The 136,407-nt window shown below is 41.2% G+C and overlaps 11 protein-coding genes across 21 annotated transcripts in view; 6 read left to right on the top strand and 5 right to left on the bottom strand.

The window, feature by feature from the left end:
* Positions 1-3,938: 3,938 nt before the first annotated feature.
* Positions 3,939-32,013, bottom strand: metrnla (meteorin like, glial cell differentiation regulator a). Of its 2 annotated transcripts, none has more exons than XM_054760188.1 (4): positions 31,865-32,013; positions 8,116-8,504; positions 4,778-4,837; positions 3,939-4,700 (listed from the first exon to the last, which is right to left on the bottom strand). In XM_054760188.1, exons 1-4 carry the CDS (start codon positions 32,011-32,013, stop codon positions 4,387-4,389), a joined length of 912 nt encoding a protein of 303 aa, XP_054616163.1. In that variant the 3' UTR covers positions 3,939-4,386. The 2 variants fall into 2 exon arrangements, with proteins under 2 accessions (XP_054616163.1, XP_054616164.1); XM_054760189.1 differs by lacking the exon at positions 31,865-32,013 and adding an exon at positions 11,556-11,887 and having other exon boundaries at positions 3,948-4,700.
* A 7,847-nt stretch (positions 32,014-39,860) lies between these two features.
* tbcd (tubulin folding cofactor D) lies at positions 39,861-76,617 on the bottom strand. The gene is made up of 39 exons (XM_054760174.1): positions 76,106-76,617; positions 75,980-76,030; positions 75,810-75,907; positions 74,812-74,913; positions 74,574-74,720; positions 72,492-72,547; positions 70,470-70,602; positions 70,062-70,107; positions 69,351-69,483; positions 69,130-69,260; positions 68,986-69,046; positions 68,821-68,895; positions 68,649-68,743; positions 60,449-60,605; positions 59,182-59,239; positions 59,065-59,094; positions 58,731-58,816; positions 57,058-57,138; positions 55,954-56,027; positions 55,721-55,838; positions 55,586-55,646; positions 55,492-55,514; positions 55,379-55,410; positions 55,242-55,304; positions 55,099-55,175; positions 54,950-55,031; positions 51,083-51,201; positions 50,884-50,975; positions 49,164-49,304; positions 47,401-47,484; positions 47,152-47,310; positions 46,934-47,072; positions 44,899-45,020; positions 43,628-43,705; positions 43,456-43,542; positions 43,281-43,368; positions 43,090-43,199; positions 42,918-43,002; positions 39,861-41,926 (listed from the first exon to the last, which is right to left on the bottom strand). Exons 1-39 carry the CDS (start codon positions 76,365-76,367, stop codon positions 41,915-41,917), a joined length of 3,648 nt encoding a protein of 1,215 aa, XP_054616149.1. The 5' UTR covers positions 76,368-76,617; the 3' UTR covers positions 39,861-41,914.
* znf750 (zinc finger protein 750) lies at positions 63,046-70,803 on the top strand. 2 transcript variants are annotated; one of them, XR_008566802.1, is made up of 2 exons: positions 63,046-63,161; positions 67,170-67,315. XR_008566802.1 is itself a non-coding variant. In XM_054760184.1 (2 exons), the coding sequence occupies exons 1-2, from the start codon at positions 65,281-65,283 to the stop codon at positions 67,681-67,683; spliced, it is 1,707 nt and encodes a 568-aa protein (XP_054616159.1). In that variant the 5' UTR covers positions 65,269-65,280; the 3' UTR covers positions 67,684-70,803. The 2 variants fall into 2 exon arrangements, 1 of the variants encoding a protein (XP_054616159.1); XM_054760184.1 differs by lacking the exon at positions 63,046-63,161 and adding an exon at positions 65,269-66,473 and having other exon boundaries at positions 67,170-70,803.
* A 119-nt stretch (positions 76,618-76,736) lies between the features above and the next one.
* Positions 76,737-79,586, bottom strand: fn3krp (fructosamine 3 kinase related protein). 2 transcript variants are annotated; one of them, XM_054760187.1, is made up of 6 exons: positions 79,144-79,586; positions 78,858-79,009; positions 78,690-78,781; positions 77,786-77,868; positions 77,590-77,712; positions 76,737-77,518 (listed from the first exon to the last, which is right to left on the bottom strand). In XM_054760187.1, exons 2-6 carry the CDS (start codon positions 78,998-79,000, stop codon positions 77,180-77,182), a joined length of 780 nt encoding a protein of 259 aa, XP_054616162.1. In that variant the 5' UTR covers positions 79,001-79,009; positions 79,144-79,586; the 3' UTR covers positions 76,737-77,179. The 2 variants fall into 2 exon arrangements, with proteins under 2 accessions (XP_054616162.1, XP_054616161.1); XM_054760186.1 differs by having other exon boundaries at positions 79,085-79,585.
* An 89-nt stretch (positions 79,587-79,675) lies between these two features.
* Positions 79,676-81,112, top strand: arl16 (ADP-ribosylation factor-like 16). Its single transcript, XM_054760192.1, has 5 exons — positions 79,676-79,819; positions 80,030-80,084; positions 80,237-80,353; positions 80,428-80,543; positions 80,665-81,112. The coding sequence occupies exons 1-5, from the start codon at positions 79,743-79,745 to the stop codon at positions 80,840-80,842; spliced, it is 543 nt and encodes a 180-aa protein (XP_054616167.1). The 5' UTR covers positions 79,676-79,742; the 3' UTR covers positions 80,843-81,112.
* epn3a (epsin 3a) lies at positions 80,920-110,894 on the bottom strand. 5 transcript variants are annotated; one of them, XR_008566798.1, is made up of 12 exons: positions 110,681-110,894; positions 110,468-110,557; positions 109,433-109,566; positions 109,098-109,302; positions 108,204-108,569; positions 107,685-107,748; positions 107,472-107,619; positions 107,192-107,246; positions 104,902-105,005; positions 104,691-104,822; positions 95,917-102,851; positions 94,916-95,841 (listed from the first exon to the last, which is right to left on the bottom strand). XR_008566798.1 is itself a non-coding variant. In XM_054760175.1 (11 exons), exons 2-11 carry the CDS (start codon positions 92,615-92,617, stop codon positions 81,574-81,576), a joined length of 1,776 nt encoding a protein of 591 aa, XP_054616150.1. In that variant the 5' UTR covers positions 92,618-92,746; positions 95,917-96,176; the 3' UTR covers positions 80,920-81,573. The 5 variants fall into 5 exon arrangements, 2 of the variants coding, with proteins under 2 accessions (XP_054616150.1, XP_054616151.1); XR_008566799.1 differs by having other exon boundaries at positions 95,917-102,425; XM_054760175.1 differs by lacking the exons at positions 94,916-95,841; positions 104,691-104,822; positions 104,902-105,005; ... (6 more) ...; positions 110,468-110,557; positions 110,681-110,894 and adding exons at positions 80,920-81,842; positions 82,759-82,989; positions 83,310-83,387; ... (5 more) ...; positions 87,972-88,090; positions 92,053-92,746 and having other exon boundaries at positions 95,917-96,176.
* Positions 100,912-103,015, top strand: rasd2a (RASD family member 2a). The gene is made up of 2 exons (XM_054760185.1): positions 100,912-101,470; positions 102,400-103,015. Exons 1-2 carry the CDS (start codon positions 100,975-100,977, stop codon positions 102,900-102,902), a joined length of 999 nt encoding a protein of 332 aa, XP_054616160.1. The 5' UTR covers positions 100,912-100,974; the 3' UTR covers positions 102,903-103,015.
* Positions 110,895-112,730: 1,836 nt separating the features above from the next.
* LOC129171426 (E3 ubiquitin-protein ligase TRIM39-like) lies at positions 112,731-121,579 on the top strand. Its single transcript, XM_054760069.1, has 10 exons — positions 112,731-112,783; positions 112,906-113,923; positions 115,210-115,222; positions 115,298-115,438; positions 116,955-117,233; positions 119,582-119,659; positions 119,744-120,001; positions 120,080-120,227; positions 120,297-120,323; positions 121,035-121,579. Exons 1-10 carry the CDS (start codon positions 112,765-112,767, stop codon positions 121,577-121,579), a joined length of 2,526 nt encoding a protein of 841 aa, XP_054616044.1. The 5' UTR covers positions 112,731-112,764.
* A 253-nt stretch (positions 121,580-121,832) lies between these two features.
* On the top strand, positions 121,833-126,093 carry cldnk (claudin k). Its single transcript, XM_054758890.1, has 2 exons — positions 121,833-121,980; positions 123,548-126,093. Exon 2 carries the CDS (start codon positions 123,661-123,663, stop codon positions 124,306-124,308), a length of 648 nt encoding a protein of 215 aa, XP_054614865.1. The 5' UTR covers positions 121,833-121,980; positions 123,548-123,660; the 3' UTR covers positions 124,309-126,093.
* A 1,934-nt stretch (positions 126,094-128,027) lies between these two features.
* Positions 128,028-136,407, top strand: part of hgs (hepatocyte growth factor-regulated tyrosine kinase substrate) — a 12,237-nt gene continuing 3,857 nt past the window's right edge. The window contains exons 1-13 of one of the 4 annotated variants that reach the window (XM_054758889.1): positions 128,028-128,202; positions 131,482-131,566; positions 131,641-131,716; positions 131,817-131,909; positions 132,107-132,230; positions 133,610-133,662; positions 133,800-133,868; positions 133,991-134,115; positions 135,495-135,579; positions 135,696-135,794; positions 135,871-135,966; positions 136,049-136,087; positions 136,162-136,320. In XM_054758889.1, coding sequence (XP_054614864.1) covers positions 128,166-128,202; positions 131,482-131,566; positions 131,641-131,716; positions 131,817-131,909; positions 132,107-132,230; positions 133,610-133,662; positions 133,800-133,868; positions 133,991-134,115; positions 135,495-135,579; positions 135,696-135,794; positions 135,871-135,966; positions 136,049-136,087; positions 136,162-136,320 — 1,140 coding nt within the window. In that variant the 5' untranslated portion in view covers positions 128,028-128,165. Of the gene's footprint in view, positions 128,203-131,481; positions 131,567-131,640; positions 131,717-131,816; positions 131,910-132,106; positions 132,231-133,609; positions 133,663-133,799; positions 133,869-133,990; positions 134,116-135,464; positions 135,580-135,695; positions 135,795-135,870; positions 135,967-136,048; positions 136,088-136,161; positions 136,321-136,407 lie in introns of all 4 variants that reach the window. The other 3 variants (XM_054758888.1, XM_054758887.1, XM_054758886.1) reach the window with 3 other exon arrangements.
* Positions 135,979-136,407, bottom strand: part of zgc:103625 (methyltransferase-like 26 B) — a 6,377-nt gene continuing 5,948 nt past the window's right edge. The window contains exon 8 of the mRNA XM_054758892.1: positions 135,979-136,407. This exon is cut by the window's right edge and continues 549 nt beyond it. The gene's annotated coding sequence lies outside the window, so the exon portion shown is untranslated.

Genomic DNA, 136,407 nt, shown 5'->3' with positions numbered 1-136,407 from the left:
GGAAACTGGATCCCAGTAAATGAAGACTACTGGGGGAAGGGTCGAGGGTGGGGGGGTGGGGTGGGGGGGGGGGGACCTGAAGGCCGACATATAAAAAAGCCATTTGCAGTGTGTTTGCTTGACAACTTCTCAGCCAAATTGTGCTCTCTTATTAAGGTTGGGCGGTGGGGGGCAGAGAAGGACGGGGTGGTTGTAGGCCCCCTTTTCTAGAGGACATTGGCGTGTTTGCTGAAGGGTGCCTTACAACTATCTGTGGCTCACGTGATACCACAATGTGAGAAAAGGAAAGGTTAAAGGTAATGCCAACTAATATACATGTTAAAAAACATTCTAGTCATTGAACAACACAATACATGAATGTGAAATCAAACAATGATATGCCGTACGAGCCAAACAAGGTATTATTGATTTTTCTTAAAGCAAAACACTAAAAAAAGAAGTATTTAAATGTAATTGAATCAATTTTATGGCAAAATTTAGAATTTTTTCAGGATTTTTCATTATAATTATCCCACTTTAAAGGCAATACCTCCAAATACATTATAATACACACCTGATCAAAATTTTAAGACCAAAAATTGTAGGAATTTACATTTTGCAGTGTTGGATCTTACGGCGGTTCTACTGTAAGTGGAGCTTCAAAATGCAAAAAGAAGAAATGGGAATGATACAAAAAACTTTTGAGAACGCAATTTATAGCACACAACCATTAAAGCGAAATAGGCTGTTCATCATCTGATCAAAAGTTTAAGACCACAGCCATTAAAAGCCCAAATCTTGGCAGAAATGTACAGCATATACCAGGAGCGTATGTACTATCCATCCATTTTCTGCCGCTTATCAGAGTCCGAGTTACAGAGGCAGTCTCAGTAGTATAATTTACAGTAATCCCTCGTTTATTGCAGTTAATTGATTCCAGACCCGACGGTGAATTTCCGGGAGGCGGATTCCTTATTTATAAATGGAATAATTTCATAGCACATAGAAAACCTGTTTCCAACTAAATATGATTTCTAATATTAGAGCCCTCTAGACATGAAATAACACCCCTAAAGTCACCTTTACGCTTGTATTACCCAATAGTGTAGACTAAATAAGAGGAAATAAGCCATTAGAGACCAAAATAAGACTCATGCTAGTGTGTGTTACTATTAATGTACTATAAACTTTCACACCATTAATTAGTTGAACATGCAGAAAATGTTTAATTGGGTAAATAATAAATTTAACATACATTTTACGGTTATTTAAGACTCTTATTGGGAAGACGGCAAGGAGCGGGGATCTACGCTAACAACTTCAACATCTTTGTGATCCGTTTTAACCTTTATCCCTTTTACAACAGCTTCCTTAATTTCTTCTTTCTTCGCAAGGGTGGAACTTATTTTGGACGTGGCAAACGGACTATTTTGTGTAATATCCTCCCTCTGAGTTTGCCAAATGAATGAGCCTTACAGAATATTGTAGTGTTATGTAAATTAAGCGAGATTTGGTGTGGGCAGGGGCGGAGCTACTTTGTGTCTAATGGTGACCGTCCTCCATTGGTCACTTCAATTAATTCAATCAGTATGTATTTTGGAAGCCCCATGATGATAATAATAATAATAATAATAATAATAATACTATCAAGTCCTTGAACAGGGTCGCATTGGTGTTGAGTGGCCTAAAGCAGACACTCGTATGCGTTTTTGTGCACTCCATGCTTATCTTGTGGCTGCAGGAATGAAAGACATAAGAAAAAACAAAAAAACAAAAGGAAAAAAGGAAAGCGGCAAAAGGAAAAAAGCAAAAGTGAAAAAGCAGGCGAACCCCTGCAGACTCATAAAACTGTTGGGGGTTGGGGGGGGGGGGGGTTAATATTTTATGCCTCTTCGGGAAGTGCTGGAATGTTGGGAATGTGTTGACTACACACACACACACACACACGCACGCACATGCACACACGTGCAGCTTCCCTCAGCCTGTCTGCTTTCATTAGCCGGAATGAATAGACCCTCTGTACTTTTTTTTTTACCGTGCATGTGTGTGTGTGTGTGTGTGTGTGTGTGTGTGTGTGTGCGTGCAGTAAGCGCGTGGCTCTAACCCCAGCACACACAAACACAGCACACCAGCAAGCTGATAGTAGCAGAGTGCCTGACTGCCACCCACAATGACAAATACGCACACGCAGCAGTAGGACGATTCTGGAACACACATCATGCTACATGCTCTGCACCTCATCATAGCTTTATATATTTAAAAAGAATAAAATGAGTCCACTTTTGCACTGAATGTATCAGCTGTAGCTAGCTAGTCGTGCACAAGCTGAAGGTTAGTAGCACATTTTAATAGGAGTCCGTGCTACACACACACACACACACACACACACACGCATGCAGTGCCCTCTAAAAGTGTTGGAACAGTGAGGCCACTTCTCTTATTTTTACTGAACTCTGAAAACAATTGGGTTTGACATCAAAAATATAAGACCAGAGAGCAACATTCAAGCTGGTATTTCCAGGTAAAAATGTAATGCAATAGGGGGGGGGGGGGGGGGGGGGGGGGGGGGGGGGGATTTAAACTTAAATTCTGGTGTTTATTCCATGAAATTGGGTTCATTTGTTCCTAACAGTATTTTTGGCATGTTTAGATAAATACTGATTCCAGGTGATGGAGCGTAGATGTTTGGAGTTATCTGAACCTTTAATCGCGAGCCGTTCCATTTGCGCTCCTTACATTTAGCTGAGCTCCAAGTTCAGCCCCAGCGGCGGCCATCACCGTTGGAAATTAGCTACTAATGCTCGACGTTGCTAGCAGTAATACAAGTCGGGTGCATGTATTGAAAGATATGGGGAATGGGGATGCTGCAATCAGGGTTTTATGCTGCCGATTACGATAAACATCCACGAGACAGATCGGCCGATACCGAGTGCTATAGGCGAGGGTCGCCATTAGACAATGCCAAAAGGTCCATGGCCAACAGGTAATGCTCATTAAACAAGACACAAAGTGTTTGGAGGACAAGGCATATACTGTAGTACAATGACACCAATAGACACTTGAAAAAGTTACTACGTACCCGATGGACGTAATATTCACTTCCCTGTAGGAGAAAAACGAGCTCTAAACTAGCCACATAGCTTGTTTGTGTTAAAAACAAAATGTCACTGTGGTAAAAAGTCACATTTGCAGTCAGAAGACGAGGAGCTAGCATAATTCCAGCCAGCAAGCTAGCTAGTTAGTTAGTTAGCTGCGGACTGCTAGGCACACGGTGATCGGCTTTATAGGTGACAATGCAAAATAGTACATTGTCTAATAGATCAATTTTATTTTTAGAATATGCCGACAGCCAACAAAAACAAGCTGTGGACCGAAAATGGGCCCTGGGCGACACTTCGGACACTCCTGGTCTACAGCAAAAATGAGGGAATTGGCCTCACAGTTCCAGTACTTCTGGATGGCACCACGCACACAACACACACACACACACGCACGCGCACACACATAAATGCATCTGAAAAATTAGATGGTTGTCTAGATGTGTTCTGTGATTGCCTGATACAATTAAATACAAAAATAATAAACAAAATATATATCGTTTAAAAGTTGTGCCTGTATTCCCCCCTCCCCGCAAGACGCAAGTAAGGAAGAGGGTTAAAAATTCCATTCCTTCTCCTCCTCCTGGTGTCACAGCAAAGAGTGAAAGGTTCCCAATGAGGAGTGGTTGCCATAGAGACGCTGTTTGCCTTTCCCAGTGCTGCTATTCCAGGACGACTGAGTGGCATTCAATTCAGCTGAAATTATGACAGGGAAGGTGGGGGGGGGATTGGTTGGAGGTCCAAGTGGGCCAACTTATCGAAAGACACATGTCCCAAAACAGGAGATGGAACTATCAGCAGGAAGTTGTTGGATGTAGCTGTGCAGCGTGCTCGCTGCAGCTCTGGAACAATGACGCCTTTCACCCTAACCTTGACACAAGTACGACCCCCCGCTAAAAGTAAAATACAAAAATCACCGCAGGAAGTTCTGTGCGGCGGACTGGCTGAGGCGTGGCGACATCATTGGGATCGGAAAATAATTTATTTGATCAGGAAAGACTCTTCATTCACTCAATGTTGTTAAAGCACTTTTTTTTTTTAATTCAATCATTTTTCACATTCAGGCATTTTTTATAAACAAAAATAAAAAACAAAAATCACTTATTACACTGTACATCACGCTTTTTTGGAAAGCATGTGGTGCTGCAAAATGTACAACATTCATTCACATTTTGTACACAAACGGAGAAGGGAGGGCTGCTACATTTAGAATCATCAGTCCGTCTGTCTGGGGTACCATGGAGTCACATGACCCCATGCCCACCTCCTCGTCCTCCAATGAGGTTCTATTTTCCAAGCTGGGCTCCACTCAGTCAGTATCCAGGTGACAAGGGTTGGTCCCCTGTCTCAGCGCCTGTCTGTACAAGCGCACAAAGTCCTTGTATCGCGGGGCACAGCCCATCCACGCCTCCCCGAAGCGCACCGTCCCCGTGAAGAGGAACTCACCCTCCCCGGGCTTGACCCCGCATTGCAGGGGCATCTTAATGTGACCCGACCACCTACGTACCCTGGGACCCCCCGAGACAAAGACGTGGATCTTCTGTCTGTAAAGGCGGCTGATGTCCACGCTGACGGACGAGCACTCTTCTTCCTGCGCCACCTGCTTGATGCTGCCTCGCGCCACTGTATATGTACACAATACAGTTACACACTATAATGACACGACATGTCATAGCAACCCACCACAAGTCTTTACTTACCAAAGTCTTTAGTGCACACTGCTAGAAGAACCTCAGCATCACTGCAAGGCTGACAGGGAGCTAAAAAATAGAAACAAGGTTGGTGACTAAGCATAAAATTATAGCCAACATGTGCTGGACAGGATATATTTGCAACAAAAACCCCAAATAGTCACAAAATGGCCGATGAAAACGGTACGGGTGTATTTTCATTAAAAAAAAAGAAAAAGTTTTGCAACAAAAATAAATCAAACTGTCACAAATACGATACATTGGACATGAATTAAGAAAATAGTTTAAAAAAATATTTTAAAAGCTTTGAATCCTAAAAGAATAATGCTACAAACACAGAAAGATTGTCAGAAATTAAAATTTAAAAATACTACCATAATTTGTCAGAAATGTATTTTCCATCATGTCGCTGCAAATGGATCGGGTGTATTTCAAAAAATTAAGTTTAAATAATTTAATAAAATGTTATTTCAAATCAGTTTAATACAAAAAGGTTATGATTTGCAACAAAATAAATTATAAGCAATTTGTCACAAATATACATTTGATATGATTTGTAATATTTTTTAAATTTATTTTAAAAGCTTTTAATCTCGAAATAATGCTACAAAATACAAAAGTAAACTAAATATAAAGGATATATTTTGCAACAGAAATAGTATGACAAAAAATGACATTTTATTAAATTTCAAATGTAATTTTAAGTCTAAAAACTGGTTAAGGCATATTATTTTCATTTTTAAAAAAAGTTATAAAATTATTTGAGATTTTTTGCAGGGTCTGAAATTGAAATGTTCATTTCAAATGTCAAACATTTTCAATCCATATCAAATCTTGTGCTTATGCAATACGGTAAATCTATCAGCTCTGATGCGTCTTTTGCATTCACTTTAATAAGATCAATGACTAGACGGGGGCTTTCTTTGCAAGTCAAGGGGCAAGTAATTGGCTTATTTTGTAGGCAGTAAAATAAAACAACCTCCACGTTCACCTTCAAGCACCAGACTGTTTTGTTTTACAGCAGGAGAAAATGAGCACATACAGTCGTTAAATTGTTAATGAGTTGACTCAGGTGGTCAGGCAGAATGACTTTGAGGCTTGAATAACAATAACAACATTGCTTTGACTAAGTAGGAGGCACACCGGGACAAGTGGGGTTGTCAAGTCAGCACCTACACACTCAATCAATGACGACGTTACCGCAGCTCAGTTAGATGTAGTGCAGTTTCAGATGTCACACGTTTTCTTCAATTTTGATTCACTTATGACATTCAAAAGACAACTACTGAGCTTAGTGGAGCTTGATCTTTTTATTTTAATAACACAGATACATGTACAGCGCCATAAGCCAGTGGAAGATACCCAGTGGGACACAACGTGGTCATCTGTGACCATGCATTTATAGCAGTCAGAAAAAAGGTTGACTTTATGATACAGCTATGGCATTAGAGCTCAACAGATTGTGCAAGTGTACCTAATGAAGTGTCCGGTGAGTGAATTTGGGCTCGTGCTGCATTCAAACACACAGTGAAGTAGGAAGTTTCAGATCTTTGACTTAACGTTTGTAAAGTTAAAGACAAAAAGTGAGGTGCTGACATCACAGAAACTATAAGCTATATTTATTGGGTCATACTAGATATCACAATTTATACTGTCAAATGTGTGAATTGAGGCAAATATTAGCTTGCTGTGGGTGGCGGCCATGTTTGTTACGTTTGTCTGCCTAAGGGTGGAACTTTGCCAGCCTTCCTTGAGACATTTCATGCTTTCCCAGACTTTCTTGAGTGCAACATAGGAGCCGCGTATTTGCTGGGCCGTCGTGTTGCATCACGCCACGGGTCAGAGGTCAAGCTGCCGCAAACTCAAGAGCAGCTGGAGAAGCAGCCGAGATAAAAAGTAGCCTCGAGTCCCTCAGCAACGTTTTTGTTTTATAGGCGTGCTCGGCCATGAATGACAACCGCAGAGCTGAGTCAGCATCTCGCTCTGGTCACTCCTCTGATGGCGACCACTTCACAGGGACGGGAAGGGCGCCTCGGCAAACATCTGGACCATGCATTGCTAAGCTCGCTAATAGCGGAGGGCCGACTGAAAACCACTTCAAGTAGCGTGGAGATGAGAGAAGAAGAGGTTGGAATAATGAGGGCTGGTTTTAAGGAGTGACAGCATGGAACATCTGCTTGGAAGATGCATTCCAGCTTGATGGGGAACAACTCAGCGGAACAGAGACAACGAAGGAGGAGGAGGAGGAAGGAGAGGGAGAGCTTCTCATTCATCCATCAGTCCCGGCTTTGAGATGACACGGGGGCGCAGTCTTTGTGGCGCACGCCAGGCGGCAACATCACAAACAGCACCGGCTTTGGCCCGTGCCAGATAATGACACAGGACATAGAGGGTACGTGAAGACAGAGAGACGTGAAAACAGATGTGGGCCTCATACTGTTTGAGTGGGGAGGGGGCGGGGGGGGCGGGCACTAACTTGAAGGTTAGGCAGGTACGCAGCGTGAAAACAGATGGTTGTTTTTCCATGGAGGCCACTTTTCGGTTGTGGTTTTACACACACACGCACACAAAATTGAGTTTCCTATAATAAGAGGCCCAGTGAGTTAATGTTTCCATCAGCAGCAGATGGCTGTTTTAAATGTAACACTCACGGCCCACAGTATTAGGTACACCTGCACAATCAAGGTAAGAGTGCAATCGCTTATTAGGTTAATTATTGGTGGGGGGGGGGGTTTCCCCCATTGTGGTGCAGAACTGCCTTGATTCTATTTTGGTTTTGTTTTTTGTAAGCTAATTTTCACTCCTGAACCGCTACACACAAAAGGGCGAAAATTTGTTCAAAAAAATGCACCCTCCACTGTGTTGCCTGTCCAATTATTTTTCCGACATATACACCACACAGTGGTGCCGTCACTAAACCCCAGGATTTGGCCTAAGAAGTCATATTGACTTGAAATTTCTCTCACAGCTCTACAAAAAACTTCCTTTAGCTGAATCGCCATGACATTTGGTACACTTTTAGGGGACTGACGAGAACGTGTGTTAAAATATAAGCAAGATTGGTTGAAAAGCAGGTCGGCCTTGAAGCAAAACGTCTTCGCAGGGTCACAGGTGGGACTTAGCAAAAACTGTCAACTGAAAGTCACTCACCATGTCTAATGATTGTAAAACTTTGAGGACATCTGTATTACATGTATGCTAGCATGTTTTCCAAAGCATTTTGAGTACAACCCATAGGAGGTGCAAAATGTGCATTTACATTTTGTTACTTGGGGGGAAAAAAACAACAACAAAAAACCCTTTACATTAACGGCTTAGCTTGTACTGACGAACAAGGTTCCTCTTACCTGCCAGCGAGGGCTCCTCCACTCCTTGCATGTTGCTTATTAGCTCGTACTGGAACGCCGTAATCCGCCGGCTGATATCCGTGCGCGGGACAGCCTCGATAAAGAGCGCCCCCTCTTGTATGCCAAAGCAGTGTATTTTACCGCGAGCCTGGTCCTGCTCGCGCAGCAGCAAGCGCAGCCGCCCGTTCAGGTCCAGATAAATGTTAGTGCCGCTGGAGTCGGCGCTGGGCTTGATGCAGACGGAGAGGCGGGAGGCGGCGGGGGAGAGCGTGTTTGGCCGCAGGTTGACGATGATGGCGCCAGTGGGGTACAGCCACTCCAGGGAACCCTGGGAGCAGCGCAGGTAGACCTGCTCCACGTCCCGGGTGTGGCCCTCGTGAGTCAGTCCGCTGGAGGAAAAGATGGTGATCAATGTGATTATGCTAGTTAGTAGTTAGCAGTTTAGTACAGTACACCATTGGAGAGTATTTCGACAATTAATTCAACGTGAAAAAATGCGACGTGGTAGTGTGCGAGCTACTGACAAACAAGCAAAACTGCTTCTCATAAAAAAGGTACTTCCATGACAAAAGGTGCTGAAACCCACAATGGTTTGGGACTCTTTAAAATGGAAACACACACACACACACACTCTACAGGGCTTGAAGCCATGTTTCCACCAAGTGGTATGGTTCAGTTGCAGTTAGTACAGTTACAGTAAATCACGCTTGCGTTCCCACCACAAGGGTCTGTTGACAGGATGGCGATAGCTATGTTAGCTACGTAACTGGCATGACATCATACCATTCAATTTGCCAATTAACAGACAGCAACGCGTTCAACATTCACCTTAAACAAAACAGTAGCTCCAAGAAAGTGGGTTGAAAACTGGTATGTAGTAGTGAAGATATTTTGGGACTCACTATGTTTCCACAAGTGTAATGGTTCCTTTCATCCGAACTCTGATCACCGGCGGTGTTCTGTTGGCGAGGTGCTTTAGCTCCATAAAAAGCAAAATGCCAAAAAAAAGGCATTCAGAAGATCCATTCAAAGACGCTGAGATGCTATGTAGTTTTCTACACTGGTCACTAGGAGTCAGTAAAACAACACCTAAAACTCAACTCTGAAACCCCGAGGTCACTTCCTGTCCACCCGGCACTCAGCTCCCCCAGGGAACACATTTATAAAACACACACGAGCACGAGTTTTAAATGGCTTATTTACGCTCATTATGCCTACTCTATTGGGTCATACTTGTGTTACGCAAGTTCATGTTTAGAGGGCTATAAAGTTAAAAAACGTATTTACCTACACTCTAACTACAAAAATATTCCATTTATAAATAGCAAATCCTACTTCGCGGAAATTCATTTATCACGGTCAGGCCAGGAACCAATAACCTGTGATAAAGGAGGAATTAGTGTATTTTGATTAGGCTTGTGTTTGCACTGTAGTGATGGCCGTGTCTGCTACATAAATAGTGACGATTTGTTGTCGACCAATCAAATGACAGGCCATCCTTCACAAGTGAACCATACCATACTACTACAAGAAGATGCAGAAAAATGCATCAAACCATAATGCTGGGTGGAAAGTGAGTTTAAGTATCAGGACCAGTCAAAGGACAAAAGCAGCTACATTCTACGGGCCCTTTAGCACCATTTTTTCCAGCTTTGGCTCTGTTCCTGGCTGTCAAAAATCACCTATGTTTGGGTACTTGCTTAGAAATTGCGGTGGTGGAAAAGGGGCATAAGCGACTGCACCCCCCTCCCCCATGGCGCTGTGGCCAAATGCACCGCTGGCAGGCTGCCTTTGGGAAGACTTTGTAGGGAGAAGTGCATGAATAGACGTCCACAGGGGCCTTGGAGCAGACAAGGGCAGCAACAGTATAACTGTGGCCGCTGCATGCAAGTGCAAATGCAGGTCACGCACCCAACCTCCCCTCACTTTCAAGCCACCAAAGACTGTGGAGGAGGCTTGTCCGGGCAGCACCTTGGACTCTGGCGCCAGCGAGACCAAACGACTCCCTGCCGAATTTAAGGCCTGCTAAGGGTCTTAAAAAAAAAAAAAAAAAAAGCAAGCAGTCTGTCAGTCATTCTGCGGCAGAAGCTGGAGGCAGGAAGCCATCCGCGGCCCAGCAGCGTGCCAAGCTGGCGGTTTGACTTCAGGAGGAGAAACGCCCTGTTTCCTGAAAATGAGATGCTCCGATTCCAATGTGCCACGGATATTAAAAAGCAGAAGACATGTGGAGCATATGCAGCACTGCTCAAAGTGCCTCTAATTAACTAAAGCCTCTTCCAACTCCCATCATTTCTGCATGCAATTAAAAGGAGCTTATTCAACAGGCCCACTAATGAACACCAGATTATTGGTGCACAGCTCAAAGAAGAAGTGCCCCTCCTGACTGGAGGATTACAAAGGGAAAAAACACAAAACCACACTATGGAGGGGCGAGCCTTTAAAGCGCAAGACATTTCAGCAGATGTTTGATGAGGCGGTGCAATGATCCGCATGGCCTAAGCTTTCATCACAGAGACATGAGGCTGCTTTGATAGAACTTATGATTACAGACATTTACTTTCACTTTATGCTGATTTTTTTTTCTAACGTACCATCTGCATTCTCATCACTAGCATGCATCGCACTGGTGGACAAAAGCAACCCCTTCACACTTCTTAACCAAACCATTTTCCATTAATCACTATAATTTGCTTCATTTGCAGAAAAATATTCAAATGCAAATAAAACTCAAGCCTTCACACTCACTCTGTGACAATCACTATAGAGTTTTAATATAGCATACTACTTGCGTCAAAGTAATAAACTGTTATAAATATTGAACTTTAAGAAGTTTAAAAAGGTGAGCAATCAAGCACTACAGTGGTTCCCAAACTGTTTTTTTTGTCCGTGTACTACCAGTGGCACTTATACCACAGTTTGTGTTTTCATTCACGTCTCATCAGATTGACAAGCTGTCGTCCTCTATGTTGCCCAATGCCACTAGGGGGCACATTTTCACATTATATGGGGGACTGCTATGATATGCTGTGATAGTGCTCAGTTAAATTAATCTTGCATTTAGAAAAGGTGCTGTCAAAAAAATACAAGTGGTAAAAAAAAGGTAAAAGGTTAGGTAGATGGCAAAGCAGTATTGTGTTAGTATAGTTTACGACTTCATAAGACTGCAACTAAGCTGCTTATAATAATAGGCAACAATTCACGTTTGTCAACTTAACAGTACATTGAATACGGAACACTTTCTTATCGTTGGCCTACTGACAAAATAGCCACTTAACAGTCAATGTATGGACTGAAAAAAAGTTATTGCTCTCCCGGTGACAAAATGTATGAGTGGTGTATTTTTCGACTTTAAACAGAAAGTAATCAAAGTTCAGCCAAACTCAAGTTATTTTCAGGTCACAAAAAAGGCAACTAGATTAGAAGTGTTTGCTTTTGCTTACCTGCCCTTCCAGCTGCACTGGTCGCTGGAGTACTGGCAGAGAGAAGTCCGACATAGGAGTAGAAGCAGGAGGAGAGGTAGCAAGGAGGCTAGCATGTTTGTCTCCTCTTCTCGCCTCAAAGTGGCTTTAAAGTCCGCCGCCGTCGACACATTTCTTTCCCCACAGAGTCCGTCGTTGTTCACACTGCTTCTTTTCTCCCGCTTCTCTCTTTTCCCCCGAGGTACGGTTGCATAAAATATTGAACTTTCTCCGTCGACTCGCTCACTGTATTGACAGCCCTCCGTGAAATGAGCTCAGAGTTTCGACTGCGTCCACTAGTCCGTAAACGTCACGCCCCGTCCACCTCTGTTTGTCACGTACGACGCATTCACGTGACCACGCCTCGGCTCGGATATTTGAGCTCCCTTCAGCGGACTGCCTTTATCTTTCTAGGAAAGGCTGTACGTCTCACAACGTGTAATACATGTTTAATGATAGTATTTAAACGATGCTATCTTTAATGTCACATAAACAAATGGAAAAATTCCAAAGTGAGCAGCTTTTCTAGAAAGAGTGAAAAATACATATTTTTGCTAGATAGGATAAAGCTCAGTTTTGAATGTTACTTTCTGTATAAAGTTACTGGGAATAAAGTCATTAGAATCAATGTGATGCCCATTATGACTTTTGTATGTGGTAGATCGGGGAAAACATGCAGCAATGCCCAAACAGTCCAAACACACACAAATGATCCAAAACCAAAAAACACACAAATTCTGCAAATTCCAAATTGAGCACTTAAAAATGCTGTAAAAAAAAGGTAATGCCAAACACACACAAACCCCAAAAACAACTGCATGAGAGAATTGCTGCAAGTTCACGGAAATTCGGCAGGCTATCAGGAGCGCCTGCAAACCTAAGCAATGTTCTTCTTTTAAGAAGACATGAGTGGGAGGCACAGAAGAAAGTTGTCTGACTTTTGAAGAGGCAGAATGACAATAAGTATTCATGTCGTTGTTCAACACTTGGCCGTGAAATTTTACTATATTACAGAGCAATGTATTACAGTATGTAGCTAATGTCGGTTTGACCCACCTGGTAGCCTGGCAAACGTCCGTTTTGTTTTGTGAACTTGCAGCATTTCTCTCATGTAGATGATTTGTTACTGTGTTGTTATTTGTTACAAGGTTACAGTGAAGATACAGTACTTCAGACAATAAATAGCATTAAACGGGAGGTCCTTATATTTCAACAAAAACAAAAAAATGTCAGCTTCCCAAAAAAATACTTAAAAAATATATGTTCATGGTTCATACTTTTAAACTCCTTTGTATAATTTTAACATCCAAGCTAAAGTGAGAAAAACATTTTGTGGTAAATATTGCTTTGGATGGGGAAAAAGTACTAACAAATATACAAACTAAAAACTCAAAAGGCAGTAGTCTAAACTGAAATATTAACTCATGATTGCATTTACTTAAGTTAAATGGGGTCAAAGTAGTGGTTTTCCATGGGACATTTTTTGTCACGGCAACAAATGTTAGTTATTCTAGCAGTGCCTTTTTAAGCAAATTTAAGAAACAGATGACAATTCTAAAAAAGTGTTTTAAAAATGAATAACTTTTACCTCGGGCTCAAAATATCCCCAGGGTCTCTTAAGGGTTAAGTTTTGTTGTTTTGATCAATTTATGTTGGTAGTCTGACGGACTGGTGAGCACATCAGTAGCTCCAAAGTCATTAATATCGGTCAAGTCACCACAAAGCCACATTGCTTGGGATTCTATGCCTCTAATTGTGAGCACCCAGTCACTCCTTTCACAGGAAATGTAGGAGGATAAAAAAGCTTGTTGAAAGCTTTTGTTGAATATGACCGAGACACACATCCTCGCCTTTAGTCACCTCACAGTTTATTTAGCTTTTTTCCCCCTGTGGGAATAAGCAGAGCTGCATGGACTTGTCCAACAGTTACAACTGGCTTCATCTATAAACATCACTCCCGTAACAAATCTCAGGTAGCATCAGGTTCTTGTGAAACACTAAATGTTTGGAGTTATGGGAAACAAAACCTGTCCGACCAGGAGAACCGTTTGTAGCCCTGTGTCTCGGGATTTGGGAATGACTTGTCACTGGATGATGACTGATGTGTCGGGATTACAGAGTACAAGTTCTGGCTTGGAGAGTTATCTCTCTCTTCCCCCCCCCCTCCACCCCCACCCCAACTGACAAATATTGGGAGACACTCATTAATTGACTGCGTGTGTTTTGTCGGTAGCATCGCCAAGTGACTCCTGATGAGGTAACAGAATAAGGCGTGCTGCGACATGATGCCTGTCACACTTTGCTCTGATTTATTACTCTAGAAAAAATTTTTTGGGCTGGGGGGGTTGCAGCAAAGTACTGGCTTTTGGACTTTGGTTGTAGTTTAGCAGTTAATTGACGTGTTTTTATATGAGCAAGTGTACAAACAGTACAGTATGTGCTCTGCCAGTGCAATCTCTAAGGGCAAGTTTTGCGAGATCCTGCAAAAGTTTTGCGAGAGTGTTTACATTGAGAGCAGTGTACTTCCGCGTTCAGAGTGGATGTTTGCGATGAAACTTCAAACTAAGAGCAGCACATTCGTCGAGTTTCTGATATAAATGTTTACTTATAGGGCAAGCATCCCCCCCCAGTGAAAGAATCCGACTAATCAATGTATTTCCTTTCGAGTACCATTACTCAAAGAGATGTGCTTCCAGCAACACTAGCTCGGACCAGATGTTAGCCTTTTATTTTCAAAAGACGACCTGAATACCCATCACGGAATTGAAAACTTGTTTCTATAGTTACAGTAGCACTTTATACCTCTACCTTTGTGCAGTAAGGGAGGCGCAAATGCTGAAGACGGAAATTAAATGATGCATTTCCACCCGATTTTCGCTATGTGGAGGCAAGCTGTCCTGTCGCTTCACATAGTTTGGAAAAATTTGTCTTGTTTTGTTTTTTTACACCCATCAAGTTTTTTTCCTCCATGTCCCGTAGATGAGAAAGTGTGTGAAAGGCTCTTTTTTCCCCTATTATTCCAGTTGCTTGATGACATGTTCCCTCTCCCTTGGTTGCCGCGTTAAGGAAACAGGTTTAACTCTCACCCTCCACCTGTCAGTTTCACTGGCGGGATGAGAGGCGGGAATAATAAATCGTTGACAGATAGCAGGAGACTGTTACTCATCTTTCGATATTGCCCCTGTTTTGAAAAGTTGTAATATGTAATAGGAACATTAGAAGAGTTGGTCAATATGTGTAGTTTGTTATGGAGCCTGGCACATCGAGGGGAGACCTCCTGTGGAGTTTAGGGTGACAGGGAGGGCTTAGCTGTTGGGGGAAGGGAAAGATTGTTGTTTTTAACTCTTGCTGACTCACTTTCATGGCCAGAAGTCGTCTCCAGGTGAAAAAGCAACCATAAAATAGATGACCCCGCTGACAGGATGTGATTGGTTTGCCCCCTTACATCTTCAACGCTTTGAATTTTCTTCTGTTCTAGAAATATTTTCAATTGATTCTTGTTTAACATTAAAATATGAAACCGTTTTTGATTTGGAGCAATTTTAACATTAAATAAGGCCAACGTGGGTAGTAAACTGCACACATGACAGACACAAAAGGTGTCATAGACTCGCAGTCTACAGCTACAGATGTGTTAACGACACTGTAAGGTTCCACATCCTGTCCGAAATGAGCCTCGCCCAACATTTATTGCCAATTACAGTTGTTGCACTGATGCAAGAGCATGAGACATAAGTCTAACTGGGTTTGACTAAACATGTTATTTCCTTAAAACACAGGTAGCAGAAGTATAAATATGCACCACCACCTTAGCCTCACACTGGCTCTTCACGCTATTGATGCATTGCCATTAGTGTGTTAATCAATTAATGAATGACCGTCATGATAAATGAGATTGGGTCTACGAGAAGGAGACGAGATTAACATTGCTTTTAAGAAAAGCACAGTAACAAAAACATGACCATATATTGTGATCGACTCATTTAATTTCTACTACATTACCTTGCATTGCTCCTCACAAGGATACACTCTCCTGCACTCTGTGTGTGTAAGCTGCCAGCCCCGCCTTCCACCCACCGAGACAAAGAGACTGTAGGACTGACCTAAAAGGGCTCACTTTGTTCACTTTGTTTTATGGAACTATTTTTTGTACTGAAAAAATATCGAACCGTAACACAAACGTATCGAACTTAACTGAACCGTGAATTTTGTGCGGCGTTGCAACCCTAAAATACGGTTAACATTATTAGAGCCCTTTAGATATGAAATAACACCCCTATAAATCACTATTACACAATATAATAGACATAGGAGTAAATAAGCCATTTAAGACATAAATAAGTCTCGTGCTGTAAAAGTCTTCTGGTGGAGGACTGACAGAAAGTGACGTTGGGGGTTCACAGTTGAGTTTCAGCTTGGCCTGGGTTATGGCAGCAAAAGTGTTTTTATTAGGGATGATTGTGGAGGTTTGCAATTGCAAACCTGCAATAAAAGCCTGTTGTTCCAGTGTCGAAGTCTGGTGCTGGTGTCTAACTGAACATTACCGTAACATTACTCACGCCTCGTGAGCAGTGTACTTGTAGAATATAACACATCACATGTTTGAATGCGCCATCTGAATGTCTTATACTTGTATTTTAGTTCATTTTTATGGTTGAAAATGCTTAATTTGGAAAAAAAAATACGTACAATTTGCTTTAATGTACATAGTTTTTGATGAACAATAGAGCGTAGTCAACCACAAAAAAGCAATGATTTATGAATGTATTTTGAAAAACCATGATAGCGTGAAGCCGGGATTTCATGCCAGGGATTACTTTCAAGAGGAAAACCGGCAATAGATACTCTTGTATGTTGCCCCCTGTTGCTCTGGAATGTGACGTCAAAATCAGGTATGGGTAGACATATTAGGATGACCACACAGTATTTCCTAGTAGGTTCATCGCCTCTGTATTGTAACATTTTAGGATACAGGGCAGAAAATGACCATATGATACCAAATCCACTTTGATGCAGTGGTCTGTGTTGCTGACCTCAGTCTCCTCTTGAATACAATTTGCCTCCTTAAAAACACATTTTTACCAACTTATTTGTTCAGTTTAGCTTGGTTTGTGCAGTTTTTAAGTGGAAAAACAACTGGCCAAACCTGTGCTGTCCAGTATATAACAGGGCTCGGGAACATTTTTGGCTAAGAGAGCCATGAAAGACACATTTTAAAAGATAAATTTCTATAATATTTTTAAACACTGAATACAATTAAATGTGCATTTTTAAGAAAGACTCACAAGAACATAATAAGTCTTTGAAATTATTTTTTAATAACGTTAGACTGAAGCTAACCAATAAATAAATAACTTCTTGCCATTAATGGGACTTCTGGTGCTGCATGGCTTTGCCTCATCTTTCTTTTTGCCATCTTTGTCAAAAGGGTCTGTTCTGCAGAGTTAGCTATTTGATTAAAGAAGAGAAGTTTACTTTTGACGTCTCAATGTCCCGGGGTAAACTACCGCATTATCCAATAATAATCAGGGTTTGGTGTCTGACTTGAGGGGGAAAAAAAAAAACAGGACAGCTGGCATTGGCTCTGGCCACCCGCACTGCGGTAGAAAATGGATGTTAACACTGAATTCTACAATGTTTAATTTTTAATTGCCAGCGGAAAAAAATAAAATAAATCCATTTTATCATGTTAAGAAATGTCAGAGCCAGATGCAGCCATCAAAACAGCCACATCTGGCTCACGAGCCAAAGGTTCCCTACCCCCGCCATATAAGGATACTGTTACTATGCTGCCCCCTGTTGATTTGCAGTGTGACGTCAGCAGTTTGACTACACTACACATAACGCCTCTGGCAAACAAGTACGTTCATTAGCTTTTAGTCTCCCAACTTCCTGTTTTGTCCCCTAAACTGACTCCTCCTCCGCCTATTTTGTACACACGCACGTCAGCCACACGAGTGGGTTCGATATTTTGTGGTATGTTTACGACGCTTTGATAGCATCTCGCTGCCGTCTGCCTGTCATCATCCCTCCCTGGCTCGCTTTCAAAGTGTCAGAAATGTGACTGAGCTCTAACCTGCAGCAGCATTCCTCTTGAACAAACAGGAACGCTGTCATTTGGACGAGGCAGGCATGTCTGAGGAAGTGCGTGGTCTTTGTATCTCTTCACACCTTTGTGCGACCCCGTCACAGTCTTGCTTAAACAAGATGCCCCCAGAAAGCATCACGACACATTCGCAGCATAGTGGGCCTCAGATCTCGAGCTGTGGTCAGGACCTCTGCTGGTGTCGTCGTCGATATGTGGAGAGGAAAGTGACATATTTGAAGTATGCAGCATCTGGCACAGCTCACTCCAAAATTCCATGAAGGCTTGGCAAGCCAGAGAAGACAAAAGGCTGCCTCTTGTTTAGATTACGTGCAGAAGGAGCATTTCAAAATACAAAGACAAACAAGAGCGACTAATGTGGAGAAAACATTATGGTTTGTGTAGTGTCTATTACAAGGACATGGGAGGGGGTTGCGAGTGGAGATGGTACCGCATGAGCCCCTTGATGCCTTCAAGCTGCGCTAGGCTATCAGATCCCTCTCCCTCTCAGCAACACCAGCAAAACCGAGCTCTGACGGCTCACATGTAGAATTTGGGTCAGAGAGTAGTGATGAAAGCAGCACAGTCTTTTTCAGTGATCAGATGTGGATTAGGACTGTGGATTTCCACTGGTTTTGAGGTCAAATCTTGGCATTCGTTGTACAATTTTGACTGCGCGTCGTTAATGCAATGCAGAGGGCGCCGTGGCACTTAGCCCTTGCAGGAGGCGGTAATGCACATTTCAAACTGTAGTCAAGTGTCAAAACAAATCAATCAGCTGTCTTTGCACGCAGAAGGCCGATAATAAAAACAATGCCAACAAAACAAGGTGCCTTGTTGTGTGTCTTGTGATAAAAACTCAAAGCAAGGAATGCTATTTCGCTATTCAGAAGCCTGAAAATAATTGTAATTATAATTGCCTTGGTTGCAATTGTGACGCCTGCAATATTTAGAGAGATAAATATCTATTTACATTACAGCACTTCAACAATGACATTTTTGTGGGTGCGGAAAAAAGAGGCTTCGCTACACACCTTAAAGTATGGAGATCTGCCAACTATTCATCAGTCAGGTACAGAGGTGGGAGCTGTATGATCATTTTGTTTTTCTTCTGTGAATAGGCTAACTTAGCATAGTTTTACTGTTCAAATCTGACTATTGTTAGCACTGTAGCTCACATACTGTAGCTATGCTAATGTTTGTAACGCATGTGTAACGCGCGTTGTATGTGATATATGGTATTTATTATGTTGGACGAGGGCAGAGTTACAGTGGACGTAAAAAAGTGGATAGTAGGCACACCAGAGACACACACACTGTCAGAGACACATGGACAAACAGCTCATTAGCATAGCCATAGACACAAAACGGTGTGTTCCCAGTAGGGCTTACTAAAAGCACTTTTAAACTGTCTAAATTCCATCATCTACGCCAGATTTTAGCCAATAAGCTTCCAATGCACTATTGTGGGGCCTCAAACAGATTTAAAATTGTTAGAACATACTAATTGGGGACCTTTAAAACTATTGTCATAAAAGAAAAGAAACAAAACTACATTTTCATGTAAAACATGCGCATAGAAAGTGTCAACCTTGGCTGGAGTTTCCAAAAAGTTTCGTTTTCAGCACTCAGAAGGCAGTCAGAAGGTCAAAATGTGTGGGAAAATGCATATAAAATAATAATAATAATAATAATAATAATCATCCAGAAACCAAATCAATAATTAAGACTGCCTCAAAATGAGCTAGAAATGGGCTTTATTCACACACAGGAAGGTAATGTGAAGTTGTAGGAAGACGGGGACCAACGGGGCTCACAGGAGGAAGCACTTGTGCCCTATTACAAGACTCCCCCCTGCATGGCAGGCAGGACGACTTCCACTCCTCCAGATTAGCCTCAGTGGTCTCATTCTCATGCTTTCCTGTGGAGAAAGTGCCGTGGATCCTCTCGCTCCCCTGCCATCATTGTTGCCTGCCAGTTTCCTCAACGAGAGGCCTCATTTTTTATCAGCGCAGGATGCTGTGCACAAAACGCATCAGGCATTAGGATGGCTAATACTGGACGACAGCCATGATGGACCGTGGAGGTGGGAGGAGCTTTTTTGTTCATTCCCAAGACGGTTTGTACAGGGAGATTAGTCCAACATCATTCCTGTACAATACTTCATTCCAGCACCAACTTTCCTCACTTTTCTCCATATTATGTAGAGCACAAGTCAAATGAGATGACCCTTATTGAGTTTAAATTATGCTGCGGCTATGCTGAATGAGCATAACCACAGACTGGGAGGTTATTTTTAAGTTCCAAACAGGTGCAGAGAGAAGCTTATAATGTGAAAGAACCTGGATGAAGTTGAAAGCGGCCGATTTGCTGACCAAACGGAACACGTGAGGCCGCCAATCAGCAGCAGGATCAGCTGAGGGATCACAGTAGCTGAGCACAGATACGCCGCGCTCTGTGATCTTATTGTTGTGTTAGTTGGCGGCTCCTTGGATAGCTTAAGCAGCACGGCGCCCAACGCACACATCCTGCGCACCTTTTTAAGGTTCTGGACAGACAAATCAGCAGCTTGTCTGCTTTGGGGTTTTGCGTGTCTGATGTACGCGCACACACACACCTAGCAAGGTCATGTGGTTCACGTGTGAAATCCAACACAACTACGAACTAACAACACAAGACTGCGCCCATTCAAAAAAGGATGCTTAAGTAACAGTCTAGCTATTTTAAAGACTGTGCAACCCACATGTAAGCACAGTACCAGACACCTGTTGAAAACACAAGTCATGACCAGACATGCTTGTGTGCAGGTGAATCTCAAGCAACAGAACAAAATCCATGACGACATCTACACACTTTGCAGCGTTAAAAGGATCTTCCAAGCCCACTATTATGCAAAATGTACTTCTTAAATTCTGTTTTAACATCTAACAATGCGTATGAGCTGCAAACGTGAAAAAAAAAATCTCACTTGTCTGCTCCACTTGAAGAAACGGTCGCTTTTGAAGCCATAAAAATAAAAAACCTCCTTCTTCATAGACCCGATATCGCCTATGACCCGCCTGTAGCGAGATGAGCCTGACCCATCTCTTCATGTAGGAGAGCTTTGCAACAAAAAGGGCTTCGCTACACATATTTAAAATAAAACGCCAACTATCAGCCAGTGAGCTACAGATGTGGGAGCTGTAAGTTAAATCATCTTCAGGAAATAGGCTAACCTAGCCTATTGATAAAGTGGGATGTAATGTTAGCAATAAGCTGTGTTAGCTGCAGTGTCCTCCTGTCCCGTTCCTTAATGCTACGTTGTTGCATGTGACATGTGGCATCTATTACACTGGACAAGTGCAGAGTTGGTGTAAAAAGTGGATAAAGTAAAATACACGAGCATTTCTTACATAGATTTACTACAATTATAAAATTCAGCACTTTAAGAACTCTTCCCGGAGCCATGGTAGACTTTTAAGAAGAAATCTACCAGAAAAACACCAGCGCTGCATAAGGACGATTAAACGTGCAGAGCTGCTTTGAGCCCCCGACTATTGCACGTGTGTGATCAAAAATCCCAGAAAAATGTCGCCAAACAAAGCCAACAATTTAGCGGCGGTCTCTCTCTGCACCTCAACACTGTCCCACTCGCTTCCTGGCAAAGCCTCAGATCCAGCAGAAGCTGCCCGAGGAACTCAACATCACACAATGGGTCCATTATACACACACAGAGGTAGCACCAGAATTGCTACACATGGGAAAAAAAAAAACACCCACTTTTGACTACCGGTGACATGTTTTGAGGTTGGTAGTGAGCTCTGAGGTCTCCTGCACCTGATGTGGTTGAAATGTGTGTGACGGCTTAAATAATATCTTTTCCACGTGAGGGATCAGTCATCGGCCAACTGGAGCAGTTTAATTTGCCACTTTTAATCCGAAAGCTGAAAAATAGATTGTTCCACTGGGGGTGATGTAGCCTGATAAGAGACATAAATGTGTTTGTTTTTCTCCTCCCCGTCTTATCACAGGGCTCTGGATGTAATGATAGGGATGTCAGTCCCCCCCATCCTCCCCACGTGCCTCACACACATCCTGGGGAGATAAATCGCGACTAAAAAGGCCTGTGCCTGGTTCCTCTCCATGCAGGAAACATCACGGAGGTCTTGCTACATCCAGCTGGTCTGCATCCAACTCTTAGTTCAGTCTATTTGGACTCTGTGAGCAGCTTCCCTGCCTTTCATCAGTTTAGGAAACATCTGGAATAATGCACTGCTTGAATGAAACTGTGTGTGTGTGTGTGTATGTGCGGCTTCTAAGAATGTTATTGTGCGACGATGAACCTTGCTGTCCAAACAATAAATGACAGAAGCTTGGTGGTGTGTCACCAAAAGATGTTTAGACTTTGACATCACCTCCACTGAGCACATTCCTGCTAAATGTCAGCACATAGTTTACCTCAGGCTTCACTTCGTTACCCACGAACAGGAAGTGTCACGTTTACTGGACTTCCATTCAGTTCTAGAGACAACAATATGTTTTTTTAACAAACAATATGTTTGTTATTGAGATTGGAGTTTATCAGTTGAAAACTCTACAGCGCAAAAAACTAGCCAAAGATCTTCTATATAATACGACGCAGTATTAGGGCCACATTGGGGAAAAACAAATCTGAGATTGAGAATAAAGTCTTAAAGTTACGAGAATAAAGTCGTAAATTTACGAGAAAAAAAAGTCGCAATATTACGAGTATAAAGTCAGAATATTACGTGTCATCGGGTCATATAGCGGAAATGGAGCGTAGCTCTTCAGGAAGGAAGGAAACTTCCCTTTTGCTTCAGGCAAGCTTTTATTTATAACATGGCAGCAAAACAGAGCAGTTGAGCACAAACAGATTAGCATGTCTAGGCCCCCTCCACATGCCAAAGGTCACATAAGCCCCCCATTTTCATAGACATCTCAGGCACTGCCTATAACAAAGTTATGAGTTTTTTCTCGTAAATTTATAACTTTATTCTCAAACTCTAATTTTAATACTCCGCCATAACAGGCATTGCCTGAGACAACTATGAAAAGGAGGGACTTACGTGGTTTATGTAATATTACAACTTTATTCTTGTAATTTTGTTTCCTTCTGAGTGAAAAAAGACGTCATAACCATATTCAATCCCACAAATTCATGCCTGTAACAAAAGCTTATTATTATTAAAAAACAAAACAAAAACGATCGGTACCGGATCGGATCGGCAAGACTATAAAAATAAATCGTATCGGAAGCCAAAAAATGTGGATTGGGTCATCCCCACTAAATAGTCCCTGGTAGTACATACTTTTTTCACTTTAATGACAGAAATGATTGAAAATTGAAAAATGCCCCACAACAAACACACAAAAAAAAAAAAGATTTCCGAATCTGTGGCTGTATACAGATATGCACTAAAATCTTCCTTGGCCCATGTCCCATTCCCTCAGATTTCGAAAACAGTTTTTTGGCAATGTCATAACCTGGTTCACTTCAAAATGTGATGACACAGGCAATGTAATCCAAATAAAAAGCAATCTTGCATTGTTATACTGTGCTCACTGTATTATTGATATTCTCCAGTATTGTGAAAAGACCATTTTGAAGCATGCACTGTTGGATGCTGTTACTGTGGACGCAGGTGAGCACACAAAAGGCGATGTCAGCGGCGGCAACGTGTCCCTCCATGCCCGGGAAGACGCATCCTGTCAGGATGTGTTGACAGACACACAGATGCATGCAGACGCCAGTCACACCTGTCGGCGAGACGAGCTGGTTTGTCTGCGCATGAGTTCCTTGCCACCAACTTGCCACCTCAAACCACTGTAGGCCCCAATGTGAATGTATGCTCACATTTAACCACTTTACACCAAAGTGCATTGGAGGCAAGTGGGGCAGTGTCCTACCATACCCAGCAGATGGCACTATGGCAAAAAATAACCCTTACTTTTATTTCTAGTACCTAGTTTGCATTTAGTACAGTAGGAATTTACTTCCAAAATAATGTGCACATATAAAGATGTCACAATCTTTATAGTGCTGGTTGTGTAACTTTCTTAGTGTTACAACTCCTGCCAGATCTCCTTGTCCTTGTTGTGCAACAAAACTCTCTGCCACAGGTTGTAAAAAAATTGGGGGTTTTTGTGTGCTACCAATGCTGCCTAGCAACAACCGGCACGCAACAAGTGATATAAAATAAAGAACAAAATTTAGCAGCTTACCATATTGGTAAAATGTAATAAACACACACACACACACACACACACACACACACACACACACACACACACACACGCCATCAAGCTAAAACGCAATGAAAATATTAAATGACATTTTTAGGTAGACAGTAAAATGATTGTAATATGTTGAATATTGTGTATGTATGTGTACACTACACTAGAAATGCTGCTGAGTAAAACAGCTAACAGTTCTCACTCGTTTTTTTTTCCTGATAAATCACAGGTGTGAAGTTTAGAACATTGCCAATATTAGCCAATTTTTAAAAATAAAAAAGCAGCACATTAAAGAAAAAAAAAAAAACACTGTCTTATGTGGTGTAGTGCATTCAATATAAATACAACGTAGATTAAAAATGCAATTTCCCGTTTTAGATAATCTGTGTAGTACAAAAATAACAAAATCATGGCAAAAAACCAAAACAAAACATGCCATGGACTGATAAAAAGGTGTACAAAATATCACACAATGATATGTATGTACAGACACTGCTTTCAAACATCAAGTCAAAAGTGGCCTAGCTGCGACAACATCAAGGGATGTGGTTTTTGGGAGCGTCAGGGAGGATGTTTTTGCCTCCTGTGCGGTGACTTCTGACCCCCGCCATCCTACCCTCCCTCAACCTGACTCATCCCAACGTCCCCGCCCTTGCTCACCCCTACCAACCAGTGGGACGTTGTACAGACAGGTCCACAGGAGATGATAATAAGAATTATATAAACCGAAGACTTTTATATTTGCCCCATTTTCCCTGAACTACAATTGCAATAATAGGTCATGTAGATGGACAATTTTACCAAAAAGTGGAGCGCTAACCCTATAAGACATTTTCAATGGTTTACTTCAAATTGTGGAATAACAGAGCTAAAAGTATTGCATGTACAATTAGTGTAAATGGGAGCTTAACAGCATGGCTTCCATGTGGTACAGGGGAGGTTGGTCTCAATTTAAGTTTAGTTAACTTCATTAAAATGCACAAAAGACAGCAAGAGTTTGTCAGGCTGATTTATGGTAGTTTTAACGGTATGTAGTCTACCTAAGTGTTTGGTGCCCCCACCGACCGCCCCTCGCCCCGGGCCCCAAGCACCAACCCCCAGTTTCCCCCCCCCCATATAAAAACACCATTGGCCCCATCCATCTTGTTTCTCCTCACCTGTCGCTCATGTCCCGTGGAGCTTTGTCGACTCCCCCTGCTGCATGACTGCCTCGCCTGCTAAGACAACAGGGTGTCGTCCTGAGGGTCCACTGTGGGCCCCGCTGATCACACACACCACTGATCCACCTCAGTTAGCACTCGTAGCGGACGCTAACGCGCACTGACGTGGGCCTTTGAAGTGGCCAGGAGCGGCGAGGACCTGGGCCCGGCCCAACAAAAGCAATCTGATCCTCCACTGATGTGTCAAAGCATGCCTCGCACCCCCCAACTGACAATGGTCTAGGACAGCAGGGGCCCCCATTGCAACTTTTTTGTGTACTTTAGAAGGCAACCTGCACGTTTTTCATGCGAAAGATGTGTTGAGGGAAGATGGGAAATGACAGCGCTCAGCAAGGCGTTTCAGGAAAACACGGGCTCTAGTATGCTAAATAGTAGCTTGATACATTCAACAGAGCGCACTAGGAAAGGGGGGGGGACAGGGTTCAAACAACGGGCTTTGCTGGCAGAGCAGCACCACATTAGCAGTGGAATGAGACATTTGCAAACTAAATTTAGTAGTTTCATCCTTGGCTTTTGCCCCATTCGTCATGTAGCCTCTACGTAATCTTGCTACCAAGCAAACAAACGCATTTACCGGAGTGCAGACCTCTGCCAAAGCACGACAATGCTTGGCCGTCTGACTGAAAAATCGTGACTCTCCAGTCCCGTGGTGGCAGTAATGAGCATCAAAATGTGTTTTTGGTTTTTATTTTAACCGCAACTCCATCTGCCGGATGTGGTTGGCCACTGCCCCCTCACTTGGCCCTAATGCAAGTTGACTATAACAGCCAAAAGTGAAAATATTGGTTCCGTTTGTTCATATTCTCACCAAAAACATAATGAAATCGGTTAAATAGTTTGCGTAATCCTGCCGACAAACTAGCAATCAATAGAAGTAAGGGCTTTCTTTGTAAACATACAATACAATAAATGAACTACCAGTTATCTAGATTTTACATAATGCACTCTAAATTAAAAATTGTACAGTTTTGTTCCATGCCAATGATTTGGTATTTGGAGTGTTAGCTAAACACAAAAAAGGAGTTTAAAATTAAGCCAGCAGGACTGTCAAGGTTACATTTTTTTCCTCAGAAGATAACATTTCCTTCCACCTTTCAATGTCCCATGTTTGGTGCTCTCATGCAAATTCCAAACAGTGCAAATGTCAATTCTTGAAATTTTTAAACTGGTCTTAAAATTTTGATCAGGGGTCTTTATTCCTACATTCATTTTTGTCTTGTGTGTGTGTGTGTGTGTGTGTGTGTGTGTGAGAGAGAGATCCTGTAAGGCAGGGGTGCTGATTGTTTATGGCATTAATAAAAGACAGCCCATAATCCATCCTCACTATGTTTGTCATTTGATTGACATACAGGGAAGCCAGTCTGACATCCATCTGTCAGACACGTACACCTGTAAAAATAATGAATACCGAGTTTACGGCAAAGCTATCTTTGTTTACACAACATTGTGCGACACTTATGCACAGGCTACAGCATCTCTGCAGGGACGGGAGAGACGGCCGCCGCTTTAAGCATAGCGTAGCAAACTACCGAGCTAACGAGTTAGCCTCCAATTGACTTTTTGGGGTTTAAAACTGAGTGGGTAAGGAGGACAAAGTGAGAAGCCAAAAACCTACCACTTCCATATGGAATGGGAGGAGTACTATTTTTTTTTTCCCCCTCTCCACAATGTCATGTCTTTGACTGACAATCATTTGGAAGTGCGCTTGAGGCTGGCTGTCAGCAGCTTCTGTCCGGACTAGGCGTACATGGCTGACTCCATGCAGTGCAAGTCGTCAGAGTAATGTAATGACAAAAAATGTCAGGAGTTGTATTGTGGAATATGGGTTCCTGCAGTACTGCAATATAAATCTAAAATGTACATGAATACTCATTCATATATCAATACGCTTTCTATGTTTATAGTAGGAGGTAGCTCTTTGGGACTTGGTCATATTAAAACTACCTGTAGCTGAAAAAGTGTGGGCACTGTATAATTAGTCAGTGTGCATGTTTAAAGCTCAAGCTTAGCCGTAGCTCGCTGCGTAAGGTGAGTGGAGCCTCTATAGAGCACAAAATATGCAAAGTGGGACCTGCTGCTTCTCTGGTATGCATGTACTGTACAGTACATGTGCATGTTCTTCTTTCAACCGTCACTCCCTTACAATCACCCCATAAGGAGCAACAACATCCTCCACACCTGCAGCCACTGCTTCCTGGTTTTCTGACTCCACTGAGAGCTTGCTGGTGATCCGGTAGTCCAAGAATGAGGTCAGCATCAAGCTACGCTGCGTCCAAACGCCCGCTACACGTCCCCCGAGCTACATCTGGTTCACTTTAGCTTCAGCATCAACAAGTGCCTCTACCACCTCCATACTGCTGCTGCAGATCCTGACCCCCCCCCCGTGCTTATGAATCACGGATACAACCACTAAGCTTTGAAAGCGGCCCTGCATGTATTTTTCAGGAATAATTAGACACAGGAGTTATTCATGCAGCTCCACTCTGCTGCTGTGCTTGGATGGTGAACAGTAAGTATTTGCATACCTCAGAGTACACACAAAGCCCACTAGAGGCCTTTGTTCACCAGAGGGGGGCCATTCATAATTGTATAATGTGATTTACTGTGAAATATGCACCCACAAAAGAGGGGAAGATGGTGCAATATATGCTAGATAGCGATCTTTTAACGTTAAAACAGTCTGCAGTTCATGATGACATTATATAAACCTGTTTCCACTATGGCCCACATGTCTCCAACAACGCTCCCTTTGTTCCGCGTCTCCTGTTAGCGGAAAATGAAAGCGAGCCGCCGTCCGGTGCCCGTAAATCTCTTCCAGGAGTCAAGATGACAGATTTTTCAAGAAGTTTTACAACCGTGTGCAATTTCTCAGCAGGGAATGGACACCACAGCTCCAGCAATGTGGCAAAAGGTCATCTTTTCCCTCCATGTACAATAGTTCCTGATGGACAAATTGAGCACAAATTATTCTGTCACATCTGATGCATTCCACTGGATGATGACAAACTGGGCTCAGGGCAGAATTTTAGGAATGTGTACACTAAAACACTAAAATCAGTGTTGCCTTCTTATTAACATGTTAAAGGCATTGTGACAGACAGACAATATTAACAAGGTTTTAACCAATATTGACATTGTTTGAGACCATTTTGTCATTAATTATATGGCATAATGAGAGTACATCGCATCAAAAGCAATCAACTTTAATTTCTGAAGAGTATTTAACATCGGAATTGGAATGTCAAGGACAAAAAAAATGAAAATAAAATGGACTGTTAAGAAAAAAAAAAAACACCAATAAAAACACACACACACACGCAGTTATGTAGTGTATTGTTAAACTAATGTAAGGGTCATGGGGGCGCTATAGAAATCTTAATTTAGGATTTCTTACTTGCTGCATGGACAGATCAAATATATAACAAAAATAAATGAAGTGTAGTACAGCAATGACAAGGAAACATAAGATGTATGTTTTAACCCTTGACCTCAGCCAGCTTGTGAGTGGTTAAAAATTGGCAAGCGGAACATCTCAAAAGAAAGTGTAGTTAGTTAACCTTTGACCTCAGCTACCTTGGGGCACATTACTGACAGACGTTTTGTTTCTGTGACTTTACAGGAACTAACAAATCATCCATAATTACTTAAAGGAAAACTGCACTTTTTGGAAATTTGCCCATCATCCTCAATCCTAACGTGAGACACGAACACACCTCTCTCTCTTTTCTGTGTGTTCTAAAAAGACATAAAAACAGATAAAAAGAGACAGCTCATTACCGTGCGTAATGGGATACACTTATGTCGCCTACAAAGACCGCTATTAAAACACCTTAAAAACCTCCAACATGGGATATACATGCTGTAACAGGTCCAATCATGATAACAGGTATTAATTAGAAGTATTTTGCCATATTTTGGTCCTTTTAAGCATGACCAGAAAAATAAAAACATTCAAAACAAAAACACAGCAGAAGTAGCAGCGTTGCCAATATGTAGCATTACCTTTTTGGTAGTGGCCTGAGGCATTGTGAGCGGGTGTGTGGTGAAGCTAGTCGCTAGCAAGCTGTGCCGAAGTGTCTGAGCCAGTAACATAGTTTGATCAGCATAATAATAATAATAATAATAATAATAATAATAATAATAATGTCGCTGTAGCTTGGTTAATATGCACGTCACATATGTAATTGGAGCAGCGTTGGTGCTTTTTGGAGTCATTTTCAGAAGGCTTTATAGGCGGAATACGTGTAGTAATGAGCTGTCGCTGTTTATATCTTTAGAACGCACATAAAAGAGAAAGACGTGTTCATGTCTCACGTAAGGATGGTGGATGATGGGCAAAATTGCAAAAAAAAAAAAGAAAAAAAAAGTGCCATTTCCCTTTAAGTGTTTTTTAAACAATAATATTATGGTCGCCACAACCAATCAAAAGAGGTATCATACTATAAAGGTGGGTGCCAAAAATTATTTTGGTACCTCTAATAAGAAAAGGGTACAAAAGCAGTAAATTTGGGACGACGAGTGATGCTTATAATAAAGTATTTTCATACTGCAACAGAATGTTATTGCAGCTTAAAAGGGAGTGGACTGTATCACATTTCTGTCGATTCGAATCCAACTTGATCATTTTTCAAGCCGAGCGGTTTGGATGACGTGATGACCCGTCCCCCACCCCCATCCTTCTCCACGGCAACCCTCCTGGTGCGCAGTGGTCCGTCTGTGGGCTTTGGAAGGGCTCAACTTCAGAAAATGTCATGGCAGAGAAGACAGGGGCTAAAAAGGAAGGAGGGGAGTGATGAAGTGTGTGGAGTTTTGGATGAGCGAGATGGTGTGTGTGTGTGTGTGCGTGTTGGAGGGGGTGGGGGGGGGGCATTCCTGGGCCAGCTGTGGGTTGGAGGGGGAATTCTCCTGCCATGTCTGACAAATAAAAACGACACACGTGCAATTTCAGTGCTCCGGGCTAAAAAAAAAAAAAAAAAAAAAATCCAACTGGCACACTGCGACCAAATGAGGAGTAAATTGGGCGGGGAGATTTGTTTCTGGAAGGCTAACTAATGACAGAACCAGCTGGCTTGGACGGTCCAGTGGTCTAGCTAGCACATTCCTTACACACACACGCACACAGGTGGTGTAGCGGCTGTTTCATAAGTACAGTTGACGAAAAGAGGGAGGAGGTGTTGTGGGAGGCCACTGTAAGGTCGAGGCAGACTGTAAACAGCAGGGTCGCGCAGACGTAATCAAGCTACCGCTCTTCAGGGAGGATGTTGTGCTCATAACTCCCGCTTAATGGCTCACCCATTGTGCTGGAAGCATGCCCAGTGTCCAAAGACTGCAGGCCCTGATTGAACAAGTGTGTGTGTGTGTGTGTGTGTGTGTGTGTGTGTGTGTGTGTGTAATACACTCCTACTATTCCCCATGCTAGATGCTCCTTTGTGGAACTATTTTTACAGTAATATAAATATGTACACAAATAAAATAGACTACTAAGAAATATTTTTAAAATAATTTGCAATAAATTCATGTATTTTAATTGTAATTTTATTATGCAAAAGAATTACTGCAATATTTATACTGAAATGGAAATATTTTTCTTGGTTCAAAAATTAGTTCAAAATATTTGTAAATAAGTTTCTCTTTTTTTAATATGAAAGTTTTTATTTTAATCATATTATTAATATTGATGTAAAACTAACAAATATTAAAAAAACCAAATATGGCTGCATTTCTACTCCCACTAAATGCTAGTCATTGTTTGTAGCGACAGTTACATCTCATCCTTGTCGCTTCTGGGTGCGGGGAATTCAGGTAATAACGCGCTCCAATAATGCAATGTCCAGACGGATGCTTACGTTAGAATTAATATTGCGTTTATTGTATAAAAAGAATAAAACGATGAATTACACGTCCAAGATGCTAAATGTTTTGGCTCGTTGAATGTATGGAGGGTGTAAAAGTGGTGCAATGATGTTCGTGTGAGCGGTAAAAACCGTGTGACCTCCCGCCACCCTAATTTCGTGCACTATCATGTCCGCACCTATATATGCAACACCTCCATACCGCCACCAGTGGTCAACCAATTACAACACTCCACAATCACCCCAACACAAACCAGGTGAACCAAACCCAAAAGCAACATAAATGGCTCCTACATTGTTCAAACACATCTGACCCAAACAGATCTTAATCTCTTCATCCACTTATTTTAGGACTAAAAAAAAAAAAAAAGAGCACACACAAACACATGACAAGCTATGTTGATGTTTGTCTGTATCATAGAATCATCATGACCCACAAACAACCATGCACACAGGATGCCTCCACTACACAACAATAAACTGTGTGGGTGTGCGCGCGCGTGTGTGTGTGTGTGTGTGTGTGTGTGTGTGTGTGTCAAAAGGTCAGTGCTCACTTGCATGTTTCAACCAACCAATAACCTCAAAAATGGAAATAATCCATTCCACGGTCAAATTCTCGCCATTGAACCGCCTCTGCAGTTATTTAAGTAACATATTTGCGCTTCTAACTATGATAAGTGTAAAAAGAAGTTCGGCAATGTAATATTCAAATGCTGAAACAATAAAACACACCAATTTATACTCCACTACAAATGAGTAGTGTCGGGGTGTCACAAGATGTCAACATTAAAACGTGAGAACATTTTCTCATTCAGAAAAAAAAATCTCTTGTGGGCACTAGGCCTGGGACAATAATTAATCACACAATAAATGAAAATGAACTTGATCATTTCAACATACTGTACTGCCATGGTCATGCGTGTCTGTTGTCCTCGTCTCCCGCCTCCAAACAGGAAGAGGAGTTCACTCTGTGCATTGGTTTCAGCACCTTGGCGCGTTTGTTCCATGTAACAACGGCATGAACGGAGTAAGCCCTTTTTGTCAGTCATACAGTCTTTGTCTCAGTGGGTGGAGGCGGGTCCAGTAGCATACACACAGAGGGCTGAAGAGTGTCACATAGTAGAAAATTAGTAGCAATATAGTCATGTTTTTAAAAATATTTTTCATTGTACTTTTGACAGTAATGTTGAAATATTGCCTTATCTCATTGTCGCAGGCACAATCTCACGTATCATCGCGTGAATTGAGTATCTTGTGACACCCCTAGTGTTTTCTCCCCATGGTAACTGCTAGCTAGCAAAACAGCTAGCTAGCTAAAACAGTTGTCTACACAGCTTACACTGTTGAGGCAATATTTTAATTGCATCTTAAATTCTCAACTGCCATAAAAGTTTAAAAAGAAATGAACCACTAAAGTATTAAGACATTCAACACACCGAATTCCAAATTTCACATCCTCCACTGGAGCTCATCCTGTCGCCTGCCTTTGTCTTCCCAATAAAGCAAAATAGCGCTCACACGTTCCCTCGAGTTGAAATAACTAGGCGTTTACACGCCGCGATGCGGTTCGAGGCACACGCTTCCGCAGCAGCGTGAGCCCACGTGTCAAACCACTTCCTGGAGTGGAGCCACTCACTGACGATGCATGTATCTATTTTCCTAATCCCCGCCCGCTCTCTTGTGTTTTCCTGCACTCTAGCACCACTCCACGTGTTTTAGTTAGCTTTCCTCCAAGTGGAGCCATCACTGATGGAAATGATTAAGAATATTGCAGTGTAATTCTAGACCCCCAACCCTTGGGTTTACTCCTAAAAATAGAGGCGGATGTATGAGATCCAATAAGTAGAACACAGCAGTAACTTCTCATTATGTTGATGAGGGACATTATATGTGGTGCCAGCTTGCGGTTTTCACTGGTTTACTCATTTTAGAGACATCCTGTTTCTGCATAAACGCATCCATACGCTACATTTGGACCTCTATTTAAACACCCTCATTAATACAAAGCAGTTTATAATGACATTTGACATTTATTTATCATGGGGGAAAAAATGACGCGTGCCAGTTACTGACACATTGTTGTTTTAATGAGGAATACCATAATCCGTATATATGCATAATAAATACATTCGGAAACCACTACGTAACTTTGTGACCCAACAAGCCAGCTTCACAAACTCTACCTGTATTGAAAGCTAAAAAACTACAGATGTCATCGGCATGCCCCTTGAGTTTCTAACGAAACACCAAACAATCAGTCAGATAAAAACATCAAAGCCACAGCAGACACTTAATACCTGCTCATCTTACCTTTGACGTCGTCACGTGAAACGTCCACTGTAGTATTGGATTTCCCACGCAGAATTACAAAGTGTTATTCCAGAAAGATCTCCCAAGAGTTTCCGGGTGGATAGATGCTGTAGTTTCAGTCAAAGCGCAGCTAATCTTGTAATTATTTAGCGCGGAGTTAGGGTTTAACACTATTCAATCCTCCATATAACACAGGTGCAGGACTTGTACTTAGTTAAAAGAGTGTTTCTGGGTCGACCGAACTGATTGAATATCATCGTCTCTGATTGGTCAACCGCTCGATCTGACCAATGAGCTTTAGCAATGGAAACCTGCACGTAATATTCGTATGATACAATAGATGGCTTAAAATACATAGAGGTCTAACCCTACTAAACCAAATTAAGTGCTGTACTGAAGTAGTACCGTATTTTCCGGACTACAAATCGCACTTTTCCCATGGTTTGGCTGGTCCACCGATTTATATGGTTTTTCCACACTGGCAGCCACGAGAGGGCGCTCTATAGGCTTGTGTGCCTGTATCTGCTACTGCTATCACTCCTGTACCACTGAAAATTTACAATGTAAACATCAACGTATAAAGACAACCGACAAAGAATACAAGTGCCCCCCAAAAGAAACTTTACTTGCAGTTTACAAGCTGCAAGTAAACTAGCTATGTTATGTTGTTTAGGCTATAATTATCTGTTAGTTACATTAACATACTACCTATTCACATTACACTAACAGACGCCTATTGTTCACCATTTTATTGTTATTACTATAACTTGCCTTTCAAGATGAAATAAATTTCCCCCCAAACATGCGACTTATAGTCCAGTGGGACTTATGTTTTTTTCTTCTTTATTGTGCATTTTAGGTTGGTGCGACTTATACTCCGGAGCGACTTACAGTCCAGAAAATACGGTCATAGTCGTAGTAGTAGTAGTCAATTAAGAACATATACAGCATAATATAAACAATTCAGTATACAGTACCAGTCAGAAGTTTGGACACACTTGGTCATGCAAAGGACTTTAATCAAAAGTGTTTTTTTTTTAATGAGGGGAGTGACAGACACCTTGCCCTGAATTAGTGAACTGGTGACATTGATGTGCAGCTACTCTCATGAAAAGACAGCCATGTGATTATCTCCGAGTCTCATGATGGTCTTCACACTTGTTTTCAACTTTTAGTCGACAAGCTCCACTACTCCTGCTACAAAGTGTTGACCTACTTCACGCCACATTCTGCCAAATTGGTACTGTTAAATAAGCTCACGCAGACTGCCTGTCCTCTGCAGAACAGAATCACCTGCAATGCAACTCCTGAGTCACTGATTTTCTTTTGTTTTTGTTTTTGGAAGAACTGCCAACGTTAGATAATAGATTCCAAATGATTGTTGGCTGTTAGAGGGATGGGGGAGGAAGAAGAGATTCTGACCTTCGGCTGGCCCCACACTCACATGCTTTACCACAGATTGAGAGCACGAACTGCAACAAGTGATGACTTTGCATCCAATACAGAACAGTCATTCAAGACATTGTTGAATAGGTTTTAATAAAAAGAAACATGCAAGCCTGCAATGGAATGGAAAAAGGGGTGGAAATTTTGTTTGCTCGCAACTATGCTAATGCTAAAGCTAGTTGAGGCATCTTGCAAGATTAACAAATACAACATTTCTGGCGAGTTAGCTAGATATATTTTATCCATCTTTCCACTTAGCTATTTATCTGTCTATCAACCTACATAACAATAGGTTACACAGCATTCAAAGTTGCACACAGTGACTTCCTGTTCAGTGCAAAATAAGCTTTAAGACGACAGTATTAACCTGGGTTCTACAGCTATTTATTTTTTATGGTTAAATGAGCTGATCTCGTCCGTACAAATGACAATAACACCCAGCCGGACTGCTTGATAACGTGAACAATGAGGAGGACACAAGCAGATTTAAGGTTGACCTTTTCATTGAAACAGCCAAGCCATCTATGGATAAATGAAAAATGCGCACTGACCATTAAAAGGACGCCAAACTTCACATATTAAGCCACACTCTAAACGCATCCAGCTGCCTCCATCCCCCAAATGACTATAATTCTGGACAAGATGGTCATTTCAGAGGCAGACAGGGCACACACAGATTATAACTCTGGTGAAAAGTTGTAAAAAGGCTGCGGTCTTCACGGTCAGTTGTCATATTCATAATGACAGCATCTCTTCTATTTCTATCAGTGGTGGAATCACCACGCTCAGCCGTGTTATTATCATGCTCGTTTCATATGCAGCTCCAACTTTGATTCTGCTGCTTCCGTGTTTTATATATGGCTTAACATCCGCAGCTTCTAGTGCTTGGCTTTCAATTCAAAAAAAAAAAAGTTTGACACACTACAAGTGACAAAAAAAATACACCGCAACACTTGCTGATGTGTCTTATGCTCATCATTTTTCTGTCAAAAATAGCGCGTTTACGGCAGTAACTCATTACGTTAAAATAGTTTGCGTAATTAATGCACGCGCACCATGTCAAGCCACCCCCTTCTGTTGGGACGGCACACAGAGAGTCTGACGCTCTTATATAACTTTATTCCGACCTGAATACATCAACAGCAGTGCAATTCCAACACCATATATGTATCTTCAACTCACAAGCACATCTCTAGTCCTCCTCGGAACGCCACTTTCTCATTGTCACATGCATTCATCACAACAACATCGTTATGTAGTGTGTATGTGAGGCCTAATTAAACAGAGCAAGCGGATATTCTTATCACCGACTATTGTAACTCATACTGCGGAAGAACATTTTTCTGCATTTGAGTATGCTCGGAAATCCCAGAAAATACATCTACACTCCAAAAAAATTCTGTGATGTCTTTGAACGCAACCCATCATGGCTCATAATAAGACGGTTGAAGTGTGATTCAAATGTTCTGCTACTAACAGACTGGTGTTTTAGATTTTCACACATGTACTGTATACTAACTTTTAGCATGATTGCGATTTTCAGTTCGTTTGGAGCGGTTTAATAGATGCAAATATATAAAACTGTGTCCTCTCATTGATCTTTTTCTTCAGAAAATACAGTAAAAAGGGCATATTTCACCCATAGTTGCAAATGGTGATTAATCATGATTAATTCATTTGTAAACTTTGATTAATTTGATTTAAAAAATGTAAGCATTTGACAGCCCTATAAAAATATATACAATTAATAATATATATATATTTTGGGTGGGTACAACATTGAGTTAGGATAAGAATGAGCATTCATCCCTTTGAAATGATAGCAAAATAAAGGGTTTTAGTGACAGACTAAAAATTAATCATGGTTTTGGAAATGTTTCAATATAATTTAGCAACTACCTACCAAGAAAACCGGCTCAGAATTATGGTAAAATCAAGGTGTTTTAATATCAAAATCAAAATAAAATGCAAAATACATTTTTAGTGCAGCATACGTGTGAAAGATTTGATGATTTTTTTTACCTGCTTTAATGGAATTTTGTGCTTGAAAGTGGCATTTTCACATACTACATATGAAGAAAACTACACTTCTAATGTACATTGTTGTTATTTAGTATTTAATTATTCATTTTTCTTGAAGTGCATTTTTTGTGGGGGCAAGGGAATTCATTTATATCATGAAAAATATCCTAAACATGCATTATTGGTAAAATGGTGGCAAAATAAAATATAAAATACCCATCCATCCATCTCCTATGCTTATTCTAATTAGGGTCGCGGGGGTATGCCCGAGCCGATCCCAGCTGACTTCGGCGAGAGGCGGGGTACACCCTGGACTGGTCACCAGACAGCCAATCGCAGGGCACATATAGACAAATAAGCATTCATACTCACATTCAATTTAGAGTCACCAATTAACCTAACATGCATGTTTTTGTAAAGTGGGAGAAAACCGGAGTCCCCGGAGAAAACCCACGCACGCACGAGAAGAACATGCAAACTCCACACAGAGATGCCCAAGCCGTGTGGCCAACATGCTAACCACTCGACCGCCGTGTGGCCCAAAAAATAAAATAATGTAATGCAATTTTAGTGAGGCATGCTTGTGAAACATTTGATCTTTCGATTTTCGATTTTCATGGAACAGTGCTGAAAAACTACACTACTTACAGTACATGTACATATTTATTTGATTTATTTATTTCTTACTGTTTTACTTTATAAACTATTAGCATCTGGAAGACCCAAGACTCGCAGGAATTGCTTCAATAACTTTTCCGACCACTTGTTGCTAGGCAGAATTCAGAAGGACTCAATCACAACTGCCCTATAGGCCAATGAAAATAAACGGTGCTGCAAAAATGTGACAACATTTGAATTACGAATATCTGAGCAACCACATGTCCTAGAAATATGAAATTAAATAGGCTCCATGTTGAAAAATAAACTCCGACAACATATCCATTCAATTGATTTTTCCCGCGTGTGTAGCACACAGCGATGCTAATTGTGCACCAATAGCTGACCTCCGTGCATCAAGTTTTAAAGTCAGCTCGGCCATGAGCTCCCCTTCATCCGCTTTACCGTGCTAATTGTTTGAGAAGATGAATGAATAAACAAAAGTCATCCCGAGGGCAACCTTGTCTAAGTGACCTCCTTGTGTGCCACAGCTACGTCATTGATCGGGATTATTCACGCTGCTGATGTTCCGACACAGGCGTGGATCATGAGGCCGAGAAGAAACACGGCTTTGGTGGTGGTGGTGGTGGTGGAGGTTGGGTGGGTAAGGGAGGGGGGGCAAGCGCTCGCATTTTCCTCGTGCAACAGACCCGATGACACGACACATGACATGACAATGATTACATATCTTATCACATATCACAAATTTTTCTGGGAGCGGGGGTGGGGGTGGGGGGTGGGGGGTGGGGGGGGTACGCCTCAAAAATTTCAAACGCTGTCACACATCACAATAAGGATTCATTCAGGCCAATACATTCTTGCAACTTGTTCTCCCCCAAAAGGATAAAGGGAAGACTCCAGCGTCCCGTTACTTTTTTATATTGTTTTCATATTAGTGGTTAACTACTTTTTACACTGAACAAGTAGGAATGTTAAAAATGATATGTGCATTGATGTTTTATTGCTTTTACATCTTAGTATGAAGTGGTTAGTCGTTATTTTTACACCTGCACGGCCATCAAGAATCTTAAAAAGTATAATGATACCTATTTTTCCACTTAAATGACAATTACAAATATTACAAATCAGATGTGCATGAAAATGCATTGCTTTTACACCTTAGTAGTAACAGTGGTTAACCTATTTTTACACTTGTATGACAGTCAACAGTGTTCAAAAGTCAACTGTAACTTCTTTTTCCACTCGAATGACAAGTAAGAATGTCAAAAATCAGACGGAAATTCAGGTTTTACTGCTTTTGCATCTTAGTAATAACAGTGGTTACATTAATTTCACACTTGCAGGACCGTCAAGAACGTTAAAAGTCAAATGTAACTTCTTTTTGTGCTTACTTGACAAATATAAATATTAAAAATGAGATGTGCCTGGCATTTTATTGGTTTTGCAGCGAAGTAACTGTGGTTGACTTATTTTAACCCTTGTAGTACAAGCAAAAATGTTAAAAAGAAAAAATGTAACTTATTTTTCACCTTAAATGACAAGCACAAATTAAATTGAAATTTTATTGCTATTACAGCAAAGTATTAACAGTGGTTAACTAATTTTTACACCCTCAACAATGTTAAAAAGTCAAATGCAACTTCTATTGCCACTTAAATGAGAAGTAAGAATATTAAAAATCAGATCTGCATTGCAGTTCTGTTGCTGTTACAGCCAAATATTAACAGGTTCGCTTATTTTTACACTTGTACGACCGTCAAGAAAGTTAAAAGTCAAATGTAACTTCTTCTTACACTTAGAAACAAATAAGTGCATTAAAAATGAGGTGAGCATTCAAATTGTATTGCTTTTAAATGGTATTATTAACCGTAGTTATTGTGTTTTCACATTTGCATGACAGACAAGAATGTTAAAAAGTCAAATATAACTTCTTTTTTCCACTAAAATGACAAGCAAGAAGCTTAAAAATGAGATGTGATTTGAAGCTTTACTACTTTATTATCTTAGTGATGATAGTGGTTAACTTATTTTTATACACGTACTCAAGAATATTAAAAAGCTTCTTTCTACACTTAAATGACAAGTAAGAATGTTAGGAATGTTACTTAAAACACCACCTGTACAGTTAATAAAGATGTTGAGGGCCACCGTTCGGTCCTGGAACGGATTATCTCCTTTGTTTCCGTTGGGAAAAAATGCATAATGCATTTATGCTAGCCTCCATTCAAGTCATTAACAAGTGCCATAAAAATTAAGAGCGGAAAGTGCAAAGAGCTGACTCCAAATATCACACAGTGGTTAGGGGGAGCCCCCCCCCCGGGGCTCCATCCATCCCTCCACTCCTCCACAAGGCTGCCTTTGTCTATGTGAGGAATCGCCATGGCTACTGGCAGCGAACTGTAAGCCTTTCAACAATTCATCATCTCAGCCTTGAAGAACTGTATAGAAAGCTTTTGCTCACTTTGCCGTCAATCCGCCCCAGCCTGCGAGAGAAAAAAAACAACAAAAAACAACACTTCAGGAATTTCCATCTGGGCTGGGAATTAATTAAAGTCGAATTATGTGGCCGGGGCGATATTAAGACTCTCGGAGACAAATATATAACGACGCCTGCTGTTGGCGAGAGTGAATGTGAACCACTGACACAATAAACAATAATATCACTTATATGACCGCATTTCTTAACAACAATAGAGCCTTGTAGCTGCTATCGAGGAACCTTCACATGACAACATGAGAACATCATATATACGACTACAAATACAAAGTCACAGCCAACCGCAACAGAATGTACTGAGCAGCAAGCATTTTTGGTACAATACATCTCCTCAAGGGACAAACGGGTACGGCATATACATTAGACTTGTTACTGTTCAGTACTATGACACAACACACAACTATTATTGTCTCAATAGCTGGGAACAAAAGTGAGCAGCTAGATAATTGTGGCTTGCATACAGTCAAGGGTAGGGGGTGGTAGTGCTGCTTGAGTGCTGGCGGCACTGGGGAGCTGCGGTTCATTCAGGGAAAACATGAATTCCAACATGTACCATGACATACTGAAAGAGAACAGAGAATTCAACATGTGCAGCTCTGGTGTATTATGGCTTGTGCTAGCTAACACTCACACTAAATATTGACACTTCGGACACATTTATGCTCACTGTGAGGTGTACTCACTGGTGTTAGACAATAGTGGCTTTGTGTTGTCATTTTCCGTGGATAGTAAAGCTATACGTTGGAAACACGGTTAGCTTAAGCATCAGTTAGCGGGTTTTTCGGTTAACGTCAAAAGTTTACACCAAAATTTAGCCTCTATATGTGTACTTTTTCCGGTTAGCGTACAATTTGGTGCGGGTCTTGTTGTGTTATTAATAAAGTGCCTCTGTTTTTAATGTATTTTGATCACAAACTGTCCTTGTTAGCCGCCTATTAGCTTGCTAATACATTGAAACAGGAAGCGGAAGTCAGCTTTGTCGCCCGTCTATGATGTCATTGGTGGTTGGCTCTTTACACCACAAGTATCTGCTTTTCTTTTCATCGGGGATGCAAAATAACCCAAAATGGAGCCAAAGAAAGTTGCAATTAAATAAATAATTTGTAAAAAAACACAAAAGTGGTGTCCGAGTGGCTCTCGGTGCCACATTGCCATCTTTGTCAACAATTACAGTATGTCTTCAATCAAGGTAAAAGTGACGTTAAATGTTCTTTTATCCCTCCCATTCCTCATTTGCATGCACTTTGAATGTAAAACTATAATTACGCAACAACAAAAACATATTCTGTGTTAAAATGTTTGGCTTCCTGGAACGGATTGATTGGATTTACATTATTTCTTTTGGGAGAAATGGATTCTGTCAGCGTCCCTTTCGGTTAGAGTCAGACCTGGGACGGATTAATGACGCTAACCAGGGTTCCGATGCACTGCAATACAAGCTGTACACTGACTACTCTGCAGTATGCCCAAGTTAAATGTCTATAGTCTTGTCCCTGTTTGCTGAAATATGAGGGGGTACAACGAGCCACACCATGTGGTACGCAAGCACAAGCAAATGAGTTCCAATAAAAAGACTAGAGAACACATTGAAGCTTTTCACCCACTTTAAATAAGGGTGAGAGCACATTTCTCACAGGAAAAATAAAAAAATAAATCTCGTTAAATGAATCAGATTACCAAAGAATGTAATGCAATATTGCTAAGAGTGTCAGTCCAAAACCATGACGCAACAACTGCAGCTTTGTCACGAGTCAAAAGGAGGACAATGTGGACACTATCAGCACTGACAAACAGCAACACAATGGCTTCTGTTTTAATAGGCGGACAACCAAGAAGGTCATGACTGCCAAAATGCTCCAATTGTGGAGGGTTTCACCTGCCAGGGGAGCACTCAGGTGATGCAGACAGATGACTGCGAGGGTACCTTCACTTTGAATCGGGACAGAAGAGTGGACGCGAGGGATGTTTTGGGCTATTTATTATCATGGATTTCCATACATGATGCCATCCATTCATTCAGACAATCATACCTTGCATTGGACACATTATCAGGAATGTTAGGCTGGTTTCTGTTGGAAAAAAAAGACACTAGTTTAGAACAACTTGGTGAATTCAAAAAAGGTTATTGTTATAGTGCACAGTGTAGTGACTGGTCACATTAGTTGATGTAATGAAAATGATTATTTAAATAAAAAAATGTATTTGTTCTACATAGTAATCCCTCGTTTGTCGCAGTTAATTCGCGATAAGTGAATTTCCGCCAAGTAAGCTTATAAATTGTACGTTTTTGTAGTTAGAGCGAAGCAAACCTGTTTACGACCTTCTAAATATGGTTTTTAACATCATTAGCGCCCTCTAGACATGATCGAACACCCCTATAGTCACCTTTACGCTCATATTACCCAATACAGCAGACATAATAAGAGACAATAAGCCATTTGGGACATGAATATGACTCATGCCCATCAGTGTTGATATGCGTTCCCTAGGGGAGTTGAGTGAGGGGCGGACAGGAAGTGACGTCGCTTGGTGTGTTTTTATTAGGGATTTTTGTGCGTGCAATAAAAGCCTGTCGTTCCAGCATCAAGTCTCACCAAACATTACAGCAAGATTACTGACACCTGGTGACCAGTGTAGAATACTACATATCATCACCATTTTTGAATGCGTCTTCGGAACACCTTGTATTTGTATTTCAATTCATTTAGTCATTTTTATGCTTGAAAATGCTTCCCTTGGGCAAACAAGTAACATTTGCTTAAATATGCATATGTTTTTACTAATAATAGGTCGCGATCAACCACGAAACTGCACAATTTATTAATTCATATATTTTTGAGAGACTGTGATAAAGTGAAGCTGTGAAATTCAAACCGCAAAGTGGTGAGGGATGACTGTATAATTTTTTTTTTTTCGTGATTGAGTTTTTGTGAAATAACAGCCTCCCTCTAATTATCGCCTATTTCCAATTAACACACTGTCCTCTTTGCAGCTGTAATTACAGCATTTACGGTGTATTACTAGGTAGGTGTTCTTAACGTCACAGCTAGTGAGTGTTACCTTCGCAACCAACCGCGGCCTGGGGACTCCCAGCCAATCGCAAAGCTGATTTCTGGAGTTGCGTAGGGTGGCAGGGTCGCTCTCCCTGAAACCAAGAAAAGCACTTCTAGATTTCTATAATCTATGTAAGAAATAGACAGGAATTTTCAAAGAAATGGAACGTGGCCGTTACCAGTTAGTGTCACTGAGCAGAGTCATGACATCATCCAAAACCTCCGGATCAACGACATCATCGTACGTCAGCAGCATCTCATACATCTGGCTGGCGGTGGTCGTCCTTATCTGTAAAAGAAGCCTTCCGTGATCATTTCTGGGGAGTTAAAAGAATTCCTTTCGATGCTATCTTGTTTCTTGGGGAATTACCACAAGGAAGGAATGGCAGAGCAACATCAACAGCTGGGAGAGGATCTTCTTCCTGACGTCACCCTGGAACTGGATGAGGCCACAGTAGCTGGCAATGAAATAAGTGACACAAGAACGCATGTTATTTTTAATACAAGAAGTACTGCATTCTTCTCAGAATGTGACAGAGACTCACACGCCGACACAGGCGCGGAGCTTGGAGACATCTTTGGATCTCCTGATGCCTTCGCACAGTGCCAGGAGGTCCACGCAGAACTGGTGACTAGCGATGCAAAACAACACATAAACACGCATTTCCACCATATTTGTTATATTGGAAACACAAAAGGTGTTGCAGTGACACTCACTTTTCTTCCGTGGTAAAGATGTCGAAGGAGCCGTTAGACAACAACTGATTTAGCATCTTAAGGAAAGGGAGGGCGATCCTACAAAAATAAACACAAATTAACATTTGATAAAAGATGTCTAGTAGCTTAGCTTTTAAAGTGCCTGTCACTGTAATACAGATTATTAAAAGAAACACTCAGTACATGTACAGCAGGGGTCACCAACCAGCCCCCCACGACCACATGAGGTGCCCGCAGGCCTGCTTTTCATTTAGGTTTTCAGTTAATAATTTGAGAACAATAGAAAGAAATGTACAGTATTCTGAAACATAAAACGTGAGTTGTGGATACCAGCATTTTGTGAATGTTTTGGTAACACAAGCATATTTGTTCTGTTTGGGTTGAAATAAGGTATGAAAATCATTTCTACAAAAATGAGTAGCTGTGGCCATTTTCACTTTCTAAAAGTAGCTCTCACAAGAAAAAACGTTGGTGACCCCTGACATACAGTATTGTAAACTATTTTTTTCCACATGACTGCGCCCCCTAGTGGTTGAGGTTAAAATGCTTTGGAGGACATGCTAGCATACATGTAATACAGATATCCTCCATATTTTATAATCATTATACAAATGGTCAGTGACTTGTGGGCAGTTAGTTGCCCCGCAAAGATGTTTTGCTTGATGGCGTCCATGTTTTTCAACCAACCTTGCTACAATTTAACACAAATGGGGTGTACAAGTCTCTTAGTGATTTGGCACCCTCAACAACACCCTAAAGTACTAAAGGCGCAGTGAGCCGTGTGAGAAATTTCAAGTCCATCTGACTTCTAACAGCGTCACCATGTGGAATATTTGTCAGAAAAATAATAGCACAGGCAACAGAGTAAGGGTGCATGTTTTGGAAAAATTTTCACCCTCATGTGTGAAGCGGTCTAGGGGTAGACGAGCTAGCTTACTCAGTCAGCTAAGGATGGGGCGTACCGGAAAATGACGACACCACTTGCGGAGAATTCCGATGCATGAGCCATGTGTGTGCTTTAATGTTGTCAGCTTGTTGTTGTCCGCAAACGAGCAATCAGCAAATGTAGCCAAAAGATCATAGCTGTTGCATCAGTCTCTGCATTTCTATCCATTTTATTGGATTGTGGCTGTATCAAATAAAGTGTCAATCGGGTGTCCAAATTCAAAGGCAGTTTGAGTTGTAGGGGTTTAAATCTGATAGTGGTGAAAAACGTTTCTGCCCTTATTACTGACTTTCGTGACAATCACCAGGAAGAGTTCATTTCGTACCTGTCGTTGCGGACATTATCCCTAAAGATTTTTAGCAAAGTGTCTCTAAAGTCTTCTAGAGCAGCATGGTCGTCCTGGATCCCTCGCAGGTAGTCAAACATAGACTGGGATGAAGACAGCACCTGGAGAAGAGCGTCAGAAGTCAGCACTAAATTGATACATTTGTTGCCGTGTATGAGCCCACTATAACACCATGAACAGCGACTCTATTGTAGCTTTGTTGTGTGGCTCATGTCCTCTTCTGCACTAAAAAAGTGTGATCAAACAGTAATTTATTGTCCATACCACCACAAACTGCTTGTATAAATACTTACACGCTTGCTGATTAAAAGCTTGTTAAGTAAATCACTTTCATAGGTCTCTGAGCACATCCACATAGGCCCCCGGGAGCTGCGAATGCACGCTTCCTGGAAGACTATTTGATGCTTTAACACAATGTGTGTGCATGTGTGTGTGTGTGTGTGTGTGTGCCTGTGGTGTGAGAATGCTGATGTTGGCCCGTGTATTGATTCAGCCCTGGCTCATTTTACTGGCGACCCTGGGCAAACATATCAATCCTCTGGGCCCCCGAGGACGCATGTGTGGAAAAGCAAGCTTCTTTCCTACTCGTTTGTTAACTCACTCCACTGACACAGGGACTTGATTTTTACTGACCTCATCTGTGCAGCTTTTAACTTGCTTTGGTTATCAGCTCCCAAAAGGCTGAGCGTAGAAAATGAGGGGTGGAGCCCGAAATGAGGTGTTCTCAAGAGACATTACTATGGACACAGGTCAAGAGGCTGGCTTGTGTAGTAATATGGCTCCCTCTGTTGGTCAATTTCTGTTCACGCACACGGGTGTGTAAACAAATTCCTTTGCTGCGCTGACAAAAACAACCTTACTTTAAAGTAGAACAAAGCTGCAAAGTGTATGTAAAACCAGATGGCAGATGGTGATGTGGCCTCTTTATTATTTAGCCAATCAGAAGCATGAAGAAAGTCGTTTTCATTTATCAACGCTCAACATTTCACAACTTTGACATACAGTGGTGTGAGAGTGTTTGCACGCTTCCTGATTTCATTTTTTTCATGTTTATCACACTTGAATGTTTCAGATCTTCAAACAAATTTAAATATTAATTAATGACGCAAGTGAACACAAAATGCAGTTTTTAATTGAAAGTCTTTATTATTAAGGGGGAAAAAAATCCAAACTTTCATGGCACTGTGTGAAAAAGTGATTGCCCTCTAAATCTAATAACTGGTTGGGCCACCCTTAACAGCAACAACTGCAATCAAGCGTTTGTGATAACTTGCAATGAGTCTCTTCCAGCGCTGTCGAGGAATTTTGGCACACTCATCTTTGCAGAATTGTTGTAATTCAGCCACATTGGAGGGTTTTCCAGCATGAAGCGCCTTTTTAAGGTCATGCCACAGCATCTCAATAGGATTCAGGTCAGGACTTTGACTAGGCCACTCCAAAGTCTTCATTTAGTTTTTCTTCAGCCATTCAGAGGTGGACTTGCTGGTGTGTTTTGGATCATTGTCCTGCTCCAGAACCCAAGTTGGTTTCAGCTTGAGTTCACGAACATGAAGGTTCACCACTGTTTCATGTTTTCGCCATTTGTTGATAATGGCTCTTACTGTGGTTCGCTGGAGTCCCAAAGCTGTAGAAATGGCAATCACTTTTTCACACAGGGCCATGTAGGTTGGCATTTCTATCCTCCCTTAATAAAAAAAAGGTTCATTTAAAAACAGCTTTTTTTGTGTTCAGTTGTGTTGACTAATACTCAAATCTTTAGAGCATACTGAAAAAAACAATGGCGTAAAAACTGCTCTGGAAAAGTTTCACGCAGTCCAGAAAGTCATCTACCAGTGGTGGTGGGAAAAAGAAGTTTTAAAAATACTTCAGAGATGCTTGGCACATTAAAAACCAGGATGGAAAAAAATTCTGCGTGAGTCACACCCTTTTCAAAACACAAAGTCTTCTATTAGAGTGTGTGTGAGTGTGTGTGTGTGTGTGTGTGTGTGTGCGTGCGTGCGTGCGAGCCACTTACTGTGGATTGGGTCATGCCACCCACAGACACTGTGAGGCCTAATAGGGTGTGATACTGGTACTCAGGCAGCCCCAACAGCCGGGTGATATGAGGGAAGGCTTGGGATGGGGCGTTCCAGTTCAAGTTGGCTTTGACCTCCCTGAGAGACAAGGCGAGGAGATGGACAGGTGAGCATGACATCACAAACAAGGTGACAGGGGAGGAGAGGAGACGCTCACGGAGGGAAGATGCTCAGCAGCTCCTCTCGGTGGGGGATGTGAGGTACTGCGGGGTCAGAGCAGTGGAGGAGCTGCGTGAAGACGTTGCCGGCGTGCGCTCTGTAGCGGTCAATCTTTTCTGCTGCCTGCCGGGCCAGGCCGCACATCATGCACTTCACCCTGAAAAGAAGCAATTTACAGACATCTTTTCCCGCCTTTGAAACTACTAAACAAAGAAAGACAATGAGGTGTGAATGAACATCTACTCACTGGTCCGGGAGAAGGATCTCTGGAGCAGTTCTGATCACCAGGACAGTCACGTCCTTCAGGCTACTCATGGCTGCCTCCCTCACCCTGTGGAGAATTGAACAGCAAAATAAAGCATTAGTGCAGTACACATTACTGCACGAGAACTCAGCTCAGCAAGGGTCAAGGAATGAACTCTGGGTGTGTATATTGCTTTTTCTTTGGCTTTTTGCAACACTTTGGACACAAATTTCCACTGAGGGCCACATACTGAAAAATGAAAGGATGCAAAGGCCACTTTGATATTTTGTAAATGAAAACAAGTTATAAATACTGTATACTGCTCAAAAAAATAAAGGCAACACTAAAATAAGACATCCTATATGTGAATGAATAAGTATTCTTATTAAATACTTTGTTCTTTACATAGCTGAATGTGTTAGCAACAAAATCACACAATTATTATTATTATTCTTACTATTATTATTATTATTATTGTTGGGGGTGTTTTGCTGTCCACCTGTTGTCTGTTCCATTTACACAACAGCAAGTGAAATTGATTGTCAATCTGTGTTGCTTCCTAAGTGGACAGTTTGATTTCACATCAGTGTGATTGACATTGGGATTGATTAAGTGTTTCATTTATTATTTTGAGCAGTTATTTCAAGAAAAAAAACTGCATCACCTCTTTTTGATGTAGGTGAAGAAGCCCTTGCCCTTTTCCCCCCATGTTTTCTGTTGTTGTTTTATTTATTTATTTAATAATAATAAAAAAAAAATTAAATGTCAACTTTCTTCTTAGATAATCTTTGTAAATTTTATTCCCATAATATTTCGGCTTTATTCTCCTAACATAACTTTTCCCGCAAACTGATTTTCCAAAAATGACAACTTTACTTTTACTTTGTTTTGTTTGTTTCTCATATTATTACAGTTTAAAAACACGTATTTTTTCTTTAACATTTCAACTATACGCTACTAAAATGATGTTATGTTTCCTTATAACATTATGACGTTATTCTTGTAAAATTAGGATATTTTTTGTTAGATTAGAACTTTTTCCTCTTAATATTTTGACTTTATTTTTGTAAAATTAGTGCTGATTTTTCCCACTTTTGCTGTTGTTTATTTAGTTTTCTTTGTAAATTATATTTTTAGAACATTCCACGGGCCGACAAAAAAACACACACTGGACACACCTGTCTTAGTCCAAAAGAAGGAGCAGCATTGAGAAGAGAAGACTACACAGAAGATCGTCGATCACATACAAAACAGTAACATTCAAGCTGTGTCCCAAGTCTTTTGTCACACATAGTTAAGATTGTGTGTTTGTACACATGTAGGACAGCTAGGAATGTTAAAGTACGACTTTAAACGGTTGGCTGTACAGTTAATAAAAGGTTTTCAGATGGCGACAGTGAGACCGTGGAACAGATTTAATTCTATTTCCGTTATTTCCTTTGGGAAAAATTCGAAATCCTAACCAATTAGACTGTAGACTGATTTCATATATCGCCAGTGTATCTATGTATCGAAATAAGAGAGAGAAAGAATTAGCCCATCCCATGTAGAAAGGAGGGACCAAGTGACCAGCCTGGTGGCATTCCTGCTGCAAAGGTAAGCGTTGCCTGAGGCTACTGCTAAGACAATCATCATGCATGTCACGTCTGTGTGTCACTGGGTGGAAGGAAAGAAAGACACTAAAGAAAGGCCTAACGGGGGAGAACATTCTCAAGACCTGAGGCAAATAGAAAGCAATCTGTGTTTTGTGGATATGAATGACTCACCACGCGCCCACGTCGCCCCTACTGTCCATGCTGTAGTCATCCATGCTGTCCAGCAGGACGCTGTACACCTCAGCTATATTGTCCGAGCAGAGAACTGAGGCAGGGGGTCCGCTGGCACAGACGCCCGCCTTTATACACACTCTATATAGGAAGAAAATTCATATAATCACATCATGTTCAAGGGCCATACACCAAAGTCACATGGTAGTACTTTAAGGTTTTGTAGCACCTGTACTATACTGCACTTACAGTAATCCCATATTTACATCAACATATAGAGATAAGCTACAAATACTCATACCCTGCTGTTAAAGTGAATATTTATTGACTGAATGGATAATACCTGACATTTCTGACACAGAAAGTGGCCAAAGTAACAAGTTGTATTAGAAATATTAATTAACACTACTACGAGCAACAATAATATTTACTTGGATTTGTATAGCGCCTTTCGAGGGCCTCAAGGATGCAGTGTATTATTATATTCTATAGTATTATTATTACATTATGTGACCATTGTATCGTTATTTATAATTGTTTCTTTTTTTAAATAACTATTTAGAAAATTATTCATATTCTGGATATTTTCTGAGTGGAATGGAGCCAGGACAAAAAGGCGCGGTCACAGGAGTGAAATACGCGTGAGTGACTTAATAATTTCTTGTGTCCTACTTGTAGGTTGATCATGAAAATTCAAACAAAGGTTTTAACATTTTTGAGTGTTTAAACAAGAGTGAAATGTGAGAAAATGTTATTGCCTGTCTGAGAAAAGTGTATAAAGTGTATGGTGAGGGGTTTTACAGCCTTAAAACATACATAATTGTAAAAAAATGAAGTTGGCTACTTCGCAGATTTCACTTATTGTGGGCTATTTTGGGAACCTATCCCCCGGGATAAATGAGGGAACACTGTATTGAAAAAGGGTAAGATTAACTTTGGAAGTCAAACTTTTTGTCAATAATGTGAAAAAATATAAATAATGGATTCATTTTTATACAGCACTTTTCAAAGCACCCAAAGCACTTCACAATGAAGTCCTTCACTCCTCATCACACACTGGTGGTGGTAAACTATATCTGTAACCATAGCTGCCCTGGGGTAGTCCATGGCTGCCAATTCGCGCCTACGGCCTCTCCACCACCGAGCATTCATTCACATTCATACACCAGCGTGGGCAGCACTGGAGGAAAGGCGGGTGATGTGTCTTGCCCAGTGAGGACTGAACTGCCATTCACAACATAAACATGTTTCAAAAATTTAACAGGCATTACATTAATAAAATGATTATGCTTACTTTTTAAAACTTTAATTCCAATGTATTTTACTGCCTCTAGCATGTCCATTTGTTTATTCTTATCACAAACATACTATTAAGTAAGATTGCACAATTTGCTGTGAAAACCATTATTTAATATTCATTTATTATATTATTGGAAGCAGCATATGAAAAATTATAGACAGTCTAAAACGCAGGCCACTGTAAATGAAAAAAAACCCTGTATTTAAAAATCGAATGTGATAAAATAGGAACTGTGAGGAGTTGGGTATAATTGGGCTGACATGTCATTCAGGTCCTGCAGGTATTGTCAGTCAGGTGTTTGTTTTAGCCTCAGTGAAGCTTGCACACAGCAGAGCAAACAACAGAGGAACACAAGGCGCCTTTTGAGAAATATGCTTTCAAAACAGAAATCAAAATCGAATAAAACAGGAAAAAGCTCACTGAGCCACAGCTCGGACCGCATCCCTCCTGGCCTCTGGGAAACGCCCCTCACTCTGACATGCGGCGTGCATCCACCGAAGACCCTCTAGGATCTTAAGAGACGCATACACCGCACAATAAGCTCACATTGGAACACTGTAATGGTGGGAATGTCAATTATGTGTGTGTGTATGTAATGATGTGTTGACTTTAGGCGCACCTGCTTCAGTTTACCGTGGATCATAAAGCTTGGCAGACAGCCGAGGGCGAGGGCAGAGCCGCAACGGGTTAGCATCTGTTGGCTCTTCAGCTCATCAATGTACTGAGACACGAGGACACCTAAGCACACATACACTTGTAAGGTCACGTTTGTCTGTAACGCTTATTACGCTGCTGCATATGACTGCCTCTGGGCTCATGGGAGTGATTTGAAGCAGAAAAGGGTGAAGGGCAAAGAGTCACGTACATGGAAGGAAAAAAGTACAACACATCCAAAATAATACGTTAGGGAGGGGAAAAAAAATTCTATACAGTATAACAACAAAATATATATATTTAAAAGTAATAACGGGGTAGGAATAAAAGCTGTAATTTAAACCAAAAAAATTGTAATATTAAAAGAATAAATGTGGGTTTTTTTCCAAAAAAATATTATACTTGGAGGAAAAAGTTTTCGTTGGTTGTCTAACTTGATATTAACAGCCCTCAATTGAATGCAGCTGTAAATTATCGACTTTATTCTATGAAGTTTTTTGTCTCAGATTACCACCACTTTATTCACATACGTAAAATTTGTAATTTTCTACAAATATTACAACTTTATTCTTGTGCATGTATTCGTTTTTCTTGCAATATTTTAGCTCTATTTTCATAAAATTTCATTATTATATTTTCATTATTAGAATATTACCAATTTATTGTCATAATATTAGTGTTATTATTTCAAAATATTAAATTTTCATTCTTAAAAAGGCATTTACAGTGTTCCCTCGCTCTATCGCGCTTCACCTTTCGTGGATTCGCAGAATTTGTTTTGTTATGGGCTGAGCCTGGCCCTTTAAGAAGAATTGTATTGTCGGAAGTTGAACGTCTATCTCTCCCCTTTCTCGTCTGTCTGCACCGCCCATTGTTTTCTGCATCCTGATTGGCTGTAGACCATTGTCAATTAATCTCCTTCGTGCCGCCCTGCCGTGTCTCCTGTGTCATCACTAGCTTGCTTGCTAGCTTGTACATGAATCCTCGTCTCGTCTGCAGCAGTATGTTTTAACAAGGATACACAAACGATACAGTACAGCAAAACAGGACAAAAAGGCAAGGTCACACGAGTGAAATATGCGTGAGTGACTTAATCATTTATTGTGTTGATCATTAAAATTAAAACGAAGGTTTTAACTTTTTTGACAGTGTTTAAACAAGAGAGGAATGTGAGAAAATGTTATTGCCTATCTGAGAAAAGTCGAGGAAAAGGCTTCTTGAGACGTCATCTGTACTTCTGTGTAGAAGGTGTCGGACGTTTCGCTCCTCATCCGAAGAGCTTCGTCAGCAAACTAATAAGTGCTGGTAGCTTAGGCCTTAAATACAGTAAGAGTGGGCGGAATTGGTGTGCCAACACCCTCCTCCTATTGGTTCGTTACACTAAGCCTGGGCGGAGCAGTGGTATAATCCTATCCTGTTATTCACACCTACGATAAAAGGGAAGTGTCGCTCCCTGAATTGGGTATGAACGACTCTGATACTGGCTTGTTAGCATCTATTGTTCTGGCTCGGCCCTGCCTTCACCTCATTTGCAAGACTAAGAGCTGTGGGTTTTGGTCTCAGTAACCTGCTGAACACAGGGTCCAAATTGAACCTCAAACCACCATTCCGATTCAATGATGGGTTCTGTTGTTTGACAAAAATAGCTTCCTTTACTCCTCTTTCAAACCATCTGTTTTCTTTGGCCAAAATCTTTACCTCGCTGTCCTGAAAAGAGTGATTGGTAGCTTTCAGGTGTAGATGTACTGCTGATTGAGGACCACTAGCATTGTCCCTGCGATGTTGATAAAGCCTTTTTTGGAGCATTTGCTTAGTTTCCCCAATGTAGTGCTCTTTGCATTCCTCATCTTTACAGTGGATGGAATAGACCACATTGCTCTGTTTCTGGTTTGGAGCCTTGTCTTTAGGATGCACTAATTTTTGTCTCAGGGTATTTACTGGTTTGAAATAGGTAGGAATTTTGTGTTGCCATAAGATCCTCTGGAGTTTTTCGGAGACCCCCGCTACATAAGGGACTACCACTCCTCTCCTTTTTGCTTCTGTGGGCTTTTGGGTTTCTTTCCCTACTCTCTTCTTTTGACATTTGTTAAAAGCCCACCGTGGGTACCCACAGGTTGAGAGCGCTCTCTGGACATGTTGTGTCTCCTTTTTCTTTCCCTCAGCACGAGTTGGTATTTGTTCCGCTCTATGTTGGAGGGTCCTAATAACCCCTAGTTTATGTTGTAGTGGATGGTTTGATTCAAAAAGCAGGTATTGGTCAGTGTGTGTGGCCTTTCTAAAGACCTCTGTAAGTAGCTGTCTGTCCTTTCCTATAATTACCTTGCAGTCTAAGAAGGCTAGTTGGTTTTCTTTAGTGTCCTCGCGAGTAAATTTGATATTGGTGTCCACCGCATTGATGTGATCTGTGAAAGACTGAATTTCTTGTTTTTTGATTATGACAAAGGTGTCATCCACGTATCTAAACCAGTGCCTTGGTTTTGTCCCTGAGAAGGATGTGAGAGCCTGTTTCTCCATCTCTTCCATGTACAGATTCGCCACTATGGGTGAGACTGGTGAGCCCATAGCACAACCATGAATTTGTCTGTAGAATTTCCCTCTAAACTGAAAATATGTGGTGTTAAGGCAAATTTCCAGTAATTGGCAGATGTGGTCAGCACTAAGTTTTGTTCTCCGATGCAGAGTTGAGTCCTCGAGCAGTCTCTTCCTCACCACCGAGACTGCTGCTGAGGTGGGGACAGATGTGAAAAGTGAAGTCACATCATAAGACACCAAAGTTTCCTCTGGCTCCAATCTGAGGTCTTTGATGCTCGCCACAAACCCTTTTGTGTTCTCTATATGATGATCAGTGTTGCCTACCAATGGGGATAAGACTGTTTTTTTACATATTTCGCTACATTGTACGTGATAGAGTCAATGCTACAGACAATGGGTCTGAGGGGAAACCCTTCCTTGTGGATTTCAATCAGCAGTACATCTACACCTGAAAGCTACCAATCACTCTTTTCAGGACAGCGAGGTAAAGATTTTGGCCAAAGAAAACAGATGGTTTGAAAGAGGAGTAAAGGAAGCTATTTTTGTCAAACAACAGAACCCATCATTGAATCGGAATGGTGGTTTGAGGTTCAATTTGGACCCTGTGTTCAGCAGGTTACTGAGACCAAAACCCACAGCTCTTAGTCTTGCAAATGAGGTGAAGGCAGGGCCGAGCCAGAACAATAGATGCTAACAAGCCAGTATCAGAGTCGTTCATACCCAATTCAGGGAGCGACACTTCCCTTTTATCGTAGGTGTGAATAACAGGATAGGATTATACCACTGCTCCGCCCAGGCTTAGTGTAACGAACCAATAGGAGGAGGGTGTTGGCACACCAATTCCGCCCACTCTTACTGTATTTAAGGCCTAAGCTACCAGCACTTATTAGTTTGCTGACGAAGCTCTTCGGATGAGGAGCGAAACGTCCGACACCTTCTACACAGAAGTACAGATGACGTCTCAAGAAGCCTTTTCCTCGATGGACAACTCCTGTACGACTGAGAGCCTACACAGACGTATCTGAGAAAAGTGTATAAAGTGTATGGTGAGGGGTTTTACAGCCTTAAAACATACAATAATTTAAAAAAATGAAGTTGGCAACTTCGCGGATTTCACTTATTGTGGGCTATTTTGGGAACCTATCCCCCGCGATGAACGAGGGAACACTGTACATTACTTAGGTGAATATATTGTTGTGTTAGCCTCACTTCTTACCCTGAAACCAAAGTGATGGCTTTTTTTCTCTAAAAAATAAAGGCAAAATAAAGACACAACAGTAGTAAGGTAAAAGAAACACACTCTGCTTCTCTGAGTCAGCCTGGCCGGGCTGGGCCTGGTAGTACTCCTCACACAAGGCCGTCAAGGCACACACCACAGCAGCCTGTAGACACACAAAAGCCACATCAGTAAATGAAAGTGTCACACTATTGCTCCACATCAGACATTACCATGATGCCATCCTTGGCGCCGCTAGAGACCAAATGCAGAGTCTTGATGGTGTCATCAATAAGCCACTGCCAGCCGGCTAAAAGCCAATACACGTGGTCAGTGACACATACATACAAGCCACTATTTGAACAAAATAACTTACTGATTACTGGGTCGGTCTTGAAGGGCATTTTGGCCAGGGAAAGCTTTTCAATAAGTCTGCACACTAAAAAAAAAGTATTATTCATATTAGCTTCTGGTGATGGTCCATTTTTTGTTGTTTTTTTAAGAATCACTTACTCGCTAGTCTCATCAGCTCTCCACCATATCCCCTACACAACATGAGAAAAACAGTATTTATTATGTTTTCTTACCATACAGTCATCAGAATGTTTCATTTTTTTTCACCCTACCTGTACTGTTTCCTGTCTTGTAGCTGAAAGTAGGTCAACATGTGGTATTTAACAAAAATGAGTTATTGACCCACTAATGTGCAGCATGCTTTACCTTCTGATGAACGTCTTTCAATGCCTCCACACATTCTGAAGGAATTATGTCCACTACAGTCCTAAAATGCATGTTTAGGAATTGATTTTGCTTTAAAGCCATGCATGTGTGCGTAGTATCTTATTAAACATCTACCTGCTGGTATGCTGGCCCAGTTTGGAGAGCGCATGTGTGACCTCAGCGCACGCCAAGATGGCTCCATGGCGACCGTGAAGATCAGGAGCCACTGCCATGCGCAACAGCTGCGGCAGAACTGCAACCAAACAGGACAGAAAGTGCAATCTGTTCAACAATTGCAGTGTTCAGTCAAAAATGTGTGTGCTGAGGAATTTGACCTTCAAGGGAACGGGTATGGTGACATTGCTTACCTGACATCGCCATGTAATCAGGGGCTTGAGTAGTCAAGTTGTGGAGGGCTTTGGATGCAAGCTCCCGAATGGCACTAAAAAAAAAACACATAAAAATCCATCCATCCATCCATCCATCTTCTATATCACTTGTCCTCATTAGGGTCACGAGTGAGCTGGAGCCTATCCCAGCTGAGTTTGGGCGAGAGGCGGGGTATCTGGACTAGTCGCCAGCTAATCACAAGGCAGATATAAAGTGGTGTGAAAAAGCGTTTTTGTTTTTTGCATGTTTGTCACACTTAAAAGGGATAGTTAGGATATTTTGACATGCAGTTGTATGACATCCCCATCAGCAGCATATGTCTTACCGCCACCAATTGGTCCAGAGTCCAGTTCTGGTCGGAGAGCCGTGACGAGGGATAGAGTTCCGCTTAGTTGCTGGGTCATTTAAGTAAAGAGTTTGGCTTCTCAAAACAATATACATTCAAAAGAGTAATATATTTGCATCACAAAAATGCCCCCTTGAAAAAAAATCAGACCTTACAAGTCGCTCTCAGTTATATTTTTCTCCCACCGTATCCCTGTGCATTCATGTGTATGTGTTGAAGACGCTCGCATCTTCTTCCGCTGTGGAACACATACGTAAACAAGATGGCTGCGGCGCTCTGTCACGGAAGAAGAGCGGCATTACCGCAAGCGTCTTCATCAAATACACATGAATGCACAGAATGCACAGCCGACAGTGCACAGGGACAAATATAACTCTGAGCGTTTTGTGAGATCTCTTTTGAACGCATATTGTTATGAGCAGCCAAACTGCTCAGAACTTTTTCACTTTTTCACACACGGCCATTGAGGTTTGGATTTTTTTTCCTCCCATAATAATAAAAAGTTTCATTTAAAAACTGCATTTTGTGTTCATTTGTGTTGTCATTGACTAATATTTAAATTTATTTGATGATCTGAAACGTTTAAGTATGACAAACGTGCAAAAAAATAAGAAATCAGGAAGTGTGTGGAACACTTTTTCCACACCACTGTCGATTCACACTCAAATCCAATTTACAGTGTCCAATCAACCTAACATGCATATTTTTGGAATGTAGGAGGACGCCACACACTTACCTATCCCAGTGGTTGATCTTGATGGCTACTAAGTGATCAATCATGGCTTTGGTGTATTCTGGAAAACTGGCGATGTAAACACTCAGAAAAGAAACAGAAAAACAAGAATTAAACAAGAAAACATAAAAACACGCAAATTGGACTCTTTTCTTTTATGCAAAAATTGACTTTTTTGATGATGTTTTAACGGTAGTATGTGTCCCCAGAGAGTGTTTATGAGCACCACGCGTGGGAAAAATCAATCATATTTCTCATTTGTCTGCTCTACTTTTGGGAGAAGAGGCACGTTGGAAGTTCATGAAGGAAAAAAACTCTAGCTGGATGAGCCTGCACCGTAAATTTTTTTTAAAAAAGGCTTTGCGACACATCTTAAAAATAAACCCAAGTGTGTCAGTCAGCTACAGACGGGGGAGCTGTAGGTTTGACCATTTTGTTTTCTGTGACAGAGTGATTCCGTGTTGAAACTGCACTGCATCGCATCATATTACAAGAACGTAGTGTTGAGCCTGAAACACAGTAAATGAAGTACCGTTGTTTGATCACTGTAAATATTTTTGTCAATACTTTGTACATTTTTGTACACTTTTTCCACTGCCCTGCACTAAGTGGAGAGCACAATAAACTTTTGGGAGTCTGTCATTGTTTTTCGTCACTGTATGAGGGGCTTGCAGAAGAACCCCATGACATTTTCAAATAGGCTAACCTAGCATTATGTTGCTGTTAACTGTAATGTTAGCACTGCCGCTAACACCGCTCTGCTAGTGTTGCTAATATTTGTGTCCCCCTGTGCCACTCCTTAATATTACGTTGATGTATGGTATATATATGGCATCTATTACATTGGACAAGTGCACAGTTACAGTGTACAGTCGTTCCTCGCCGCTTCGCGCTTTGAATTAATAATTAATAAATCATGTGGTTTCGTGTTTGAATGCAGCTTATTACTGGGAAAAAAATATGCATATTTAAGCAAATGTTGCATTTTTTGCCTAAATTAATCATTTTCAAGCATAAAAATGGCTAAATGAACTAAAATACAACTATAAGGCATTCAGAAGACGCATTTAAAGATGCTGTGAATGATATGTAGTATTCTATACTGGTCACTAGGTGTCAGTGATGTTACTGTAACGTTTGGTGAAGCACACAAGGACCAAACTTGATCGCCGGAAAATTTTCTATTTTTTATTGCAGGTTTGAATGATTTCACAACAGGAAACACGGGCTACTGCTGCGGCTTTAGCCCATGCCAAACTGAAGCTCAACTCTGAACCCCGACGTCCCTTCCTGTCTGCCCGTCCCCTAACATATTTATAGCAAAACACACGAGCACAAGTCTTAAATGGCTTATTTACTCTTATTATGTCTACTATATTGGGTAATACGAGTACAATGCTGACTATAGGGGTGTTACTTTATGTCTAGAGGGCCCTAATAATGTTACAAGCCGTATTTTGAAGGTCGTAAACAGGCTTTCTGTGCTTTAACTACAAAAATATTAAATTTTTAAATAAGGAATCCTACTTTGCGGAAATTAACTTATCACAGTCGGGTGACAAGTCTGGAACCAATTAACCGTGATAAACAACTTTATTTGTAAAAAAGCAGATACGTGTCGGGGCATTATAAGCCTGTGTATTTTATTGTTATGATTACTGGTGGTATTTTCCTACCTGATGTTCAGATAGCAGTTGTTGCGGTTCCCCACAGCATGATAGTCAGCTGTAGTTGCAATGTCAATACCATGTGGAAATGTACCCTATTGATTGACAAACAGACAAGCCAATTCATCACAAGAAACCGGACTTCATACTTGGAGAGTGACTTAGAAGCCAAGAGCTATTAGGAAATGTAGTTTGTCGCTGTGCTGAAGCTGTACTGGAAGGCTATTCTAGCTTCAAATGCTTTCGCAAGCCCTGCAAGTTAGAGCAGGGAGTACTAGATACTATTAATATACTAAAAATACGTCACAGTAAAATGATATGATACAGTAGTGTGATCACAGACCTGTCTGCCAACGTTCTCCTGGAAAGCAGCCTGGGACCGGAAGTGAGACAAAATAAAAAATAAAATTCTGTAGGAAGTCAAATGAAGTAGAAGTGATACAGCACGTCCAACACTTACAGAGGCAGCTCTACGGCAGCTGACATCTCGATCAAAAACCGTTGCGATCAGCAAAGAGCTGCAGAGAAGAGAGGGACAATATAATGTGATCCACTAAAATAGATTCTAGAACAAAGTCGAGTGGTACAAGCGGTTTAGCGGGATTACGCAAAAACTATCCACAAAACTTTGCAAGAAATATAAGAGAAACCAATACATTTTGGTGAAAATCTGAATAAAATGCCAATAGAACATTTTATTTGGGTCGTTTCAGTTCCCATGGTCCCATTGGCCAACAGTATTTTTCCAAGTATTTGTCCACGAAATACCAAGTATTCTATTCTGTAACAAAAATATGGACAAAAAAACACTCCCACGTTTATTTTACTTGATTCTGTTCATGATGTTTATTTTTTTTTCATGCCATTTGAGTGGCGATGAAACACTCCATCTTACATTACAGCATCCTTTGTGAACCAGGAAGTGGCCTGCCAACAAACATAATTATCTCTTTGGAATAATCTACCTACCCTAATATGGCAACTGATGCAGCGACAAAGCTCCCTGATTAGCATGAAGCTATCACAATTATCACAACACCGCACCCCTCTCTCTTGTACGACTACAATGTGTCTTTGGGACCAGGGTGTGATGAATAACATCATGTGACAGCCTGAGATAAACTACTTTCTGGCCTCGTTTGCTCTTTGCAAACAGCAAGTTTCAAGCCTGGAGCTGGACAGCTTGGCCTTCCCGACTGCCCTAGCCTGGAGGACTGAAAATAAAAGCAGTCCTGATTGCACTCCTTTGTTGGTTTGTTCACTGTGCTTAAACACATATCAATGAGTTATCTTACATCAGGTCTGTGAGAAAAGATCGTTCCCACAGAACCACTTCCCTTGAATGTCATCAGGTTGAACGGTGCAGGAACCAACTTGTCATCTCACCGCTGCCAAGCAGTGACCGAAACCTACTGCAATAGGCGAAACCTGGCAATCCTGTAGACAAGGGCAAAGGGAGGGTGTCGTCGCCGTGACACTAGGGGATCAAACTGACGTTGCAGAGCTGGTCTGCACAGTCACGGGCCGCACGTTGCTACACGCACCGCTGTCGAGTCACTCTTGAGAAAAAGACTGACTCAACAGTGTGGCGTCATTTTGCAGCTCAGCTCCGTGCCAGTTGAAGATTATATGTAATCATTATCGCACAATGAGCCGCGATAAATGACAACGTTACATTTATTGCCATGGCAACTGCATACGATATGATTTGTCTTCATTAGTCTTACCTGGCAATTTGATTGACAAACGGCTTGAGCTCTTTGGGATCATACGCCCTGGCGAAGGACCAGCACACATAGCAGGCGGCGTCGCGGACATTGGAGCCGATGCTGCACGCACCCCTCTTTTCATCGTAGGTCAGGGACTTGATGATGAGTGGCACAACTGAAAGACAAACTAATTCATCAGTAGAATTCCTACAGTAACTCAAACCTTGTGCTGATTCCGCATTTCAGCATTTTTATTGCTGTATACAGTATGTTCTCAAGTGACAATTGCATAAAAAGTAAACATATAATTTTGAGTAGTCAGTGTGCAGCTTGTATATTACAATAACAATATAGTACACAGGCACATCAATCAAAGTGATTAGCGTGCAAGATATTTGATTTCAGGAGCAAGTTTTTTCTTAATTGGAAATCACACAGGCGTCTCCCAGAAGACAATAAGACAATGTACAAGAGGCATCATTGTGAAAAAAATATTCTCAGCTTTTAATTACATTTGAAAGTAAAAGTGTCAATTATTCATACCCTTGCAAATTGTCACAGTCCATGGGAAAATCCTAAGTTATATACCATTTCAAACAGTCCATGCTTTACTAAAGCATCCTAATTACCTTGATTCATCGGGAACCACTGTTTTAATCAACTCCACAGTTGAAAAACAGCAGGTCTCTGCAGTTGGTTTGTGGACAGTCATGGCTAAGACAAAGTAGCTTGGTGGGGACCTGCGGCTGCTCACAAGTCATGAAAGGGCTATAAGAACATATCTAAATGTTTTCAAGTTCCAGTACTACAGTGCAAAGTATTATTTAAAAAAAATGCAAGACATTCCACACTGTGGAAATCTCAGAGGATGTGGTTGAAAGTCAAAAGTGACAAGTGTGCTGGCCAGGAGGATAGTGAAAGAGGTGAAAAAGAATACAAGGATCTCCACCTAGGCCATCCTAATGAATCTGGGCTCTGCCGGTGGCAACATCTCAAGACAGACAGTCCAATAGACACGACACACCCCTGGTAGCCATGGCCGCAGCCCAAGGAGAAGGAGACTTCTGGTGTTCTGTTTTATTGTGAGACAATGTCCACAATGATGCATCCTTCATTTGCCGTAAAAATTGAGAAGCCTTCAACCCTAAGAACACCATCCAAACTGTCAAACATGGACGTGGGAACCTAATGCTTTGGTGGTGTTTTTCATCCAGTGGGCCAGGTAACCTAATCACAGCAAACAGCGCCATGAAAAATCAGGTTCTCAATAACAAAATCAGGCAGTCTGCAGAGAAACCCCAAAACACACAACAAAAGTGGCGAAGAAATAGTTAGCGGGCAAAAACAACACGTTTTGCAGTGGTCCAGTAAGAGTCCTTACAAATGAATGGGCAAAAATAGCAGTGAGACATACAAAAAGCTGGTTCCCATTTAGAGGGAGTGTTTACTGTAAAAACCAATAAAGGCTTTCCTACTGATTATTGAGCGTATGAATCATTCTGGAAATGCCACTTTTTGTTCAAATGTAAATAAAAGCAGAGAAATATTTTTTCCCCACAATGATGCCTCTGGTACATCGCTGCTTGAATAAAGGTAACATTAAGTCAAAATTTGCCGGGGGGATGAATAATTTCGGGCTTGACTGTAGAATTATATAAACTTTTCAAAAATATTCTAATTTATTGAGATGCCGAATTACTATCGACTGAAAATGAGTCAACACGCAACCATTACTCTCACAGCTGTCCACACAAATGAGTAGCAAGAGATTGTGTCTTCCCTGCAATCAAGCGTGGTGGTGGTAGCTTCATGGCCTCAGGCCGCACGAGTGCTGCCAGCACTGGGGAGCTACGGTTCATTGCGGGGAAACGTGACTTCCAACATGTCCTGTGACATTGTGAAGCAGAGCATGATCCCCCTTCCTTGGAAAACTGCGCCGAATGGCAGTTTTCCAACATGATAAAGAGGAAGCTGAAAGCGACTGGGTGGTCAAGTAAGTCGCCTTCAGACCTGAACCCAATTGAACACCTAAATGGAAAGTGGAGGACTGCAAGGGAACATCCACCGGGTCCAGAAGTGATGTCAGCATGGAAGAGTGGAAGAGGATTCTAGTAACACCTGTACAAGCTGTGCAGCTCTGATCAATTGGATGCCCAAGAGGATTAAGGCAGTGCTCCCTCTAAATATTGACACTTTTTTTTGACACAATTTGGACATGTTCACTAGACAATAATGGCTGTATTTTGAGTCATTTTCAATAAATACTAAATCTATACTGCTATACAAGCTGTACACAGACTACTCTAGACTAAATTGTCACCGACACTTGTGTCTCCTCCTGATCAACTCTTGTAACCACATTTAAATATTTTGCGGCTGCGGCGACAACACGGAAACTGCAGTCCGCTAAAAGACACAACTTGACCCGAAACAAGACTGGATAACAGAAGGCGCCCACCTCGGCGCATCATGCAAATCGTGGCTTCAGGCTTGACTAATATCAGGAACATTGATGTTGCCCGAGGGCCCTGCTGTTTGGGCCGAGGCCACACCCACTGAGTGAGACAACACTTCAGAAAGAGGAACTCACCACACAACTAATATCAATACACATGCTGGATCGCAGACATCCACACACAAACACACACACACAAGTCACAGCAGAAGGAACTATTTAGACCAGACTGAGGAGCTGTTCGTCTGATACGACCTCAAGTTTCATCTGGAGCAGGTAAAAGCTATTTTAAAATGTCACAAAAAAGCTACATTATGTTACATGTTAGAATATTTGGTCACTTTTTTGCCACTGGTGATGATTGTGCTCGCTGATATTTGTGTGTGTATCATTCCACTAGCATGGAAGATTAATTTAAACTGTTTTAATAGCAGTATAAATATACTGCAAACATCCTACATAAAAAAAACTATTTTACAGCTAATTGGAGTTCTTAGTGAGGGAGTGGCAGAAACTTGAGGGACAACTTCTTGCGACAGCTCATGACAAGCAGGTTTCTCCATGAGGCACCATGCGCCACAGGTTTAGGTGATGTTTCATTTCTACAGAACAGCCAAAAGGTGACATATTTATTTGTACCCATCCAGGTACAGATTTGTACAGCGTAGTGAAGCTTTTCCTCGATTGTTTTAGCCAGCGCCAGGTGAGCTCATCATTGGTGCATCCCGCAGGTGTAGTCATGCGAAGCAGGTGTCTGCCGGATCCCACACAGGAGGCAGTGAGTTTGGGAAAGTAGCAAGTTAGAGCACGCCCTCCGCACGTCTCTGTCAGTAAGTCAAACCGACACCTGTGACTTAGCCGCGCCGGGATGAGCGATATCTGAATCGGTGTGCAGGTGAACAATTGTGGGCACAAGGGGGAGGCCTTTTACGCACACGCCAATTAACTAAAACCACAAGAAAACCGAGTGCACCTATGCAAAGCTACGGCTTGCATACTTATTTGCATAGGTTTTGCATATTCATCCCTGTCTTGTTTGGTCTCCAACCAGTTTGCAGGATCAGTTGTAAAAATATATTAGCCTCAGGGTGCAGTGTTTTGGGCAGCTAGAGATTTTGCACTAGTATTTGCAAAAACAAATATTGTCCCAATGTGTTGTGGTCTTTCATTAAGCACGACTATTTGCAAAAGTATGACCAGGGGAAACACACCAGTGTTTAAAAATAATAATGTCACGCTACGTATGACAGTTTGGACTCTTGATTTGATTTTCTGTCCTAGTTAGAATTATATTCCTTATTAGCATCTTCCCTTGTGTGTTGCCCCATACTGTACATCCTTGGGCATCTGAATGTGTGCTAGGTAGCTTTAATCACTCACATATACACACCCTTATATATTTTTTAAGCCAGAAGAAAATGTTCCCTTGACGGTCACCGTATGCTTCATCTTTACTCTTTGAGGGAGCTACAACTGCACTTGTTTGCTATTGGTATTTAGGTTGAGCTGAGACGTTAGATAGTTGCCAGTTCATGTGCTTTCTGCTTAAACTTGTATTCTGTTTTGGTTTGGATGGCCGCCGTTAAGCAACATGTTGCAGGGGCACAGGCGGGATTAAGCAACTAGTTGGTTATAAGTCACTGACCATTTGTTTAATGATTAGAAAACGTTGAGGATATCTGTATTGCATGTATGCTATTATGTCTGCCTAAGCATTTTGACTACAACTTACAGGTGGCAGCACAAAGAGCCATGTGGAAAAATTAGAACACCCCAGAGTCATACATAGGGCCCTATGATTTCCGCATTAGCTAAACCGTAAACAGAATGGTGGAATTGGCCAATAAAAACATGACATGTTTATTCTTCCTGCCAGCTCGCCTTCAACAGACATTCTCAACACACACTTCAGGCCTTTTCACCACAGACTGTCTAATTGTGAAAATCAGGGCGTCATAAAAATTTTTTTACATTAATAACGCAAATGGAATTGCATTGGTGACTACGTCTTCCTTAACCACAAGCATGAGCATTACAGTTTGTTGAGGATTTTGTGCGTGTAGAAGCTGACGGCTGAAGGTTTGCCGAGGTACATCTGTTTCTGAATGATGCACTGCAAGAATAAATGTAAGGATTTTTGCATTTAATTAACGGACATTTTACTTCCTGTCCCAAAAGTACACACTCAATGCTGGTAAAATAACTGTAAAAAGTTCCAAGAAAAAAAAAAAAAACTAAATTAAAAAAATTAAAACAGAAATAAATAAATTTGGAAAAAAAAAAGATTTCACAGGGCCCTATATATTTACACTTCAGTCTTATAATGCCATTGATGTGGGTGGACATATCTAAGTAATGTGGTCAAATGTCTTTTTTTAGAGATAGTAAGCTCGAGATGGACACTGCCCAGAAACGCAAGCCGAAAAGGCCTCACTACATTCCCCGACCGCTGGGGAAGCCATTCAAGTACCAGTGTTTCCAATGTCCTTTCACCTGCAACGAGAAGTCCCACCTCTTTAACCACATGAAATACAACCTGTGTAAGAACTCCATCTCCCTTATGTCACAGAAAATTAGTCAGATGGCCCGACAGGTCAAGACATCAGCAAAGACCGCCCCAGGAGGGCTTAAGGAGGGTCCAATCTCGCCAGGAGTTATATCCATCGGTCAGAGCCAACAGGAGGCAAAGGAGAACAAAGGTGAGGTTAGTGATGGAACGGAAGAGGTTGATGTTGGGTGCCAAAGTCCTATCCATGAGGGAGAGAAAAGGGAAGAGGAGGCTCCAGCAGCGGACAACCAGGACAGCAATGACACCAAGTCAACGCCACGCCCATCTGCCTTCTCCCTGGTCACGCCCAACCATGACAAAGCCTTCAAGACATCCGTGCAGCAGTCAGACCGTCCACAAATTCCTCATTTCAATCGCCCAGCATTCCCATGGACTTTTAAGTCATTCCCCACTCCCATGGGTCCCGAATACTCTCCTTATCTCCTGCCTGACCGGCCTTTCTCCTTGCCATACTACCACACTGCAAGCCAAAATGCAAATGAGCCGAATTCTTCTTTCCGGGTAGAGGTTCCAGTTTCCCAAAGGCCAGTGGTACCACACGCCATCGCTCCACCGCATCCTGCTTCACTCTTCCCACCTTACCCATACAGATACTGCCACCCAATCCACCCCTTTCATTACAGCTTGTACAGACCCCATGAGCTCTCCACGCCCATCACAGCATCACGATATCTTCCTATGGACTGGGACAGACCAACCCTCGGGTCTAAAGATTACCATTTTTACATGCAATCTCATCCCAGTCATTTCAACGCCGCCGAACAAGAGCAGCTGGGACACAGGCAAAGTGGAGACAAGGCAACCAGGCTGAGCCCAAAGGAGGGCTGTTCAGCTTTGGGATCCCCTGACAGACCTAGTCATGCACAGGTCACCCAGAGCGATGGCGGGGACGCGGCACAGGACCCCAACTTGGACGAGCGTCTGCGATCGACAGCTGTTCAGCAGATGCAGACTGACGCCAGGCGTAAGGATACGGCGGAGAGCTTGCTGCAGTTAGGAACTCTGCTCATGGATGGAGGGTAAGGAAATTGCCACCGTTGTGTATCTTTTCCATCATCAACCAAGCTTTCTGAACTCCAGTTTCAATGCCAGTATTTCATTGATCGGAATAATGCTGCCCAGATGAGTTGTGCCATAGAAGCTCAACTTTGTCGTGTAGTAGGCAACTAGTTGAGCGCAAATCCACAGCGCCTCTGCTGGTTGCAGCCAAGTACTACCTTCCAATTTCGCAATCAAGTAAACCAGCCGTTTTCCAAAAATAATAACATTAAATAAAAAAAAATATCCTAATTATGTATGAAATAATCAAAAGATAACCAAATATTTGCTAAAACTGATTTCAAATTCAAAATATGATATGCTGAAATATGACTATTAAACTCACCTCATACACCACAAACTAAATAACGGCGTACAAGCCACTAGTTCAAAGATAAATTGTGATGGCAAAAACATTTTTGAGGTTTTACTTGGTGTAAAAAGTTTGAGGACCCCTCGCTTCATCAATTATTCTGCCCATCACCAGTAGATATTTACCTCTGCATCTGTGTTACTCACTAGGAAATTAAGCGATATATAAAAAAGAAACCCCAAAAACACACACATTTCGCCTGAAGCCTTTGTCAAAAGTGTAATTTTGGTCGCCAACAAACTGCAACTTTAGTGGAAACTTGATCACTTTCATTCATGTAGCACCAACTTGATCTCTTTTACAGATCAGCTGACAACAGCAGATATTCCGCTGTGTCTGAGTCATGTCCTGAAACTACATCCGAACAGGAAGATGAGGACAACAGAGGAGATCCGGCACCGCTAAACCTCTCAACGAGAACCCACAACAAAGACAGAATTATATCCGAGCACAGAGAGAGCAGCTCTGACACAGATGAGCCAACGGGGGCAGAGTTGCCTCTGAACCTCAGTCTTCGCTCTTCGGATGATCATCAGCTGAGCAGGGATGAAGAAACATTGGACCAGAGGCAGACAGCGGCGCTCGCACTCTGTCAGCTCTCCATAGCGAGCACAGCTGCCTCTTCGCGCGACTTTGAGACGGCAGGGGAACTCACAGAGGATTCCACAGATCATGGTGCACCGGGAAAGACAAAGCGCACAACCAGGGCTACCGTGAGAGGTGTGAAACGATCAAACCAAGCAAAAACACATCATAAACCAAACAAGAGAGCAAAAGTGGCAACGCAGAATGCAAGGAGGAGGCCTCGCTGCTGCTAAACATGCAATATTATTTTGTATAAATTCCAAAAAAGCTTTAATCTAATCAGCCTATTGAACATCATTACCGAAGCACTGAAAGACTGTAAATAAACCACCAGAAACCAGGAAAACATGTCTATAGCACTGCCTGTAAGGTATACTATGTAAATATGTTTTTATGTACACACATACACTCACTGGACACAACATTAGGTACACCTGCATAATATGAGTAAGGTACTCACATGTTTACTCTTGTGGTTGTAGTTTGCAGTGTTGTTTCTAATATTTTGGTTACCTTATTTATCAACATGAGGTGACAAAATACTGCATGAAAAATATAATATTATTAAATATAACAGATATAATCTCAAAACTGAACATGATCGTATTGACTCGTATATAAGCAGACCCCTCTTGTCAAGAGCAGTTTATGGAAAAATATGTTTTAAATCAAAATCCATTTTGTTTTTTAAAATCAAGTTTTAAATATCAGTGAAATTAAATTCCATTCATCATGTTTCTTAGCTGCTCAATATTTGTTTCAACGCTTTTTTCCGGCGGGCCTCTGTGTCGCCTCTCTTTAGTTCACGGTGTGAGTGACAGTAAGAAAAGCTTTGACTCTCTTGGGGGAAAAGCTGTTTGGTGCTACATGTTGGTTTGAATAAATCTGTCGACGTCTTCTTTTTTACACTTTTTTTCTAGGGGAAAAAAAGTCTTATATTTAGGTCATGTACAGTATTATCTTTGCAAAGGCAGAATTTTTGATAAAGGTCTTGTGCAGGTGTACCTGATGACTTGCCAGGAAAGGGAATGTGCATGTCTTGATCGGAAAAGGTGACGAGGACTGTTTATAGGTTATGTTTACTGTACATTAAAATATGGACCCTTTTTGTGAAGTCCACTTGCAGAAAAACTGAATAAAGAAATATAAAAATAATGATCTATGCGCAAGTACTGATGTGCAAGTAATGGCCGCCTACCATCTGTCAATCTGGAGGGCAGCAGTAGGCCTCTCCGTCCAAGTTCCGCAAGAGCCAGACAGCCTCCATGCCAAGTGTTGTCAGTTTCCTGGAAGCTTTAACGTGAACGCACAAACTGGGTTGAAAAAGAACAACTAGAAGAAATGTACTAAGACAGCATGATGGACAGTACCTGAAGCAGTCCAGCACTGATGCGACCACCTCATCTGCTAGCTCCTTTGGAAGCCTCCCCGTCACTCTCCCCACACTTTATGGGTTAAAAAGACACAACTTTGTCATTAGAGAAACGCAACACCAAAAAGTAGCAAAAATGTTTAACTATTACGAACACTGTTACCCTTTTGCTGCAGACCAACGCACTATTGTTTCCTTATCCTTAAGTCCCACCAGCAGATGCTCTAACAACACATCCAAGAACACACTGGATTATCTACTACAGAGGCTGTGTAACTTGAAACGAACGTATTATTTAGAACCTCACCAATAACGGTCTCTAACTCCTCAGGAATATCATAATCCTCCTCCACTTGTGTCCCTTTGACGGCTCCGGTCTCTGTTGAGTGAGTGTTGGTCAAAAGAGTGGATGTTATGGACCTGCTTCCTCTCTGGTACCTGCAAAAACATCAATGCACAAGGAGAAGGAGCACGTGTGTAATGTTAAAGCTAAGTAGCAGATACTTTATTATCAGGTTTGTGTCTTACCTCCAAGGGGCCAAACGAGGCTTCAGGTAGGTGAGGCCCAGTCTCTGGATCAGTTTGACGTTGAGCTTCCTCAGCATGGCCTCACTGCTCTCTGACAGATGTTTCTGTTCCAGACACTGCAAAACGGTAGGAGCTGGGGAGCAAGGATGAAAACAGCAATCATTTTGAAAATGCTTAAATAATGAAAGAAACAAGAATAGGGAAAAAAAAAACTCCTAGCATCCCCTGTTTAGATAAAACCACATTTCCATGAATTCAAAGGACACCTAACCTGTCTGCATGCAAATAGACAGTATTATTTGTATTCACAAATCTTTGTTACCACAGGCAAGAGCAACCGAACTCAACTCCTTAAACTACAATGGCACTCAGTGGAGAGCAAATCCTCGCCGAGGCATTTTAAGTTGCATCGGCACCAAACTGTGGTATAAAAAACAAAAACAAAATCCTGTCCTGATTCACATCATAATTGTGACAGTTTGGTGGAAACTGCCTGAGGAGTTTTTGGATAATACCCTGTAAGTCTTTAAATAATCTATTTACACTACAAACTTTTGAGCCCCTGGAAATGGAGGGACTCTGCATAAAACAAATGTCAAATTTGGTGACACCTCTTAAATTAGAGCTGAAAGTCTACACTTTAATCACACCTTGATTATTATATGTCAACTGCAGTCGTGTCCAAAGGCAAAACTCCTAAGGGGAACCTACCGTGCTGTAAGAGGTCGTCACGTTTGCCGTGTTTGAAAAGCGTCGCCTGTTGGAATACAAACAAGATGCCGACAAGAAACGGCAATGTTCATGATGCATTGTACCAATTAGACATACAAAAAGCACATTGTTTTTCAGGGCAGGCCTCAGTTTTGAACACCTGAAGCACTGCTTCACAACAAGAGGAGACGTTATAGAAACACGTTATTCAAGTTTACCGCATATGCCACAGTGCCATAAATACTGTACGCTGACGGACTGACATCACCTTAGCTAACACAAAGCCATGTGGCTTCAATTAAATTCAATCACAATAACTTTGCATGAGTTCATTGGCTACATTGTTAACTATTGTCTTCAAATATGGACACATATTGTGATTGTGATGTGACCTGAGTGTGTGTTTACCAGGGCCTGAAGAGATCCATCCAGCAACATAATGGAGTGCACTGACTGGTCATTTGTTTGGGATATAGTGCGAAGGCTCCATTCCAAAAAGTCTCCAAGGCACTTCTTTTGCACATCAGGACGTGTCATGAACCTGAAGAGAACATGTAGACATGAGTAAAGAACATTTCAGAGAGACAGAAAGTCATTTCCAGCACAACCCTGTCCTCTAGTGGCCACACGGTGCAGTTGAAAGACATCTACTAGTACAGTAGATCCAGTGTTTTCTATTCTTGTGGTGGCCCGTCACCAGTGGCGGAGGCAGAAATATTACTCACATAGGGGTGACAATGGGTCGATACCTGAAATGTCTAGATGGCCAGCGGGGTGGCCGGAGAGTGACCGCCACGGCCCGTCACGAGTAAATTTGCTCATAAACACATTATAATGGGACTGTCTGTGAATGTAACTTGTCGTTTCAACTCAATAGAGTAGATGGTATCATGCCTCTGCTTCTTAACATACCTCATACACACCTGGTGTACCAGAGAATATACCCGTCAACAAGAGGCAACCTTCAACAAAAGGTAACCGTCTAAATAAACATACAGCTGAGCATGATATCACTTTGGTAGCCATTGTTATCCCTGTTAAAGCAGAATAGTTGATACAATTTGTCTATTCGCTTGTCGTTACAACTCAATAGCGTAGATGACATTGTGACTCTGCTTCTAAACATACCTCATGCGCACTTAGTCTACCAGAGAATAAGAAAACGTAGCAGAAAGGATCAGTGTTGCCAACTTACAAACTTTGTCCCTCAAAAACTTGCGACTTTTAGCAACTTTTAGCAACTTTTTCTGGGCTTCAATTGAATATTAATTTGTTTTTCTAGACATTTGTTTTGCTTTTCATATTTTTTGCTCACGTTGTCTCTCACAGCGTCATAAAAATTATATGAAAATGCGCCATGGCTAATTATGCAAAAAATTAAATGCCTGTGAGAGACATATTATATGGTTTAGAGCATCAAAAATACACATATTTAGGGCTTTTATGGGTCTGTTCACTAGTCGCTGTTCCCGTCATTCGAGGGTCTTGACGCATAACCCTTGCAAACAGAGGGGATCCACTGTACAAGAATAATCTGAATTCATATGCAAAAAAAACTGCAATAAGAGTTGTATAGACTAGCGCTGTGCTGCCCATTACGTCAATCACGATCGACAGGGGTAGTGTGGGTCGATTGCATGTGTTACCCACGTCATAAAAGTCACTTTGAAGATCACATGACATCAGTCAGCTGACATTAAACTCCCCTCTTGATTTGCTGTTGCTCCTACGTGGCAAAGATTAAGTGGTGAACAGGCGACTAAATAAGCGGCACACAGAAATGCAAAGTTCATTGTTACTATTCAGATTATGGATAAACTAACTCAGCAGTAAGATGCCTACATCTTTAACAAAAGTTATCCGTACACTTGCACCTGCTAGTTATGTAGTCAGTTGTTTGATGGCTCTGCTCCACGTCCTGAACTCCACTATAGAAATGTGTGTTTTCTACACTTTTCTTATTATTTCATGATTAATTGGAAAATATGCCCATTGCTGAAACCTTTTTAATTTGTTGCTTTGACTTCGGCTGCATTGGCTTTTGCATAATCGTTTTATAAATACTGGACATAATACATGAGCTGTGTGTATAATGAACGCTACATAGCTATTTTGATATACTGACCTGCGCATTCATACTAATGACGTTATGTGCACAACTATTAAGGAATTATGTGCAATTATCTTCTTTGCCATATTTAATTGAATTGTGAATTACTGAATGATATCAACTACTTTGATTACCTGGAAACTGTGAATGTGAAATACTAATCATGAGTATTTCGTATAGTATTTTCAAAGTTTAACGGTTAGATTTTATACATATGTTTTCCTCTTTTATAGTAAGAGGTAGATTGTAACTTGCATGCTGAAAAAGTGTGTGCACCCCTGATAGAATTAATGTGATTTGTTGAAAGGACTGTGACTTACTTGGATACCAGCACAGATGCAGCATCCCTGGAACTATCACTGACGGCGAGATACGACTGCAAGGAGAAAACGCTACTGTTGACTCAACTGTCATAAACAATGTTACATAAAACATACAACATCATGTAACATCATCACCTTTGATTTGTTAACATTTTTCCCATAGAAAAAGACGGAAATAAAAATAATCCCTTCCAGGGTCAAATTGTCTCCCCATCATGAACCCCATTCACGTCACAGCAAGGGTGCCCAAGGTGCAGCCCGGGGGCCATTTGCAGCCTGCTGCTGCTTTTTTGTTGGCCCGTGGTGCATTCGAAAAATATAATATAACAAGAAAACTAAAAAAAAAAAAGTTTTAATTCTACCAGCAAAAATAGAAAAAACAGCAGTAATTTTACAACAATAAAATCAAAATATTAAGAGAAAAATTTGTAAAAGTTGTAATTTTATGAGAATAATGTAATATTATGAGAACAAATAACGCCATTTTAGTATCATAATGTTGAAATATTTGAGAAAAAGTCATAATAATGTTATGAGAAACAAACAAAATTGTAATTTTTTGGAAAATTACATCGCGGACAAAGTTATGTTACAAAATAAAGTCCAAATATTACTGGAATAAAGTAATAATTACAAGAAGAAAATTTACAAGAAGAAAGGTGACATAGTTTGAAAATAAAAATTGAAAAACAGCAAAAATTGAAAAAAACAGCTGTCATTTTATGAGAGTAGTCAAAATACGAAAAAAAAAAGTTTTATTCTAACAAGAAAAAATTTCACAGTTTTATGAGAATAAACACTTAACACTTAACTTACTTTCAGTAGCATAGAGTTAAAGAAATGAAATGCTAAAGAAAAATATGTTTTTTTTTAAAGTTATATAAGAAACAAAACAAAATAAAGTTGTAATTTTGGGGAAATTAGGTTGGGGGAAAAAAGTCATTATTATGAGAATAAAGTCAAAGTTATAAGAAGAAAATGTATATGAAGAAAGTAGAAATACAGTAGTTGGAAAATAAAAAAATCTGAAATTGGAAAAAACAACTGTAATTTAATGACAATAAAGTCAAAATATTAAGACAAAAAAACAAAATAAAGTATTTTTGTTTTGAATTAGATTGAGGAAAAAGTTATAATATTATGGGAATAAATTCTAAATACCTGTATTATGGCAATAAAGTCATAATATTACGAGAAGAAATTTTACAAATATTATTTGAGAAGAAAGCTGAGATATATGGAAATTAAAAAAAAATGTGGGGGGGAAAACAGAGCAAAGTTCATACTAATAATAGGCTTTTTCCACGTATATCACAGTTACCCTTGCATCCTTTCATTTTTCAGTATGTGGTCCTCGCTGGAAAAGGTTTGGACCACGCTGCTATGATATTTAAGTAACATTCTAACATTCTTAACTGCATTACAAATGTAAAAAAATTGTTAACTATTGGAAATAAGAGTAAAATACTCACCCTTTGACCCGTGACCAATGCTAGCAATGTAAGTATAAGTGTAATGTAAGTGTATAGATACAGTAGGCTAAACAGCTTATTGTTAAAATGTAAATGCAATGGAGTTTTCTCTTTTAATTGCGATAAAGTACAAGGGTGATGTGGTGGTGAATGTGCAGAGGGAGGACACTGTGTGTCCACTGTGTGGCTTGGGTGGCCAGTCTCTTCACATTAACAGTAAAGCCAGCTGACTTTGAGATATATGTTCCAAGTTCTTTCATAATTTTTGCCACCTCTGTGTCGCTTTAACCAGATTGTACTGAGCTGCCTGGACAGATACTGTATGCATGCATCATGTTCTTATGTTGCAAAAGGTTCACTTTCCTGCTGTTCTATGCTTGCCATCACATTTTTCATCTTTGCCTTCAGATGCTCAATGCAATGAAGTCTCATGAGATATGATGCATGACCAGATGTGCAATAGCAGTACAGGACACAAGGCTTTCCATTGACTTGAGAACCGTATTTGTCTAGAAAGCTTTGATCGAATTCCGAATTGCTTGATCTGGCGAAGCATTCGACTTTAAAGGTTACACTTATTTTGAGATATGGCATCAGTTCAACTTGCCTTCGCGATCGCCAGAATACGGTCCATGATGGGCACTCTGGCTTGGCCACATTCAGACTCCAAATGTCCATCCAGACGAGAAAGGTCAAAGGGCGTGAGGCACGTCATGGACAGCCACAGCAACAGCATGTAGCGCGTCTCCCATGTCTAGTGACATGAAAAGTGATTTAAAAACACACACAATATTATCTCGCATCTGATGAACGGGACAACAAAACTTGTCCTGTGTTGTTTGAACCTCCGTGTCTGTCGGGTCCTGCCTGGACAGCAAATCCAGAACCGGCTGGATGTCAGCGACCTCATGAGGGAAACGTCGCATGAAGATTTTATAGCCTCGCACCTGGGCAGAGATACAAATAAATACATGCAATGATGCAAAATGAACTTTTTAATGATGTTCTAACAATAATATGTGTTCTTAGAACTTGTTTATGTGCACCAAACGTGAGAAAAATCTATCAACTCCCTCGATTAGTGGCTCGGCTTTTAAGAGAAGAGTTGCTCAAAAGGTCGATTTTGAAACTTACGCTATTCATGGCCCCATGAAGAGTAAACCTCCTTCCTCATGGACATGATACCGCCTCTGACCCAACCCTAGCAAGATGAGCCCACCTTGTGTATCGGCCCACTACTTCATGGAGGCCAGCTTTTTTTTTTTTTAATTTTTACAGGCTTCTCTACACATCTTAAAATAAATCCTGGAGCCCCGCCAGTCAGCTATAGGCGTGGGTGCTGTATTTATGATCATTTTGTTTTTCTTCAGCGAATAGGCCAACTTAACATGACGTTGCTGTTAAACTATGTTAGCACTGTTGCTCACATAGCTATGCTGTTGCTAACATTAGTGTGCTCTGTCCCACTCGTTAATGTTTAGTGTCATATGTGATATATGGCATCTATTACAGAGGACAAGTGCAAAGTTATCGTGTATATGTAAAGAGTTGATAAAGTACAGTATACCATACCAACTCTTGGAGCCACACGCTCTGTCGAGACAAACATAGCTCATTAGTATTAAAGCTACATACACACAAAACGGCTCCCAGTAGGGCTTACTATAAGCACTTTGAAATTAAATTCCAGCAACAGCGCTAGACTTTCAATACACTATTGTGGCATCAATGAAACCTGTTTAAAATGGGTGAAAACTGTATAATATGGCCACAAAGAAACTGCAATCTGAATACATGTCAGTCTGATGTTTGTAATTTTAGACAAGCGACATTAATGTCTGACCTTACAGATGACGTAAAGAAACTTGAAGCCCAAATGAAACAGGGAAAAAGGGCAGTCTTCCTTCCTCACGAATTCCAGTATCATATTCACCATCCATTCTGCAACATTTAAGTAAACATGGCTGGTAATGTGATGTAAACATGAGGTTAAGCTTTGTGTTTACAACATACCCAGGTGTGGGTCTAGAAGATGAGGCTGGTCTCTGTACTGGTTGAGTGTCACTGTCGGTGACAGTGGCGTACAAGCAGATTATGGCAGTGGTTTACAACGACTTCATTACATTCATTGGGCCTCACCAAGGAGCTTCTCCGTGGTGGACTCTCTGCTGGCCAGCTCTCCGTGGACCTCCGGCAGACTGGCGATGAGAGCTTCGGTCATGTCCCTCTCATTGAAGCCCTCCAACACACACGTTTTCAGAACCACAGCTCCTGCATCAACCGAACACCCAATCTCTTCTGTTCCAGTTAAATCAGTTTTGCTTGCTTCATCGCCCGCGCAGCCGATCTTCATATCAGCTAAACCCATCTTGCCCTCAATAATACTTTTGGACAAAGCCATTTTGACCAAGTTCTGTTATGCTATAGAAACTAGCTCGCTATTGTTATCATTCGCGGCTAGCAAACATAGCATGTGAGCGGGTGACACGGATGTTGCATTCACGTACATAAAATATATATACATTAATTAAGCTACCTTTTATGAAATATATGCAACGATGTTGCCTGTTAAATAAAATGACATTTACTCAGCCAATCAGAAGAAAAGCTACTCAACTTAAAATCAAGAGTGGACTGTCAGTATGATAAGTTCACGCCCAAATAGTACGGCAACCGAAAAAGTCCAACTACTGACTTTAGTACGCGTGCGTCAACATATCCATACCCGGAAAGAAAACAAAACAGTAAAATACGTTGTGCAACTTTTATTTATTTTGTGTGCTCATGTTTGTTGTTTCAGATTGTTCATTTGCATTGTTGAATTTCAATGGTGAACAGTGGCTGTCTTTCATTTCTGTGTTATTACACGTCTTCTTTGTTTACGGTTTGTACGACTGCAAATTCTGAACATTTATTTTTACATTTTCATCTTTTTCCCCAAAAAACACATTTTGAGTTCTATTATATTAAATTAGATACATTTTTGTCTCACAGACATGTAGACAGACTCGCAACACAACCATGATAATGAATAAGCAAAACTGAGCATCATTATTATTAAAGCAAACTGTACAGACTTAGTTATTTTTTCACTGTTGGAATTTCGTGCAATTTAAAGCAAGAGTAATTACAGAGCATTATACATGCATGTATCTTGTATCTTAAGCCTGGCTTATGTTTATTAAGACTGTCACGACAGGAGTATGACTGCAGTTATTTCAGTAGGTCCTTCATCACACTTATTGATGAGCCTCTGTAGCCTCCGCCAAAGTGGTTCCAGTGGTTCAGGTAGTGAAAAAGTTGGTAAAGCTGGTTTCTCTTTGCAAAGCCAGGTGCCTTCGGAATTTTATCATGGTATGCAGAGTAAAACGAGCTGTTAAACCCTCCAAACATCCCAGTGAGTCCCAACTCAAACTCTGAATGGCCGTAGAAGGAAGCAGGGTCAAATGTTATCGGTCCTTCACCGGATTCTGCCACGTTGCCTCCCCATAAGTCTCCATGGAGAAGGGCGGGGACAAGCTCCGCCTCTTTGAAAAACTGGGGGAGCTTCAACTGTAAAGATGAGTGTAATTTAAGGTTATTATTGCGCACATAAATGGCTCTAGTGAGGTGTGGAGGTGTACCTGAAGCCGTGCCCAAAGCTCTCTGGCTTCTCTATCTCCATGAGATTCCTCCAACAGGTTTAACTGAAGCTGAAGCCTCTGTTGTGTGAAAAATGTCACCCAGTCATCCTGCCATTCATTTTCCTGTTCAACAAAAGCCACAATTTAACCCTACGTCCTACACATAAGACTGCAATGACATCCATGTGTATTTTACCTGTGGTAAGTATCCACAGCATGTGGTGGTAGGGAACCCAAATTTGTCCACATAAGCCCCCTCAGGCTGACCAGCTCCTTTTCCTATTAACAGAGACAGGACTAATACATGGACAATTCACTTTCACTTCATCCTCAGATAGCAGCCTCCACTTTACAGTAATAGATGCCATATCGTAATAAATCGCAGAAACAAATAAATGCCATTGGGAGCCCACAGTAAAAAAAAAATAATAATTTTAAAAAAGTCCCCAATCTATAGCACACAAAGCCTGATTTCTATTTGAATGAACAGTTCCGTTGACCAATCAAATGACTTACTTAAGACAAAAAACATAGAATAAATATAAAGTAAATACAAGTAATGTAAGTAAATGTAAATATTATGGTCACTATTTGAGGAAATATGTATCCAACATCATTTTTGAGATATAAGAAAGCAACCATTATGATTTTAGTGGCAAAATAAGCTTTAATGTGACAAAATATTGTTATTAAGGTCACACATTATGCTATTTTTCATCAATAAGTTTCAGAGGTCCCACAATATTGTATTGGAAGTGTGTTGTCTAAAATCTGTATCATGTTCATGATAGTTTTTTTTCCCAATAATATCATGAAGACTTAAAAATTGACCATTTCAGTGCCTCCTCTCAAAAGCGAAGTAAACAAGTGAGGGACATTGATATTGTATATCATTCTCAAGTTTGGTGTAAACGGGTTAGACCATCACTAAAAAGTCACTTTTGCATAATAGGTTACCTTTAAATCTTAATATTTGAGGTCATCAGAGAGATGCTTCTCAAGCATTTAAGAAATTAAACAAAAAAGCCTTCTGGTGTCAAACGGCATTTCGACATGTGTCAATATTTGATTTTAAAGAAGTGCAGTTAGGCTGAAATTACCAACTGTCTGCTGCTCTTTGCGCACTTTCTCCAGCTGTTTCTTGTTGTGAAGATGAAGATCTGCCAACTGCTCGCCAAGTCTCTTTGAATATCTGAATATTGCAAATAATGAAATGAGTTTATGAGATCACTTTTCATTAAGTATTGCCAGAATGAGAGAAGTCTTACTTGTTTAGACCACGCATGTCCAAATGCTCCATAACAAACACACACCCTCCAGTGTCCAACTCAAACACCTTCACAGGTTTGGGCACTCTGATAGTTTGTGTTTTTAATATGGCGTCCAAACTCGCCATTTCCCCATCAAACATTAATTTAGCCTAAAGAGTTAGAATACAAAAAAGCACAGCATTCACAGGCATGACAGTAACGGGGTGAAAACAGGTCGCAGTTACCTGGCTCTTATGGTTTATCTTTACAAACACTTTTCCAGTATCAGTATCAAAACTCTGACCCTCGCTGATGCATCCACCAGAAGCTTGTCCTGCAGATTTTAACATGGATGTCCCCAACTCCTTCTTTAACTTAGCTTCCATTGCTAATCCTTAAGGAGTTCTGCAAGCGACCCACACAAGAAATGCGTGCAGCAGCGGGATGTGCACAAATGGCGTCGATCTTACGCACTGTTAAATTATACGACTTGTTTATTTACAACGAAGTCTCGACTGACCCATCCCACAAGCATTTGACGCCACGCAGCACTGTGAGCTAATGTTTGAGTTTGTTAAACACTTATTTAAAGATTTCGACAATTTAAACAACCGTTTTACGCGTTTACGCAAAATTTCAGTGACCTATTGCCAATGTCTGAGGATTGGCCTTTAAACAGTCCAGTAGTCCTATTTAGCTAACGGTATTGGCATAGTATTTACATCTGTTTTGGCCTTTATCAATATCCGTAGTTTTAGTATCACACCGCCCAATCAGAAACGGATCTCTGCCCCGTCTTGTCCAAATCGTGACTGCGTATCTGATCACATGAGTGTCACCATGGTTACCCAGCGAAGCTAAGTTTGCTACGTGCTAGCAAGCATAGCTGGAGAGGCGGTGTTAATGAGCAGCAATGGCGTATGTTTGCTCCTTGGAGCTACTGGCGTCGGAAAAACCCTCTTGTTAAAACGTCTACAAAATATCCTTTGCTTGGTTGTAATTGTAGAATAAAGGCTAGGATAGTTTGAACGTTTGTGGATGCTTTGTCATAACGGAGTTGCAAGCTAGCTTTTAGCACAGCCAGTCAACAAGGAAATTCGGGCGGTTTTGCTTAAAAATTCCTTCATGAAAACATGTTTAAAGGTAAAGGAAACCTTTTTGATGTTGTTTTTCTTAACCCTTACTTCAGAGCTCAGTCTGCATGGATCTGGTGAAGTGGACGCCCCTCCACATACTCTGCCAACCGTAAATAATAATTAATAAACATTACAAGTACCACTGACATGTGTGTGTGTGTGTGTGTATGTAAAGGTTACTTAGGCTTATCCTGAAATTTCCGCTGAAAGCCGAATATCCCTAGCTTTTCGCTCGGAGCGTATTTGTGTTTACCTCCACAGGTGGGAACCAACCTGACGGACCTGACCCTGAAGAGAAAGAAACTGACAGTGCGTGAGCTTGGTGGCTGCATGGGCCCAATATGGCCCAGTTACTACAAGGATTGCTCATCTGTCATGGTATATACTCTTGCTCACAGCTTTTTAGCTCAAAGTTTACGTTAATTGAGTGTTGTTACGTTTTTTTCTTCAAGTTTGTGGTGGACTCAGCCAACATTGCTCAGGTGTCGTCTTCATGTATCCAGCTGTTGTCTGTGCTCTCTGCTGAGCCTCTGCATAATGCATCAGTGCTTATACTCTTCAACAAAAGGTAACCTTCTAAATAAACACACAATTGAGGGTGATATATAACTATTCTGTTAAAGCAGTGGATACAATTTGTCTATTAGTCTTTATTAGTCTCAAGTAGCCTTTTCTACATCATGTTCTAGGGATATGCCTTGCACGATGAGTCTGGTGGAGATCAAGTCCCTTTTCCGATTGGATGACATTGTTGCCTCCGCTCCTCAGCCTGTCACGACGCTGGAGGTCAGTGCCCGCTCTGGAATGGGACTCCAGGAGGTGTTGAGCTGGCTGGAATCAGTCGCCGTGCACAGTAAATGGCCATAAGTGACATTTTATTTAGGCTTGAAGGAAAAGTCAAGTCAGCAGAGAAATGGAAAGACGGCACGTCAGTTAAGTAGTAATTAATGGAGCTTAATTAAATGTTTTATTCACCACTTGATTGCAGGGATGTGTAATGACTGTGATGCATGTTTACCGTGGCGTAGGGTGAAGGGCAAATCCAGTGAGCAGTTGAATCAAATGTTTGTATGAATGGACTGCTCCAATTACACTCTTGGTTCACAAGCAATTAATAAAACTCATTTTCTAATTGATTATCGGAAAATCTGAAGCACCTCCCAAAATGTATATTTTCTTAACCCCAATTTTAATCCCACAGATGGTTTACCAACAGAAAGTCCATGACTTATCAAAAATGAGCCCAGGCTAGTGTGTAACACCAGCGGCAGACACACAAACAGCTGAGTGGGCAGGAGGATTGTTGACTGCACAAAACCAGTTGGAGATAATGGCAAAAGTGCAACCACAACAACTTGTATGTATTTTTAGTCACGTGAGCCAATTAACAATAGCCTGAAAAGTAGATTTACGTGATATGTATTAGTTGCATCATTTCTATCCTGTTGAGAGAACCAGCGTGCGTGTAGTGTGTAAAGGTTAGCGTGTTATGACACAATATAAAAATTAAAAAAAGAGGGAATGGGGTCGCAGTTCAATTCCATATTTCGAGCCTAGTCCTAGTTTTCTGACTGTATTCTCTCCAGTTGAAGTGGTCCTCATAGGAAAGGGTTCTGATTGTTCAGTGCAGCCTGGGACACCTGAGCACTGCCAGTGGAGAGGGGCAACAAAGGCTCAGGTAGATCAAAGCCGGGCTGGCTGGGATGAGTGAATGACGACGGGAGGCTGGCGGGCTGGTGGCTGATAGGCAGAGGCAGGGAAGCGCTGTACGGAAGAGCGCCCTGCAGCGTGGTCGAGCCCATTTGATCGAGAGTTAGTCTGGCCTGGTCCACTTGGAATGGATTGCTGGTTGTGGGAGCGGCTCCATCTTGAATAAAAAGAAAAGGCAAAATCAGGAAGTGTGAAATGAAAAAGTAGTTTTACTTTGTTTTAGCATTATTTAGTTTTATTACACAGTGGGTTAAGTTCTCTTCTTTTTAAAACATTGCAGTGTTAATAAACGTTTTATCATAGCAACACAGAAACTAATTCACTTTGAATGATTTCCTATGGGAAAATAAGTTCTGAAATTAAACAATTCAGGAGTTAACTAATATCGCAAAATGAATTGTGTGCCTTTTCCACTGTATAACATTTGAAGTGCTGATTCATTTACCATTTCAACTAGTTGGTGGAAATATGCTAATTTCAGCGGATTTCCTTTAACTGTCATTTCTTGTGTTGAAAGCAAAACATTGTCCGATCCAATAAAAGTGTCACTGCAATACATAATACCTATAAATAAAAGGTAAAAAACTAAAGTGAAAAAAGATCTGCCTCCTGTGGGTGTGTTGTCCACAAAAGCAAATAACTGCTGGGGTCTCTAATTAGTGCTGTGTCAAAAAACAAATGCATTTAAAAATGTGGCTGTAGTCAACTTCCTGATGTAGTTTTTTTTTAAATCAACTCCACAAGGTGGCAGCAGCTGCATTTGAAATATCATGAGTGGTCAGCATCCCAGCAGCTTTATTTACCTCTGCATGCGCTTTAAAATGCTTGTTGGTGTGAAAGTCATGCGTGTTACACTTGCCATGCTGTTGTTTACAATGAACTCATCAGCGGTACTGATGCTGGCTAAGCATTTTGCTTCTTACCTCTTTTACAAAACTGGTTCTGTTGCTGCTGTGTTGTGCAATATACTTGTTAATAAGAGAGCTATGTTTTTGTTTCCACTTCCTTTCTCATGTACTCCAGATCATTATTCAAGTCAGTGTTAGAGTTGTAAATGTTGGTTCACAGGATACCTGAAAGAAAGGGGTTCATGGTTGCGGGGTTAGATGGGATCAGAGTGTCCAGGTTCACCAAAGAAGCACCCGAGGTTCCGAGGAAGGCCTCTGGGGTATGCAGTGCACGAGGGGTGGGCTCCACCAGGCTTTGTTTGAGTTGGGAGAAGTCATACAGCTCAGGGCTGTCTTCCCTTTGCCCGTTGACGTTCAGCTGACCTCCGTCCATGGCTTCGTCGAACAGATCCCCATCTAAAAGGACATATTGGTTACATTGTTACAGTGGATTCCGTTTATGTCCACGCCCCTCTGACTGGCTGACATAAGCGGTTGTTGACATAACCGAAATTAGCTGCTAGCCACTAAGTGAGAATGGGCAGAGCTGCTGCAGTGGCTACACAACAACAACAAAACTTTCATACATGTGCAAATCTTTCTTCCGAAAAAAAATGACATGGGTGCATTTTGTTAGTTGCTGTGGTAGAATCCGTTATTACTTTGCACTAAACAGGAAGTCACCGTGTGCATGTTTTAATATGCTGTATAACTAGACAGTAGTTATGTTGCTTTACCTGAAGGGCTTCCAGCTCGGAGAGGTTCTCCTGAAGTTTTATCTACTGGCAGTCGGAAAGGATCAACAGCTGCAGATGCTACAACATTGGAGCGTCATCAGGAGTTAACTTACTTTTACGTTTGTATGACAGTTAAGGATGGCAGGATGCTATAAGACACACCCACCTGTGTTGGTGGAGACGCCCCATAGGTTGGAGGCAATGCTCTGTGGGGCATCCCAAGGGTTGCCTGAGGGCGGGCTGGGCTTCCAGGGTGGAGGGGGGCTGTTGGATGCGGGCGGTACCATCCAGGGAGAATCTACTCTTGACGAGCTCCTGCTTCCATCTTTTAAGAGGAATAACAATGATGACATGCTGCAGTTTGTAACAGACATTAATGCTCAGACGCTGGCAAAGCTCACCCAAAGGGTCCCAGGGGTCTGACCCCCCGGTACGGATAGATGCCTGGTATGAGGTTTTGTTCCATGTATGGTCACTAGGAGGAGGATCTGAAGGTACTGCAAAAACATCTACGAGGTCCATGAAGGCGGTCTGACAACATGAAAAAAACAAATCAGTAATAAATTCATTTGTTGTCCTATCACATAGTTTCAACACTCTCTTCAGTAACTGCCAAGTCTCCTAAAGTCGGCAGGTGCGTGGTCTATAAGAGCAAATGACTGCAGGGATCACTAACTAAAATACTGGCATTAATAACCTAACCTAAAGTTGTTTTTTAAAATAAACCCCACAAGTCGGCATCCAGCAGCTTTATCTACCTCTGTATGCGCTTTAAAATATCACTACGCAGCTTCACTTGTCATACTCTTGTTTACAATGAACTCATCATCGGTATTAGCGTAAGCTAAGTAGTTTGCTCCTTGCAGTGACTACAACATTGGTTCTGTTGCTGCTGTGTTGTGCACATGTCAGTAAGAGACCTTTCTCATGCACTCCAAATCATTAAAGTTTAAAAATGAACTCTTAAAAAGAACACAGCCTCTTCCCAATTATTGCCTGCTTCCAATTAACCTCCCACGGCTACAATTACAACATTTATGGTAAGTGTAAATGCAAATCCGACTCCCATAAAAGTTCTCCCCAGTTCATATGATCACCCCACCCCCCCAGTGAGGTAATCCATACCCCAAAGTTTCATACCCCGCCTTTAGACGCCATCTCACGTTTGCTCTCCTCCAAAGCTTTCTGCAGCATCGACTCATCTCCTTGACGACTGAGCTTCTCCTGTGAACACGTACACACATGGACGTCAAACCTCGGGGCTTTTATCAAGGATGGTGAGTGAGATGCAACATTTGGTGATCACAAAAGTAAGACGTGAGGTGAGCATCACCCGCCGTGACCTCTCACAGTGCTTCAAGTTGTGTTGCAATCATGACAAAAAGGACAGAGCGTGACAGGACGGTGCATTCTATAGCACTACAACGGCACCCAGCGGAACACAGACCTCCACCAAGGCCAATCAATCCTAAACATGTCCACCTGACTTGAAAACTATGCGCTATCCATTCCAGTCCTGAAGTTGGCAGTAATACCTACAGTATTTCTCTGGCGTGCCACTGCCCCACTTTGCCCCAATGCAACCTCCTGTTCTTTCATGCTTGCTGGCCCTTTAATTGAACAATATGTTGATTACTGTGGTTATTTAGTAGTTTGCAGGGGTGTACAACTGCACTACAGTCTTCCCTCGCTCCATCGCAATTCAACATCGCTCACTCACTCTAATGGGTTTTAAAAAATTCATTCATTCATTCATGATTGCTGTTTTGTGGTTGATTACCGCCTATTAGTAGTCAAAAAAATGCATGTCTTGACCCAAATTAAGCATATTCACACATAAAAATGATCTAAATTAACTAAAATACAAATATAGCTTAAGGCAATACAAGACGTTGGTGAACTGTAGTCTATACTGGCCACTAGTAACATGCACGAGACTTGATCCCCAATATAGGTGTTTATTATTTTATAGTTATTTATCTCACAACAGGCATAATAATAATAATAATAATAATAATAATAATAATAGTCATCATCATCATAACAATAACATGTTGTGGCCGTACTCTAGCTAAAACTCTACTCTGGATCCAGACGTCACGTGCTGTCCATGCATCAGGAAGACATTTATTCTTATTTAAGCCTTAAATGGCTTATTTTCTCTGATTATATCTACTATATTGTGTAATACGAGCGTAAAGGTGACTATAGGAGTGTTATGTCATGTTTAGAGGGCACTAATAGTGGTAGAAATCGTGTTTAGAAAGTCCAAAACAGGTTTTCTGTCCTCTACGAAAATATTCCATTTATTAATATTGAATCCTGCTTTGTGCAAATGCACTTATTGCGGTCCGGTCTGGAACCAATTAAGCGCAATAAATGAGGGATTACTGTATGTAACACAACCGTGATAAACGAGGGATTACTGTATATCATACAAGCTGCTTTCACACAGAGATTCTGCAAAACGGCTGCATCTGAGCTGTGATATTCGCCTGTGCCTTTTACACAGACCCCAGCGAAACCAAAGATATTGCCACAACTGTGTGTGCGCTTCCAGACAGCAACATTGCGGAATACCCTTACACACAGGCGCCGTCCTGCCTCTGATACTACAGTATGTCTAAAGGTACAAAATTGCAGGGTTGTCTCACTCTGCGTTGGAGCTGTTTTTACAGAATAGCGACATGGAAAAATTGCCAGGAAAATTGCTGGGTCGACATTGTCCCTCCCATTCCGTCCCGCGTCTCTCTCATATCGCTAAACAAGGTGAGCAAAATATTGAGAAAATGCCTCTGAAGTGTGTCTAATACTGTGACTGGTGGCGTACCTGTTCGTGCGCCTCCTTGCTCATGTTCATAGCTAACTTCAGCTGCGTGTCCTCGTCCATGTCCATTGTGGCCGCTGTAGGCTTGGCAGGCTGTGGGAGGAGGAAAAGCAAAAGATGAGTAGATAGCGTGTTTGTACATTGCCTTTAACGCACCTTTGCATACAACCTCGCCCACCTTGAGCTGCCTAAAATCTCACACCGATGAGGAAAGCACATTGATTGGTTAACAGAGGAGAGTTATAGTATCCATGTTGAGCAATATACACTATATGGACAAAAATATTGCAGACAAAGAACCGTTACAACTATGGAGACTGTTATGCAGATGTGAGTCTCAACACTTGTGTCCATATGGCGTATATCAGATCTCTGCCCAGGAGAAAGAGGGGAGAATATGTTTGTTTCCTGGACCCTGAGTGAATTTGTACCTTATTGACCTTCTTGCTGGGGTTCATCTGCAACTGGCTGTTCTCATCAGGCTAGGAGTCATGGAAAAGTGATGAAAAAGTTGAAGTTTTGCGATTCATTCACTTGCTAAGCAAAGATGATTTATTATTTAAACGACGCTGCCCTCTAGTAGTAGTGCAGTGAAGCCAAGGGCGGGCTACAGTACGTCGGGTTCTTAGGTGTGGATCGATACACACTTCCTGTCTGGCACAGCCTTCACAATGATGGATCAAAGTGCCATTAGTGGCTGAGTCAGAGACAAAGATGTTCTGTTCTCAGGCAATGGTTGGCATGCATAAGCGAGGTTTATTGCTTTTGCAGGGCAGCAGCAGCACGGTTGTCTTTCTGTAAGGTGTGTGAAGCACGTCTGTGTAGGTATATACGGTGCATTACATGCTCTCTCTATAAAGTGCTGTGCAAGACGTTTAGACATTAGATTTGTTGTTCAGTCTCTTTATAAGTTTAGTGTGACTTCCTGTACCCCTGAACCATTGTTAAAACTTTGCATAAAAATGTTTATTTAAAAATGCAAAAAATAAAAGAAAACAAAAAAAACCCCACAAGCATAATTATAAAAATATAACAAATGAAAAATATACTCTATGTACTTAAAAAAATATTTTAAAATAACTTTTAAGGCAAAAATGACTCCCCCCCCGACACCACACTTGTTCTCATGTACCTTTGAACCATCAAGACTTTGTTGAAAAATGTTTATTGAAAAATGTAAAACAAAAAAAAAACAACACCACATAAATATTTGGAGTAAATTGGAATAAAATAGATTTTAAAATTACAATTAAGGCAAAAAAAATTTTACAAATAACTGAACAACAAACAACACATTGGACAGTGATGGAAGTTTTAGTCAGGCTTTTAAAATGTCAAATAAAAAGAATTAAGATGATTTGGCCAAATCTGCAGGATTTTTTTAATTTTAGATTGTTTAGACTCAGTTTAGTTTATGTGTGATTTACTAATGTAGTTTAAAATTGTCTTGGCATTGTTGTCTTATTCATTCAAAGAATCATACAAATACTTTTGTACCATAATACACAAAATCATTGATTTACCTTATTCAACATTTATTTACTTTATTCAACATTTATTTACTTTATTCAACATTTGAATACATTAAAATGACCTATTATTCTCCCCCTGCACCTTCAAATTAAGAAACGGTGCCAACAACACCTCAAAATCCAAATACTTTTGGACCGTAACCGTATTATTTAAAGTGTTGCAAAACAATGGAAAGTTACAGAAGGTGGCTTTCCGAGCTAAATGGAATGTAGCCCTGTAAGACTTTTGCACAATACTATATGACTATACGACTATATATATATGTGTGTGTGTGTGTGTGCATGTGTGCGATTTAGACATACATTTTCACTCTCCTCCCGGCTCATGGCCAGGGCCAGCTGCAGCTGAAGCTCTTCCTCTCCGCTGGTGGTCGGCCGAGCTTGCTCCAGTTCTGGCGTGAGACGAGGGGAGTAAGAGGTGGCTGCGGAACCAGAGGAAGGAGAGGAGAGTAGAGAGGACTGAGTTTTGAAGGATGGCCGATTGACAGATGGAAAGTGAAAAACAGGCCATCACAAAAACGCTCTGGCTTCTCTTTTGGGGTCAGAAAGGCGCTGGTACACGCTTTGCATGTTAATTTATGTTCCATCACTGGTTGTTTAGCATCTTTGTTGCTGTTACTTGACACACTGGGCCTGCACTGAGAACAATGCTGAGCTTGTGCAGAGAGAGCTGAAGGGGGGGAAGACGAATGGATGGGGAATTGGAGCGGGGCCCATCGAAATACGCCTTTGGGTGGGTTTCCAGAACTTGAGTTCAGGTTTTGACTGAATAGCGGTCTAGGTGGCAGGATATGGCTAATGGAGCAGACAGCCCTTATCAGCATCCAGTCAGATTATGTATTTTAGCCGCATATTGTAGCACCGCTGAACCATGCAGACACAGTGTGAAGTGGCCACTTGTTTCCACTGGCACACCTTCAAGCTTTAAAATATGCAGGGAACTCGTAATGTGTGGCGGTAGTAGTGTTGGAGGCTTTACAGGAAGAGGAAGCAGTAAAACAGTTAGACACCACCTACAGACATGCTCTGCGACTGCTTTACATCTTCCAGTTGAAAAACACATCAAAGTCTGAGGGGTTCATTTACGGCGACTCGCTTTTGAACCTTCTGAACTCCGCTTTTAATGGCAGTTCTCTAATAATGCTGCCCGGAGGAAGCCTAGGTAGATGCAACTCAAAATTGTCCAGACCAATGTTTCCCAACCTTTGAGTTAAACTGCACATTTTGGAGTGGCCTTTTATTGCGGCCAACCTAAGTCACACTGTGCAATAATTACGCTGTCTAATCAGCATCTTGATATGCCACACTTGAGAGGTGGATGAATGATGAATTATGAATGCTCACTGACACAGATTTAGACAGTTTTGTGAACAATATTTGAGAAAGATGGGCTCTTTGTGACATATAAAAGGTTTCGGATCAACCCATGAAAAAAGGGGGCAAAAACAAAAGTGTTTTTTTTTTGTTGGCTGTAGTTGTGCCAGACCCGACCGTGATAAGTGAATTTCTGCAAAGTGGGACTCCTTATACATAAATGGAGTAGTTTCATTGTCCGAGCATCGAAAACCTGTTTGCAACCTTCAAAATACGGGTTTTAACATTATTAGAGCCCACTAGACATGAACTAACACCCCTATAGTCACCTTTACACTCATATTACCTAATATAGTAGACATAACAAGAATAAATAAGCCATTTAAGACATGAATAAGACGAGTGGTCGTGTGTGTTGCTATAAATGGACGGACAGGAAGTGACGTCAGGATTCAGAGTCGAGTTTCAGTTTGACCGCCCGTGCCCGTGTTTTTATTAGGGATTATTGTTAGGGGTGTCCCGATCCGATATTGATAGACACAAGAACCCAGCACGTGCCTTCCTGGAGCGGCCGGACGGCAACAACCGCGTGTGCTAACGTGTTGAGCATAGAGTAGGAGCGATGTTGGTCGTGTGATGTTGCAGCTGAGTGCAGCACATGTCATGCACAAGTTTCCTGTGTTTAATACAAGCCAACTCATCGTGCATTTGAAGCAGCATCACACGGGAAACTCCCACAGAACGACAAGAAGTCATCAGCTATAACAGAAAAGATGACCAGCCCCTGTCGGTGCTCAAACCTCGCTATATTACGCTTAGCTGCCGCTACATTGTGGATAAAACGATACCCCAGATGCTTAAAGAAGTAAATAGGTCCGTTTTTCTCACACCAGCTGTTGCTGATTATTGTTCTCTGTTTGAGTAATATCACCTGACCAAGCCTTTTCCAACATTCCACACTCCAAAGTCATTAAAGTATGTATGATTTGTGTTGATATCAGATTGATATCGGCTGATACTCAAGGCTGCAATATCGGTATCGGCTGGAAAGTGAAAAAGTTATTACTGTGCCTGTTGTGAGATAATTCAAACCGGCAATAAAAGCTGTGTTGAGATCAAGTCTGGTACTTGTGTGTCTCAATGAACATTACAGTGACATTACTGACACCTAGTGACCAGTGTAGCACACTACATATCATCAACCTCTTTTAAATGCATTTCTGAATGCCTTATTTGTATTTTACATTATTTAGGCATTTTTATGCTTGAAAAATATGTAACATTTGCTTCAATATGATTACATTTTGACTACTCATAGGCCGTATTCGCCCACGAAACAGCATGATTTATTATATAATATATTTTGGAAAAAGTTTGATGAAGTGAAGCCGCGAAGTTCGAAGCGCAAAGTGAAGCGGGACGACTGTATTTGCTTCAAGATGTGATTACCAGCGAACAATTCCACGCTCATGACTCATACCTTAAGTCATAATTATTTTTTGTTTCCACTGAGACGGTTAAGAACTTAGGCAAGCTCACCTGAAAAGTCACTAAAGGCTGTTTAATGGCTTATTGTTTTTTTTCCCCGTGATTTCCGAGATGGGGGGGGGAAAGTGCTAAATCACATGCGGCATCCAGTTTGCTCGGTTTCGGATGCAGGGTGGGCCTCCTGTCTTTTGTAAAAATGCAGGTCAGCTGACTGTGATTGTGTACGGGAGAATGACAGGAATGCAAATATCTGACAGTCAGTGGAGAGTAAAAAGCGAAACTCTTGTTGGGACTGAATGTTATACATCAGGCAAGGCAAAAATAATGTCGAGCTGACGAAATAATGTATATCCTGAACGACAGCTTGTATTGTACTGAATAAGTAGCTCTGTATTATCGATAAGTGTACATTCAAACATGTGACCTGTCAAACCATCAATGCTGACAAATGGCAAGTGACATGCTAAAAAAAACCTAATTCAGGTGTTTTTGGCTTGTTGTTAACTCAAAACTAAGTTTCCCAGCAAGAGACCAGACCCAAATCCTGCTGATAATACGTGAGACGTGACCTAGTCTACATCTCAGCTTTGTGTTATAGGTGACAAAGCAAATTAGGGTGATATTTTATAACATTAACATTACAGTTGTCCCTCACTCCGGTTCAAACGTCGCTCCCTCACCCTATCCCGGCTTTTAAATTAATTCGTTAATAAATGGTCACTGTTTTGTGGTTGCTACAACCTATGATTAGTTTGAAAAAAAATATTATTGGCCTAAATTGAGCATTTTCAAGCAGAAAAATGTTCGAAATGAACTAAAATACAAATACAGTTTAAGGCAATACAAGACGTTGATGAACTGTAGTCTACGCTGGCCGCTAGATGTCACCAGACTTGATCGCCAGCGACAGGCTTTTGTTATTTTAGAATTATTTTTTTTCACCACAGGCACAATAATAACAAAATAATAATTAATAGTCATCATATTATAATAACAATAACACAAGCTACGGTTGTGGCCATACTCTAGCTAAAACTCAACTCTGAATCCCACACGTCACTTCCTGTCCACACGTCTGGAAGACATTTATTAAAACAAGTCTTAAATGGCTTATTTTATCTGATTATATCTACTATATTGGGTAATATGAGTGTCAAGGTGAGTATAGAGGTGTTACTTCATGTCTAGAGAACGCTAATAATGGTAAAATTCATATTTAGAAACTCATAAACAGGTTTTCTGTGCTAACTACGAAAATATTCAGTTTATTAGCGTTGAATCCTACTTCGCTCATCCTAATTCACTTATCGCGGTTGGGCCTGGAACCAATTAACCGTGATAAATGAGGGATGACTGTACAACTGTTTCTCTTAACATTCTCCTTTTATGGTTTTTCTTTTCAGTTCCTTTTCAGTAATGTTCCTTCGTAATAATGTGATCTGAACTGTGTTCATTTTAAGGATGCAGGTTATTAATGCCACACTTTGGACACCCCTGGTCCACACGAATGTACCCCTCGCGTTTGGATTCTAGGGTGACAGTTTGAAGGGAAAAATCAAAAAGGATGAAGACTGCTACTCACAGTGCTGAGAAGGTGAGCTTCTGGACGGGTACGTCCTGTAATGGCTGGTGTGGCCTCCCGGGTACGGAGGAGGCAGTTCTCCATAGTAATACTGGACTCCCACCATGCGCGACTTGGTCTTCAACGCCTCGCTCCTCTCCTTCTTCAGCTTTTCTGTGTCCTTCAGCAGAGCGACCAATCTCTTGGCCTTCTCACGGATGTGCTGCCCTTGGTCCTGTCCGTCCCGGTCTATGTACTGGAAGTCTTTCAGGGTCTGGATGGAGTGGATGTTGTCCCGGCACTCCTGCGCCACTCGCTCCGAGCCAGTTTTGACCAGGTAGTCCATCAGGCCGAGTGCCTTGTAAACGTGGCGCCAGTTTTTGCCGTGGTCGTTGAGCCGCCTCCAGATCATACCCATGACCTCGGCGAAGGCAATCATGTTGTAGGTCAAGTCAGCAATTTCGGCCATGAGCGAACCGGAGGCGCCCCAGGGGTCGTTGGAGGTGGCCTCTCGCACCTTGATCTCCGCCTCCGTGTAGTTGTTGACCACATTTTTCATCTGGCGGCGTATCGATGATGTCTGCATGGCGGCGGTAGTGTTATTAACACAAGTGCTCCGGTTGGGAAAAAACGGGGGATGGTTAGAGTGTGTCCTCAGCAGTGTGTGAGAAATCCAACGTCCAATCCAACTTCAGTGACATCTACAACGCTGTTCCTGTTTGGGACGAAGACAACTGATTAGATGCTTATGACAAAAGCATTGGGACACACATGACAACAACAGCAAGTGACTGTGGGATTTTTACAGCACAGAAAACCTGTTTATGACCTTCTAAATGCAGTTTTTAACATTATTAGAGCCCTCTTGGCATGAACTAACACCCCTATAGTAACTTGTACATTCCTATTACCCGATATAGTAGACATAACAAGAGTAAATAAGCCATTTAAGACATAAATAAGACTCATGTTTGTGTGTGTTCCTATAAATGTGTTCCCAAAGGGAACAGAGTGAGTGGCGGACAGGAAGTGACTTCAGGGGTTCAGAGTTGAGCTTCAGCTTGCCCTGAGTTATGGCCGCAACAGTAGCCGGTGTTTTTATAAGGGATTATTGTGCATGTTGTGAGATAATTCACATCTGCAATAAAAGCCTGTTGCTCTGGCAATCAAGTCTGGTGCTTCTTGTGTCTCACTGAACATTACAGTAACATTAGTCACACCTAGTAACTAGTGCAGAATATTATGTCAACATCTCTGAATGCGTACACTTCACTGCAAAAAAGATGAGTTAGGATAATCCATAATGCCGTGTATAGAGAATATATAAATCCTCTATTTCTAAAATCCCAGTTATTAAAATTTGATGATCTATTCAACTTTCAAACAGCTAAAATGATGCATAAAGCAAACAGTAATCTGCTGTCATACAATTCTTCTCGACAGGAGAGGAGAATTATGACCTCAGGGAAAAATTAAACTTAAAACATTTATACGCCAGAACGATGCTAAAAACCCTCAGCATCTCAGTACGTGGAATCAAATTAAGGAAATGACTGAGACAGGCCCTCTGTGTATGGGATGAACTGTGTATGGGATGATCACATCTGTGGTAATACCACTCTTCTTCCACGACGGAGCACCGCAGCCACAGCGGTTCCACAGCGGAAGAAGATGCGAGTGTCGTCATCACATACAGGCGACAGTGCGCAGGGAGACAGATATAACGCCGAGCGTTTTGTGAGGTCTGATTTTTTTTTTGAGAAAGCATTTTTGTGACGTAAATGTATTACTCTTTTGAACGCATATTGTTTTGAGAAGCAAAACTCTTTACTTAAATGTCCCCAGCAACTAAGCGGAATTACGTTCTTCATCACCAAAATCCGACCAGAACTGGACTCGGGAGACCAAGTGGGGGGTAAGCCTCTGTTGATGGACTACACCGCTGATGGGGATGTCATACAACTTGTCCAAAAATCCCAACTATTCCTTTAATTTGGTTTGTTTGGTTTATTTTGGTTGATTTACAACCAAAATATGTGTAAAATGAATTGGCTTTATTGGGACTGGCTTTATTTATATGCTCAACATGGAACAGATTGCTACACAAAATAAATAATAAAATAAACAACAAAGCCCCACTTCAATTAGACAAAAAGGTCCAATCTTTTGTATTTTACTACCCAAATTCTACCAGTCATTGTGCGACTGCAACTCTGCACCATGAAACTCAACACCCGAGCTTGTCTTTCTACTGGACATCACCGAGTAATTGTATTGCAAAACACAATGCATTGTTTCCAGTCAATTCAGCATTTCAACTCACTTTCCTTCCTGGAAACATTGTTCAAGGCCAAACCTGAGAGCAGGAACTAGGTGAGCTGTTTTGAAATCTGTTGCTGTACAGTGCATTACTTTGGCATGCAGTGATTCATGTGGTCAGGTCAGGCTAGATGAACTGATCATGTTTCGCTTTAAATTCCGAATACGAGCCTCAACATTGGGTGCAAAAAACGGTGCTAAAAAATGGAAACACCTCTCCAAGTGATGAGGTATTCTTAAATCTCGTAAAATGAGACCTCTATAACATTGTCAATTAAAACTGGTCATTGCCACCAATATGTTTTCATTGCTGTGGACACGAGGACAGCAGCACCTCTACTGTGAGTGTTAAAGTGGCAAACGATGTTTAATGCTTAATGTTCTTATTAATTATAGTGAAAGCGTTAGGATGAGTCACTTGTTAGGTAATAATAATCTCCCAGGAGGATTTTAAGGACTTCATTTTATTAAGGAAATAGGAGAATTTTCTCATATTCACACTTGTGGTAAACATTATGATAAGCATTAATATTTAACATCGTTTTTTGGGGGGGCGGTTAAAAATTCAAAAGCATAAAAAAGTGTCCTAAATGACATACTCACATTTTGTAAAAAATGTAATTAAAAAATTACTGCTTTTTCCCTACCAGTATGTGCTTTATATGCAAATAATATGCAAATTAGCCGATTATGTCACCGAGCGACTTCCGAGGCGTTGGCAAAAATGGGCCAATGGCTATCAGCCATGAACCCGGAAGTAGCTTGTTAATTAGTAAACTCGGAAAAACGCGACATTTTTTTCGACCCATTTTACACTTATGCCATGGTGTAAGTATCTAACGAGTGATATTAAAGTTATTTTTTGACTAAGAAAGATATTTTCGATAATTTTGCATTTTGACGGAATTATATTACCCAGGTGTGTACCAAATGTTTGCTAGTGCATTGACATGTAACGATTTTGTCCAACAACCTTTAACCCCTGAAACTGCAGGCATTTAAAAAATAAATAACAACATTAAACCACAAACAGTCCCACGCCAAGAGTTCACCAGTCGGTTACCTCCCATTATTCTTTCTTGGTCATGTGGGTGGTGACATCACTGAGTTTCAGGTAATGCACTTCCTGTTACTTCGCCTATTGCATACACGTTAAAAGCAATTAATAACACACACAGTGACGTCAACAAGGAGATTATTTTTAGAGCATTTGGGTTTGGATGGTGCGGTTTTGCACTACACCCTTATTTACACGTATCATAGAAACAAAGCAGTGTAAACACGTACTCCAGCTCATACTGTGTAAGTCACACAATTAAATCCATATGGGTAAAAATTCCTCCTGCGTATTATTATGATTGATTAGTGGGCTGTTGAGGCTCCTATAGTGTGTCCAATGGTTTCCATGAGTGTCCTTTCTGGACCAGGACGTTACGTCAAACGGGTCGATACGGTGAACTTTCTCACCGTGACTCAGCTTCTGTGTTCTGTCTTTTAAAAAAAAAAAGTTAAACCCTCGACTTTAAGCAAAAGAATAAATCCATGTAAGTTCCTGCTTCCTCTTACCTTCATGATATGGCAGGGTCAGGCTCCCAACTTGATGATGAAGAGGAGAAGGAGGAGGATTTGGCTGCTGCAGGAAGACCAAAATGTGCCTTCGCCTCTCGGCATGTCCCGACCGGGCTATGTGCAGAAATAGCTTTATAGATCCAAACTGAGGAGAAATAGATCCCAAACTCTACTCTCTGTGGGAATCAGAGCTGCGAGAAGACAGGTCTGACACCCCTCCTGTCCTGAAAACACAGCAAAGTGGAAGGAGGAGGAGGAGGAGGAGGAGGGGGAGGCTGGCCTGCATAGTGCCTGCAGAGTCAGACTTAACCCTTTCACTACCTCATGCAACACACACACACAGATACTGCTTGCAGGTCATAGCATTAGGTACAGCAACACTTTATCATGCTCACTTTTGAATGTCTTGCATCATGCTGACATTATAATGTTTCTATATACTGTTTCTGGTGTAACTAAAAGGTGATGTCTAAGCATCGGTGTATTTACACATAAGTCAGGAGTGTCCAAAGTGCAGCCTGGGGACTATTTTCAGCCATTTTTGGCCCTTGGCATATTAGGTAAAATGTCACTGTTTTGTTCAGATATCATAGCATAGATTGACCTACAGATTGGTTTTAGTACAAAATGTATCAAAGTGGCCCTCGCAGAAAAAAGTTTGGACATACTGTATGTATTTATTGATTATATTTACACATAATGTTGTGGCTTGAAAGAGTAAATCTTTAGGCCAGGGGTGAGTGACCTAGGTCAGGTGGGCCATAGACGGACCACGACTTCATTTGATTCGAAAAAAAAAATCAAGCCTCAGTGGAAGTGTTCTAAAACCCCGCAAATGCTGATAATACAACATTTTTCGCCTTTGGAGGACTTTAGAATATTGCCCCCAATAAGTCCTGCTTTAGGTCACAAGTGATAATGATACATAATAATAAAATCATAATATTAGCCCTTTTATAGGAAATCTATAATGCTTTGGCTCTTAATACACCCAATAAATAAACGTTATAGCTTGTGTGTGTGTGTACATGCACATTTCAGGCAATTATTGCAAGTAATAATACCAAAAAATACTAATAATATAGAAACAAAGTACAGACGGGAACAGGGAATAGGACTGGGAGTGGCTGTAGAGAAACCTAGAATCCAATTACTCTAAATTCCAGACGGACGTGCCTCAAGCTGCATCCCCCTTTGTTTTTGGGACCTATAAAAATAAAGATGGCATAGATTTGACGATGTTATAAAAGATTATGGCCGTAATGCATTCCAAGAAGCAGGGATTTTTCCCACAGGGGAGTTCAGCTAAGAGCCTCATTTCCTTTTTCAGCAGAAGCATCACGGAGTCTTCACTTATTTATTATCACTAATGGCACGTTGTCTGAAGTCACGTCTTCATGCATTATACAGGACCTTACAGTACATTCGGCTTGGATTCAACCTAGTGGTGCATAGGCATCTCTGCAAGCTGCGTTTGAAGCTTTAGGGCCAAGTGACGGAAACAGTTACAGGAGCGACTGGCAAGTGTGCGTGGCTGAGCAGGATATGCAGGAAATACCAGCTCCACCTTGACAAAACAAAGTCACAAGCGTTGCAAATGTCAACAACTTTAATGGGGGTAAAGACATTATTAAGTAGCAGAAACAAGCAGAGATCGTTTTGTTGTGATATTAAAATGAGTAGTGTGGCGGCCCTATACGAGCTTTTTTGTGGTGCAAAGTGTGTGTGTTGCATTTTGACTCTCACTGATCAGGTCAGTCGAGCTCAACTTCATAGCTCTGGTCCCCGACACTCCCTCCATCTGTCTTGGCGCCCCGCGTCTTTTATTTCTTCTGAAAACAGATGCCTGAGCATTCTTTGTTTCCCAACAAAAGCCCTGCTGAGGTCAGTACAAGGAAGGCGAGGGAGGGGTGTGCAGACAAAAGGGGAGGAGAAAGTGCGCGAGAAGCAAGTTTTTCCTTTTTTTTTGTAATGTGATTTTTGTGGTTACGCTTAAAACCCCACTCCCATGTCGCTCCTGTTTCTTTGCTGCCCTCTCGTGGCCGTAAACGGTAATGCTGTCGACTTGCAGCAGAATTGCGTTCAAGTGCATGTTATGTAAAAGTCACCATATCCTCGTCAGTCTAAAATATGACACTATGAAGCATGACCACAATACTGTACTTGACATTTGCAAATAAATGTAGCAAAAAATGTTATTTTGGAAATTTGAAGAAAACTGACAATAAAACGGTGCACGTGTGCAGTTTTATTGTCTTTGCCCGATATTAAACATTATAATCCATTTAGATAAAAACAACACAATTAGACAAAAATGTATTGCCATCACAGAGCGGTATTTTGAGCCTTAAAGTGTCAAAAAAACAAAAAAACCTCAGCAAAGCTAACACCTTATCTAGAAATAGTATAAAAGGAGTTGTGCATAAAAAGATACTTTACAGGCCAAAAGTTTGGACACGCCCTCTCATTCAATGAGTTTTCTTCATTTGCATGACTATTTACATTTGAGATTCTCAAAAGTATGAATGAACACACGTGGAATTATGTACAAAAAAAAAAAGTGTGAAATAACTCTAAATAGTGTATGTCTTATATTTTAGACAGATATGTTATGTTATGTTATGTCATGTCTTGGGCCTAACGGTGGTCTAGTGGTTAGCATGTTGGCCACAGTCACAGTCTGGAGATTGGGAAGACCTGGGATTGATTCTCCCTTGGGCATTTCTGTGTGGAGTTTGCCCGTTCTGTGTTTCCTCCCACATTCCAAAAACATGCATGTTAGGTTAATTGGTGACTGTAAATTGTCCATAGGTGTGAATGTGAGTGTGAATGTTTGTTTGTCTATATGTGCCCTGCGATTGGCTGGCGACCAGTCCAGGGTGTACCCCGCCTGTCATCCGAAGTCAGCTGGGATAGCCTCCAGCATGCCCCCGCAACCCTAATGAGGAGAAGGGGCATAGAAAATGGATGGATGGATTTTATGTCTTAGTTTTTTTTGTTGCTTTTTTCTTGGTGTTCACTCAACGAGCTTCCTGAAATGGTTTTCACTTCACAGGTGTGCCTTGTCAGGGTTACTTAGTGGAATTTCATGCCTTATTAGTGGACCATCAACTGTGTTGTGTGTATCCAAACTTTTGGCCTGTATTGTATGTGTGTGTATATGTATATGTATATATATAGTGTATATAATATGCAGTGACATATTGCAAGTACTTGGTATGCTTTTGTGTGACACTGATGGGGAGGAGGTCCCATCATAATAAGTTTTAATAGAACAGACAGTTGACTTCAGTGGAATTACTGGATGAACAATGGCCGCCTTCCAATTGGCTCAGAGCCTTGGGCTGATAAATCATCATTTTTGGGGGAGGAGCTACTGTGAGCATTGTTATACATCTTCACTAATCCTTCTTTAATAAAATTCCACTGACTTGTATGAACAAATGACACATCACCTCCGGTAAAACGCAGCTTTTCTATATTTACTCTGGACCACGTACCCACTCACTTTAACCGTCAGCTATTAGTCCCGTGTGTGACGCCCTATGTAGGCTGTGCATCAAACATAATGGAATTATATCTGAGTGGTTTATTTACCCAAGCACAAAAAGTTCATTACAAGCAGGCGATAACTGAAGAGAGGGGCTGTTATTTCCTACAGTTTGGTGCCATTTGCATCCCCCTGACATTATATGCTATATTTTGTTTTAAAAAAAATTCCAATTTCAAATTTGAACAATCACATTTCAAGTTGCAAGTCCATTTCTACCCTAAAACATGACAATATATTTTAAAAAGGATGAATTATAAATAATTTATCTTAATGGCCAAACTGGCATGTGCCCACTCATGTTCACTCGACTGCTATTACAAATAAAAATAATAAAAAAAAACTATTTCTATATTTTGTAATATTTTTCATTCTTATGTAACGTTACTTGTCAAATTTTTGAACAAATGGAATTAGTTTATATTATTGAGTTTTTAAAACTACAGTCCCACAATGACAGCCCATCAATGTCCATTCTGGATGGGACACATTGTTGTTTTTCACCCGCAACAACTCAAGCACAAGAAGCCCGGTGCATAAAAACGATTATACAAAATGGCAACGCGCATACAGACACTGTTAAATCAGAGATTAAAAATGAGATTACGTGATGACTGTAATTCATGAATTGCATTTAATCCTTTCATTCGACACACCTAACATTAACTATCACATGCGTAAACATAAGATGACGCTAATGTAAATAGCATGTAGCTAAAAGGATAATAATGGCTAATGGCTGAGCATGAAAATGACCAGAGATGCTTGCCAACAAACAAACAATACTGCACTTCTAGCAGGCTGCACCTTGTCGAAATGAAAATTACATTTTTCAACCACGCGTGGCCTTTCCTTATGGTCTTCCCTCTTTTTTTTTCCTGAGGTACAAGTATCCAAAACGACAAAGAAACAAACACTACAGCCTTTTGATGTCATAAATAATTGATGTTGTTGCACACTGACGCTGTGGAAAAAAACCTCCTTATCGTATCTGGTGAATCATAGAGCAGAGAGTGAGCTGTTTCTCTGCAAGTCGTGATCACTGCAGAGCACAAATTGATTTTTATGCCACATCATTCCACCTGCACTGTTTGGTATTGCGGTGTAGCTTTGTGTGCACCCTGCATCACAGTGAGAGATGTTTCTAATATGTTAGTGAACTAAACAATGTATCTCATTAGATTGTGACAACAGCAAAGATGCTTCGCCCTTCCCGTAACCATGACGACAAGGGTGTGGGCAATTATCTCAGTCCACCCGATTGATCCATAACGAGACTGCAAACACTCATTAGGTGTGAACTAATCAGACCCAAATCAAACTGGAGGACGAGGGCTTCTATAAAAGGAGTGTGTTCCCTGGATGACGCAGAAAAGTGTGTTCAGTGTGGGTGTATAAAAAGACCACACTCTGCTCAGCTCGGTGCACACATGGGGAGACAAGAGAGGCAGGCTCACAGATTCTGACGCCGATGTCTAGCACCGAACACCGAACAAAAGCCGAAGATGAACACAACCGAGAAGTTTCACCTTCCCGTTGATGGCGTCCTCAAAATGTTCAACACCTTCACTAGACATCACCGGTCACAAAGCCCGACCCCCACGCCTGTCCTCCAGCAGCAGCACCCAAAGGTGTTGTCAAAGACAAGCATGGGTCTCCTGGAGACAGTCAAAGGGCGCTGGAGGCAGCAGGACAACAGAGCAGTGGAGAGCGTCTCCAGTGACCCGCTCCCCCACAGGTGTGCAGATGTGACCCGCAGCATGGGCGTGATCAAGCCCAGGAACTGTCACAGAATAGTGGTGCTCGGTGCACCGCAGGTGGGCAAAACCAGCGTGGTCAGGCGCTTCTTGGGGGAAGACTTCCAAGAGCAGCATGAACCCACTGCAGAGGACTTTCACAGGAAGTTGTTCCACATTGGAGGGGAAACCTACCAAGTAGACCTCCTGGACGCCTCCATGGAGAGAAACTTCCCGGCAAAACGGAGACTCTCCATACTGACAGGTGAACATTTACTGTCCAACGCTAAGCAAATATATAGTGGTATCATTAGTTATTATATTATTATTGGTAGTATTAGCCTTAATTACTATTGAGTGAATGCTACAATGTCCGGATATAATGGTGTTATGTATTTTTACAATTACGGTGATGTATTATTATTGGTAGTAGTAGTAGTATTAATTAGAGTACATCATTATTGCATTTAGGTTTAGATTTAATCATTTTTGTAAAATGATTGGTCACTTGGTTATGCAAAATAATGTATATATCAAATATTTATACATATAATGCAAATATTATTCTTAGTACAAACGAGATATTATTACATTTATAAATAATTGAAAAGTGTAAATAGTAACATTTTTAATATTTTTTTTTATTGTGTGACTGCTGAGTTTTGGCATTTATTGTGCCAAATTGGTCACTTGCTTAGATTTACATAATACATGGTTCTGTGTCAACAAAAATATAATTAAATATGAATTGTTACATTTTGAACATTTTAAAAGTGTACGTATTTATATACAGTACTGACATTGTAGTGTTGCTGGGAGGTCTTCCTGTTTCCCAGCATGCTTTGCGGCACTGCTTTGTAAATAGTTGTTAATGTAATGTAAGTCAAGTATGCTGAAGCGTCTCGGACATTCTCTTGTGCGACACAAGATCGTTTTAAGTCTTGTTTGACATGAAAATCAAGCATTGACACTAAAAGCAAGGATGTTATAATGACATCCAGAACAACACATGTCCTAAATGTCCTTAGTTATTCTTATGTTGCTCATCGCCACAAGGGGGCATATTTGCACAGCATCTGAGGATTGCTATGATATGCACTGATGCTTTGACTTCAATCCATTCTTGAGTGTTACAAAAGAGATCAGGAGGTTTCTGCCACATTTCAAGGATATGAAATGCTCTTCTCTCCCCAGGTGACATCTTCTTGCTGGTCTTCAGTCTGTGTGACAGAGAGTCCTTCAGTGAAGTTTGTGAGCTCCTCAGCGAGATCAAAGCTGCAAAGACAAAGCTGCTGAAGGTCAAACAGCCGGCGAGATTGCCAGTGGTGGTTTGCGGAAATAAAGTTGACCTGGCCGCTCAGAGAGCTGTCAGCCGGTCAGAGGTCACCGAGGCTCTCACTCGGGATGTCACATTCGTCGAAACTTCGGCGAAGTGCGGCACCGGACTGGAGGTTGCGTTCAAGGAACTGGCCGTCATGGGCGGCCTGCCCGACGAGACCAGCCCGTCAAGGCATCAGCTGGTCTCAATGGTCGCCTACCAGTCGCTGTGTGTGAACCAGCGGGGCCGCAGGCGGAGCCGCACGCCCTGTGCCGTCGTGGATTCCTTGGTGCGTCGGCCGAGCTTCGGCAGCGACCTGCAACTGGTGCTTGGATCAAGCACCAAAGCCAACAAACCCGAGAGGTGTCACATTCAATGAATTGTGATAACCTCTCCAAAGAAACCAATTGCAGTAGTACGCTGCAATGTTGTATTATGTAAGGAGTTATACTCTGTAGCACCTGGCTGGACCAGTGCATTCCTACTTTTGTATACACGTCACATAATCACGGTGTTATAATAAAACTTTCTAGCTGTGGGTCGTCTGAATATATCATTGCTGACGTGTGCTCCATATAAAGATCCAGCTCGTAAGCAGTCAGCTGTTTCCAGGCTGTGATGCAAAAATACCTCATCAAGTGTGTGTGAGTAGGATACAGAGAAAGAGGTGACTCAGACAAAGACCTCAAGCATCTCCTTGTATTGTCAGATGCCACATAGACTGTGGCGCCCACACATGCAAAGAGTACTACGGAGGAGGTGTGACACTGGACTGTGCGAGTGTGTTAGTCAGCACTGGCCGCTTCATTAGGTACACCTAATGATATCAAATACAAGAGAGGTAGCAAACATTCTGCCTTTAGAAAGACAATAATGCCCAGTTTTTATTAACACTCAAGAGAGGAGCTACTTCCTGTGTAAACTGAGGTGTTTATACTATTATTGCCTTCATGAAATGGGCAAAACATTAGGAATACCACTGCAACCACCATAATATACAATCACATTTCCTCTTGAGCAATGTCACTCAATACCAAACAGGATTATCTTTGGGAAGGCTCTCATAGATGGATAAGGTACTACAAAGAAAAGGATCTCTATATACAACCAGCTCCAGGTAACCAAATATTAGAAACAACTCTCAGTATGATGCAGTGCAGTGTAGTGCATCAATAGTGACTTACCCCCACTTGGTCCAGTGAGCCCAGTTCTGGTCGGATTAGTTCTGGTTAGTTCCTGGGGCCTTTTAAGTAAGGAGCTTGGCTTCTCAAAACAACATGTGTTCAAAAGAGTAATACATTTACGTCACTAAAATGCCTCCTTGAAAACAAATCAGACCTCACAAATCACTCTGCGTTACTTTTTCTCCCGTCGTATCAATGCGCGTTACCGCCTGTCCATTGTTGTGTATGTGATGAGCATCGCCGAGGAATTTGTGAGGTCAGATTTTTCCGAGGATGCATTTTGTGATGACTCTCTTGAACGCATATTGTTTGGAGAAGCCAAAGTCTTTACTTAAGTAACCCCAGCAACTATGTTCCTTAACACCGAAATCCGACCAGAACCGGACTGACGGGACAAAGTGGGGGGTAAGTCACCTTTGATGCACTACACTGCTGATTGGGATGTCATACAACTTCATGTCAAAAGACCCGAACTATCCCTTTAAGATGAACAATACATGCAATAAAAATCACTGCATGCACTCCAACCAGAGTGCTAACCACTCGTTAAATAAAATATGACTTGGCTATTGAATGCTCGCCTACTGTTTCAAAAAGCATGTCTTTCTTTTTGGTATTTTTAAATTTTATTTAAAAAAAACGGTTTTAAATGGAGATCCATATTACGATATGTTTTGCTGTGTTCAGAGCTGGCAGATGGCATCTATTAAACGTGAGAAAATGGCGCTCATACTCATCCAGTCTTGACCTTTTAATAAGTGTCTCTGCACGTTTTTCTCGGACATAATTAAATCATCAGCATGCACGTCATGACGGCTGCTGGCACACACACACATTCTCACTGAGACAGTAGAACGTGTTGATAATATTCCCGTTCCTCTGAAGGTGCCAGTGACGATTATGTTGAACCGTCATTGCACTCCAATTTGAATAAAGTTCATTTGAATGAATGGATTCTTAATAGAGGTGTTTGTGATCACTACCATCATGACTTGGAGCACTGCACTGTTGGTCCTTGCTGAGCTGTCGGAGGGATTTGTCTCTCCAGTTCCAGCAGCAGAGTGGGCAGCATGCTGTCTAGTAAGGACAAACCATCCCAGGAGCAGCGCAAACCTCTACAGAGGAGGAAGAAGAAGAAATATGAGCAGATTCAGGCACTGGTGTGAATGAATGGTGATTTAGTGAGGTGGTCACCTGTCATCAAGGATCAGATGGCCTCTGTGGAAGAAGTCTTGGACGTCAACAGATGAGCCAAAGATGTCACGGAGGGTCAGCTGTGGACTGAATAGCTGCCAGTGCTTCCCCCCGAAAAACATCAGAAATAGGATTTTTGTTATATTTCTCCACACATAATGGATGGTAGTACTGTGTTAGTGCATAGGCCATTACACCTACACAACGTGAAGCTTTTCTACATTCAACTCTTTCAGACATTATGGATCTGGGGGTAAGATTGCACGGTACCAGCTCGGCTTGGCTCAGTATGGGGAGAGGCGCACGCTAACATAAAAAACAACAATGGATGATGAATGTATTTACTTCTATGGTAATAAAACACATTTCATCCAAGAGGAGACTGAGGTCAGCAAGAAAACAAGAGCATGGAGATTGCGGAGTATAATACTGCAGGGTTCAGAGCTACGGCACAGGCTAACGTTAGCATGTGTGTTTATTTTTCATCATCATTTGTAGCTGTGTATCCTTAAATGGTACAGTGGCAAATTTGCTCAACCAATGAGCAACCAGCGGTGGTTAACATTGCCATACGGTACTGCTTGGCTCCTTTGGAACCCTGGTTGACCAGGTACTAGAAATACAACCTGGTAGTATCGGGGATGTGCAAATCAATACTGAAATATCGATACTTCCCATTCCAGCTGTTTATGCTCTAAAATCGATACTCAAATCAAATTATCAATACTTTTGACACTTCTGTCATTTGAGCTAATGTTTTGTCTGAAACATATGTCTGTTGAAACGATGACCGTAAACGGAGCCATGTGTGAATTGTAGGGGTGTCAGAAAATCTCGTGAGATTAAAATGTGACAAGATTTCTCGTTCGTGGGCACTAGTCCTGGGCCGATAATAAATTAATTAATCACACAAAATGAACTAATTAATTTTGCCAGCCTGAATACATTGCCGTGTGCATGCGTGTCTGTTTTCCTCATCTCTCGCCTCCAAACAGAAAGGAAGAGGTTTCACTCTGTGCGTTGGTGTCAGCACATAGGCATGTTTGTTCCATAGAACAACAGCATGAACGGAGTGAGCCCTTTTGTCAGTCATTCAGTCTCTTTGTCTCAGCGGATGAAGGCGGGGCCACTCGCATACGCACAGAGTGTAGAAGAGTGTAACGTAGTAGATATTATATTAGTAGATTGTAATACGTTGTCATATACAGTGGTGTGAAAAAGTGTTTCCCCCCTTCCTGATTTCTAACGGAACAAAATTAATTAAATAAACTCGATACCACCGTTTGACAGCCCTAGTTTTATTATTTTACTTTTTTTATTTTTTAAAATATAATTTAGGCATAATTTATATGACTTTGTCCTGTGTTTTTTCTGTTTTTGTATATTAGCTTGGATATATTGTAAATCACCCTGCCATCGCAATATACTTCAGGGTTTCAAATAAATAAATAACGTAAATAACATATTACATTTTTTATTTATGTAAATTAATCATTTATCAAAATTTATAAATTAATTACTTGTTTTGTATTCTTTATGCTATGATATGAAATACACAACTTTTAAACATTTACAGTCACAATTTGTGAATTTGCACAAAGATAGATATCGGATCGGCATCGCCAATGTCAGCCCGAAATTGACTCGGATCGGATCGGAGACAACATCAGTGGTGTCGCACATCACTAGTGTCAATAACACGTAGATACACGTGTGGTTGAGATTGCTGGTACTCTTACACCAAAGAAACGCCCCCCCACAATAATCATTTAAATAATTGGAAATTGAGTATTAAAGAATTAAGAAATGGAAATTAGCTGTTGAATTGTGGTTCAAGAAAGGCTTAAAGGTCCCCTTATTATGTATGAGCACCAAATGTGAGGAAAAACCTATTAAAACTCTATTATCACCCTCACTTGTTGGCTCTACTTTTGAGAGAAGAGGCGCTCAAATGGTCACATCATGAAGGAAAAACCTCTTTCCTCAAGGACTTGATACTGCCTCTGGCCCACCCCAAGCTAGATGAGCTCGTCCTGTGTATATGCCCACCACAAGACAGAACAATAGGCTTTGCACCACATTTTAAAATATAGCCTGGAGCTCTCTAGCTATGAGCTGAACTATTCGTCAGTCAGGTGTGATCATCATCACAACAACACACTTCCAATACACAATTCTGGCAACTCTAAGACTTATTTCATTTTTTTAAAAGAATAGTATGATATGGGAACTTGAATCTATACATTTTGAGGTCTCTCTTCTACACTATATGACGGTTTTAATGTATCACCTTGTGAGTGATGCCCTCTGTCATCCTCAATCCCATCACCAACGCCTCCTCCAGTCTGTCAAACAAGAAACAGAGAAAAGTCAAAAGATGATATCATATCATATAATAACAAGACCATGACAGTTTGTGTAATAATGAGCTGTTAACACCGAGACACTTCTACATGAACAGCATGTTTGAAAGAACACGTGCAGCGACACATTGCATTCGTCACCGCCTAATGCATGTTGTCAGTGTTGTTGACACACAACACTTCTCCATGTACATGCAAAAACCTCACAGTTCAAGGCGTCCGAGATGAATCCTTCTCCTCGTCCCATGTCCTCGCTGCCGGACCTCACGGATCCATACGTCGGGCTCCAGCGTCTGGGTGCGGGCCTCTCGGTGGATGCGTCCCTCACCCAGAGGAACAAAGCGGCCATGTGCTCCTGTGTCGTATGCATTTGTAAATGTTGCCTTCAGGAAGCACAGCTTTGAAAAGTTAGTCGGCTACCTGGACCAACACCGATGTATTGTCTTCCCTTCCAGTAGTTCATGTTGTGATGACTCGCTGCACTCTGTAGAAAGATACGTTCAACACAAGTCAATGTTTGTGTTCATGCGTGTCCCCAAAACAAGTTAACAGGCAAAATGGAGTGCAGTACTCAATTGCAACCAGCAGAGGCACTTTTGATTCAAGCTCAACTAGTTTGCAGTTACTTCTAAAGGCTAATTATCACTTTCTTTTGTGTACATTTTACTCTTGAGTGCTACTCTGCTCATATTTGTCACTTTATTTCTGTTTTTTGTATTATTTTTAGAGAAGTAGTACAGTATTTTTATTTTCATCTGATTTACACTCACCGGACATAAAATTGAACTATAACGAGGGTTTTTGATGCAGATTTTGTCCTGAAGCTCATTAGATCTCATTAGGCGGTGCAAGTGGAAGTGTATCCAATGTTGTGTGCATCTAATATCTTCAAGGAAGACAAACATCTCAGACTGGTGATAAGTCCAATGGAGGACTCACATGTCTGGCAAAGTTTGACACCTCATACTGCTCGAAGCCGTGCCGCAAGAGCGTCCCCCTGGCGCTTTCGTACATCTCCGCCATCTCATGGTCGCTGGGCAACGCCAACTCGCCGCCTTGTAATTGTTTGAAGAGTAAGGTGCCTCGCTCCGGGGTCAGCTGGTAGAGGGACACGTGGTCATCGCACAGCATCAGCAGCTCGGATAACTCTGTCTCCCAGGATTGCACGGTCTGGTTGGGGCGGCCGAACATGACGTCCACCGACACTCTCCCCGGGCGCAGCCTGTGAGCTTCCTCGATGGTCTGCAAAGCCTGATGAGAAGTGTGGTCTCGGCCGAGCAGTTTTAATTCGTCATCCTGCAAAGACTGAATGATTGAAAGTAAAATTAGACATGCAGGCTAGGAATGGGGAGAAAACTTGATTGGTAGATTGATTGATGGTGTTAATAAAGCTTTATTGTGTAGTAGTAGTAGTAAGTAGTAGCAGTAGATAGGAAGCAATGGAGGCCCAACTGAATATACCACCAGCAGAGGGTGATGCTGATTCAGTCTGGAAGCCTTTGCTGGCTAAAGAAGGGAGATTGCAAGTAAACTGGAAAGCATGGAAAAGGAAGTTCAGAACATTCTCAGGGAACATTACAACTCTTCAGACCGGTGGAAAGTGAACAGGTTTGTTGGCTAAGGTAAACTGAATCTACAGTATTTGATTTGATTTTATTTGGCTTTTATATTACAAATAAATAAAAACTATCAAAAATGTTATTTCTATCATTGTCTGATATCTAAAATGTCTTGAAAAATTGGATTAACTGATCATTTGTTTTCCCAATAGTGGATGAAGTAATTAATAATAAATCAAATGGCATTGACGTGAGCGTACAACATGATACTTGCCTGCACCCCAATAGAGAAACGGTTCACCCCTGCTTGGCTAAAATCCTTCAACTTTGACCTCCCCTCAGGAGTCGGATTGACCTCCAGTGTGACCTCAGCCTCATCCGCAAGACCCACACGCCTGGAGACCGTCTCCAGCACGGCAGAGACAGTGGAGGGGTGCGCCAGGCTTGGGGTCCCGCCGCCAAAGAACACAGAAGTGATGCTGCAAGGAGAAAAAGCAGGTGAAACTGAATGTATGATGCAGTTTGGGGATATATATATATATATATATATATATATATATATATATATAGTATGTCATGTCTGATGTAACAAATTAGACACAAGTGTACCAGGACACTTGACTGAGCTGCAGTAGTGTCTCCATCTCCTGCTGAAGACACTGGGTCACTATGTGGCTATTGTCGTCTTTAGGGATGTACTTGTTAAAGTTGCAGTAGGAGCATCGCTTGAGACAGTAAGGCCACTGTGAAAGAAAGAAGGAATATGACTGCAGCATAACAGATGTAATTGTGCAAATGCTGAGAAATGCTAATCTGTGTCAAAAAGCCAATCCTTTCAACTGATGTTATTGTCTATGCTAAGTGTATTGTAATGGCACAGAATAGTAGGCAAAATCTCATTTGGTGCAGCTCTGAACAATGGTGTGCAACCACAAATAATGATTTTAATCTGTGAATAATGAGTTAATCTTAAAGACAGTATTTAAGAATATACAGCAAGTGGGTATCTTAAAATTCAAATTAGGATTTTATTGGCAATAGTGCAGGTCGGAGCTCTGACACATTTTTTGTAGCATTGGACATCCAGTCCATCGTGGTACTATGAAGTCTTCCAAGTACTGTTAGAAGAAAATTTACTTGTATTTATAGTTTTACTCTTATTTGTAAATATACAAAACTTGTATATTTTATATTCTATTGTATATACTGTATCCAAATTGCAATGCATTTTATTTAAGTGTTTTTCTTTTTCTTCTACTATTGAGCTACTGCAACCAGGGAATTTACCTTGTGGATCAATAAATTCTTCTTTGAGGTATTTTTTCCTTAGTCTGAGGATGTGTATATCTCTAGACAGAGTAATGCACAAATCACGAAAAAGGTCAATGTGGCTTCTCACATTCCAGTTAGTATTAGTTCTCACTCACTTAAAAAAAAACAAAAGAAAAAAAAATTCTGACTCACTTCTGCATTGTCGTAATAGTACGGTGGACCTAAAGGGTCAAATAGCTCTTTACTTATAGTAGAAAAACGCTTAACTCGTGTGCTGTCCAACCATGCAAACGTACTCCAAAGGACTTAAACTGTCTAGTTAAGTTGTGAAATGTTTTGCGTTCTTCAGCGAAACGTACAAGTGTATCTTACGTGTATGTAGAGAGACGCCTTCTTCGTGAGACGTGGATCATGTTGGAAATATTCGGATCCCGCCTCCGTTAATAATTCTGTGTTACAAATCTTAGAGAAGCACAGTTGGCCGGACACCAACACACGTCCTGTCACTCTCAACATGCGCTTCATAATTATTTGAAGTCTATTTTACAGTATAAATGACAGTTACTGTATAGAATAGACGCTGACCCTGAGACGTTCCTCCACCGTGAAGATGTACACACAGCATGTTGACAGTGTATCGCGACGGCGAAAGTAGACCTCACCGCTAAATTTCATCTTCTAATGTCATATTGTGTCCATTCAATGTGCTTCTTAAGTTTCCATCACTATATATCATTTTCAAATTCAACCAAAAAGGGTCATTTTACACCACCAAGGAGAGCGCTCTTACTGATGTGCAACGTCATGAAATGTTCTTCCTGAAACATGTTCCAGACAAACAACAGTTCCGCTTTCAGATGCTCCAAAATGAGTCAGAATAAAGTGAAGTAACATTTTTTGGGCAATGAAAGAGAAAATATACTTTAATATAACACAGGATTTTTTTTTTAAAGGATCATCATTTTTTTATACATCTCTTGTATGAACCATCAAATGTGCAGCCAAGTCCAAACACTCCAGAGAAATGGTCCAAAACCAAAAACACACAAGCGCCATAAAAAGCAATGGGAAAATGCTGCAAATAAAAAACGCTGCAATCACATAAACGCTGCATTATCAAAATGCAAAAGAAAAATGCTGCAAATGTCAAAAATACACACAAACTCCAAAAACAACTGTAAAGAAGTGAAAGATACTGTGCATTCTGACACATTATGGAACAAAATTGAAGCTTTCCAGCCTACTGGGGGCCATAATATTATACACTATTGGTTTGGTTTGGTTTAATTTTATTTAAACATGCATGAATCATCATTTCACAGTTCCACATGCCCAAAAGGAGTAGGGAGAAGCAAAGCTTATTTAATTCTACCCCCATCCATTCCACATCTTGTACAGTACATATTATTCACTTCCTGCATTCCATGTAATATTTTGTATATAATAATCAGTATTATAATAAATAATAACAAATAAAAAAGCAAGCATGACAGAACAATCAGTATAATGAGCAAGACTCTTCTGCCTTACATTTAGCAAACATCAACTGCTTGTATTGTATTTTGAATGTGCTCAGCTCTTCAAAAGTCAGCCAACTTTCTTCTGGGCATGTCCCACTCATGTCTTCAAAGGTGGCCATCCCTCAGATCTGACTCCCCTGGTAGCCTGGAAAACTTCTGTTTTGTTCAAAGAACATCCAGCATTTCTCTCATGCAGTTGTTTTTGGTGTTTGTGTGTGTTTTTGACATTCACTGCATTTTTGTTTTGCATTTGTTCTTGGTCCTGCAGTGTTTATCTGTTTGCAGTCTAATTTGCAGCATTTCTCAGTTGCATCCATTTTTGGGTGTTTATGTGTTTTTGACTCATTTCTCTGTTTGGAGGGTTTGGACGTCGCTGTGTGTTTGCCCCTGTCGGCCATCATAGTGATTACGTGGAGTGCGTGTCTGCATAATTGACATGAGATTGTGTAATCTGCCACCATCCATCCATCCATCCATCCATCCATCCATCCATCCAGCCAGCCTTTTTCTATGCCGCTTAACCTCACTAGGGTCACGGGGGTATGCTGGAGCCTATCCCAGCTGACTTCGGGCAAGAGGCGGGGTGCACCCTGGACTGGCCGCGAGTCAATTGCAGTAATTTGCCACCATGTTATTGTAAATACTGACTTTTACTGTTGCTGTGATGCCTCACGAGGACAATGGTCTATATTTGGAGTATGGCAAGGACAAAATCAAATGAATCTAATGAGGTATTGATTATCTTTAACTGTGGAACACCACTGTCTGGTGTGTGGCTGTCGAAGAAACCTTTTAAAAACGTACTTTAATTGTATTTAAAAGCCGCAAAAATATATCATATTTTACGTAAAATCCAGCCTATTTTTAACCACACAGAATCGTGTAATGCAGAATAACCGTGACACTGATAGAGATTTCCATACTAAACTGTCAATTTGAATACAAATTTTGCAGATAGGTGTTTGATTAGATAATAAATGTGCTTGCCGCCACTACCCTTAGGACATTTTCCACTTGATATTAAATCTGGTAACCAATTACAACATCAGAGAGAAAGAGAGAGACAGGAAGAGAGAGAGATTTAGGGGTGTGTTTTCATCGAACAGGCCAGTTGTATGTGGCAGCTGAACACTTTATGTTGATCCACAAATGGAGAAGAGAAAAAAAGGTAAGGCTTTGCTGTTATATAACGCAGAAGTGCATCAGTGAAATTTGTTAAAAAGTGGAGGACGGTACAAAGTACAGGTAACAACACTAATGAATGCGCATGTGTTTGTTACTTTTCCACAGGATCGTCTTTGGAGCTGAGGCTGATGGTGGTTGGCAGCAGTGGACCATCTCAGTTCCAGCTCACCAATGCCATCCTGGGAAGGGAGGAGTTTTCCAAGGATATCTCCAGTATTTCCGGCAGCAGGAAGATTTTTGGTGAGCTGGCCGGAAGACGAGTGGCCGTGATCAACGCCCCCAACATCTACGACAAAGACATATCTCGAGCCAAGAGGAAGATGGAGGTGAGGAGGTCCAAGTGTTTGTCCGTGCCTGGCCCGCATGCCTTCCTGGTGGCCTTTGACTTGGGCAAAATCTCCCCTAACGACATCAGGACCCCTCAGCTGATGATGAGGCGTTTCGGAAGACGCTGTTTGAGACACTGCATCGTGCTGTTGGCCTACGATGGGAACCCGGAGGGAGCTTCCTTGGAGGGCTTGGTGCAGAACACTGACTGGCCCTTGAGGCATTTGATCGAGGACTTTGGCGGCCGCTTTTACATTTTCAACAAGAACTGGAGGGAGCGCAACCACGAGCGAGAGATGCTGCAGAAGATAGAATATTTGGTGGCCTCCTTAGGCGGGGCCTGCTTCTCGAGTAGGACGTTCCAGAAGGCAGAGCGCAGCGTGAAGAAGGAGGAAAAGAAGCTCATGAAGAAGATGACGGCGGATAACGAGAAGGTGTGGAGCGAGCTGGAGAAGAAGTACTTGTCAGATGAGCTGTACCGCCAAAAAGACGCCCACACGGCCAGCGTCAGCGCCGAGATTAGGGCCAAGGCGGAAATAGACAACTGCTGGCTGAGAACATCCCTGGCCAGGGGGGTGGGGACGGGCGTCATGGTGGGTGCTGTCATGGGGGCGCTGGTTGGCTCCATAGAGGGGCCGGGAGGGATGGTTCTTTACGGCGTCATTGGGGGCGCGGTTGGTGGGTCGGCAGGGGGTGCAGCTCAGGTGGCCATTAAGCACATGGAGGACAGAGTGGCCCCTCCCGCCAGACTCAACTTCAATTCCATCTTCATTAATCGTTTCTTTGCAACGACTCGGCCATGACAGCTCGTTCACAACATTAGGTACACCTGCTCAATCTAACGAAACACAATAAAAGAGCTGTATTATTATTAATCAGACAATAATGCTGTTTTCATTAAAATAGTTAATTAAAATAATTCATTGTTAAATATTATTTAGAAAATTGCGTTTTCCACATCTTTATTTACACAATATCTCTGTTTTACAATGACAAAAATTCTTTGAACATTTAAACAAATGCAATATTGTTTTTAATTGAACAGAACTACAAGAACTAATGTACATAAAAATAACATAAAACAAAAGGTAATAGCAAAATAACAATAAAAGAAGAAAAAAAATCAGAAGCGAGAGACGAAATGCTACAAAATACTAAATAAATATCCAATATAGTTAATGCTGTTTTGTTTTTAAAGGAGAAAACTCTTTTAAACTCTTTTTTTGCATTTATGAACATAAAACATGGCCATTTTGAAATTTAAATTCATAAGAAAAAATCTAACATTTTTTAAAAACAAAAAACAAAATATATCTTATAGATTTGAATATGCACTCCGGTTTCCTCCCACATCCAAAAAAACATGCATGTTAGGTTAATAGGTGACTCTAAATTGTCCATAGGTGTGAATGTGAGTGTGAATGCTTGTTTGTCTATATGTGCCCTGCGATTGGCTGGCGACCAGTCCAGGGTGTACCCCGCCTGTCGCCCGAAGTCCGCTGGGATAGGCTCCAGCCTGCCCCGGTGACCCTAAAGAGGAGAAGGGGTATAGAAAATGGATGGATGGATACATTTGAATATGCCTGTTAATATTCCCATTCATCTCTCATGGCATTGAATCAACGGCAACTGGACTGTTCAGGTCGTCCTAGATGACTAGATAGGACAACAATTGTGATGAAGTCTGCTCGGATGAGAGGCGAAACGTCTTCCAAGACAACCTGAACAGTCCAGTTGCCATTGATTAAATTCCGTGAGTATAAATTTGAATATTACTTCTTTTGCAAATGCTTTGTTATGCTCACCACTTCACTCCATTCTTCATCAGTAATTTTGTCCATCCCTGATTTAAATATTATTATATGTAATAAATAATATAACAACGATTAAAAAAAATTAAAACCCAGCATTATTATGTACTTAATTTTTGATACAGCTCTTGGATGACGGTTGTTTTGGTGTACCTAATGAGTTGTCCATTTTTTCTTCTACAGTATCCAATAGGGCGAAATTATTCTGTACTACATGTTTGTTTTTTTTTTACATGGAACACCTACTGTGTGTATTCTGCTGCCAACATAGTGTTTTGCAGCCTGTATACACCATTTAGTTCAGCCTCCTGGTAGTATTTTGCGTGTCCTGCTCAGAGTGGAGCTCAGATAACATCTAGGGTGGAGTTTCGACAGAGAGTGCCATTGTTATTAGACTGCACACCTTGCCTCAGTGGAAGCATGAGCCATTATTAGTATTTCCCTGTTTGCTTGTGGAGAGAAGACAACAGACGTACCAGAGAAGCAACTGGACAGGACAGGTAAGGCTGCACTTAGAGTTAATTACCTCTCTTTTATTTGGAAACACTTCCCGGCAGGTGACTTTTGACATCATTCAGAATTGTCAGTTTCCGGGAGTGTGTGTCCAACCTGATTGTACAATGGAAGACATGTGTTCGCTGTTTAAAACGATTTTATTGTAGCTCCTGCTTGTGTTGTCGGAGCTCCTTTGGGTTATGTAATGATGTAATGTTCTGTGGCTACCTGTTTGTCCGCATGCTTTGCAAGCCGCATATTCTAAATAACTGCTTTCTTTCTCTGGAAGTCTACTGTATGTGGTACTTTAGCAGAAAGAGACAAAATCAAAAATAGACAATAGCTGTGTGGAAGATGGGTTATGGCAGGGGTGTCCAAACTTTGTCCACCGAGGGCCGCATACTGAAAAATGAAAGGATGCGGGGGCCACTTTTACATTTTTTAAACTACCTCATTAGGGATGAGCACCTACACCACTATCTGTATGTGTAGCTATTCACCCCTTTAAATTATTCATATCAATAGCTGTACTCGGAGTGGGTAGAATATTATTGTCATAATATTCTAACACTTAAAATAGCAAATATTTCATAATATTTTGACTTTATTCTCATAATATTCTAACTGTTAAAATTGCATTTTTTTGGTTTATTTCTCGGATTACAACCTTTTTTCCTTCCATTTTTTAACTTTATGCTATTTTTTCACAATATTATGACTTTACTCTTTTAATATCTCGTCCTGTGTAAAAATAACTGCTCTTTTTTCCTTTTTTGCTGTTTTTTTTTTTTTTTTTTAGTTTGTTTGGTTTGATTTTATTTTTAAAAAGTGCCGATGGCCAGTAGAAAAACAGCTGTGGGCCGTCAATGGCCCGCGGGCACGCACTTTGGACACCCCTGGGTTATGGGATGCTTTAAATGAAAACAACATCCAAACTAGACTGTATCTAAACCAAAATCTTCTCATTGTTAATTATTTTATACATGTTGTCATATGAGAAGTAAAAAAATTACTCCATGTAAATACTTAGAGGTCCCCTATTTTTAAAATGATGTTATATCAATAATATGCATCCCTAGAGCCTTTGTATGACCACCAAATGTGAGAAAAACCTCCCGGCAGGCTTCTCCACACATCTTAAAATAAAGCCGTCAGTCAGCTACAGATGTGGAAGCCGTAAGTTTAATCATTTTGTTTTTCTTCAGTGAATGGGCTAACCTTACCCTCTAATACTGTTGGAGACAGAAGTGGATAAACACAGCTCATTAGCATTAAAGCTACAGACACACAAAACAATGTCTTCCTATAGTAGGGCTGACTAAAAGCACTTTTTTAATATCTAAATTCCAGCATGAAGGCTAGATTTTGGCCATTTCCAATACACTATTGTGGGACCTCTGGGACAAGAAAAGTAATAACATATAGGACCTTTAACAAACTATTTTTGATTACCAAGTCAGCGCACTAAAACAGCCTCTTTTCCGATCTAATGACTTTCCACGTCCTGCCTGATATTTCCAGCCAGCCACAATGGCCTCGACCATCAGCCTCCTCCCTGAGAAGTCCTTGCTGTGCTCTCTGTGTAAGGACATCTTCAGCAATCCAGTCACCACACCGTGTGGACACAGCTTCTGTCTGTCCTGTCTCTCCGACTTCTGGACGCGACACCAGTCCAGATACTGTCCACGTTGCCGGAGGCTCTTTGCTGACAGGCCCGACCTCAGCGTCAACCACATCCTGTCCGACATCTCAGATAACTATAAGAAGACGAAGGCACAGAAACCTCCTGAGGAAGAGACGGTACCCTGTCCCTTTTCATTGCTGTTGTGTACATGATGGAAGAAAACAGAAAATGTGTGATAATGCTGATTAGCATTGTTTGTTGGTCATATTATAGCTAACAGGTTTACGCACAAACTTGCACAAACACAAGGGGGTATGCTGGAGCCTAACCCAGCTGACTTCCGGCGAGAGGCGGGATACACCCTCACCCGCAAAGGCAAACAATCATTCACGCTCACATTCATACGTCTGGACAATTAAAATCTATTAACCTAACATGCATTGGAATGTGGGAGGAAACCGGAGTACCCGGAGAAAACCCACTCACATACGGGGAGAACATGTAGGCTCCACACAGAGATGTCCAAGCAGAGATTGGAACGCAGGTCTTCCCGATCTCCAGACTGTGTAGCCAACATGCTAACCACTCTGCCACCAAGTGTTAGAAGAATATATTTTTATCTTTTTGCCATTTGAGTCGCAGTGAGGTTTGCTAGCATACAGATGGACGGGCAAAAAACACAAATATGGCACTCTTCAAGTTTTATTTTGATTTTGTTAAAGGAATGAATCAAGTTTTTTTGCTGTTTGAGTCACAATTGAACCGTTCCCTGTGTTTTCTGGAATCAATAATGGTACAGTCCTGTTGTATTACAGTATCCTCCACCAACCAGGAAGTAGTCTGTTCGCATACAAATGCATGGACAACAAACACAAATATGGCACTCCACAAGTTTTATTTTGCTTTTGTTAGACGATTTTTGTTTCTCTTTTTGTTGTTTGACGCACAATAGAATAATTCCCTGGGTCCCAGAATTGTTAATGTTACAGTCCTGCTGTATTATATAATTTCCATGAACCAGGAAGTAACCTGCTGGCTATCAAATGGATGGGAACAAATCACAAACATGGCACTCTACAAGTTTTATTTTGCTTTTTTTTTAAAGGAGTTAATCAAGTTTTTTGCTGTTTGAGTCATGATTGAACCATTCCCCGTGTTTTCTGCAATCAATAATGGTACGGTCCTGTTGGATTACACCATCAACGAGGAATTGCTCGCATACAAATGGATGGACAACAAATACAAATATGGCACTCCACAACTTCTTTTTGTTTTTTGTTAGAGGATTTTTTCCCTCTTTTTGCTGTTTGAGTCACAATAGAATCGTTCCCTGTGTCCCAAAATTGTTAATGTTTACAGTCCTGCTGTATTATAGTTTCCATGAACCAGGAAGTAACCTGCTCGCTATCAAATTGACGAGCAACAAACACAAATATGGCACACAACATTTTTGCTTTTCTTAGAAAGAGAGAGAGACTTTTTCCGTCACAATGGAACTGTTTCCTGGTTCCCGGAATCAATAATGATACAGTCCTGTTGTATTACATCATTTCCATGAACCCGGAAGGTAGCTAACTAATGGACTAGCACACAAACACAGACCACTTTTGTTAAAAAACAGAATGTCTTGTGAGGGGTAAAGTTTGTAATATTAAGGACAAAATAACTATCAGATCATCTCTGTATTTTGTTTACAGTCACTAAGGGACATATTTGCATCGTATCTGAAGATTGCTTTGTTATGCTGTTGAAACAACCACATTTGTGAAGAGATCATATGGACACACTTTTCTGTCGTTTAAATCTTTTAGTGAAAAAATGTCTGGAAAATGTCAAAAGTACAGCGCTGGTCTCCTGCTCGCATCAGCAGGTAGTGCTGAAAACTAGGAACTGGCTAAGCTAAATGCTACGCTTGAGTCACGCACATGCAGGGGCGTTTATTCCTTCCTGACTGGATCAGTATGTAATTATGTGTTGGCATTTAACTGATTGCGTATTCTAGTAAGCATGCAGCTGGTGTGGTAAGGTTGCCATGCAACCTGCAACCTGTGCAAACAGGAAAGTGAAAACAGTGCAATCATAGAATAATTCAACAGTACTTCATTGGTACTGTAGTGGCCGAGTGGTTAGCATGTTGGCCACACAGTCAGGAGATCGGGAAGACCTGGGCTCGAATGGGCATCTCTGTGTGTAGTTTGCATGTTCTCCACATACATGCGTGGTAGTCCGATTTCCTCCCACATGCATGTATGCACAAAAACATGCATGTTAGGCAAATTGGCGACTCTAAATTGTCCATAGGTATGAATGTGAGTGTGAATGGTTGTTTATCTATATGTGCCCTGTGATTGGCTGGTGACCAGTCCAGCACAAAGTCGGTTGGGATAGGCTCCAGCATACCCTTGCGACCTCGTGAGGGTAAGCAGCATAGAAAATGGATGGAGGTGACATCATCTGTCAGCCTTTTACATGCAGTTTCTTATGCAAAACCATGTTGTTGATGATGTCTGTTTATTATGTGAAGGTTATGGATGTTGAGCAAATGATTCAGGAGAGGCTGCAGAAGATAGAGAGGTTAAAAAGTTCTCTTGAGCTCCAAAAGGTTGGTTGAAAAACACCTTCATAATTCCTGGAACATATTTTTTTTTTTACCACTAATGTACATATATTTCTGTGGTGCAATCAGAACTCTTACCTGAGAGAGGTGCGAGAGAGCCAGAAGGTCTTCTCGGCACTGGTGAGCGCCATGGAGAAGAGCCACAAAGCGCTGGTGTTGGCCATTGAAGATCGTCAACGGGAGGAGCAGAAGAAAGTGGATACTCTGGTGAAAGAGCTGGAACAGGAGATTTGGGAACTGAGGAAGGAGACCGCTGACCCGACCCCTGACCCTCCAAGTCCTGATAAAGCTTCCAATCAGCAGGAGGAATCAAAGGAGGATATCACTGTAGGCACCACCTCCTTTTTTTTCCTTCTTCTTCCCATGGTAAACATCAGTGTAGATCACCTGCGTGTTCTTATGCAGAATGTTACTCCCACTGGACGTCCAGTCCAGATGAAGGATTGGTCCATGGTTACCATAGAAACAGACCCATGTGTTGGGGTCACCAGGAGAGCGTTGTCCGAAATGATGGCGAAGATAAAAGTGGAAGTCAACAGGCTCTCCAAATCAGGTCAGGAATATACTTTTTGCATGTTCCTAATGAAGCAATTCCTGACCTAATCCGCCTTTTATTTAACAGAACTTAGGAGAATAGAGAGATACATAGGTGAGTCCTTACCTGCACATATACATTCACTTGTGTTCATTCGTTACTTTCCACTGCTCCTCTTTGTCCATAGGAATGAATGGAAATAGAAATAATCTGTTCCGAGGTCAAACTGTTGGTATAACGCAATGTTTTTCGTAACATTTTACCAACCTTAAGGGTAAAAACAATATAACACAACAAATGGCAAAGGTTGATTTGGGTCACAGATGGGTTTCACGCATATCATTTGTCCAAAATTCATAATTACCTGTATATTAAAGGTTTAAAATCTAAATTTAAATTCTTTTAATAAAAAAAATTCTGATTTAAATAAATATACATGACAAATCTTAAATAATAATTAATAAAAATCTGTAGCTAATCATAAGAACAATTATATGCAATAAATAATAAATACATTTTAAATATTGTAAATTGATTCTTAATTAAATTACAAGTACATTTACAAGTGTACAAAAATAAGTTAACCAATAAAAACGTTTAAAAAACATGGTGCCTTAACTTTGATAACGACACGTATCCTGTTCCTGTTTATATTCTTCTTTTCTCACGTTCTTCTATCAACGCATCTTGTTGGGTCTGCTCCTTCTTTTGAGTTTTGCAAGTGAAAGCCTCAAAAAGCCAAAGAAAAAGCAGCGACTCTCCTGACGTCTCTCCTGAACTGATAGCATACAAATGCTAACGCTTACTGTTTCCCTGTGTTTACAGTGGATGTCAATCTAAGCGCCAAGACCGCCCACCCGTCCCTTTCCGTCTCCGATGACAGGAAGCAGGTGAGGCAGACAGACAAGCGACACGAGGTACCCGATCACCCCAAACGCTTCGACCGTGTGGCCAACGTCCTGGGCAAGGACAGCATCAGCGGCGGGAGGTGCTACTGGGAGGTGGGGGTCGGGGAGAAGATGGAGTGGAACCTGGGAGTCGTCCGACAGTCAATCAACAGGAAGGGCAGGTTCACCGTGTGTCCCGCTAACGGTTTCTGGACGTTGAGCTTGAAAGCGGGAGGGCAATATGTCGCCAACACTGCTCCGGTGACCATGGTGGCGCTGGAGCAGAAGCCCAGGAAAGTGGGCGTCTTCGTGGACTACCCCGAAGGCCGCGTGTCCTTCTACTGCGCAGAGACGGGATTTCACATCCACACGTTCACGGACACATTTACGGACAGCCTGTATCCTTTTTTCAGTCCTGGGAGACTGCATGGGGGAAAGAATTCTGACCCTTTAATCATAAGCTCTAGTTTTTGCAGCATCTAGATAGAATGTAGTAATCCTCCTTGTTATTGCTTGAAGCATTTACATCTTACATTTAACATCTCAAGGATACAACGCCAATGAAGGACATTATGGATGTCCCTGCGTGGCCACAGTGGGATTGTGATGGAGCCGAGATGGGGGGGGGGGTTTAGCAGCCAAACAGCGGGTTATTGTGTTCATCCACCAGGCACCGGGAGACACATTCACACACACTGACACACACTTTCTGCCCACTGCCACGCCGCCTGGGCATGCATCCTCGCCACTTCGGTCCAGAGTGTCCGCTCGAGCTCACCTGACCTCTGACACAAAGCTTCATTTGACTCTGGACTCAACTGAACTGTCAGGGCTTTGGACCGAGTGAAACTGAGCCACAGAGCGCGAGGACAGTCCAGTTAAAGGTAAAGAGAATGAGTTTTTTAATGAAAATATTAGAAATGACAGCAAAAGATGACTTTCTATGTATTTGAGTACCATCCACCAAGACTAGGAGCTGGCCTCCTATTGTAGATAGAGATTTTTATACAATCCATGCATAAATCATTGAGAAATTAAGGAAAATGTCCACAAAACAAAAAATGATTAATTAAAGAATGGCTCCTCTTTGTTAACAAAATTTGGTGGAAATACACTTACATTTTGATATTATTATTGGTGAATTATTATTGATTCTTTCTGTGTATTTAAATGCCACCCGGCCATACTTTGCAGCTGGCATCCCATTGTAGATATCCATATCTATTATTCAGTATCATTTTTAATCAAATTCATGCATTCATTCTTGAGAAATTTAGAAAATATGCCCAAAAAATACTGGAATCCTGAATGTTTTAAAATGAGCTCCTCTTTGTTCACAAAGTTTGACAGAAAACCCCTGAATTTGATGACATTGGTGAATTACTGACTGAAAATGCTACCATACCTGTTGTAGATATCATCTGCATATGCCCGGATTTGATCTAACAATGTTTATATTATTTATTGACAAATTAAAAATGTCCTGTTGCCAAGTGCAAAAATCCTGGAATTCTGATGTTTTTTCAAAAAATTTGGCAGAAGTACCTATCCATGCTATTCAGTGAGATGTTGCTTTGTAAAAAAAAATATTGTTTTTTCACAAAATGTAGTAGAAATGTTGTCCCATTATTCAATGACTTATACATTATTGACCCAGATTGTAGGATGATATCAAAAATAGACTATACAATCCTGAATCCACTTTTTGTCCATATCCATAGCTATTTTTTTTTTAAGTCAAGAAAATGTCAAGTTTTTCTAACAAATATCCAGCCAAGGTAATACAAATTCTATATAAAGACTTTTATTATCTATATGATTCTATTACATCTAGAGTCAGATGCAGAACCACATATAAGCTATTTTTTTCAGTGTTTGGTAGAAATACCTGAATTGTATCATGCGATTCATGAGGTATCGACTGAAAAATGAGGAAAAACATGAAAAACTACTTATGTAATATTGTAAACAACAGTGGAAAAACTCTGGAAAACTGGTTCCACACTTTTTTTATCCATTTCCGTAGGTAAATGTTTGGTTCCAGTACGGTTTTTGCTGACAAATAGCAATGGCGACAACCTCTTTGGTAGAGATACTGCATATTCGAAGGCTCCTGTTAAGATTATAAAGTATAATCTGGATAATTTGATGCACAGAAATGGTCAAATGTGACAAATAAGATGCCACTGGTCCTGGCTTGTACTTGGCCCACACCAGCATTGCTCCATGAAAGCTCGCTTGTGTTCTGCGTCGCTTCCCGCTCGTCGAGATTACCCGCTCTGGCCGTCATGGAAGGCGTAGCCCACCACCCACAGCCTCCCCGGTCAAAGACGGCCATTCTCTGTCTGTGTACTTCTCCCTGGAACCCACTAAACTAAATATTTATGATAACTATATGCATGTTGGGGTTTGCATGTGTGATGTCACATTTGTTTGTTTTCTGGATTCTAGATCTCCTGGTTTCAGTTCAGTGACATCATCACCTAAAGACAAAGCAGTGGAATATCAAGACTCAACAAGAAGAGACTTACATAGAACCAAGAGAAATCACATCACAGTCTGCCATGGCAACCACAGGCATGCAGCTGCTCGGCCTCATCATGTCCATCTTGGGCTGGGTGGCCGGAGCGGTCGTCGTCGCCGTCCCGCTGTGGCGAGTCACCGCCTTCATCGGCAACAACATTGTGACAGCTCAGATCATCTGGGAAGGCCTGTGGATGAATTGCATTGTGCAGAGTACGGGTCAGATCCAGTGTAAAGTGTACGATAGTCTGCTGGCTCTGCCTAGCGACATGCAGGCTGCCCGGGGCCTCACAGTGCTCTCCATCCTGCTGTGCGGCGCGGCGCTAGCTCTGGGGGTACTCGGGGTAAAGTGCACCAAATGCATCGGCGTTAACAGCCTCAAGGCCCGCATCGCACGTATTTCCGGTGTCCTTTTTGCCATCGCTGGGTTCCTCTTCCTGGTGCCCGTCTGCTGGACCGCCCACTCCATCATCAGGGATTTCTACGACCCGCACGTGGCAGCCCCACACAAGCGTGAACTAGGCCCGGGTCTCTACATCGGCTGGGGGGCGTCAGCGCTGCTTCTTATTGGGGGGTCTCTGCTGTACGCCGGCTCCAGTCCGCCTGGCATGCCCGGTTCTCCCACTTTTAGCAGCGGGGAGAGCAGTCCTCGCAGAGCGCCAGCCTCACAGGTCAAAGGTTACGTCTAACATCTGAAAGCAAGATTCCTCCAACAAGCCTGATTCACTCTCCTCTTGATTTGAAGTAAATTATTTCATATTTAATGTTGCTCTCAGGCTTAAATAACCTTTTCTTCTCTGTCAACGTCCAATACAATAAAACATTTGCTCTGTAAAAATGTTAAAATGTGCCTTTTCCCATTTTAGCAACTCACCCTTAAGAGATCTGGTGGACATTTTGTGCTACTCAGTTTTTTATATGTATTTTCAAGCAGTAGGTACTAGAATATGGAGCCAATACAGGTGACATTTGCCAAAGTATATTCATTTTAGCCAAGAAGTTACACATTTGTTGCTTGCGACCAAAAATGTCCCATTTATTTAGACCACATTTGTGCCTACATAAACTAACGCAATCCTTTACGTTGCTACAGAAAAGGCAGGTGCGTGTTTGGAATGGTGTGTACCGTATGTTGTTTTCACGTTAGCTTTTTTTTTTTTCTACAAAGAACAGTGTCAACATCTTAAGTGATCCAAGGGACGTTTTGTGCCCTTCACTTTTTTTTTCAAGCAGTACGCACAGCCAATCTAAGTAAAACTTGCCAGAGAATAGTCATTTTTACAACATTTTAACCAAAAAGTGACATAACTGTTCCTCGTGACCAAAAATGTCCCTTTGAAAACCATTAAAAATGCCATTTTAATACCACGTATGTCTTAAGATAAACTAATGCAATCCTTCATATTTGGAATACTGTATATGTTGCAATCGATGGAATACCTTAAGAATACAATGACCTGGATGAATGAGAATATTCACAGGCATGCCGAAAAAAGTTTGTTTTTTTCACTTCAGCTTGTTACTTTTTTTTTTTTTTACATAAAAAACAGTGGAGTTGTGCAAACATCGTAAGCGATCCAAGGGACATTCGATGCCATTCATTTTTTTCAAGCAGTGAGCATATGTAGCCGATATAAATTAAATATGCCAGACCATAGCCATTTTTACGCATTTTGTTTGGAATGGTGTATACTGTGTGTTTTTTTCACATTCTTTTTTTTTCTATAAAGAACAGTGGAGTTGTGTAAACATCTTAAGTGATCCAAGGGACGTTTTGTGCCCTTCACTTTTTTTTCAAGCAGTATGCACAGCCAATCTAGGTGAAACTTGCCAGAGAATAACCAAAAAGTGACACATTTGTTCCTGGTGACCACATATATCCCATTAAAACCATACAAATGCATTTTTTGATACCGCATTTGTAAAACATACCGGCCCAAATCCTGAAAATATCTTTAAAATTGATACCGCATGTATATTTCAAGAAGCACGTTTAAAAGATTGAGTTGTTTAAAGTGGAAAAACATATTAATATATTTGATTTCAACAGCATTTTTTTGTCCAGAGGACCCCGAGCTTTTCTTTTAAACCTGACACAGTTAAAAAAAAAATCTTAAAAATGTAATTAATTTCAGGGCAGAATAATAATAATCAAATAGTCAATTAAATGTATTTTATTTGCATAATTTCTTCTGCCAGAATGTTGTTTTTGCATCGTCTCCACTGTAGCAGCCAAGTACAGACTAACACAATACTCACTTGAGGATGCACGACAGCAGGCAGCACACTAACAATGTGTGCTAGTGTTCCAAGTGCCAGGTAGTGACTCATACGTGACCGACGTCAGCCTGTAACAAAGTTGATGGACACACACTGTGAATACTGTACAGTGAGGCAGCCTGTACGATTTTATTGTATAAACGAGGTCTGAATGCTTACCACAAGCATAGAGTGGTCAGATTTCAAGTGTTAATTAACCATGAAGTGAGTACACACTTTATCAAAAAATATATTAATAAATCATTCTGTTTTGTGGTTGAATATGACCCATTATTAGTAAAAAAAAAAATTCTCAAGCATAAAAATGACGAACTAAGATACAAATTTAAAGCATTCAAAAGACGCATTCAAAGACACTGATGAAATGCAGTATTCTACACTGGTCACTAGGTGTCAGCAATGTTACTGTAATGTTTGGCGAGACACACAAGGCTCAGACTTGATCGCCAGAACAACAGGCTTTTATTGCAGGTTTGAATTATCTCGCAATAATGCTTAATGCTTAAATTGATTTGTTACCAAAACACATGGTCGCTGGGGCATGCTGGAGCCTATCCCAGCTGACTTCGGGCGACAGGCGGGGTACACCCTGGACTGGTTGCCAGCCAATCGCAGGGCACATACAGACAAACAACCATTCACATTCACACCTATGAATTTAGAGTCGCCAATTAACCTAATTGGAATGTGGGAAGAAACAGGAGTACCCAGAGAAAACCCATGCAAACTCCACACAGAGATGCCTAAGCGGAGATTCGAACCTAAATCTTCCTGATCTCCTGACTGTGTGGCCAACATGCTAAGCGCTCGGCCACCGTGCGGCCCGTCTAATGTTTTTTGAACTTTCAAACGTTTCCTATTTTTATGGCTCTATTCCACCTATTTACTGCACAAGAAAATACAAAGTCAAATGTGCAAAACTAAAACACAAAGCAGCATTCAGGTTTTTGTCGGTCGTTAGCGAAGGTTGGCGTTCAGAATCACAAAGTGCCTCAGCTTTTCGTTCCCGCTGCTCGTTTTCCTCACCCTTGCAGCGTGTCCTCCCTCTTCCGCTCAGTGTCGACACATACGGCGCCACACATTTTGACCAATCACGTGCGAAACAGCAAAAAAAGCTGTCTCCTTCACTTCAAAGAGCCGGTCCGACTTTAACTTCAAAGAGCCGATGTCCTGTCAAAGTGTACACCCACATCAAGTTGTGCCTGTAACAAGAAACCTGTTCTAAATGTGCATCACTTTTGAAGGAATCTTTCACGTGAGTACAATCATTTGACTAAATAAGGCTATCAGTGGATTTTGCCATTTAATAGACATGTTTTACATTACAACCCATTAAACAATGAAATGTATGATTCATTAGGTTCTGATATTCATGTTAAGAGGTCGAAAATCTACTTAATCTACTTAGACATTCATTAGATAGCCAGGTGAAATCCTCACTGTCATACAGTATGGGATTTGTGGAATTATTTATTGTCTATCACACAACGGTGAAATTATAGTATGTGGCATGTGGCAACTCCACCAAGTGAACGTGACGCTTTTATGTTTTTTTGTTACAAATATAATGCACTGTTGCGTTGAAGCTCATATTTCACCGGTCTATAACGGCATACAGTGCTACTTTATAGCCAAGAGGCGACGCTGTTGCCAGTGGCAGTTTTCCCCCACAGTGTTTTTTGTTTTGTTTAGTTTAGTAGGTAAAACTGCGTTATAAGCTGTACGATACATTTGTGTTTTTCTGGTGCAGATGGTCCTGAGCAACGTGAAATTAAGCATGTTAGATACTTTTCCTCAAAATTCGATCAGTTTAAGATTGTAGCACAATCATTTGTCATTTCCCATTTGGCAACACCGATAGCGGAAGACTCACCGTAATTGGAAACCGACATACGTTGCTACGTCACTCTTTCGTCTTTGCCTTGTAGTCCCTTTGCGCATGCTTCCTGATATAAGTCTACAGCAGCGTATATATTCGAATAACCTGCATTTTTTAAGGATTCATATCGTTCAACATCCATAAATGCTTCAGTGTGTCGTTGTCCACATTACGCCAATGTGGCGTTTAAAGCTCTAGAGGGCGCTACCTTTTAGCGCTGGCGGTGCCTTTACACCGGAAATAGGAAGTACCGCACCAGCTGTGTTCCTTCCTGAGCTGACTTGACGCTATCGACCAGAGGCTAAAGCTAACGTTGAGAAAATAACAGCGAACGTCGACTGGAGAAAACACACGCCTCGACAGCTACTTTAACACGTTCATTTGAATATGGGGAAAGGTGGCGGTTCCTTTGACAGACTCCTGGGTAAGTTACGAACGTCATTTGTCAAGTTAGCAGTTGACTTTGGTGTTTTCCAGTGTATTGTTTAGACTAGGAAAGACGCTGGGGCAGTGCCTCTAAGGCCAGCTAATTTTAGCCTGACAACAACAATTGACTGCTGTTGATAAAGGGCCCTAATTAGCTCACGAATAACTTATCATTTCAGGCAGTCTTTTATTTTATCTCACACGAAACCCACATTCGCTTCCTTTGTCTTTTGCAAGCTGTTGGCCAAGCTAGTGTTACCCAAGAATGATGCCATTATTTTGGACACTGCTGTAGCCCTGAAAACACGTCGTAACGTTTTGTTAATGACCCCACGTCAACATGACTTTGCTGTCTAAAATAAAGATAAAACACATGCCTTGTACTGTTTATTGGACGTAAAACTACAACTTTAGATTGATCCTGTATTTACTCAAGGTAAGCTCTTGTATTAAAAGTAGACAAATAAATGAATACACTTATTGGTGACTTCGTTTAGCACAGCTGTAGATACTTGGGGAACCAATAAAAGCTATAAATGTACAGTATTTAAAAAAAACAACAACAAAAAACTCCATTGCAAAGTTAACAAAGTTAACGTTACTGTGTTACGTATTGTGGTTGTGCTTTGCCCTGAACACAAATATTTTGCTACTTTAGGTCAAATAATACAGTTAGCTGCATTTTTACAAGTTTGTAAATAACATGATATAACATAATTGAGTTAAAATATTAAGCTTTTTACTTAGACTGATTAGAGGTGATACACCATTTATAGTTATGCAGACTAAAATAAGTTCCCTAAAAGTAATATTTTTGTCACTGATACCATTAGAAAATCATAATAGTACTGTATGCGATGAAATGATGTATGAGGAGTTAATTTTTCAACCAAGAAAGATATCATTTGTACTTAATTTAAGGGAAGCTTTGGTTTTAAATTTGTATTTGTCTCTGTTTATAATTGTATTTGTTTATAATCCTGAAGACCCCTACATTGAGCCCATGTACCAGCAATGGTACCCATAGCACAGTTTGAGAATCTTTGGTATTGCTTACACACGAAAGCCGTTTAAATACACACATGGACAACATTTTTGACACCCCTCGGTTAATGAAAGCAAAACCCACAATGGTCACAGAAATAACTTTAATCTGACAAAAGTAATAATACATTTTTAAAAATCAGTGTAGATTAGTAATTAAAATCAGACATTGATTTTGAACTGTGGTTCAACAGAATTATATACAAAAAGAAAGTCACTCACGGCTCCAGACTAACTTTTCTTTTTTTTACTAGGAGCACAGTAGCCCCCAACTTAAAATTTTAGGAGTGCAAGCAGAAAATGTAGGGGCGCACACTGAAATTTACTTGCAAAGTAAACATTCACATTTCCTCTCATGTTCACTGTATTACTGATAAATACTATAAACGCCAATACAGCCCTATTTTCACATACGCCGGCCCGCCTTCTTTGGTGTTTGTGTCCTTTGTTTCTCTTTCGGAGTCAATTCATTTGTGCATTACTGTCAACTACTGCGCTGAAGTGTGGAGCACAAGTTAGTGAGCAACAAAAAATCTAGAATTATAATTGAATAAAATGGGCAGATAAACTGGTAGGATTGTCATCTTCTTGAAAAATAATTAAGGGACACCTTTTGAAGAAAATAATCTTTTGTGAGCTACTCAAAATCAGCGGAAAGGGCGAGAGCAGAGGTCAAGTGACATTTTTCAAAAGTAAGGCAGGACAAAAACAAGCTTTGAACAGGCAACATTGCCTGTTTGTTTTAAAGACAAAATGTCACCGTGGTTTAAAAAAAAAAACAACAAAAAAACATGGGCTCCGTCGACCAGAGGCTAGGTGGATAACTACAGCTATCCGCCACCACAGTGACTGAAGAAATGAGAGCCAGGCAAAATGTGTAAACAAAGATGGTAAAAAAGTCGATAGAATGCGACTGAGACGTGAGCGATCACACATGCTGGCATCATCGACTGAGGTAATAAGAGACAAAGTGCATCTGTTGTCAACGGGTGTACTTTTATCTGGTCACACGTGCGAGTAGATGAAAAACGTACTTGCTCCGTGTCATATTTTAGTCGCAAGATATGACCATTTAGTCAGTCTGGAACCCTGCGTGTCTACCAACTTCAGTCAGTTGGCCTATTTAAAGCGGGACAAGTCGAACTGTGCTGTTTGGTGACATGGACCAGAGGAAGCAAAGGAGAGAGTTGTCTCAGGAGATTAGAAAAAAATGATAGACAGACATTTTAAAGGTAAAGACTATAAGACCATCCAAGCAGATTGATGTTCCTGTGACTCCAGTTGCACATGTTATTCAGAAATGTAAGATCCATGGGAGTGTAGCCAGCCTCCTTGGACATGGCTGCAGGAGGAAAATTGATGACAAATCCAAGAGACGGATAATACAAATGGGAACAAAAGAGCCCAGAGCAACCTCTAAAGGCATTAAAGGTGAACTCCAAGGTCAAGGTACAGTAGTGTCAGATTGCACCATCCATCATCGTTTGCGCCAAAGTGGACTTCATGGGAGACAACCAAGGACGACACCACTGTTGAAAACAAATCATAAAGCGAAACTGGAATTAGCCAAACTGCATGTTGACAAGCCACAAAGGTGCCTTGAATCTGCGCAGGGTACAATGAAATGTCAAGAATTTCAAGGTATTCTAGAGAGAAATGGGCTGCCCAGTGCCAGAAAGCTTGGTCTCAGTCGCAGGTCATGGGTCTTGCAACAGGACAATGACCCAAAACACCCAAGAATGGCTAACAGCAAAACATTGGACTATTCTGAAGTGGCCTTCTGTGAGACCTGATCTAAATCCTATTGAACATCTGTGGAAGGAGCTGAAACAGAAGGCACCATTCAAACCTGAGACAACTGGAGCAGTTTGTTCATGAGGAGTGTGCCAAAATACCTGCATAGAGGTGCAGAAGTCTCATTGACAGTTACAGAAATCGTTTGATTGTTGCGATTTCCTCAAAGGTTGCGCAACAAAATATTAAGTTAAGAGTACCATTATTTTTTTTTTTCCAGGCCTGTTTCATGACTATATATTTAATTATGTTGAACCACAGTTAAAAAGCAATGTCTAATTTTCATTGGTTCATTTACATTTAATTTTTATTTATTACTTTGGTCACAGAAATAACTTTAATCTGACAATTGTGAGTTTGTCTTTCATGAGCCGACAGGTACCAACAATTTTGTCCACATGTGTATGTGTCACCATTAATGCACCTATGATAATTCCAGATAAGGCCACCAGTCAGCTGCTGCTGGAGACTGACTGGGAGTCCATTCTGCAAATCTGTGATCTCATTCGACAAGGAGACACACAGTGAGTATTCTTCACATATTGTGGTAACCTGTATTTTCCTAATGAGTGAATTGATGGTATGTTTCTCCCATCAGGGCTAAATATGCAGTTGCGGCAATTAAAAAGAAATTGAATGACAAGAACCCACACGTGGCCACCTATGCACTCGAGGTAAAACAGAGAATTTGTAGTAGTGTAATATTTGGACGTAGTTACCACTGGTAAATTGCCCAACAATATGGGGAAATAATAATGTTACCTTCCACTTCAGGTGCTTGAGTCCGTGGTGAAGAACTGCGGACAGACGGTTCATGATGAGGTGGCCAGTAAAGTGACAATGGAGGAACTGAAGGATCTGCTCAAGGTGTCATTCTAACTCCTCCTAGTTTGCCAACATCCTCAGTTGAAAACTAGCAAATGCTGTATGTGATTAAATGCCAGTTGTCACGTGATCCTGCTGATTCCGTTTTTTACATCTACAGCTCGGTTTATAATGTGACAAAAGAACAGGAGTAATGCAAATATATAAAGACGCTTGATTTAAACAATTTTCCCTACCAGAAACAGACAGAAGCAAATGTCCGAAACAAGATCCTCTACCTGATCCAGGCCTGGGCCCACGCCTTCCGCAATGAGCCCAAATACAAAGTGGTGCAAGACACCTACCAGATTATGAAAGTGGAGGGTAAGTGGATACATGTGTCGCTATAGCTCTTAATACACATCTAAATGATTTTTGTCTAGGGGTGCGCCGATCAGTCGGCCACCGATTAGTGATAACACATGATTAGCATATGCTGATAAATGTCTTTTCACAGCCCATCACAAAAAACGATTAATTCCGGATACGCTGATCCAGAATATGAAATAGGGTATGTTTTGGAATTTTCATCACGGAACACAACAAACGAAGCTATAAACATGCAACAAACACCATTATTTACAGCAAAGACACTGTGGAATCTGGAGTGTGCCAATGTATTTGTTGTATCTTCAAAAGCGATGAAGCTAGATCCAGAAGAAAACCGCCATTATGGAAAATTAGATTTTTGTGATTAACTACTGAACTAATATTGATATCATTATGAATTCAATTGCTAATGGTATGTTTTCATGGTCAAGGAATCTAAATATGTAGATAAAAACAATTTGGGACTAATATTTATGGTGTAAATCACAATATGGAGGGGAACTATGGCAGTTGGCGGAGGTCTGCTCTCGAGTGCTTGTCTAGTGGTGTTTAAAACCGAAATATTCTCACACTGGGTCTGTGTTATTCGCCTTAGAAATTATCCCTTTTGTACCTTTATTCATGTTAGCATATGCTTGCTCAAAAGGATAACTTGCTGCACTCACTAGTAGCCCCACCTCCACGTACTGGGACAAAGAGGCTGAACGGCTGAGAGGAGGGTTCACTCTCTCCGTTCATTCCACTGTATCACCAACACGCAAATAGCTCCAATAGTGATGACAGTTGGAGACTCCTGCAACTTGGACACTCAATTTATTCTGTTTTAAGTTAAGCAGGACAGATTTCTATTTAATCAAAATATGTGTATTACTTAATTCTATTACTATTGTTATCTTGAACTGAAAAATTAATTATTGAGCAATTTATACATGCATCAAATTAAATTCAGGTTTGTGTCACATAGTGCAAAAAACGTTTCACGGAGTCTGAATCAGCAGCATGAAACCCTCATCGGAGCACCCCTACGTGTGTCATTGTACAGTGGTTTAACCCCTTCAAAAGTCGGACAACTTCGAGTTGAACCTGAAATTTCAGAAGAACATGCAAGACGTCATACAAATCTTGTGACTGGGGGTGACGCAGAAGAAGAGTGCCAGTATTGACAAAGCGGAAGAACGTGACGATAACCATAGAACCAGAAATTGACTGTGACAGAGGAAAGGGTGTGGCAGCATAGTGCAAAATGATTGATTAAAAATGGCAAAGCTTGATTAATTCTAGCAATATCTATTAGTTTAACATATTCATCATAGTGCTTACTTTTACACTTACCTGTACAGTCGAAGGTTTTATGATTTGTTTTTCTTTCACAGGTAATGTGTTCCCTGAGTTTAAGGAGAGTGATGCGATGTTTGCAGCCGAGCGTGTAAGTTGAGTTTTTCTTGCGTCACCTTTATGAATTAGTGATATTTGTTATTTGAATGCATGACTCCATGTTTTATTGTGCCTCCATGTTTAAAAAAACCCCCAACAAAAACAAACATGCTGTATTTACCCATTTAGGCCCCAGAATGGGTTGATGCTGAGGAATGCCACCGGTGCAGAGTTCAGTTTGGAGTGATGACGCGAAAGGTAGGAGGGGCTTACCTGAAAGTGGGGCATTGTGGACATTGCCACACTTCATTCAGTCACACACAGCAGTGGCGGTTTATGGCCCACAAGCCTGACCTGAATTTGCGTTCGCTCTCTCTTAGCACCACTGTCGAGCCTGCGGGCAGATCTTTTGCGGCAAGTGTTCGTCCAAGTACTCCACAATTCCCAAGTTTGGAATAGAGAAGGAGGTCCGCGTGTGTGAACCCTGCTTTGAGATTCTTAACAAGTGAGTATGCAGTGGTGAATCACCACCTTTAACGCTCCATGATGGTCTCTATTAAATGCAGATGTACATCTCACTATTTAAATGCTAAAATAACAATACACTCACTAGCCACAACAATAGGTTACGTGAACATAACTATAAGATCCAATACGAGTAATTCTGCTTTTATAAAAATGAAGACAAGAGTCATTCGTCTTCTGTGTCGGCCACATGTATTTTTTTTTATTGTGTGTTTATAATAGCACTTGAGGTTACAACATGGGCCGAAAATGCTGACCAACTTTACGACGAGGTAGAGCAGTTGCAATTTTACTGTGATTTCATACATGAACTACATCAGGGCTCCTCAACTACATCGAGAAGAGGGGCACAGTTTAAAACATGTAAGGGCCCTTGCAAGGACTGTCCCGTTATACACACTTGACATGCGCAACCACTTTTTGAATGCCTTTATTTTATGACTTTAAATACGGCATTCCACAAACAATGAACTTGGTGTTTTAAGCAAAGCAAAAGTGCATTTAACAAAAATAAGGTGCTTCACAGCACTATTTCAAGTAAAATGAATGACTCACATAAAATTGCTAGTTTTTAATTTGGTCATTAGCTTTCACCTTGTTTACAGCAGCCAACATGCAGTCCTTTTATCTTTATCACCCACCTCGTCAGTCACTCGTACTTGTCTTTCAAAGATTTTGATTTCTGCATACATTTATCCAAATCAAGTGGATGGACTGCATCAAAGTTTTGATGTTTCATCTAAAAGCGCCTCCGCTGGTTACATTTCTTTGTTGTCCTTCGTTTATTTTGTTACACAATAAATAAATGGGCTTCACCACTGCATTTTTTTGGTGAATGCATATTTTGTAGTCCAGTTGCTTTTAAAGTCCAAATTACAGTATCTTTTGTTTAGAGTACATAGCACCATATTTGTTAAAATGCTAGTCTGTACTGCTGCTTCATTGTGACGCATTAGGCCTCGCTGTTGCCTCCTGCAGAGTGGAGAGAATACTGCATGAACAAACACTTCACTAATTAGATCAGTGGTTCCCAAACTTTTCACCCTTGCTACCCCTTCAGACAGCTGACTGGAAGTAATGTACCCACTACTCCTGCTAACTTAAAAAACATAGGTTGTAGGTTACAGGCCATTAAATCGTGAGCTTTTTCCAAATTAGACTTTTTGTGTGTCTGAATAAGCATAATAAACATCTGAAATATTAGAAACATGATATTAGAAAATCTGTTTGTGTACCAAACCAAGTGTCCAGTGAATGTTGTTTCAAAATGCATGCTTCCTGCACTTATTTACAAGTTTGTTTGTCCACCCTGATCCCTCTCTTCACCAGCCAACCCACCACCCTCTCTCCTCCACTTAGGAAAGCTGAGGGCAAAGCTCCATCCACCACTTCTGCCGAGCTGCCTCCCGAGTATCTGACCAGCCCGCTGTCGCAGCAGTCACAAGTAATTGTGTTTAGTTGACTGTCGCAGCCAGGAAATACACGACCTGTTTTGTCGATCATTTTGTTTGACAAGTTAGAATTTGTCGTAATATATCTCTATTCCTGCATGCGGCCCAGATGCCTCCAAAGAGAGACGAGGCAGCGCTGCAGGAGGAGGAAGAGCTACAGCTGGCTATCGCCCTCTCCCAAAGCGAGGCAGAGGAGAAAGAACGAATGGTAAGGATACACGGCTGCACACATATTTATTGTATGCAGAGAAAAGCCTCTTAAAAAGCCGTGTGTGCAACTGCAGAGGCAGAAGAACTCGTACACTGTGTATCCCAAACCTGACCCCACCCCAGTGACTTCTTCAGCACCCCCAGTCAGCACCCTGTACACATCCCCCGTGGTAAGGCCTTCCTCACACCCACACTTTCACACTTCATCTCTATTTAACTGATGACTGACTTGTATCTCTTATAACGCCATAGAACTCCTCAGCTCCATCAGCAGAAGACGTCGACCCTGAGGTGAATGATCTTCTATTAAGCAACTCTCATTTTAACATTTCGCGTCGATTTACGGTGCCTATTGTGTGTTCCAGCTGGCACGTTACCTCAATAGAACCTATTGGGAGAAGAAGCAGGAAGAGGCTCGCAAGAGTCCCACCCCCTCAGCCCCTGCGTCAATGGCCGAGCCTCTGTCGTCAATCAGTCAGCCTGTAGAAACTCATGTCCCCATGCAGCCAGTTAGTATAGTGGAGGTATGATGATATACTATGCTTTGATGAGAGCCAATACAAGACCTCTGCCAATATATTAATGCTCACATTTGAAAGATACTGTCACGG

The sequence above is a fragment of the Dunckerocampus dactyliophorus genome, chromosome 18 (genome assembly GCF_027744805.1).
Source record: "Dunckerocampus dactyliophorus isolate RoL2022-P2 chromosome 18, RoL_Ddac_1.1, whole genome shotgun sequence".
Lineage (NCBI taxonomy): Eukaryota > Metazoa > Chordata > Actinopteri > Syngnathiformes > Syngnathidae > Dunckerocampus > Dunckerocampus dactyliophorus.
The sequence above is the reverse complement of the archived record's forward strand: the minus strand, read 5'-3'. Positions and strand labels throughout refer to the sequence as shown.

Bases quoted from the DNA above. Each gene is read 5' to 3' on its own strand.
- metrnla (XM_054760188.1), bottom strand. From the start codon at position 32,013: ATGACTGACAAAAAGGGCTTACTCCGTTCATGCCGTTGTTACATGGAA. The intron at 8,505-31,864 runs GTATGTTGAAAT...CTTTTCCTCCAG, and splicing joins CGCATGACCATGGCAGTACA to CGGACTGACTCACGAGGGCC. The intron at 4,838-8,115 runs GTAAGAGGAACC...TCTATTTTTTAG, and splicing joins GGAGGAGCCCTCGCTGGCAG to CTCCCTGTCAGCCTTGCAGT.
- znf750 (XM_054760184.1), top strand. From the start codon at position 65,281: ATGGACACTGCCCAGAAACGCAAGCCGAAAAGGCCTCACTACATTCCC. The intron at 66,474-67,169 runs GTAAGGAAATTG...TCTCTTTTACAG, and splicing joins ACTCTGCTCATGGATGGAGG to ATCAGCTGACAACAGCAGAT.
- tbcd (XM_054760174.1), bottom strand. From the start codon at position 76,367: ATGGCTTTGTCCAAAAGTATTATTGAGGGCAAGATGGGTTTAGCTGAT. The intron at 74,721-74,811 runs GTTCAAACAACA...TCATGTCACTAG, and splicing joins AGGACCCGACAGACACGGAG to ACATGGGAGACGCGCTACAT. The intron at 51,202-54,949 runs GTGTGTTTCTTT...ATGTGTGCTTAG, and splicing joins GGCTGACTCAGAGAAGCAGA to GTGTCCTCGTGTCTCAGTAC.
- fn3krp (XM_054760186.1), bottom strand. From the start codon at position 79,225: ATGGAAGCTAAGTTAAAGAAGGAGTTGGGGACATCCATGTTAAAATCT. The intron at 77,713-77,785 runs GTAAAATACACA...TTTGTTGAACAG, and splicing joins GCTGTGGATACTTACCACAG to GAAAATGAATGGCAGGATGA. The intron at 77,519-77,589 runs GTACACCTCCAC...TCATCTTTACAG, and splicing joins AGCTTTGGGCACGGCTTCAG to TTGAAGCTCCCCCAGTTTTT.
- arl16 (XM_054760192.1), top strand. From the start codon at position 79,743: ATGAGCAGCAATGGCGTATGTTTGCTCCTTGGAGCTACTGGCGTCGGA. The intron at 79,820-80,029 runs TATCCTTTGCTT...CCTTACTTCAGA, and splicing joins TTGTTAAAACGTCTACAAAA to GCTCAGTCTGCATGGATCTG. The intron at 80,354-80,427 runs GTATATACTCTT...TTTTTCTTCAAG, and splicing joins AGGATTGCTCATCTGTCATG to TTTGTGGTGGACTCAGCCAA.
- epn3a (XM_054760175.1), bottom strand. From the start codon at position 92,617: ATGCAGACATCATCGATACGCCGCCAGATGAAAAATGTGGTCAACAAC. The intron at 86,230-86,567 runs GTACAAATTCAC...CTCCTCCCACAG, and splicing joins CCAGCAAGAAGGTCAATAAG to CCTGCCAAGCCTACAGCGGC. The intron at 82,990-83,309 runs GTAAAGCAACAT...ATGTCCTTTTAG, and splicing joins CCGAGCTGGAAGCCCTTCAG to ATGGGGATCTGTTCGACGAA.
- rasd2a (XM_054760185.1), top strand. From the start codon at position 100,975: ATGAACACAACCGAGAAGTTTCACCTTCCCGTTGATGGCGTCCTCAAA. The intron at 101,471-102,399 runs GTGAACATTTAC...TTCTCTCCCCAG, and splicing joins GAGACTCTCCATACTGACAG to GTGACATCTTCTTGCTGGTC.
- LOC129171426 (XM_054760069.1), top strand. The intron at 117,234-119,581 runs GTACCCTGTCCC...TATTATGTGAAG, and splicing joins AACCTCCTGAGGAAGAGACG to GTTATGGATGTTGAGCAAAT. The intron at 120,228-120,296 runs GTCAGGAATATA...TTTATTTAACAG, and splicing joins CAACAGGCTCTCCAAATCAG to AACTTAGGAGAATAGAGAGA.
- cldnk (XM_054758890.1), top strand. From the start codon at position 123,661: ATGGCAACCACAGGCATGCAGCTGCTCGGCCTCATCATGTCCATCTTG.